The 115,086-nt window shown below is 30.1% G+C and overlaps 2 protein-coding genes across 3 annotated transcripts; both read right to left on the bottom strand.

Moving 5' to 3' along the window:
• Window positions 1-7,880: 7,880 nt before the first annotated feature.
• Window positions 7,881-66,220, bottom strand: LOC132739026 (homeobox protein Hox-A1-like). The gene is made up of 3 exons (XM_060726674.1): window positions 66,127-66,220; window positions 33,752-34,443; window positions 7,881-9,411 (listed from the first exon to the last, which is right to left on the bottom strand). The coding sequence occupies exons 2-3, from the start codon at window positions 34,356-34,358 to the stop codon at window positions 9,053-9,055; spliced, it is 966 nt and encodes a 321-aa protein (XP_060582657.1). The 5' UTR covers window positions 34,359-34,443; window positions 66,127-66,220; the 3' UTR covers window positions 7,881-9,052.
• Window positions 66,221-78,362: 12,142 nt separating this feature from the next.
• On the bottom strand, window positions 78,363-114,593 carry LOC132739025 (homeotic protein proboscipedia-like). 2 transcript variants are annotated; one of them, XM_060726672.1, is made up of 3 exons: window positions 114,022-114,593; window positions 85,993-86,249; window positions 78,363-81,692 (listed from the first exon to the last, which is right to left on the bottom strand). In XM_060726672.1, exons 1-3 carry the CDS (start codon window positions 114,323-114,325, stop codon window positions 80,199-80,201), a joined length of 2,055 nt encoding a protein of 684 aa, XP_060582655.1. In that variant the 5' UTR covers window positions 114,326-114,593; the 3' UTR covers window positions 78,363-80,198. The 2 variants fall into 2 exon arrangements, with proteins under 2 accessions (XP_060582655.1, XP_060582656.1); XM_060726673.1 differs by lacking the exon at window positions 114,022-114,593 and adding an exon at window positions 93,537-93,675.
• Between the last annotated feature and the right edge of the window lie 493 nt (window positions 114,594-115,086).

The raw sequence follows: 115,086 nt of genomic DNA, 5'->3' as shown, positions 1-115,086 counted from the left end.
AACACTTAGGCATCTGTGAGAAAATAAATGATCTGCTGAAAAATTACACAAACATGATGTTTTTCATCGATTAATTGTTGCAAGATAGTTAATTAATATTAAGTATGATTTTTTTTTTCATGTAAGGAAGAAATTATATTTCTTTGTTTGTATTAATTGTATAAAATTGAAAAATAAAACTTACATAAATAAAGCATTGTTACCATATTTTTTTGTCATATCGATGCAAAAAATATTATTCTTATAAGTAAATATGTAGCTGAGTATTCTTTTATCTAGTTTCCTATTCTTTATTAAATAAATAAATAAATAAATAAATAAATAAACAACCAAAAAAAAAACATAAATAAATAAATATGATTTGAATATTTTTAGATTATGCGTTTGCTTTAAATACTTACAGTAAACGTTTGAGAGATTTAAAAAAAGAGTGTTTTATGCCTCCTATTTCATTCGTAAAAATTATTTTTATATAATTTAGCATGAAAATAAAAAGATAATAGATAAAAAAATTGTTTAAACTAAGTATTTGAAATTATTTTTAAACGTTTGATATGGGGTAGTTCGTAACGGACTACTTTTACTTAACTTTTTATTTCATAAAATATTTTGTTATCATCTGGATTGTAGTCATATTTTGAATAACGTATACATTTTGTAAATGTTTTATCTTCACTTCTTAATTATAAATACTCACGTGCTCACGAGCAATCAAGGAAAGTTTGTACGTAAATTACAGTTTTATTCATGAATATACTTACTTTCTGCTCAAGTATTGGTTGTGTATCTGATTTTAATTTGTCAAAATGAATAAAAGCTACAAATGAAATTACCATCTCATTATAATGCATAAGTATTTTCAAAGTTTACATCTTTATGAATATATGTATCACATTTGTAAGGAAAAGAGATCTAAAACACTCAGTCATTTTTGTTTTTTAACATTGATTACGACTTCAACCTAGACCAGCTTATCTTAACATCATATACTTACTTTATGTATCTGACAACAATAACACAAATCCTCAGTAATATCGCTTTTTTATCTTCAGATATTGATTTCTGCTTGGGCCGGTGATGGGGAGCGTGGACAGTAGTTTGCATGTACCACTACCGTCCATAAACATGTGGAACCAGGACGAGAATGTACATTTTTCCTGCCGTGTTTATAAACTTTTCACTAATATAAAGTGACGTTCTTGTTATACAAAATTCGACAATGACCTTAAATATTCAAACCAATGTGTAAAAGATGAAATAACATAGATAACAAACGATTAGTGAAAGCTCTCGCAACACATACAAATGAAATGAAAGGTCAAGTCAAGCCAATATAATTTGAAAATTATTCATAGTTATTATTTCTTTCTTAACGAAATTTCAGGTTTTTATTTTACTAAAATTATTAATATGAATATTCTTGTATTACATTATTCTGCTTCTAGATATAAAAGCATAAAAAATATGTATTTTTTTACTTTTTATAAGGAATGGTTTAATTTTTTCTCTCACCTTTATTTCAATTTAATTAGAGTTATGTTTTGTAAAAGATCCAGATTCAATCAAAGATATAGGTCGAAAGAAAAGATATAATTCGAAGTAAAATAGCACATTATTTTGTTAGTATCGTACATTGACATTTGTCCAAAAGATAATCTAATTATGTAAAGAACTATGCTGGCTTAGTACACCATCCATTATGAGAACAAAAAAAGAACAGGGCATCCAATTAATTCAGAAAAATGCAAACACAACAATATGTATAACATTCTGCGAAAAGACGCCCAAGAAAATTCAATGTGTGTGAGTGTGTGTGTGGGGGTGGGGATGGGGTCAATTATTTCATTTCGAAATAAGAGTAAACAAAAACTCTTGTGCAATATGAATTGCGTGAACAGGTATGATTACAACTGTTATAAAGATATTTGATATAAAGATGGCAAAAGAACCCCTTTTTTGGAGTAAAATAAAGAAAAACAGAATCCCTAAAGAACGTCCAAAACGGCATTATTGAATTTTTGTCAGGCTTAGTTTGATTGGGCCTGTTCAAGGACGGAATTGGTTGTAGCAAACTACGGTCAAAGCCCCCTGACACCGTGTAAGTCAAAGGAACCAAAACAAGTATCAATTGATAAACCTTTTACTATGTAAGTAATGTTGTAAAATTGATAATGCTAATTTTGAAACAGAACAATATAACTTTTGTATCTATAAATTATGTTTTTCTCTATATGATGCTACTTTGGTCGGCTGTTATTGTCCAAAATGGTGAAGTATTAGGCGATAAAATGGAGACCGCCGACACAAATTTCGGACAAAAATCAGAGTGATTTTAAAAAGCTTATAACAACATATACCTTTTTAAAAAAAAATATTATCACCAGTTTATCACAAGGTGTATAAGACTGCTAGTGTAAGGCAATTAGTATACATGGAAATGTGTTATTAAGCTACGCAAAGGATCTGTTTAATGGATTGTTGTGGAACAAAGGTCATACCGATTTCTGCATCCAATTTTCAAAGTTTATCTACACAGTGTTATGCACTCGATTTTCATATTTTATTTACCATAATTTTCATATTAGACAGAGCTTTGTTAAGTACAGGCACTTTAAAATATTCTTTAACCTGTTTGATGAAGTTTATTTATATATTTTTACAAACGCGTCCCCTCAGATCATTTCAATAATTGCCGATCGTCTAAACAATTTAGACGCATTTGCTTGTCTCGTAGGAAAACTATTTGCATTCTCTGTACGGGTATTTAGAAAAATATATTTAAAATAATATATAAGATAAATACAAAATGAATGTACCTACGATCACATTTTTATTCCCTGTCGTTATTTCTATTTAGAATACCACTGCTTCTGCTGCTCGGAGAGACCATGAAATATCAGTATCATTCTGCACAACATATTAATAATAAAAACATCCTTTTTGTTATTTTTACTTGGTGGTTCACAGCAACTCTTGTTGTCAGTAATGTGGTCAAAGATTTTTTTATTGAAATGTTGTCTTACGCCTAAATGAATTTAGAATAATTTCCTTTGTTTTATTCTTATAATAACATGAGTTTTCGAAAATTATGGCACATCAAATCCTCCGTTGAATATTCTCACATCTTAAACCATTTTAAGATTTTTGTTTGAAAACCCCTACAGAAGTTTAGTTTACATACAAGCCACATTTTTTAATAGATTCCGTACAAGATGAGAACTGTTTTATCGATAGATTTTAAGAAATGAATTTACGTAGCTTGTCATTAGGTTGCATGAAATTGTCATATTTACATTCATGAACGCTGCGGTATGAACACTTCTTTGGCTTTCATTGTATATATTGAATTCTAAAATATACCGTATTATGAAAATTTAATTCTGTTTTTAGACGACCTCCGAATTCTATGTCGGTAGCCTGCATTGTCGACCTACTACATGCTCTATATTAACAATGTTTGGTGACATTTTAGTAATTTAAATGGAACAACTATTTGCAGTAGGAACACTTTTGCTCTATTGTTTTGTAAAATCAAAAAATATATTAAGTTTTATTTAAATCTTGGTAATGCCTTGGCACGATCTAGTTTTAAAATCATTTAATCTTATTACTGACTCCTTACTGTGGTAAATATAATAATAATTCTTTGCAAGTTACAGATCCTACATGATTCTTAGTGAGGTAAACGACAATCTGACCAAAGGTCAGTTTCTGTTAAAGCGTAGCGTTATTGAGGACCTGATTATAATCAGATTGAGCAAAAAAAAATCATGAAATTATTTTATTTGACTTGCTTGACTTTCTATTTGTCACCTATCGACATTTAAGGGACTTGTCCGTTCGTCTGACATGCATATTCTCTGTATTCTTACTATAAACTTCTCAATCTGAGTGTTTGCATAGAAGCAAGCAAGGGTTGATTAGAAATGCATAGTGGTAAATGTTTTATCTCAGCTGAGATGTAGATAAGAACGGTACCGATGTGATGATGAAAATAGAATTGGCCTGTTTTTATACTGTTCTAAATTTCTTGTCTAGGTAATACGTTTTAAGACAAATATGTCTCTAAGCCGAGTTTATTTGGCCGCTAACCTTTCCAAGTTTCACATCTGCTGTCCTGGACTGAATAAACGGAGCAACAACGAAACCATTCTGACATTAGTGGTACTAATTAAGAGCTTCTTTGCGTCTATACGGAGAGTAAAATAGAAAAAAATCTTAGACCATATGCAAAAAGCAACATTGCAACATCTCCTGGGAGATTCAGAGAAAATGATTCAAAAGTTATAGGGTACAGTGAACGGTTTCTTTGAAATTTAGAGCAAAGACTTCTTTATTACATGTGATTATAAAAATGAAAATGGATTGCTTTTTGTCACATGAAGTCATTTAAATAAATTTATGACAAATTCATTGCATTGAGTAAAGATATATAATTATGTAAAATAGTACCTATAAATTTGACACAGAACGGAAGGCTAACGCTATTAGATACAAATATCAATATGCTTGAATTAACATTAGTTAAGTACATATATCTCTTATTTCATTCTTTTTATTTTAAAGTATATCTAAACTTGAATGAAAACTAGAATAAAAAAACTATTTTATCCATGCAATATAGTCTAAAACATTTTATTAAAATTGTTTTACGTGTCGATGCTGTTTTAGGTTTAAAAAATTAATGAAACTTTTATTTTAATTGATACAGTTATTGATGAACAGTTCAGCACACTTTTTACAGCCGATGTTCCACCAAGACAAAATCATAAACCTTATTTCTGGAAATGCTACACTTGTAATTAAAAGCAAAACTGCCTTTTTTTGGAATAAAATAAAAACAAACAATTATGAAAAATTAACAATGTATATATTTACGCCTTCTTATATAATTATTCATTATACACATATTTCGACTAAACAACATGTATGTTAGTACAGAAAAATAATTGTTTTTGTGTTTTTACGTGTTTCATTTGTTTCAAAACATACGACATTGCACATCACGACAATGTTGACCTGGCATCAAACAGTTACAATCATATATGCCTAACAGAAAATCTACACACTTTGAGAAATAAAACGATGAATTATTAATGCATTTGAGGGAAAATATGGAACATGACATTTTTAATTCGATCAGTGTTACATGCATTATTATATATTCATGAAATAGCATGTAGAATACACATGATAATCAAAGGAGATGATTTTTCAATGATAAACATAATAATTTATTTTTATTAAAAATAAACTTGTAATCAAGAAATTAAGCAAGATGATCCGACAAATATTAATGTCAACAGATCAACCAATTTACTGGAACACTTTAAATTTTTGAATATGGTTTAGATAAAAATTATTAAAACAAACTACGGAATGTTTCATTATAATTAAAATAAATGTCACATAAACGCCGTGTTAAAGTCTATGAAGTATCAGTTTTGAATAAACAAAATATTAGGAAATAAATTTAATTGATAATTCCAAACGAAGAAATATTATCATAGAAAACCAAGTTTGAACACCAGTCCTATAACGTAATACATTTTAAATGAAATGCACTTATAGCTATGTGGTTTTGGTATTAGAAAATAGAAATAAATATTTCAAATGAATAGACAATTTGGGAAATACAGGATTTAGAACAGTACAATCTATGAATATCAACACATAATGGAAACATTGAAATATAAACTTTCTTATATTGAATGAATATGTATGTCACATCGTTTGAGGTAGAAATCTATCTTTGAAAGTATATAAAGTGTTAACGGGCATTCTGGGTATCGTCATGTCTGTAAAAAAATGAAATAAAAAAGCACGTGAAATAGGTAGAAATAAATAAAATTTTCTACAATTTTACATTTTGCTGATTTAATTTTCTTTCAATTTAAGATATGAAACATTTCCTTAAACATGATGAGTGGCCAATTTTAGATTGAAATAAAGTTTGCCATTGATAGAAAAGGGTGCACCATTGCTATGAAATAGTACTTAGTATTTTTCTTTTTTACTGACGGATTAAGAATGAATAGTAATATACCAAGTTCTGACGAAAATCAAAATTCAAGGAATTGTACGAATCGTATGTGTATGCAATTGTTACTAATTCCCGTGATAAGATATGTCAATTTGTATATCATACTTGTTAATTTTTAATGTAATGCAACAATAAAAATCACTTGAAATATATATATAAAAAAAGAAAATTTTACGAATGTTTAAATTCATATTTTCACGAAATGTATGATTCTTCATGTCAATAACCGCTGCTTTATGTTACAGTTCCATATTCGTCTCGAAATCCCTTCGTGACTATTAAGAAATGATAAATTCACGTTTTATTCCATGTAGGAATATAGATATTGACTTATCAACGAAACATAATTCGTGGATTTTAACCTCAAATAATGATATATATCTTAATAAGATTTTTGCCGAAACAAATGTGGTCTAAAGAGTTTAATCTAGGATTAATAGCCGTAATTTCAGAGATACGAAAAAAATTGATCAATGGAAAATCTGAAAAAATTCCAAACATTGTATCATTAATTCGTATTTTCTAAAAATATGAATACATTCATGAGGTACCTTCTTTATTTTGTCTTTATAATGCAGTTAATGGCATTTTATTTCAGTCACAGTAATTAAAAATAAAAATTAAGATCTTTGAACCATTTGAATCAGTATGTTATATATAAATGCATGAAAGTTTTGGTAACATGTTAAGCATTAATTGCATGTTTAAGATATGTAAGTTTACAAATATTTAATAAAAGTATCGAACACTCTATATAGTTGACGAATTCCAGATTGCTTCGTTTTCCCTATCCGGGGCATGAACTAGCCCTAAAGTACTTCGTTATGTCATACTATATATTTCAAGTCCGAATAATATCTTCAAGGAAACGAAGCCTTTTGTTTTACAAATTTTGTCAATTGCGTAAATCCTTTTTTTCTATTTTTATTGTCAATTCGTGAGTAACCATTTTTTTATTGTTGAAGTAATGCGTTACCACATAAAAGTCGATTGAGGTATTGCCATAAGATGAATCTATATTTTGTTTAACTTAAATTGATCACTCACGATCAAAGTGAAACACAATACGTCATCGACGCTAGTTTGAAAGGTGTTACGTTACATTGGCGTTTTTAAAGATCCCGTTCTAAGTAAGCATTTTAAGGTTTCAATGCAAAACCGTTATTTTAAATTACTGATGACGTTTTTAGAATAAAAGTTAAAAAATCATTCATGTTTATGAATTCTAATTCTTCAGCCTTCATTTTATTTTAAACAAAAGGAAAGTTTTTTTTCTCTCTAAGAAACGAAAGCATAGTAGCATATTGCAGATATTGAACTATAACAAAAAATAGCTGATGATAATATAATAATTTCGCCAAATATCTCTACAGTTACACAGAATATGGAATTAAATATTCCCGTCATGTTTAAATTATAATTATATTATTTAAAAATATTTTTACAGCGCTGAAATTCATTTTAAAAATTATTATCATGATAAAAATAAATATAATAATCATGCTAATTGAAATTATTATCATGCTATATTATTCCCATATTGTATTAAAATTCTTGGTTCTGCTCAACTTTAAAATCTTTATAGACTAAATATACATAGATTTATTATTTTTCATTACATAAATACGAACTTCCAGTATATTTATACTTTACATTATTTTGTATTCCCATTTATAATCGTTTCTGTTGTTCTTATTTAATTAACAATATAAATATAATTAGGAAATATGCGTATTCTTCGGAGGAAAACAGCATTCTTTAACTGAATTTTTTAAAAAAACATATACGTTTTTTAAATTAATATGTATTTTTAAATTTTTTTTTTGTAATGTTTTTCTTATTGTTGATTTAAATCAAAGTAAAATGGCAAAAAAATGAAAGTAAAATATTTCTATGTAAAGCACTTATTAGCTCATTGGAACCGACATAAAATCTTTTCTGCAAGGCGTATTTCATTCTTTTCTACATGTTTATTTTTAATATCGCGACAAAATACGTGACAAGTGAAAGGGCTAGTTACATCCCTAAAAATTATAATTTAATTAAAACCTATTCAAGACATTAGCTATTCCTATTGGCTAAATACACCAAATCACATACAGCCTTTTCATTAGTATTCGCATAAAACGGTTATTTTCAAATCACTGGTTGAAAAAGTCGGGCTTTTCAACCTTTTCTTCCTATGTGAATTACAATACATAAAAATGAACCATGAAAGATATGACTTGAAATAGTTATAAACCCTTTACAACTCACATGATTCAATGACAGAAAACAAATGAGGTCATCAGGAGACCAAACATATTTCAGACAAATAAACAACATTTACATATATTTTATTCCATTATAAAAATAAGCAGAAAAAAATACCAACAATTCGTGAACAAATTAAAGAAACAAAATGGAAATAAGGAATTATATATTATGCATATTAGTAAATTTACACGTATTATATCGCAATGTCACACCAAAGCAATGAAAATGTTCCGTTTTTGTACTGCACAATTTAACGTACAATTGACCAAATTTCTACAACATCATCACTTGAGCTCGGTTGAGTGCTAAATTGCAGACATACAACTTAGTTCCTTTTCTACAAGACTAGTTCTAGGTTTAACACATATACTCGTGAGCACTTTTAAACATTGTTACACTTCACATTGATCTGTTCGGAATTTCTCAAACAACATCATATTGCACAATTTTTTTTACCGACGAAAATTCTGACAAGATACAACTGACTATGTTTGATGCCTTTCTTAAAAATAAACACCACGTGACAACTTAAAAGGAAGTCACGTGTTTATGTATGACTAGACAGAAACAATATGGCGGACATAATTTCGGGTTCATGACAATAGACACTCCAAAAATAACTCCAATATTAAGAGTGTAGGAATTCTTTGAAACGATTATGCTTTTTATTGTTAGGACTTTCACAGAACATACCATTCCAACCGGGAATGAACGCTCATTGTATTATATGAGGGTCAATTTGTTTACCATTGTCTATCTAGTATCATGACACATAGCTATTGAATTGACGCCCATTGATTCTAGTCCTATTTGGCAATTTTCTCTATTGGCAGAGCTAAATTGGGCTTCTCTCATTCTTTTTTTCTGTTTCATTCTGCGATTTTGGAACCATATTTTAACTTGTGTCTCGTTCAATCCCAGTGAAGCCGCTATCTCGATCCTTCTAGCCCTGGTAAGATATTTATTAAAATGAAACTCTTTTTCCAATTCAGTAAGTTGTTTGTTTGTGAAGTTTGTCCGACCCATATTCGATCCTGCACCTCCGGCTGTCTGTGCTGTCTGAGCAGTTGGGTAACCATAATCGCCGGCTTTTGTGATTGGTGGAGCCGTTGCTGAAAAGAGATACGAAAACATTTTATAACAATGATTTGTGCTTTTGTGTTCAACTAACAATGTTATTTTTTAATTACAACATCAATCGTTTTGTTGTGTTGTCAAACACATGTTGACAAAATAATTTCAATCAAAACAACATAATACCTGTAAATATAAACACAATTAGATATTGGGATATAGAATTTCACATAGTTACAACATCTAACCTGTAAATACAACCTGTTAACATATTTTTATACCATTGATGTTCATAATTTCAATCGGTGCTAGCCAGCTAGGTGGCCTGAGGGATATCGCACCTTTAAATTTCTGTCCTGAACAGAATTATATTAATCAAACCGAGTTTTTAGTTTTTCAATTTTTACTTTTGTTTTCACTATCCTAGAGCGATGTTTTAGAATGTTTAACATGAATTATGTTGGAACCACATCAATGCTTATGATGTTTCTTGAACTTAATAGAATTAAATTTTATGTTTATTATGTTTTATTTCACATTACATTATTTTTAGATTAATTTTAAAGCTTGATTTTTTTCTTATGAATAATATGATAGAAAAATAATGATTTTAGATGATTACCATAGATCGTTTTGTAAACGTAAACATACAAAAGCAGAGCTACTAGTTATTCCATATGTTCAGTAATTCAAATTTTTATGTTTAGTCTGGTAATATATTATTCAAAAAGGATCTACTGCAATTCAATTTTTCTGTAAAATTTGTTATTTCCGCGTTCAAAGTATTCAGAGTTGTAAAACCATTTTCAAAACAAATACAAAACACGTTATAGTACGATTTTATTGAAAGCATTGTTCCGCCCTTTTTGTATTTCTATCATGCTTATTTTATATATGTAAAGATTGTGAATACCTCATAAAATTAAAAACTGTCTCGGCACACATGACATGCATGCAGATGATGTTTTATGATTATGTTTTACTCTATTGGCATGGCGACCTAGAACTGCAACACGCCAATGATCGGTTTACATAATGCGGTAAAACGTTGTATGCCTTACGTTGCGATAGTAACTACTACACAAACATTGACACTTACAATACGTTGGCCCACCCAAAGGACACTAATTAACATTACTTGTCGTACATAAATATCGAGTCACCTAGTCTATTGTCGTTAAAGTTAACTTTTACTTTTAGAGGGCCTCCTATTTTTGCCATTTCATGGTCTGACATTCATTACCCACCATTTGCCGCTATTTCTTTACTACATTGGCAATTATAATTCAAAAATACAAGTCCCCCAAATTTCGAAGTCTGCATGTCACAAATTTTATGTGGTTGAACTGACATTTCAACGTGTATTAATAATTGTAGGAGGGCATTTTTTGTTTATAGTACAGAAAATGAAAGAAGTTTTCCGGATGCTTTATGGTGAATCAGTTGCGTAAAAAAGGCAAATTAATAAACTACTTTGTATGTTTATAAATGATAAAAAGTGGAGTTCTAATTTTTGTAATTTAAATTTTGTTACAAATAGTGTCACAATTAAAGTGACACTTTGTTTTTGATGGAAACTTTTTACTGAGAAGCAGAAAGTAAAAACACCAATTGAAATGACAGTTATTGGACCGTTATTTGATTCGGTTTGTTTTATTTTTGCGTTTCTTATAGCACACCGTATAAAACGTTATATAAAAACTAGAAACCATTAGAGAAGTTAGATAAAAATTCAAATCTTCTTTTGCCCTGACATCCTAAGATAAAAAATGTATGAAAATATTTCTGTCTTTTTCCGAAAAAAGGACAAGGAAACATTTGCCACCGCTTGGGCTATTGTAATATCAATTTAAGATCAAGAGAAACCCATTCTTTTTCATCTTCATCTTATAATACATGGCAAACAACAATTTTATATTTTATTGTATACTTCAATTATTCACAAAAATAAATATCAAACATACTCGCAGACCGGACAAATCATGATCAGTGCAAAGTGTGTTGATTAACTTCTTTAAAGATCCATAGTACAACAAAAAAGGACTGTGTGAAAACTGTCAAACTAATCATAAAAAATACAGTTGACAGACGTAATAATGATAAGGTTTATTCACTAAAACAAATGATTTGTAGGTAATCACTTGAATAAATATTCATATTTTTCTACTTTTCTAAATGTCAAAAATAACATATTGCAACTTTTTTCATACGAGACTATTTATGCAATAATTTGTCCATACTATATATTATTTAACAAATTATGCTTCGCTCTCGAAACGTTATACCTTTGATTTAAAAAATATCGTAACTCATTATGTGTGTGACTTTGCTAAAATTACAATATATGCATACTTTGGTAAAGGTGATGTCATAAAATGTAAATTTTGTTCGTCACATCTATTGAAGTGAAGTCTAGATTATATGCTTGGCGACTTGGAAATTGACAGGTTTATTCAATTCATCATTACAGATTTATGCGAGAAAGTAACATCAAACAGCGGTTGTTATAATTAATGATATAAGTGTATAATTTTATCGTATTGTTTTCGAATGCTTTAGAAATCGTCATTATGATTACGAAAGCAATTTTAAAGTATTATGCAAATGAACATATGCTTCGTGTAAACACGATGTTTTCATATATAAAGATTTTTAATCATCTTATATATAAAAAACAACTTGTTATTGCATTTATTTTTAACATTCATTTTTTTTCTAAATACCATATACTCAATATTGAAATAATGTATCTACTTAAATTAAAGGTTTTAGTTGTGAAAGATGTCACTTTTTTGGCTGACATATTCGAAAGGGTCAAAGAACATGAACACTTGTTAAAATGTATCTAAGATAAAGAGATTTTACTATTTCAATTTCTTGCTTTACTTTAAAAAATCAGAGATTACAATACAAGTATAATTACATATCTTAACAAAGGCCGATTCAATTTTATTCTCAATCAAATTAAAATATTTTTTCAGACCTTTAACATAAAGTTATTCTTGATAAGGCAAAAACGCAATTCATTACCACTGTCAAGTACATGTGAAAATATGCCTAATGTGAAAACATTATTATAATGCATTGTCAATGGTTAGAATGTTGATTAAAGTACAAGCTGTTCTAGTGTGCTTCAAAATTTTATTTTGTACTTTTAATTAAGTTTAGCCTGTGTCTTGATTAAATCTTTTTTTTTTTGGAATGCGATTTAGGCTTCTTGCAATATGCTGTTGATTTTTTTTAAAAGTGTAAAGCACACAAAGGGCAGTATTATTTACCTATTTTTATTTCTTAATATGTAATGTTACATGTGACTTTAACAATATCTTATTTATTTGGAAAATTATATGATATGATAAATTTTCATATAAATAAATACAAGAAGGAGAAAGAAACTTACTACAGAAATAATATTGTGGTCAGTAAAATATTTTTTTTCTAAGATTAATTCAGTTAAATATCATACAGTTTCATCATAATTTAGTAAAATACACAACAAAAATAACAAGAACAAGAAAAAAAAGCCGTTTATACTGAAAATAAAAGAAATTCTTTTTGCGAAAAAAAAAGTTTCTACAAAATTTTTGTTTTTCACCTTATTTTCAGACAGAAACACATTTTTTTGTGTTGCAAAAATAAATTGGAACTAAATCGTTTTCTTTAGACAGTAAGCATAGCCTCTAAAGTACTAGAGGCAAAACAGGAAGACCTTTAAAGTCAAAGACAGTGTTTGTTAGCGAAATATCCACTCTTAGACATTTTTCTTCCGTCTTGCTAGCCAAAATGATCTTGTTAGCACGGCGAGCATCAATCACTCTAGCACCTTGGTCTGTCGGCAACAGGACCAAAACATGTGAAAATGGGAAAAAGGAATTAAATTAAGCGGAAAGATTAATAGAGCGTCGTCAGCAATTTCGGGAACTTTGCGTCTTTTAAGAATAAAGGTCTAATACTATTAAGTAAAAGCCTAATCATTCGAAGATGAAAAATGAGCAGCAAAAACAATGATGTTCGGAAAAATACATCTAAATTGCCTACGTTCTGGCTTTTGGACAATTCTACTTCTTCCCCTGAAAATACTTATTCTGATTATAGATGGTAATTTTTCGTAATTAATATTTTTATAAAAAATAATGTCAAAATAATAATAAGAGTGGTAAACTATTTGTTGCAAAAAATATTCATACAACAAAAATATTAACTTCTTTCATAAAAAGCAAAATTCTATGTCAAAGAAAAAAGTTTTTAAGTATGTTTATAATTATAACTGTATTAAATTCTTAACTTCTATTTTGTGCCATAGTTGCAAACAATTATTTCACGTGTTTTGCGACTTCACTTTTTACTGAAAAAATATATTATTTGTTTTATTAGTAGTTAGATTTTTTCCTAAAACAATGATTGAGTAAACATTTTTTCTTGAAGATATTCAAATGACTCTTTGATTATTAATTTAAAAAAAATCATTATTGCTTTCACATAATAGGTTTCTTTATAAAAAGTGAATAAAACCTTTCAGAGGATGGAGATGATTTTAAGTAAGGTTAGACAATACTAATTTTTATGTACACCCTTAATAAATAAGTTTTAATAGTACATGATTGTAAATGTGGCTGTCTTTTTCATATTTCTAAATGTTCTCTTTGCCTTCTTTGTATTGCACATATGGACAGAAACCTACATGTCTGTCTATTAGCACAATAAGTGTAGAAAAAGGACACAATATTTATCTGCATTTCTTGCGTCAACTGATGCGTCTGTATAGTGATTGAGAGGGTATCATATCGGATAAAATACGCTAAACATAGGTATAATTTGTATCATAATTCCTAGAAAAAAGTTCGTATGTAAATATGCATGAAATAGAGAATTTAATTATACGCGAGTCGCTGTCTGATACGGTCCTGGTGCGGCGTTGATATACTTTAGAACACAAAGGTTTTAACAAAAGTATGCCGCGTCATATGTAAAAAAATCAACTGATTTCCTAATTATGCTTACTTCGCGACAAATTATGTCTGATAGCAGAGTTTGTTTTTCATCAGGAGACGATTCGAATATGCAAATATGTATAGAAATAGCAATTTGAAACGAATACGCTCAGTGTCTGTTCTCGGGATATTCCATTTTTATGTGAAATAGAAAAACAAATTATTATTCTACATTTACATCTTTCTCTTACATGGACGTGTAGGTATATATGCAAATGTTTAAAAGAAACTGGAATTCTAGAATTTAAATACTACAATTTTGATATAAAAAAACACATTGGATTTCTTCTTAAAATAACTTTAAAAAATCATTTCTATTTGGCTTTGAAACTTTCTTCTTTTACACTTTCCAGGTAACTTTATCTATTTTATCAGTACGCTTTTTAGCTTAGGAAAAGTGATATAACACGACACCAAAAAATTCTTTTGATTAAGAATAGTATATATTCTCTATGCAATACATTTTTCCATCCTGTATGACAGGTAAAAATGATGTATCAGTGCTAGTACTGGACAAACAGTTCCGTCTTTGCGATGGTAATTCGTTGTTTACTTTGCATTCGAATCCAATATTGCGTTTAATTATGAGAAGAGACAGGATAAGCATGACAGACTTGTTTTAGCGATTGATTGATTGGACTCTTGCATATTGCTTTTGCCATCGGCTTATAGATTGCTAGAGTACTTTCACTGGCATGAATGTCACAACGGAGATCCACAGAGAGCCGCGGCGGGAACACAAGCAATGAAAACAGCATTTGTAGCCTTTAATGGGCCTGCTGCAAGGTGAGTTAAATGTTTCAGATTGAAACTGGTCTAGAAATCATTACATATTTATTGTCACTAAATCAATTTGGTCATTGTTTTTAGCAGATTATAAAACAATGGTTCCAGGCTGTAAATCGCTATTACTGATATTAAAAAAAATATAAAAGAAAAATCGACGCCTATAATGTTAGATTAACTATATGCTTTTATTAGACATAGATTTTTTTTCTTGGAATTAAAGAAATAATAAAGTTGATGTGTATAAAAAACATATCTAGATTGATTGATTTTAATGCATCATGCTGTTGGATAACCTTAGTCCTTTATTTAACAATTTATCGTACTGAATAATATAAGTTCATAAAATATAGGTCAAAGAAAAGCTGCATACCTTAACACAATTATCATTGTTTTAAACGTAACAAAATATTGATTGTGTTGTTACAAAGACATGGCAAGTTAAAGCTGCTAAAGAAAATAATGTTTTTTACAATTATAACTATTTTTTAAATTTGACAAAACAAAAAGTTGCCTTGGCCGAGTGAATAACGCGTTAGAACAGACATTTTATTAGCTTATGGCTTCAAACAAAATCTTATTGAATTAAACTCTGTATAAACCAATGACATGGCAAAATATACATTTCGTTCCAAAGAATTAATTACACATTGTATCCATAAAAATATTAAAACGCTTGATTATAGTTAAGTGAGGCAAGAACCAATTTTTATGCATCGCTTTAGTTATGATATCTTAATTGAATTCTTACAATTCAAGTAACCTTTTGTAAAATGTGAATGAACGGCTTTTTGTTAAAGATTGCCATGTTTCCGTAGAATTTTCTTAACATAATTCTAGCTTGAAAGGAAGTTATGAAACACCAAGGTACAATAGCGTGTTCATTTATATTCAAATAAAGAAGGAAGATGAAAGCTTGTTCAGTAAACACAACAAACTATGAAAAGAGACGTAATTTTGCATAGCTTGATACAGGAAAAAGTAGAATGACGTGTGATTGATCTTAATATAATTGGTAGATGTTCTTTCGTGTTTTCAAGTTGTTTTGCTTGTGACATGTTTGAGCATGAATAGATCACGGGATCAGAAGTAAAATATAATAATTATAGAGAATTGCTAGTTCTAAGTTTGTTTCATTACTTTACAGTGTAACACCAAATTCTTAATCATGACACTTATAATCAACATAATTGATTCAATCCAATAATAGAAGCTATATTTTGATATTAAGTTTAACTAAATCTCTCTATAGATAATTAAAGTATCGTTGCCCTTCAGATTATTTGTTACCACCTAACTCTAAAATTATTGACATAAGCAAAAGACTAGAATCAAATGTAACATAATTTAACTGTATTTAAACTATGACAAAAAGTTAGGGCAAGATCCTCTAATTACACCTTTGTAACAGATTCTGATAATTACGCCGTAAATTATTTTGACCGTCAGCTCGCCTGACTTTTCAACACACAGCTTTGATGATATATATACTACCACATATGTTTCTTAATCATTTTATAACAAAAACATGATAATTTACAAACAACAGCTTTACGATTTTTTGACAACTTTTACTAGTTTACTGTTTTTCTCACGTGCTGGTTTACCTTCTGTGTTATCATTGCCTAATTAATCCCCGGGCAAAACCCTAAAAGTACCAAGCAACAGCTTTCGTACGCTGCTGCTTCCCCCAATTCATCATACTATCATGATTTGTTCCATAATCTGGTACAAGTGATGACTTTTTGAATATGTGATATGAAAACTAAGCCATATAAGAATAATAATCTAATTACTGTTACAACGCTCTTGAATGAACTCAGTAAAACGAGTTATCGAATAACATCAAAGTCAAAACGGTTAAATACCTACTTAGAAGTTAGTACTTTGAAAAGCAACGTACAGTATGTAAGTATCCAATGGAAGTACCAGGTATAGCTAGTCCTTGGTATTTTGAAATTTAAAATAAAATGTTATTTAAATATAGTTTTTTTTATTTACAATGAAATAAAAATTCGATGGTCCCATTATACCATAACATTATACGAAATATAAAAATAATGAAACGAAGTATTTTAAATCGATTGTATATATAAAACGGTTTCTGATAAATAATTTGCAAAGCAAATGGAATTATTCAAATTAAATTAAGATGCTCATATTTAGGCAATACCTTTTTTTTAAAGTTAGAAAATAAATGTTACAGTGATATTTTCAAACATTGTTTGGGAATTTAAAAATTTTTCAGTTTAGTTTTTTGTTTAGGTTTTTACAAAAAGGTTTTCTGATAACACAGCAGACAATGCAGCTGCATAATGTTTTTTCATATTTGTTTTTTATTGTCATAATCATATAAGTTATATTGTAACATACATAAAAAATTTCGTTAATATCATCGGGGATGACGTTTTTAAATTGCATGGTATGGTCCTTTTTTTGCCCTCTGTTGTCCAAATAGGCAATGTACAGAAAGCAGCAGCTGAGGCAGATTTATTTTCTCACTTTCTAAATGGGAATGATATTAACAGTTAAAAATACGTCATGTCAAAACATCCATTTGCAAGTCACTCGAGTTCAGTTAATTCACCAACAGGTGTTTTTGAACAACAATTTTTTCTTTGAATTGAGTCTTTCACTTGTAAAATTAGTATTTACATGTAACAAGGTAGACCATGAAAATTTATTCTAGGGAAGTTCATGTTTTAAAATATGTAATGCTGACATTGTCTAAAAATAATGCTTTTGTTTAGTTGAGATGATTACTAAAAACCTTTCGCTTATACACTTATTGACATACATTTGGTTACAAAGCAAAGACATGCATCACAATTGTTCAATAAAATGTGAAGAAATGAAGCCAGAAAAAGTCAATGTCATACCTATTGATTCACTTATATTTTTTAAATAAATTTATACACAACAATCTGAAATACTTAGCGGTTGAGTCATACGAAATTTTGATGAGGCTGATAGACACTTATATGACAATATAAAATCATATATTGTTTTAATGGGAACGTACTCTCCAATACGGCATTCAAAATTGAGGCAGGAAAATAATGTGATTGACATATTCCCGTTGTTTGATATAGCTAGAAGGAAACTGTGTGAAAAGATCAGTTATTGTTTTAACGTTGCATTCAAAATCTGTACTTTAATTTCATCCTCTATTCTGTGCTTACCGTTTTGCTCTGTTTTGATTCATTATTTTTGCCAATTTTAAACGTTTCAGAGTGACATCCAATGATGAATGGAGAAAGCGATTGTTCCAGCTTTGGGAATAGTGCGTGAGACGATAAAATTGTGTCCCTTATGTGCTATAAATCAAAAGTGGTATTTGCTTTAAATTACGTGTCAATATTGCCAAAGTGGAAGGACCAGTTTCATTATTGTGTCAGTTAAATTCCAGCAATGACAAACCTTTGTTTCTGCAAGTATGCCGGACAAAAGACAAAACATATATAAGCGGAGTTACACAAAAGATTTATACTTTTATTATAAAGTAATAAAGTTATGTCTGGGAAATAAATTAGAAAAAAAACTGCGTCTCTGTGGCATATGACCATATTGAGAAATGATGAATATTCAAATTAATTTAAAATAACTTTACAACCGCTTACAAGGTTAATTATAACACTAAAGATTAAAGATGCAAATTAGGTATTTAAAAATAAAGTAAACAATGAGTAAGCATATATTTTGAAATGTCTTGCAGACTGCTTACATTTATTCTGAACATGACACCTAATTGACGATTTAAATAATTACAGTCTCATTCCCTATTTCCAAAATATTGAAAATTAACATTTAGCCGGACCATGTTCTGCACTGTCCGCTATTCAGTCAGCAGTTTCTTTTGATTTCACGGTTTTGTCCGCATTGAAAGATAGATAAGTCCATATAAGAAAAGAAGCGAACCAATACTTCACTTCAGTGTTGTTATATTTTTCTGGTTCTTCGGGATCATTGATGCCAGCACTATTAAGTTTTAAGAATTGAGTACCGCTAAAGCCGGTGGTAGAGTGCGTGAGGGATGTTTTCCCTCATGTACAGACTCAATCAAACCGAGTCTGCAATTTTCAGGCAATTTTGTTGTGATTAATTCTTCCGTGAGATCACTTAGTTTCCAGATTTCAATTTACTTTTTATTTGTTTCTACACATTGTAGATATTACTGGCATAGCATACGGTGAAAAGATGGCTATGGCGGGCACTCATCACTATAACATTAGCAACATGTCAGTATGTTTTATTTTTACAGAACAACTAGTTATTCTTACATTTTCCCCTAAAAACGAAGCATCGATTTAAGTGATGTATGAAATGTCATATCACTATCATTAATTTACCAAGCTGAGAAAAATACTAGTATTGCCATAATTAGTTGGGACCTTGCGTCCCCTGGGGCCATTTCTAGCATGTAATTATGCTCCTGAATGCACAGCTTCAATATCGGGACCGAAACTGTAAACATTTGTTGGAATATTATTCCAAGAACATACACGTGCAAGAATATCAATGCCACGTGAACATCACGTGACTGTCTTGTTAAAGAAATATTTTCTATATTGATTCAGGTGCTTGGTAAATGAAAAATTGATTGTTAATTTATTTTATCACGAGATAAGAAAAAAGATACTGTTATTGATTTAAGTCGACTTCAAATGAAATGCTATTATTGCACAAGCATCTTTTTGTTTCCGATTTTTTTATAAAGATAAGATGTTCCATAAAATTCAGCCATTTCGAATTCAAGTAAATTTGCTGCAAATTTTATCAAATGCTGGCGATAAATCAAAGTGGTACAAATACAAACGTCTTTATTTAAATAGACATTCATGGAAAGGATTTGGGCCTTACATGCTTAATAAACTGTTTGTATGCTGAACAAACTCTTACGGTAATCAAACACACTTAGATTCATGCATGTTTGTTTTGACGTATAATGTGGAGTGAATAAATAGTTTCAATGGTATTATGAATATTGCAAATTAGTTAACCTATATTTATGATCGATACGGAATGCATATAGATTTTACCACTAAAATATATTGTTTTAGCTTAATTTTAGTCACATTTCTTTAATGTATAATATTAGTTATTCCCAAGTTAGACTGCAAAAATGGGATAAATCAAAGAGGTCATCTCTGGCCTGTTTTATTCTTCATTTTCATTTATTTCAAGATAGGATTTTAACACGTCAGACGAGGCAGTTAGATGCCTTTGTTTTGGCCATGAAAAATATTAAAGAATAAAGACTGCATTTCGGCAAATTTGATAGTTTATTTAACTTGGTCATTATTTTTAACACGTCAGACGAGGCAGTTAGATGCCTTTGTTTTGGCCATGAAAAATATTAAAGAATAAAGACTGCATTTCGGCAAATTTGATAGTTTATTTAACTTGGTCATTATGATTTATGTACCATTAAATTATTTTTTTAATGTTTTTAATCCTTTTGATCAACATATAAATTCCGGACTTCATGTTATATGAATAGGGAATGAAAATAAAAACTTAACAAAAGAAAACATCATATTTGATATGTTTATTATTTTCAGTTGTCAATTTCGGTTGTCAACACCACCGGCTTTTCTTTGCAAATATGACAAGTTTTATCAAAGTGTTCCTTATGAGTAGCAATAAAACTATTCCTTCATCTCTACACCGCGAATTTTATGAATAAAGTTTTATCATATTTTTTATCTGTACAAATATATTTTTGATTACTTTATGACAACCACACAGGAGCGACTTTTTTTGAGAACATGTAAACATTGTCTATATCAGAAATAATATAGCTATAAATCTTCTTCAAAAGTATGGTTATAAATTCGATTTTTTCAAAGTTTTCTGCCCTAAATCTTCGTGAAAATTTTAAATTATGAACAAATTTAGACGGTAAATTAAATTTTAGACAGAAACACGTAGGACAGTGAGCGCAGGCAACTAAAGTTAAAGTGTTGAGTAGGCATAAGATATGACATTTATACTTTTATCCGGAGTCAGAACTCGCGTCTGGCTCGTTCAGGCATTTTAGATGACATTTTTTTGGTTTGTTTAATAAAACATGTCCATGGCTTTAATTACTATTAGCACGAGCTACTGAAAATGTGAAATTAATTTCATTGTTTAATTCTAAGTATTTTTTTTTTGGTATTTAGATTTGTAAAATCCGTTTGAAGCAAAAAATAAAATTGAGCGTTACTAAGCAACGCTTGTTGAATTTTTCTAATTATAATAAAAATAATAATAATAATAAATGCTGATATTGAAATAGTTATAATTTCATAAATAGTAAAATCTCTTTTTATAAAAACAAATTGATATGTTGATGATGCTGCTGATTATTATAAATATTACAAAATCGTTTTCACATATACATGGTATGTAGGTATTGTTAAAAGGATAAACGTAAAACATAATAAGCATAATGAACGTTAATGATATTGATATTATGACAAAAGCTTGTAAGAAACAAAGAAGTAAACAATATATACTCCAATATTTATATCTATAATAATAATAATTATATGTTGATAATCGGGACAGTTTTATTATAACCGCGATAATGTCAAATGTTGAGCAATTATGACGTTAATAACGTAATAACGTAATAACGAACGCTAAATTACGCCTTAAGGCAAAAATTTGGCGAAAGTATATATGCAAAGAACAAAATGCATTGAATCGTTCGCTAAGAAAGAAAAGATCCATTTTGTTAATTTTTCGCATAGATACGTCAGTACCAGGTACGTCTGCCTATGTTAAAGAAGTTAAAGAACTAAATGTAAATCGTGTCATTTCGACGTCAATTTGACGTCATTCCTAGTGCTTTGAGGAACTAACGTCACAGTACAAACTTGGTAAAAAACTCATTATGAAAACTGGAAAAAACGTAAAAGTTTCTCACTGTTCACTGCTCACTGTTATTTTGGCAGTAAGTTCTGCATCCTTTATCGATGTATGTGTAGTCATCCAATTTTTATTGTCTGGGTATTTCATCATTTTCATGAAAAGATTAAATTGCATTTGTTTTAAAATTATTGTAACGGAAATAAATTGGACCCCGGCGTATATTTGACATGTGTATTTCTTAATTTTAAGGCGTTTGGCATTAATGAAAACGGGTCCATATTTCTAACGAGACCTATGTTTCAGCCACATTTGACATGGGAAATCAATATATTTTCATATTTATTTTTATACACACTGACGCTTGAAGTTTTGCCATTTCATGATTACAGTTGATTCACCATACCGCAATACTCGTTGTGTATCTCAACTGTTTTTATCGCACTCCAAAACATGGACGGCGACCGCAACGATGTTCAGAATCACCATTTACAATCTACCATTCATTGGTTAAATTCACTGGTTGTTTGTCAATATGTAAAAACTTTTGATGAGTAATGGCAGGTATAGAGGACATTTGGAGTCCGTTATTCACACTGTACTGAATGCGACAGTGATTGATCTTCGATTTTCACCATATTTTCAGAATTCCTGTGTATTTATTTGACAAGGGGGGCTATCAACATGTCAACCCAGCTGACCAGTCGGTTAAATACCGACACATATATGTACTTCACATTCCACATTGTGTTTTTACAAGATACTTTGAAGTATTCCAATGGCCAAGATGCCAAAATTATACATTATAACACATAGGTAGTAGGTACTAACCATTCTTATAAAGTAACTCACAGATAGATTAAAACCAGTATCAAACGAGAAAGATACACGCACCATCTATACAACAGCTGTTACTTAAAATATCGAAGGAATTGCACTTTCTATCTATCCTTATATAATTGTATGGCTAAAATTAGTGCATTTTGTAAATTGGTACCGAAAAATATATTTTATATATCCTGCTAATGATGTCTGTTGAAATTTACCATGATAGGGCTTTCAGCGGATTAATATCTAATTAGTCAACAGTAAAGTGCGGTAATATTGCAGAAAGAAAGTAATTAAGATGTTCGCGCGATTATTAAATTAACAGACCTGTCTAAATGACGGATAGCTTGTACGGAACGGTACGGGTCATCCGTTAGATATTTAATTAGAGTGACCAAGACGGTTGAAAGTATGCTCCTAACAAACATCCATCATAGATAAACTAGGGTCTGTGTGTGTTGATAAAGATACCGATAGACAGATATATGTATCAATGTTTCAACAAGCCCACCAAACATGATTTGACAAAAATTTGACTTTGTATATGATGTCAAATATTAATTATATAGCATTTGTAGCGGGCACAATTATTGCCTTTTCTACAACGCATGTTACAAAAGACACTTTCTTATTTCTTATTCACAGTGTCCTTAAGATTAGGATAAAACATCGTATTCAAAGATAAACTTTAACAATACACATTATCTGTCTGAGACAACTTAATATTTTGTAAAAGACTGCTTCATAATTCTTAAATGAAAACTTTTTTAAATGTTACAATTTAGTAAAGGACAACATATTACAGCATGGCTTTATATTCATTATCATCCGTAAAACACACGAAACTTTTACAAAAATGTTTTCTTAATCTCTATTTAGTATCAAATATATTTAATTTAATGTAAATATAAATACAAGGTAAATTTATCAAGTTTTAATCCGTATGTATATAGACATTATTATATCAATACTTTTAATCTGTCGATAGTCTTGTAAAATGATATTAAACTTATAAATCTCTTTTCACCATTTGTTTATTTGATTGTAGTAAGTATTCTGTAAATATTAAAACGACAAATTACAGTTGTCTAAACCCGACAATTAGTTCAGAAAGAATTGCGTGTTTAAGAAAGGTTAATTTGGAAAAAAGCTGGAACATTTCGAACATTTCACCGGTAAAATTGGCGGGAATTCACGTCCGTCTGCGGACGGATAACGGCTATTTATGACGACACTTTAAATATTTCAATATGACAATGGATCCTAATCGCCTACGATAAATGAGTAGTTTGCATGCTAAACAGGCATTTATTCCTTATATGGTCATTTAATGGCTTCAATCATAGTTTTAATGTTGTAAGTTCAGACTGTAAGCAATAATAGTTTCTCAACAACACCGAAGGTAGTAGAGATTTGCTCTGCAGCGTTTCTAATTGAACTACTTAAGAGCTTGTTCGATTTATAGATTAAATATCTAAGAATCACTAGCATGCCCCTGCGTAAATACCGTTTTGAAGAAACAATAATTAGTACAAAGAGGAAACCCGCAATAACCTGCCTGAAAACGAGTTAAACCATTAAGCTCCGTGACAGTTTCAATTATTGAGACTGGTAGTCACGATTTTGCGGAACACCGACATAATGGCTGCTATCAAAATTCAGGAACCAGTCTTGGAAGCTTTTTGAAAGCTTCCGTTTCACAGAGATTCTTCAGGATCCCATCAGAGCTTGCACACGAAATAGTAATTTATTCATCAAAATAAACAAGCGCCCGCGAGAGCCAGTCTTATTTACATTGAACATGTCACATTCAACATTGTTATTACGTTCTGATTTGAGTTGATGTGAGTAGAATTATCATGGTATACAATTCCTTAATTTCAGGCCATGTCTAAATATGTTTATCTTTTTAAAACGTTTCTGATGGCCAACAGATGATATAAATACTGTTCTGTCAACTTGGTCGACAACATTGCTTTTGGCGAATTGAACCTTAAGAAATATTTGTTTGATTTTTTTAGAGAAATTGTATGCCTTGGTCTTTTCAAGTACGGCAGTATTCAGACGAAGTTATGTAGGATTTACAATATTTCGAATTCAAGATTTTGAGAACCTTGTAATATGCCGCTAATAGTCGTGGTAAAGTAATATATTACATAACAATGCATCATGGTTAAGAGAAAGAAAGAAGCTAAATTAATAGAAAACAATTCAATACTATTATTAGAAAATAATGCATTTCAAAAAAGTGCTACTTTCTTCACATGTGAACTCCTAGTTTTTCTCCCAGACGCTTTACACACCCTTTGCTTTTCTTCAGTCTTTGAATTACTATCAAACTAGACTCAAATTATACCAATTCATCATAATTTTGCAAGCATAGCCATTAATATTTGAGTTTAAGGTGACAAAAAAGATAAAAAGAAGAGAACGCAGAATCGTTGAAAGTTAGAAAAAGAATCCCTAAGTCTCTGAAGTGATCACTCAAATACTTCAGTTTGTGTTTTGGCAAAAATTGACACTAGTATTGAACTAATTAAGGGGTCCATTTATCATTTTCGTCTCCGCCGTCACCTTGCGCGAACCCTCGCGACCCGAGGCGGAAATTTGTTAGCAATATCTGTTAAGCTTTGTTAAGAAATATGTTTGTTTTAAAAGGAAGCGAAATGCGATATTGTTTTTCGGGAAGAAAATGTGGTTAATATGAACTATTTTCTCGGATGATCTTTCGGGAATTATATTGGATGTGTGAAATATTGAGGGACTGACTAACTCCCATAAACGACGATGAATCCCCATGAACATTTTGTCTCAAATGAATTGGCAAAGATTTATTGTGTATATTTTAAACAAAACTTCGAAGTTGTGTCAGAATGTATCAAACATAAAAAGAAGACAATTTTTATTTCTTCGACAGCTTTTTCTTATTTGGGTCGTACCGATAAAAATTAAAGCATTTTTGCTGATATGAATCACTCAGTTTTTAACAATAAATGCAGTTCAATGTTTTTGTTGACATTTTCAATACCTAGGATATGTAAAGTCTATAATTATATGATGTCTGTCTGCCAAGTAATGATCATTAAAATAGATATATTGTGGTAGCCTTTTTTACAAGGATGTTTGTATTTGACACTCTTGTCGGAGTCTTCAAAATTTGGCGCCAAAGGTTAAAGCCACCTTGTTTGAACATTGTTACAAAAATCATAAGGCATGGGAAACAATGCTGGTTTGGCTATTTTACATAGTTTTAATTTCATAGACTGTCACAAATTCACGTTAAGCATGTGTGGCCATTGTTTAAGCGACATATTTGCTTTTGAATTTTATTAGTAAAAGTTGTGTCCCTTTAAAGCGTTTATACGCCATTTGTAATTTGTTTGCTTTTAAGATTATATTTTGAACAGACAGAATTGGTGTAAAAAATAAATGCTTAATTGTAAATACTTACTTAAACAAGAATTTAATAATACTTATTTACAGCAAATTTTTATAATAAGATATATAAATCTCCAAACTAACCAGACTTTAACTAAACAATATTTTGATAAAAATGTTTGAATAAACCAAAACCAGTTAACATTTGAAGAGTCTGGCATGAAAAATTGAGACGTTTGTGGTAAAGTTAAGCTATTTTAGCGTCCATGAATATGTAGTGAGTTGATGTTAAATTGAAAGTGGCAAAAAACAACAATTTGATACCCTATATGTAGTGCAGATTTTAAAGTGATGTCCGCCAAATGTTGATATTTATTAAGTTAAATGCCACCGATATTGCACTACTAGACGTGCTGTATGTCATTTACGATACGATTATGAATAATCAAGAAAATTAACTAATTTCCCTAATTCGCATTTTCTTTTTTTTTTGTCAAAAATAAAATATAAATGTTTAAGCTTGTTAACAAAGCAAAAACGTTACTGACAAATACCATACTGGGAAATTGTGCATATATGTGTTTCTAATGGTTACAGAAATGAAGGAATTGCATACAAAATGAGACACTTTAAACAAGGAGAAGGCGTCTGCTTCTTAATTTGACATAATAATTACATGCGTAACATAATTTTTTTTTAAAGAAAAACAGAAGAAATCATTCTATTATTATAATAATGATATTTAAATTTTCGAAAGTTTCTATGTTAACGCGATACAAGGCCTGTCTGGGAGCACGTGCATTATTGAAGGTATATTCAAGAATATACAAATCTCTGTTTAATGAACTTTGTGCATAGTTTTAAATATCTTAAAGAGAATGTGTCATACTCACGAGTAAAAAATTGAGATTACTAGTGATTTCAGGTGAACATGATGATGTATTTGCTTCAATATTTCACCAAATAATACGCGAATAATGACAGTTTTAACACTTAAGATGCTAATATTTCGATCATTTTTATATAGAGATGTTGGTATAAATATCTTTTAAAACATATGTTTTACAAAGAAAGGTATACAGAAAATAATTGATAGTAAAAAATCCATTACACCCTCCGTGACGGTCAAATACATCGAATGTTTTACAAAGGCCTGAGCTGGACGTCAGAATTAATTGTTATTTCAACGATTTATTGTTGTCCACTTTGAGACAAGATCTAATTCTAAAACAAACTATCATGATGTCAAGTGCAATTTCTTAGCTGATCGATCCCGTACAAAGACTCTTAGATTCCGTGAAAATCATGCTATATAACTCTTGTTGTTTATAAATTAAAAACACAAGATCAATGCTTTCTATTTTTTTGGTAATCTTATTTTACAAAGAATGACAATATCTGGTTGTTTAAATAAACAGTACAATTTTATAAATGAAAAATTAAAAAAATATATTACACAACCACTTATTATTATAATTTTTAAAGCAAATACAAATTTGGTTTAAAAATACAAAAAAAATCAGTAAATATTATTTTGAAAACGTTAGATCTTTAATCCTATTTACATGTTTTGTCTTTCCTAATTAATCAACGTAAGTAATAAGTAATAAATCAAAATATATATTTGGTGTAAATGCAAGCTAGATAGGTCAATTGACAAATAAATATTGTATTTAACAAATTCTTAATAAATTGATAAAGTTTTGGATATATTTAAAATATCAGCGGTTTTAAGTTTAAGCTTATAAATGCCGACGGCAATTATTCTTTTTTACGACTTTATCAGCTAATTTTTAATACTGTATCCAAACTATCATAGCCAAAACTAGTTATTAATAGCGTATATGTATCAAATATTAACCTAAGACGACTTTTACAAATTAGTTGTAACCACTTATTAACTTTATTATTAGGATGAAAACCATACCGGACTGTCATATCTTTTTTCACGCACTTTTTGTCAAAACTCTATGTTGTTGTAATTAATCACTTCATGTTATAGAAAGTAATATAGTTTTGTTGGGAAACAATCAACGTGTAGGCAATATTGTGTATCTATAAACATTAATATATTTACATAAATATATTTATAATACATGTATATATTAAAAAGCAAATTTCTCTTTACATAGTATCAGTGATAATAAGCGTTATATAACTGTTAGAAAATAAGTTTTAATTTCTACTATTCCATTGATATTTTTTTCAAAATTATATTAAAATGTGTCTGTTGAAAAATAAATAATGTAATATTAAATGTAAATATTATCTCATGTATTCAAACATAGTATAAACGAAGCGGTGTCTGTCTGATGGGTGATACAAGAGGAAGAATATTAAGATGAAACAGTAATAACCCGTTCGTAATTCCGTAATTTTCGTCCGCAATTTCGATTCAAAGACTGACCATAGGACAGGGCGATCAAACAAAATACGGCGCACAACGTTCCAAGATCAGTGTCTATAACTGGAAATCAATCCCGTGTAATTTGGTCATTATAAGGGCCCTTATTTGTTCCTTAAGAGGAAAGGTGGACACACAGTGGAGATCGTTTATCATCATCTGACCAGAAAAGGTCAGCATATGGTGTGAAGTTAGATGACATTTAAAGAGAGGAGATGTATTTTACATGACTAATGAAGTGTACACAATACAGTACGGGACAAAGACGGAATTAATCCGAGACTATAGTGTTACTGCTGATAAATTTGTTAGACATTGGTGCTGAGAACAGGACCATAGTCAACAATATTAGAAGGTTTTGCAGCGCATTTAAAGGTGGGAGGGTGAGTTTAATTGACAGAATGTGTGAAAGCTGCTGTTTAAATGAAGTTCAGATCTTAAAGTATGTTTAGAAGTCACAAATCTAAAAAATACTACATATTTACTCCATGATCATAACGGCATTGTCCTTGCAACTCAAATGCTTTAAAGATTTTCAAAAGTTTAAAAATTAAACATAAAATCATTTATAGCCAAGTAAATAAATGCATAAAAATATCTTCCACCGAAACATCGATATTGACTTTAAAAAACAAAACTTAATAAAGACAGGGTTAACAGGAAGTTACATGAATACATAAAAGGTAATATACACACTGACATAAAAATGTCATAGATCGAGTTGCCATTACCACTTCAACACCCCCGTATAACATTAAATGCGATTTGCTTGTAAATTCCCTGTGTATGTATGTTGTTTGAATGGTGTTTTTCCACATTTGGTGGCCTTATTTATTACATATATAGCCTAAATAACGCCACAGAACAGAAATAATCTTATATGTTTCATTTACTAATGTGTTGTTGTACGTGTTCACATAGTAGACTTGACAATTGGGACTTTTCCCTCAAGGCCTCACCATACTTTTACAAGTTTTATTGCCATTTAGCGAATTTAGCTTGAAATATTGTATTAAGTGTATGATATACATTACATACTTAATTTCAATTAAACTTTACAAATTACATAAAAATATTAATAAAAAGTTATTTAAACTTGGAACAAATTTGATATCAATTATCCGCTTAAAATATCAATGGATTCAAATGAGTTTTGATAATAACTGGCGGGAAAAAAGGAGAACAAAATAAATTTCGAACATCATCAACGTGTTATTATATACACGTATAGAAAGGATTTTTAGTTTTTAATATCACTTTTGATATTCTTTATGCACGGAAATGTGTTTCTTATCTAAAACTGTTATTCTAGCAACATACATTAACATATAAGTTTTTACTTAAATACAAATTCAACAATATGAACTAAACAGCATATTCCAAAAATCAAATTTTGGGTTATTTTGAATAACACTTTATTTAGGCGTTTATGTACATGTTCATTTAGGAGTTGTTAATGTTCAACTATATATTTAAATATTACTATTAAAACAAAGTGAAACTTTTGTTCTAATGCGGGCATGTTTTCACAAAGATGACGGCATATCAAAAGACATGGTTCTATGTTTGCAGAAGATCATGTGACCTTAAAAATGGGCATACAACAGCTTTTGTTAAATGAGAGCCTACTTCGACGGTCCTTTTTAAAGTACCATCCCTTGCTTTTCGAGAGGACTATAAATATGCAAAAGGAATAAGCGAATTGACATGCACTTACAGCAAACAAAGACAGGAGCCATAGTCTCGACAATGTTTGTTCTACAAAGAAAAACATACAAACGCGGGAATATCCGTGTCTATGACCATATAAATATGGGCCTAGTTATGTCTACATGTTGCCTCTTTAAAACAATACACTTATTGATTTCATAAATGGTGAAAAAATTGGTTTAAAAACGTGATGGTGGACGCTGACGTAATGTGAAAATCGCATCCGGCACCCACACAAATAAAAAAGATGAATACGGGCTTAAGTTAGAGCTGTACTCACTGATGGAGACGCAAAATTACAATCTAACGCCTAGATGTTATGTCATTTGCTCACCCTTTATATTTTTTTTGCTATTGATATTCTATAAATAATTTTCATATAACTTTTCAAAATCAAATAGTTATCAAAATCTTAAATAGTGTACGAGGTATTTCTGCTTCATTTATTTTTTAAATAAAAGGTATTATTTATCTTTTTATTATCATATACTTATTCGCATATCTTTAAAAGATTTTATGCTTCTTTCAGAATTCAGTTTAAATTTCCTGCAATAAATCAATAAATATTTACTTATTTGATTTGAACTTCAACAACACAGTTTTTCTTTATGATGTAGACGATTTTATGCATGTCCATATAGCTTGTATTCTTTTCTTAAATATTAGCCATTTACAAATGCACTATATGCAGAATATCAAGACGAAAAGACAAAATTTTCATAGAAGATTCGCAATTTAGAGAGAGAAAACGAAACTACCGCCCGTTGATTCTATTTCGGTCATATGCCATGTTCTAATAAGCACTTGTGTCAAACAATGCATTGGACTTGAATCCACTTGAAGTGAATGGTCCCCGGCGTTAAATAGACAGTATTAGCTGTTACAAGTTTACAAATATTACCATCGGTGATTGCCACATGCTGTCTTCTATTACTAGGGTATTAAGACAGTGTCTTTTCTACTTTAGCAACAATAAGGAGATTTTCTTTGACGCGAAAAGCGACATTGATACGTTTGAATTACGCGTTTTCGTTTGAAGCGAAACCAGCGCGCTCGAACTTTGCTGTGCATTTGATTTGATTTGTGAATGAAAATTAAAATAGTTTACACCGTGTGTTTTACATCATTTTCTTACAAAACAAACCCGAAAAAAAGAAAAACAAATACGTCGAAAATTTGAACGTCAAGATCAAAGTGCGATGTCAAGTTAAATGCAACAATGAAATAGCTGCAAAGTAACCTTTTTTTCAACAAATGTTAACGTTAGAACGACATCAAACCGTATGCATTGCGATACAGGGAAGTTTTGACCGAAAAGGGAACTTTTTTTTCTTGCTTTCAAAGGTGCGCGTGAGTCAGATTCATGGGCGATGATAAGTTTAATGTACATAAATGTCTTTACTTTTCAGACGTGAAAAATAACAATATCGTAAAGTTAACAATCTTTGATATCTTAAGAAGTGACGAAGATGTAATTTATGAAACAAACTATAATTGATATTATGAAATATTCAAAGAACAATTATTAAAAGACAATTAAAATCATTGTAAAATTGAAAGGAAAAACGCATTATTATTTGTGATTCTTATTTTTATTATTTATTTATCATTATCATTTATAATTCTGTATTTTTTACTTTTCAAGTTACTTTTATTCATTCACAAAAATAAGATTCAAGGAATTAATTTTAAGATTTCTTTTTTATATTCTTATTATGATGTTTCTAGAGATATTAAATTAAAATTTATAGTTTTGAACATCGCATAAGCATGTATATGTGCATTAAATAAATCGTAGATAATTTAAATCCCAGTTTATCTTTGTGAAATATATATTTGAAATTCTATTTTAAAATAACTGATTGATATTTTCTTTCTCTTTCTGACATTACTTTTATGACACGACTAAAAGAACAATAAATACGTCATTTAACGAACCAAAAATATTTGTTATAAAATAACATAATTGATAACACAATAAATTAATTATATTCTCTTAGTTTGTGTTCATTAAAAAACCTATATCTTAATTTTTCCATTCTTCAGGTTCTGAATTTTAACCAAAACTAAGAATATTTTAAAGAACAATATGAACATTATGGTACATCAGTAGAAATAAAATTAAACATATTATATCTGTCAGAAGATCTTCCTATTGACAAGACGACAATCATTGTTTGATAGGGCCATCTTTATTATGGAAAAAGTCAATGGTTTTAGGCCATATTTTTCTTCCCTGATCACTTCCTCTTATCAGATTTGTTTCATAAAAGCTCTCATTATTGGCGTATTGTTGCGAGATATTTATCTCTTTAATAAATAAACAAAGATGGTATATTCCTCCGTTTCTATCACCTTCAAAGGGAGAAAGCGGCAGATTTTACATGTCTAGATAATGATGGTTGTAAAAGATTCCCCGTAATTGCAATTTCTTCTAATTTGTGATGTCTCTTTGATACCGATCGATTTTAATTAAGAATTTAATCACTTCATAATGACGAAATTTGTCCCCAATTTTTGAACAATAGAATAAAAATGTTTATCTTTTGCATTCGCCCAAAAATGCTTACTTATTTTATCAAATTAAAAACATTGACAGATCAAAGCAAAATAAAGATACTAAACATATTTATAAACATTGATAATTGAAAAAAAATAATTTATCTCTTTATTTTTGTGGTTTATCTTTAGATGTATAAAAAAGCAAAACAAAATATAATTAGTTCTTTCTAAAAAAAAAACTTTTGCACTTGAATAGCCAGTATATTTTTCATCAATAGTCATCAATACATTTATTTTTCTGAAATTTACACCTATGTTTTTAGCTTTGCCTTTTGAATATCATTTAATAAATAATTCTTTATTTCTATATATATATTAAACTGTAATAAACTAAAGAAGATATATTTTAAATACGTTTATATATGAAACTATAATAATCTAAAATAATATGTATTTTATTTTTTATGTAAATAAGATATTTTCAATTTTGTTTCTTTGTGATGAAATATAATATTTTGAAATATAATAATAATCATAATTATAATAATGTCCGTTGAATTTGGGCGTAGGGATTAACATATTTTAACAGCAGTGAAATATACTTTAAATTATTCCTTATAAGGTTACCATTCTTACTTCTCTGTAGTACAAGAAGTTTCCCTCATTTAGTAACAAATGAAATAGAATAAATATCATTTTAAACACCCTTTTGAAACTTTGACAAGCAATTAAATCGTAAAAATATAAAAGATTACTTTATTTTATTATGGTGGATACCACATGCAATTGCATTGAATCGTTACAGTTTTAAAAACATATATTTATGTTTCTTACATTTCTTGATATATACAAAAGTTATCAGACTCTAAAATGTGTACTTATTATTAATCACTTGAAAATAGTTTTTTTAATGACAAAACTTACCTTGTTTACCCGGATTCCTTTTAATCTGCATCCACCTAAACGGCTTGGCTTGTAAACTTTGGGGTGAGGGGGACTCTGATTTCACCGGTGAGGGGGGTGTCATCTGAGGGAGGTAGGCTGTATGACTTCCATTTGGTATTGAGCACTGTCCCATAGAATCAATGCACGGGCTCCCGTACACCGATCTTCCGCCGCCTGGGGAATGGGGTGGTATGCCCCCATGTGAAGTTTGTGAGTCGCAGTTAATTGCCGCAAGTCCTGTATAAGGGTCCAAACACTGAGCCAATTGGCCGTCTATTTCTTGATATCCCGTGCCCCGAACTCCCCTCCCCATCATAGAATTATTTCCATTCACGTTATAATTTACATTTTGATGTTGAGAAACCACATGTCCATTTACTAGTGACAGGTCCACACCGCCATGTGATAAATTTATGTTGCTATTATCCGTGTTATAGTATCCATGTTGTCCAGTATCTATAGAACGACTATTCATAGAGTACCCGTAGATAGACCCCGTACCGTCCTGTGTATTTACATTGTATCCCGTCCCGTAAGAATGCGCATCTAAATTGCACAATGTATAATCACCCTCAGTATTCATCATCTTTGATAGCTCTTGATATTCTTAAACAATCGCTATTCCTTGTCAATTCCTAAGACTTAAATTGCTTGTCTCGTCCTAGATGAATCTGAAAATAAATGAAGGTAAATTACGACGTGAAAATGACAACATTAGTAAAACCCATCCAAACCACGTGCTCCGCAGGAGCCAATCAAATATCTGCTTCAGGCATGACCGATGAAAGTCCTATTTTGATAGATGTAGCAGTGATGTATGGCTCTAAGCATTTCTGTTATTTTTTATATTTGAAGTCAAACTGTTTCGAACGCCTAAAGTTATTTTAATAAAAATACTGCAATAGTTTACAAGGTTTTACGATTACACGCGCGCTAGTCCAGTCACTCTCGCGTTTTTAACGTTGATTGTCGACCGAGCGGAATAGTTAACTATGACGAAAATCGTTTGTTTTTATTGACACTTTGAATAAAAAGTACCTCCTCAGAATCTGACACTTGTCTTTCTTATGCCGTACGACTTAGCGCATCGAGTGATATTTACGTGTAAATTTTATTGCTGTAGCTAACACTAAAGCATGTCCGAATATGACTCTTTATGAAAGTGATATTGAGAAATTATACCGAAGATCGTATGAATCAAACTGTCTCAAACGTGTTTCCCCTTTTGACGAAGAACTCAGGCGTAACCAATGCGTTTTTTTTGTTTACATCATGCTGGGACTGAACGCTGTAAAATGCGGCTTGGTGATTTTTTTTATCGAACGCTTAAATGTAAGTTTTGATATATGTCGTTTTTATTCAAATGCGCACAGCAGTCTGGAAACAAAAGTCACGGATAAAATGCTTTTAACCATTTTTAGTATAATCTTTACCAACCCTAGAAATCCATATTATATATCAACAATTTGCCTATTTAAGTAGTTAAAAAAAATAAAGCAAAAAAAATATATAGATAAGTAAAATAGATATTAAAAAAAATTAAACTGGAGACTACACGACCAACTGTAAATATATCTAAAACAGAAAACATATTCCAGTTCAAAACATGTAAAAAGAATAAGTAAGATACTTGTTTCTTTATTAAGATGGATATATACCAGTTTTCGAGTTATGAAGTACATTTTCTTTTCAAATTATATCATCACAATTGGTGCTTGCCTAAGTTCGAAATTTAGAAGAAAATATAATTATATAATTATATTATATAACTTGAATAATCTAATGTTGCCTACAATCCTTTAAAACTTGAGAAACATCATTATCATAACACTTAAATGTTCAATTCACAACATTTTTTTACTTTTTTTTGTGTTCCCTATACGTGTCTCAAACTTAGTTTACATGAATATAAACATGCATATAAACCAAATAAAAATGACTTATCCCTCGGAATGAACTGGTTTTCAAGAAACAAAGTTCCAAAACTAATTTTGAGAAACGAAAATTTAATTCTGTTGCAAGAAACATTTAATTTTATGTAAGCTGCATTGTTTCTATAAATCAAACAACACGAACATATATTTATTCAAAACTTACACATTCTATTATAATTACCGCTAAATTTATAAGGAGAAAGGAAACATATAATTATCTACGGAAACACATTGTAAAAGAGATTGAATAACAATCACTTAAGATTCAATTATTTACATTCTACAGGTCCTCCACTGAACCACCCCTACACCGCTTTTTAACAGACATTTTGTATCCATATTGGCCAAGTGGTGCTATCATTACAACTTCGAAAATGGTGTCAAAGTCAAACCAATATAGAATATCTTATTAAACCAGTAATTTGAAAACCTTGTCTAAAGTGATCGTGCTTAAATATTATGAGTTTGACCTTTCGGGCGTGTAAAATGTCAATATTTGATATAGCTCAAGTATCTATATGTTTAACTAAAAGTTATTTTTAACACAACATATTAATTTATTTGATATAATATGAAACAATTGAGCTTTACAAAATTGATCTAAAGCTTATGTCTTAACCATTTTTCAAACGAACAATGGCATTGCATTAATATGCACATCTTTGTTTGCCTAATAAGGTTGAGTTTGGCCTAATAAGGTTGAGTTTGATTCAGTACCAAATGTGATATTTGCTTGTATACATGTACATTTTATTTTCATTATTATTTTTAAAGATTTTTGGTGATAGAGAAAAGCCCGTACGATTTATTTCTGTATCATATTATAAGGCCTTATTTTACGTACACACGTTTTTTTACAGTCAAATGCTAAATCTATTATAATATGAATATGACATAACTTTATTCCATCGCTGAGACCTCTTTCGAACACTTCTTGTGGACGTCGTGGAAGGACAATATCTCATTCATTTGATCAGAAGTATAAGTTTGTATAACACATTAGGTGATAAGAAAATTCATTAGGTTAACATTCGACCGATCAGACATTTTATATATCATAAGCGCACACTGACTAATTATCGAACATAAATTATTAATGCCTAAGGTATTTGATGACTTCGTTATGTGTTTGACAGCTAGAGTCTCCGTTTATATTCGGATCAAAATATGACCTAAATATTTAGCGCTTACAGCAAAATGTGTTATAAGACCAAACTTGAATACAGACGATCAAACTTCTTGTCCGAAAATTATTAATATTTAGCAGAATTATATACATTATACATACACACAAGTATGTTGTGTCGGTGCTCAAAATTTCACTTTTTTCAAAACACACCTGCATCACATACTTATTGAAATGTATTCATTTTTGACGCAGAAACGTACATGTAACACAATTGGTGATCTTCTCATAACATAATTAACTAATTCTATCTAATAAAAATGATGATTTCATAAAAACAAGATAATTTGGTATCAAAATGACAAGGTTCTAAACCTTCCATAGTTCAATCCGAAACAACTGTCTAATCATTTGGCACAAATACATATTTATTTCGTTCTTGATAAACCAATCGCTTCGTTAGGTGCCAAATGAAATGATTTGCTGAACAATTTTAAACGAAACATAATTCGTATCTGGAACTAAACTTGATAATTAAAAGGATCGATAGTTGTTGGTAGCATATATAACATAAGTATAGTACTTTTAATTAAATTCATTTCTATTTCTAGAAACACCAAATTGAATAACAAAATGCAATGAATATGCCCTTTCATAGAGGACATGAATGAGCATAAGTTCCATACTTTATATATCGAACGAGATGAATAAAATTATATTGTACGAGCCTGTGGCGAACACAATATATTTTCGTTATCCAAGAAGTTAAATGAATTCAGCAAATAAACTTTACGAATATAACATTACTTTTATCATATCCCAAAAAAAGAAGTCAATTGGCGCGCGTTTAACTAATATTTAGCTTGTCTTATCGCTATAATTTTTAACATGTATCACTAAATTAATGTCATCGTAAATGCGCGGCCGTGCCATACCGTTTTATGGCTACGGGAAAGTGGCACGGGTACATGAATGTAATGTTTGGTAAATATGTGACTCGGGCGGTTATTTTTTTACTTTTGTTATTTAATGTTAAGTAAGAAAATATATAATTTTTAAATATGTCTATATAATCCAAAATTTTGAAAAAAACTAGAGATTTTTAAAATAAACAAAGACAGCAATGCAATAACAAAAATAGAATGCTTGATTTTAATTCATCTCAACATGAGCTGCAATGCGTTGCATACCCCCCCCCCCAGCACAGGCTAAAGTAACATCAAATTTAACAATGAAATATTCGGAATCGTGCAAAAAATTGTTTTAACATTTAAGACAAATGAATTCAGATTAGTACTTTTAATATACCCAAGCGTACATGAATATTTTCCGTTCTTATGGTCCTTCCCGTTCTATCAACACCCCCTTTCACCGCCATAAAGCATTGGCAAATGTCTGACATCAAAAAGACTCCAAACACGAAACCAGACAAAATTGCCTCAACATGTCTTCTTAACAATTTCGTTTTGATAACTTCCTTCTCAATTTACAATGTCATTGCGCAAGGATATCTTTTGGTCATATTAAATGAATTTTTTTCTTACATTTTCGGAGACATTTATTTACAAAATACATATAAACGAAGTATAAAAAATGTATAAAAACGACATCATACAGTCATGACTGACAGGGAGGTATACAATTTTAATTTCCATTTTGTCGACACTAAAGCATGAATGGAAGTTTTAATTATTCAAGGTCCTTTCCAAAAATATGTTTTAGAGTGTTTACAGCAACAAATTGTCCATTAACATTTGAATAAAACAGCATTTTATACTCATAAAAGTTAATGCAATTGCATTATAAATGTAACTTTTGCACTATCAAACTGTATTTGCATCATGATAATATTTTGAGGTTATTTCTAGAACTAATGAAATCCTAGACGGACTGGCACTTTTTCAACATGACCTTTGTAACTTTATTTCTTAATGTATTTTAACCCTTTTAAAACATTGCTTTTTTCTTTTTCTATTAATTGATTTAAAAAGCACTCCAACTCAAAATGCATTTCTTTAAATAAAACCACTAGAAATCCGACAGCATTATTTACTTATTTAAGTATTCCATTTCCCCAGTTTTTTTTGTTCTCTACATTTTGCTGCAATCTCTCGCCAGCCCTTCTGGTTCCCCGACACACATGTCTCTCTTTAGTGTTGTTTTATTTTTCTGGTCCTTCGGGATCATTGATTCCAGCACTTTTAAGTATTAAGTACCGCCCAAGCCGATGCTTGAGGTGAGTGAGGGATGCTGCACTTATCATTATCCCTCATGTAAAAATTCTGCAATTTTCATGTTATTTTGTTGTGATTAATTCTTCCGAGGGATCACCCTTTTTTCTAGATTTTTGTCAGTTTCTACGATTTCATTCTTTGAATTATTAAAAATAACGCGGCGTCCATGCTTCGCCCATGTGCCCTCTCCTATTATTCTTTGGTGCCCTGCTGGGCTCCTTGCCGGCGGTGCTTTATCCAAGGATTTTAATGGGGGAATGCGTTCATTTAAAGCCGCCCTTCCTTGTTTATCTTTGTTTACATATTCCTTTCAAACTCTTCCACGCAGTTTTGTCCATTTTAGATTAACCTTAAATATTGAAATTATAGAAATGGAAGTCCAACAGGTCGAAAATTGAAAATACTGCAACCTGGTGTTATTGAACCTTATCCTGGACGAAAGCTACCGTCCGTCCCCATCCCTAGCACCGGCTAACGCAGAACACATTTGAAATAATAATTATAATTCAGAAATTTATGTCGTATAAGTATAACGTGATATAGAGTTTCTATTTGCAGATTTTTTTATTATTATAATGCAATAGTCGCAATCAAGAGAATGAGAAATTAAATACAATAAAAGAAGTAGAAACGATTCAAATACTAAATATATGTATACCTGACTACATGTGGCACTGATTTATGAAATTGAGATAAGGATTGATACATTGGAAGCAATGAAAACAACAAAATTTTATAAAAACTGCAGATTGAAGACTGCCAAGTCTTTTCATGAGAGATAATGTAAAAATGCAACACCCCAACGCTCCCTAGCACCGGCTTAAGTGAAATCAAAGATCCCGAAAGACCAGAAAAATATAAACAACACCGAAACAAAGTCCCTACATTGGACACTTATAGCTCTTGTTACAAAGACAAACGATTATATAACCGAATGAAATGATGTTACTTATCTTTTTGTGATCTCTAAATCAAAACATTTTTAAATTAAATGCTTTCGAATATTTGTCCTAACGTATTTTTCAACGTATTTTCACACGTTTAAGCGCAGTTTCATGATAATTGATCGTTGGATAAAGACATCGTGGCACCGGTACTATTTTTTTTATTGCAAACAGACGCTGAATGTAATTTGTAACAAAAAAAAAAGTCTCGCTTTATTATCCGTTTGATAGAACGCTATGAAATTCATAAAATCTGTTGGTTTGGTATATTGGTATACCACAGTATAAACTGTTTGATATCAAATTCTAATTATGGATGTTTCTCAAAAGCTATGAAAACGAAACGGAAATTGGTAATGACAGGCAAGATTTGAAATAATCAGTTTTGGAGAAACAGGCAGTATTGTAACACCTATCAGGCCCACTGGCACCGGTTTAAGTTAGTGCTCAAACGATATTAGAAAGTCCAAATTTCGATTTTAAGGCAAAAAAAGTGTCAAGTTCTGTAAAACAATTGGTTTACACTTGTTAGGTTTCAAGCAATTTCCGTTTCTTAATAAAACAAAGTTATGATATTTGTATTTTGTACAAGTATAAAACAAAAGTTGCAAACATTAAATAAGTTAAAAAAAACATTCAATGTTTACGTCTGGTATTATGTACACGTTCTTGCAGTATCAGATTTCTTGCATTCGGGTTCTAATAGGGTCATTTTCATTTTACATATATAATTACTGATTTAATAACAAACGTTAAGCACTAGACCTTTACTTGCATTAAAAATGAAATGTTTTAAACATACAATATATGCATTGAGAATAAACTGACAGTGTACATTTTTATACCTATATGCAGAGGAAGGTTAAGTACAAGGATAATTTATTTATTACGTATGTCAAAAGGTTTTGTCAAAATGTGCAATTTATGACACTATTTAAAGAGCATTTTGTTTACACCAAATGTGAAAACACTACAATCAATCAAGTATAATATTGATTATGTGAAAAACGAACATTTGACTTAGATCATTAAAGTCAGTTATACATCATCCATCATTTATGTCTGCTCCTAGTTTAAATATTACATGTCTCAATTTGTTAAACAAACCTCCTCTAATGAGTTTAAAGCTGTAAAATGATTGGACGATTGAAAAAAGGCATATGTGTAGTAGATGATTGAAAAAGGCTTATATGTAGAAGTTTAGGGTTTCAGAACAGGCATTTTGAGAAAATGAAGCTCTTATTTTTATCCTAAAACATTCACTGATTTCTGGAATTGTTGTTGGTATTTTGTTAGTCACTTGGCCGTCGTAGTATTGAAATTGTTTCTGAAATATGTTATTTCTTTTGTATGTTTGCTAGATCTATACTCAATAAACTATAGGTGGAAACCATAATAATAAAGTCAAAGATTTTTATGGCATAAGTTAAATATACATTACATTCTAACTAAACAGTAGTTTTACAAATTTAAAGCATTTTTTGCACGTTTTCTTTTTAGAACTGTAATTTGAATAAAAGATATACAAACATATTAGTTATTACTCTAAAATACTTTCTTTTTAAATAAGAGGAATATTTTGATTATTTTTTTACGTCAAAATGTAGATTTTGGTAAGTTTGATTACAGCTCCGTTTTTTTGGACATTTTAAACTGCAATGTCTGCCACCCGTCAATTCCAAAAGAAAAAAATGATACCGAGTAAACGAGGGAGACATTTTTTACGTTAAACATGTTCATTTTTTACACAATTTTGTTATTTTTTCTTCTTTTTAAAAGTTTTTATTTAAAAATAGTGTTTGCAAAAAGTTTATTTTGTTGCAATTATTATTACATCGAATTTTTTAAAATCACTATGGCTTTCGGCAATTCTTCCTTGACAGTTCGACACACTTCTTGATATGTCTTTAGGACTTCTTAAAAAAAGTAGGGAGTTTGTAGCCCCAGGACTTAAACAATGCAATACTACGTCAAAAGTTTTAAATATTAGTAACATTATTAGTATTACAAATGTATTAAAGTGAAATAAAACGTCCATGTCATATGTATGACACTTAGCTCTGGGTTAAAAGTTTAAAACAATTGTCTAGTTAGGCCCTGGTGATTTATGACTGTTTTCATACGTTATAACAGGCGAGATGTCGTTTATTAAAAGTTAAATATTATTGTAAAAGAGATAAAAAGACAGTAAAACATAAATAAACAAAAAAACACGATCTTTTTGTCTGTAAAGATAATACTGACACAAAATGTCCTTGGTTTTAGTGGATGAAAGTGTAAAAGCCGACATATGTTTATTTTTCGAATAAACTTTAGAAAAAATATTGTAAGTTTGATAAAATCATATATAAGATCAAATCAAGTAAGGAGCAGATATTGGTGATGAAAACAAAATTTATCTATATGATGAAATTTTAACAAATATTTTTTTTAATTTACAAAATTTGTTATATTATGTCCATCCCCTTTTGGATCACAAATATATTAAATTAAATATAATGAAAACAAAGACAGGAATCCTTTAAAGAAAACTTACGTGAAGTTTAACAATACTTACGTTATATAAAGAAAAACAACAACAACAACAACAACAACAACAGACAAAAACAACAACAACAACATAGCAATGAGCGAATGTTCAGTTTAAGTTAATATTAGAATTTAAAGATATCAATATTCAGTAAGTATTCAAGAGTACTACAAGAATACTTTAATTCTAAATGTTTAAGCTTAACAAATTGAAGATTAGGTAAAACATTATAAAATATTTTTCAAACTTTTTAAAAACCATATGCTTTGTTTTGAATTTAATTGATCCCTTAAATGACCGGCTTACTAAAAACATTTTTTTGCGTATTTTTCAGATGTTAAATAGTATAAATTTAACACAAAATGATGCTAAGGTTGCAATTGTATAGCTCTCACTAATCGTGATAATTCTCAAAGCACGTGCGTCCATATCCGCCGTCATTTGTCAATTATCATTAAAATATAACGCTCTTTTCCTACGTAAAACGAAATAAACTGCAAAACGATATTTGTGGCGAAAATCACTTGACTTGAAATATAAAACATAAGTTAGCACGTAATCAATATAACAAGGCATCAACCAAATAAACTACACGGAATGGGCACATGAGCGGACATCAACAAAAATACAACACGGAATGCGCACATAAAAGGACATCAACACAAATACTACACGGAATGCGAACATAAGACATCAACCAAAATACAACACGGAATGCGCACATAAAAAGACATCAACATCGCACATAAAAGGACATCAACAAAATACAACACGAAATGCGCACATAAAAGGGCATCAACAAAAAACAACACGGAACGCGCACATAAAAGGACATCAACCAAATAAACTACACGGAATGCGGGCATAATCAGAGATCAACAAAAATACACCACGGAATGCGGACATAAAAGGATATCAACAAAAATACCACACGGAAATCGCACATAAAAGGACATCAACAAAAATACAACACGGAATGCGCACATAAAAGGAAATCAACAAAATACAACACGGAATGCGCATATAAAAGGACATTAACCAAATAAACTACATGGAATGCGCACATAATCAGACATCAACTAAAATACTACATGGAATGTGCCAAAATCAGACATCAACTAAAATACTACATGGAATGTGCACATAATCAGACATCAACAGAAATACTACATGGAATGTGCACATAAAAGGACATCAACAGGAATACTACATGGAATGCGCACAAAAATACATCACCAAAAATTCAATACGAAATACGCACATAAAAGACATCAACAAAAATACAACACGGAATGCGCACTTAAAAGGATATAAACCAAAATACAATACGGAATTTGCAAATAAAAGGATATCAACAAAAATGCAACACGGAATGCGCACATAAAAAGGACATAAACCAAAATACAACACGGAATGCGCACATAAAAAGGACATAAAGCAAAATACAACACGGAATGCAAACTTAAAAGGACATCAATAAAAATACAACACGAATGCGCACAAAATGGACACTAACAACTTTAAGCTCGGAATAATAATAATTGAACTAGGGTACGGAATGACAAACATACATTACCTGACATTAATGCTAATCATCGAAAACGAATACAGTATGAAATGCAAATATATGACATCAATGATAATCATTTAACATTTATACCACGGATTGCACCGAATGCACACATGACATGACGTCAAAGATTATATGACAATATGACTACCACACAGAATATACCGTACATTTTGTATAGCAGGACATCAAAACTCATCATTGAACAACGCGGGTCGCCAATGACAATAATTGAGTAAGAAAACGCCTTTAAATGCACAATAAATAAATAAATAAATAAATAGTAGGAAGGTAGGGACAACAATGACAATAACTGAATAGGAAAACGACGCCTAATGCATTTATAACAGGACATCAATGACAATAATTGAATAAGAAAACGACGCCAAATGCATATATATCAGGACATCAATGACAATAATTGAATAGGAAAACGACGCCAAATGCATATATAACAGGACATCAATGACAATAATTGAATAGGAAAACGACGCCAAATTCATTTATAACAAGACATCAATGACAATAATTGAATAGGAAAACAACGCCAAATGCATATATAACAGGACATCAATGACAATAATTGAATAGAAAAACGACGCCAAATGCATATATAACAAGACATCAATGACAATAATTGAATAGAAAAACGACGCCAAATTCATTTATAACAGGACATCAATGACAATAATTGAATAGGAAAACGACGCCAAATGCATATATAACAGGACATCAATGACAATAATTGAATAGGAAAACGACGCCAAATTCATTTATAACAAGACATCAATGACAATAATTGAATAGGAAAACGACGCCAAATGCATATATAACAGGACATCAATGACAATAATTGAATAGAAAAACGACGCCAAATGCACCTATTACAGGACAGCAATGACAATAATTGTATAGGAAAACGACGCGAAATGCATCTATTACAGGACAGCAATGACAATAATTGAATAGGAAAACGACGCCAAATGCATTTATAACAGGACATCAATGACAATAATTGAATAGAAAAACGACGCCAAATGCATCTATATCAGGACAGCAATAACAATAAATGAATAGGAAAACGGCGCCAAATGGATTTATAACAGGACAGCAATGACAAAAATTCAATAGAAAAACGACGCCAAATGCGTTTATAACAGGACAGCAATGACAATAATTGAATAGAAAAACGACGCCAAAAGGATCTATAACAGGACAACAATGAAAAATAATTGAATAGGAAAACGACACCAAATGCATCTATCACAGGGCAGCAATGAAATAATTGAATAGGAAAACGACGCCAAATGCATATATAACAGGACATCAATGACAATAATTGAATAGAAAAACGACGCCAAATTCATTTATAACAGGACATCAAATGACAATAATTGAATAGGAAAACGACGCCAAATTCATTTATAACAGGACATCAATGACAATAATTGAATAGGAAAACGACGCCAAATGCATCTATAACAGGACAGCAATGACAATAAATGAATAGGAAAACGACGCCAAATGCATATATAACAGGACATCAATGACAATAATTGAATAGAAAAACGACGCCAAATGCATATATAACAGGACATCAATGACAATAATTGAATAGAAAAACGACGCCATATGCATAAATAACAGGACATTAATGACAATAATTGAATAGGAAAACGACGCCAAATTCATTTATAACAGGACATCAATGAAATAATTGAATAGGAAAACGACGCCAAATGCATATATAACAGGACATCAATGACAATAATTGAATAGAAAAACGACGCCAAATTCATTTATAACAGGACATCAATGACAATAATTGAATAGAAAAACGACGCCAAATTCATTTATAACAGGACATCAATGACAATAATTGAATAGGAAAACGACGCCAAATTCATTTATAACAGGACATCAATGACAATAATTGAATAGAAAAAACGACGCCAAATGCATATATAACAGGACATCAATGACAATAATTGAATAGAAAAACGACGCCAAATTCATTTATAACAGGACATCAATGACAATAATTGAATAGGAAAACGACGCCAAATGCATATATAACAGGACATCAATGACAATAATTGAATAGGAAAACGACGCCAAATTCATTTATAACAAGACATCAATGACAATAATTGAATAGGAAAACGACGCCAAATGCATATATACAGGACATCAATGACAATAATTGAATAGAAAAACGACGCCAAATGCATATATAACAGGACATCAATGACAATAATTGAATAGAAAAACGACGCCAAATGCATATATAACAGGACATCAATGACAATAATTGAATAGGAAAACGACGCCAAATGCATATATAACAGGACATCAATGACAATAATTGAATAGGAAAACGACGCCAAATGCATATAAAACAGGACATCAATGACAATAATTGAATAGGAAAACGACGCCAAATGCATATATAACAGGACATCAATGACAATAATTGAATAGGAAAACGACGCCAAATGCATATATAACAGGACATCAATGACAATAATTGAATAGAAAAACGACGCCAAATGCATATATAACAGGACATCAATGACAATAATTGAATAGAAAAACGACGCCAATGCATAAATAACAGGACATTAATGACAATAATTGAATAGGAAAACGACGCCAAATTCATTTATAACAGGACATCAATGAAATAATTGAATAGGAAAACGACGCCAAATGCATATATTACAGGACATCAATGACAATAATTGAATAGGAAAAAGACGCCAATTGCATATATAACAGGACATCAATGACAATAAATAAATAGGAAAACGACGCCAAATGAATTTATAACAGGATGGCAATGACAATAATTGAATAGGAAAACGACGCCAAATGCATTTATAACAGGACATCAATGACAATAATTGAATAGGAAAACGACGCCAAATGCATATATAACAGGACATCAATGACAATAATTGAATAGGAAAACGACGCCAAATGCATATATAACAGGACATCAATGACAATAATTGAATAGAAAAACGACGCCAAATGCATATATAACAGGACATCAATGACAATAATTGTATAGAAAAACGACGCCAAATGCATATATAACAGGACATCAATTACAATAATTGAATAGGAAAACGACGCCAAATGCATATATAACAGGACATCAATGACAATAATTGAATAGAAAAACGACGCCAAATGCATTTATAACAGGACATCAATGACAATAATTGAATAGAAAACGACGCCAAATTAATTTATAACAGGACATCAATGACAATAATTGAATAGGAAAACGACGCCAAATGCATCTATAACAGAACATCAATGACAATAATTGAATAGGAAAACGACGCCAAATGAATTTATAAGGGTGGCAATGACAATAATTGAATAGGAAAACGACGCCAAATGCATGTATAAGTATAATAGGACATCAGTGACAATAATTTAATAGAAAAACGACGCCAAATGCATCTATAACAGGACATCAATGACAATAATTGAAAAGGAAAACGACGCCAAATGCATTTATAACAATCAATGACAATAATTGAATAGAAAAACGACGCCAAATGCATCTATAACAGGACATCAATGACAATAATTGAATAGGAAAACGACACCAAATGAATATATAACAGGACTGCAATGACAATCATTGAATAGGAAAACGACGCCAAATGCATATATAACAGGACATAAATGACAATAATTGAATAGGAAAACGACGCCAAATTCATTTATAACAGGACATCAATGACAATAATTGAATAGGAAAACGACGCCAAATGCATTTATAACAGGACAGCAATGACAATAATTGAATAGGAAAACGACGCCAAATGCATCTATAACAGGACAGCAATGACAATAATTGAATAGGAAAACGACGCCAAATGCATCTATAACAGGACAGCAATGACAATTATTGAATAGGAAACGACACCAAATGCATATATAACAGGACAACAATGAAAATAATTTAAGATGAAAACAACACCAAATGCTTATATAACAGGACAACAATAACAATAACTGAATAGGAAAACGGTACAAAATGCATCTATAACAGGACAACAATGAAGATAATTGAATAGGAAAACGACGCATATTCATATATAACAGGACAGTTATGACAATATGATAATATATAAATAACAATGGTATTTATATAAAGAAACAAAAGCCAAAAAGAGTTTACCAGTTACAGTCATAAAATGATGTCAAGAAAAGAAAACAACATAAAGTTTATTCAAGATATGAGACATTATGGCTCTTATTACATAATACATATCTATACACACAACATCATACACATGTAGAAGAATAAAAGCGAGATATGATAATCTTTATTTTGTTCTTGCCAATATTGAATTTGCTTTTAATTCTAATTCCTTTTCGTTGAACATACATATATTATTTAGTGTGACTTTATCTTTAGATATCAATGTACAAGCTTTTGCATGTCTGTATAATATTGCCAAAGTACATTTTTTCCTTTCATTTTTATACATGTCACAACATAAGGCAATACGGAATTCGTCTTCAATGTCACCCTTATAACACGCTTTCGCACTTTGCAAGGACACCAAGCCTCAAAAGGTGGTGGCCCGTGTTTTCCGTTTATTGTTTATATTTTTCTAATTTGTCTTAATTGTTTAACATTGATTTGTCTAAGTAATTGTTCTTATTTAATAAGTTCAAACACTAACATTGGCGTTTTATTTCTATAAAGTTGTATCATGATGTGTTCTTTGGACGTAACCACCTTTTGTTACTGTTTATGCCAAATTATCGAACATGTTCGTTTAAATGAGAATATCATGCATTTTTTAAAAGCTTTGAAAGAAACGAACGAATACTTTTCAGATAATTTTCCAGATATATGGAGTAAAGGCAGTATACACAATCATAAGTACCGCTGCTAAAGAGTTATTTCACTGAAGGTTTGAAAAGAAGGCAAGAGTTCGCAGTAGCATTACCTTAAATTTAGTTGCTACGTAATAGCAAAAGTATGTTGCATGTACTTTTACCATAGTATGCAAGTAATCAAGCATTTCATATAAATATAAGATAATTTATTCCTATGAGACGTTTTATTCATTTTTGTTTGTTTTGAAACGTTATTTCAAAATGTGAAATTTGATACGTTCGGGCACGATCCTCAAAAATAATGACCTCTAAATTGTTTAGATACATCACCACATATCGTCAGATATATGGAAATATCGTCAGATATATGGAAATTTTAAACATAATCCTGACAACCTCATACTGTTACCATTTACACCGATTAACTACTATTTTGTGTATGTTTTTCAAATTTAAATTTCTAAAATTATTGTAAGGGTGTATTACGCCCTACAAACCAAAAAAGCTAACGTATTTTAAATCGCTTTTCTTTACCATTATCATAACAGGCACATAGAGAAGAGCCATTTATAGCTCAAAAGGTTAATACATTCATAGATGACATTTCGCATCAATATTAGTGAATGTATGAGAAGTGAGTTTATTAAACCTTCATTGCGCATGCAGCTTTCAGTAATGCAAGACGCGGGAGCGACCGGTGCTCTCTAAAGGCCGTCACTTTCGCTCGGGCAATTTAATTTAAGGCAATTCTATCACGTTGGTAGGGGGCGCAGCATGACGTTATGCAAATGATATAATTATTGAAAGAAATCGATTATTAACTTAATCGAGAAGTGGTTTGTAGCAAAAATAAGCATATGGTTCTAGAAAAGCGGATTAAGTGAATAATGTGTTTATATTTTGAACAAACCCGCTTCATAAATGATGTAATTACTTTGGTTGGATTCAAAACATTAAGTAAATACAATATAAGGTACAAAATGAATATTTGATGAAATATCAACATTTTCACTGCATTCAAAATGTTACTTTATAAGAAATTAAGTTGAGCGAGATAATTGTTGTTGGTATTAATGTTTTATGAATAGTTCTTAATTGAAAGGAAATATTTAAAATCAAATATTTGATGCTCTAGTAAAGGTGTATTATCAGTTATGAATTCATTCACAAATCGGATGAATAAAATTTGTTTAACAATGACGGTATTGAGTAAAATTTTAGGTTGCGGATACTTACTAGAAAATATAGCTGCAGTAAGTGCTGTGTCAAAAGTAATACCACCATAAACAAATACATTTACATAGTTCTTAAGTACTTCATAAGTTTTGTTTTCTCAGTGGCCTCCTTTTATCCTTAAACTAGTATATTTATTTTCTTTCTTATGTCCTAAGAAACATCTAGCACGTCTGTCAATATTCGTGTAAATTGAAGTTTCAATATGAGGAAATTGATACTATTAATGTATTGCACTTTAGATTAGCAAATAATATAAGTAAGAGTGTAAATTGCTTTTTAAATCCCATACCCATGTTGCTTTTGAGTAAAATTGCACTTAATGCTTAAATTATGTTGATTGGCGGCGAAAATTCCAATTTTATTGACCAAGTAGAGTTACTACTTGATTTCTAAAATAAATCGAATAGACAAACAGTTGGTTACATAAGAGGGATAGTAAACTCGCAAAGATGATAGTAAAGTAGTTCATAAGTCACAACGCAACAACACATTCCATAACAATAACGAACTAACAAAAGTGATCATGATGATGATAAAAGATATTGCTGCAAAAGAAGAATATCAATCCATTTGACACCAACAGAGCACATGTAAAACAACATACTGACTGCTTACAGTCATGAAAACTTCGCAATATCCATATATCCCAAGTACAGGTGAAACATAGAGAAACAAACCGCAAAGTACATATTGCAGATAGTCCGTCTACAGGAACAGCAAAGAACGATTATATGGCCAAAAGGTAACTAGCTTGTCGTACAACTAAACCTATACAGGGCAAAGGCGTATCTCAAAAACAACTCTCCTTACATCAATGCGGCAAATATGGAAATCTTGACCGTGAACGAGAAGAGTTCTAGTTTTAGCAAGTATTTAAACCACGATTGCTTGACACCATATTAATAAGCGGTAATTTATGTTAAAACAGTTCAGAAATTTGAATATGGCAACAACGTTCGGGTACGTATCAAGAAACGCTCAATATCGTTGGTTTCGTTATTACTCGCCAGTATGTCACATCGAGTCCACTTTCATTAGTTTCACAAATAAATCATTGGACAACTAAAAACTCCTAAGCTTTTATCCTAACAGTAGTCATGTCATTTTGCGATTTTCATATTTGCAACATTGCAAATGTTGCCTTGTGTCTCTTCCATGAACAAGTTCGACGTCATGATATACACATAGATTGATAGATTTCTCATACGTGTCTTTTCCTCTAGATATCTAGTTTAATGATCTTAAGGGCACATTTTTCAAAATGATGTCAACGCCTTTATCCCCTCATTCATTCTATTTTTCCCGAACTGAATAAACTGAGTCTCAATATTATAAATTCAAGTTTGTACTTTAATTTCATAAAATCGGTTGAACAAGTTTTTTTTAGTTTTTTATTTTACTTAATCCCATGATCATTTTATTGACGTTATAAGTTCATATGGACTAATTAAAACCTCGAGGACAAATGCTGTTAAGATATGCAAACAATACCATCCCTTCCCTTCCGTAAAGGACTTTACACACGCATATCATAGCATAGCTCTTTGATTGGCATAAAGGGCCAGGTGACAACAATTTACGTATGTCAATTGCTACATTGCAAATAAAACCACCTCTAAATCAGGTATAGTAAGGTGTTAATTTTATAAACTAGGTGCCGGTGCTGTCAAAATATGATCTTTTTATGACAACCGACAAATTACCTCGCTAACACATCAAAGGGAATAACTGAAATGACATTAGCTTTTGTTTTAGTATGCATTCATTATATCCAAACCACCAATGAATGGGTCAACGCTTTCCTCATTTCACTGAATTAAGTTGATATATCAGCATACTTTATAAATATTGTTTGAAAATATTTGTGTGAAGAGCCAGGAAAAAAGTAGCAAATACAAAGAGGTAATTTGAAGAACTTGACAATTGTGATTTGAATTTGAACTTATAGAACTGTGTTTTCAAATAACCAGTACATTGCGTTTGATGAATTGCTATGGTTAAATTTACTTCTATTTAGTCTCTTATATATATTTTGATATATTGGTAGGTATTATATCAAACAGTTCACATTATATATCAGCGGTTAGGTGGTTAACCTAGAAGAAAATATGCTTGCAACTGTCATTATATGTTTCAGTATTTTATGGTTCAATTTTTCATATGACTTGTTTCATATTTTAGCATTTTATAGTTCAATTTTTCATCTGAATTGTTTTCAAATTTCAGCATTTTATAGTTCAGTTATCCATATGCATTGTTTTATATTTAGCATTTTATAGTTCAACTATACATATGAATTGTATTTATGTTTCAGTATTTTACAGTTCATTTATTCATATGTATTTTTTTCATAATTTTCAGCATTTTATATATAGCCCATCATATGTTTGGTTTAAATGATCAGCATTTTATTTTTCAGCTATATTTATAAATTGTTTTCATATTTCAGTATTTTATAGTTCAGTTATTCATTTGAATTGTTTTCATGTTTAGTATTTTAAAGATAAACAATTTACATGCATTGTTTTCATGTTTCAGCATTTTATAGTTCAGTAATGCATATGCATTGTTTTCATATTTCAGAAATTTATAGTTGAGTTATTCATATAAATTGTTTTCATGTTTCAGTATTGCATTGTTTAACTATACTCATGAATTGCTTTCATGTATCAGTATTTTATAGTTCGTTTATGCATATGTATTGTTTTCATTTTTTTCAGCATTTTATAGTCCATCATATGTTTGGTTTTAATGTTGCAGCATTTTATAGTTCTGCTATGCATATGAATTGTTCTTATGTTTCAATATTTTATAGTTTAGTTATGCATATGAATTGCTTTCATGTTTACTATATTAAAGTTAAACAATTTACATGCATTGTTTTCATGTTTCAGCAATTTATAGTTCAGTTATTCATATGAATTGTTTTCATGTTCAGTATATGAAAGTTAAACAATTTAAATGATTTTTTTTCATGTTTCAGCAATTCAGTTATTCATAAAAACTGTTTTCATGTTTCAGCAATGTATAGTGCAGTTATTCATAAAAATGTCTTTCATGTTTCAGCAAATTATTATTCAGTTATTCATATTTTTTTCATGTTTCAGCAATTTATAGTTCAGTTATTCATATAAATTGTTTTTTTTTATGTTTCAGCTATTAATAGTTCAGTAATTCATATAAATAGTTTTCATGCTTAAGTATTTCATTGTTTAACTATACATATGAATTGTCTAAATGTTTTTTTTATATTTCATATGAGTTGTTTTCATATTTCAGCAATTTTTAGTTCAATTTTTCATAAAAATTGTTTTGATTAATTTTTCAGTATTTTATAGTTCAACTATTCATATGAATTGATTTTATGTTTCATAATTTTAGAGTATATCTACTCATATTTTCACTTTTCTTAAAACCTTAGAACATTTTTCTTAAAGTTGATTTTCTTGAATTTTTTAGCTCATCTGGAGACAAGCAACTTTAAGTCGCAAAGTGATAACTAGTTATGTCTTAATATTATCAACAATGGTTTTCTGAAATTAATAATTCTAGCAAACTTGATACGTATAGTTTAATTAAAAGCACGTTTGGAAAAGAGAAGTATCTTGATTGTATTATAAATAATAAATATAGAATATCCCTTTCACGTTTTAGATGTTCTGCTCATAAATTAATGATTGAAGAAGGAAGATTTAGAAATATTGAAAGAAATCAACGATTTTGTTTAAAATGCAATATGAATGGAGTGGAAACGGAATATCATTTTTTACTTGCTTGTCCGTATTACATTGATCTACGAAGAGAATATTTACCTAAATACTACTGCTCTTGGCCAAATGTACACAAATTTATAATGTTAATGAATAACTCACAACAGAATGTTATAAAGAAATTATCTCAATTTATTTACTATGCAACTTTAGCTAGAGAAACAACTGGTAGCTAATTCCAACTAATTTCAAACATTAATCATAATAGTCTTAATATTTATTTCATGACTGTGATATTATATATGTAATATTACTTTTCTCGTATTTAGATCTTTTATGCATTTGTTAATATGTTAATATGTTTATATGTATGTATACACGCCATTATTGTTTATGGCAATAGACATTATGTTTGTGCCTTAATAAAATCTTGAATCTTGAATCTTGAAAAAATAAGCCAACTTACTAGCTAAATATTTCTACAAAAACTATATGTTGTTATGAACATTTCTACTTCTCATTTCATTTATTTCGCTATTTAGTCTAGATATCACTGATGAATTTGGGTGCTTTAAGCTTCTGGGCTCTGTGTTAGTGTTTGCAATGTTTTTACTATTATTTCAGTTTGTTTGTTGTTTTTTTGTAATTTTTATAAGAGTATTTTCAGAAGTCAAACAGTAAAAAGGTAAATACTGAATTCTAAAATGCTGAAGCCTAGGTTTGATTGAGTCTGTCAATGGAGTAGTGGTTAATTCAAGGTACCTACCACGCCCATATTTATTTTAAGCAACTTTCCACGCCCCTTAGCACCGGCGTAACATTAAATTCTAAAAATAGTTTGATTTAAAAATAAGATAATCACCAGATATGGTCATACTTTGGAGATCTTGGAATATTGATCATTTAATTCATTTGTGCCATTTAAGGCCTAAAGGATTGACAGCTATAATATTGCTCCTACTATGCATATATGCGTGTTGAAGAAAATCGCGTATACTTTGTCATATGGCATTAATTGATTTAAACAAATTAAATCTACCTTTACATTTTATTTACGTATTTTCAAGAGCTGTATAAACCAGAATGACAGATGACTTCTGGTACAAAATAAAACTAAAACAGGAACTTGGGTGTGGGAATGGGCACTGTTACAAAGTGTTTGATTGTTATGTTGTTGGGCAGCTCTGCCGTACATTTGCTCGATTGCCAAGTCTGGAAAATATCATGACTGAGTTCAACAAATAAGAAGGACAGGAAAGACTGTTAGAAAAAAGACCATTACAAAATTAAGGACACTCCGCTTTCCCAACGTTTGCCAACAGGAGTGTATGACAAACCTTGATGTCGTTAATTAATTAATTTGATATATTGTAAACACAAGATAAAATTAACTTACTATGACCAATTCATTTGGCAACTCTTTTGACAAAATGTCTAATGAAGGTAAAGTATTTTGAGGGTTAAATATTATAATAAATAAACAAAAAAAATGAAAATACTTTAACCATGTAGTTTTTACAATAAAGGGAAGCAACTGCAAGTGACTTTGAGTAACACTGGTAGAGTGGTGTTTCTTTCCTGGGTTTGAGCGATGCTCGATAAATTGTGTTTTTTACCCAATCAATATAGTTAATAAACAAATGAATCACGCTTCAGTTGAAGTCAAACATGCTTTGCTGAAATCCCTACGCTATGCAAACTGCGTTAACAAGTTGATTTTGCTTAATTCTGTTCATGTTTCAAACACTTTCTCTTTATCCGGTTAAATTTAATATGAACTATTTTTTGTCCTTTTATGCTAAATGATGTTATTACGAGAAAGCAATTGTGAGAAACAGACATATGACACAATTGTTAAAATAAGCATATACGTAAACTTATCTCGAATTTCCACATATATATCAATATTCTATGTTCATAGCACTGATATAAGTATGCCATGTTTTGTTAGATTCCTTAAACATGTCCAACATAGTTTGGTCTCTTACTTACATACGTATGCTTCATTATTTGCATGAAGAAGTATTGTCTATGCAATTTTTACATTGAAAGGTGTTTTTCATATTATAAATAAATCACGTGCATATGGTACATGTATTATTTCACAATAAAAGTATATTTATTATCCCAATATAATCAAAATGGATTATTAAAAAAATAAGTTTTATAAGTAAAAAAGCGGTATGTGGTTTGGTCTCCAGAATAACCATGTATATAGAAAAACACGCATCGTGTATACTTTTCTATTGTTTGATTTATGATGTTTTTGTTACTTACATTTTTATGCCGTAGCTGCAAATCTAGTAGCAATTCAAAATGACAAAATGTTATTGTTTAATGCAACAAACCTTTCTCTATTTGGTATCTATATTCAGTTACCACACATATACATCAAAACATCAACATAATAGTCATGCTTCGACTTTTTTTATTTTTTTTTATTTTAATACGTAAAATTCTTCGCCCTATGAATGATCGAGTACCAGGCCTTAAATTGTCTCTAAAGTTTCTAGCCGTTGGGCCTTTACCTTCATTCAATTGAGACAACAAAGTGGAGAATCTCACATCAAAAACGAAATAATGGTCCTAGTTTATTTGCTTCTCTCGTAAATTTGCATATAAAAGCAATTAATAAAACAATGAAAGAAATTACTAGCTATAGAGAGCATTAAATGGCTTTGCCTGGATATTATTGGTGTATATGCAAATATCATTCAATACACGTGCGAAGGTCATGAATTATCCAGAGTGTTATATACCAATATAGCATAGTTGTTATATTTTTCTGGTCCTTTGTGATCATTGATTACAACTCTTAATTGTATAGAAAACTGTATGCTACTTAAGCCGGTGCTAGGGGGCGTGAAAGATTTTGCACGTTTCATTATCTGTCGTTAACAGACTGAATATAACAAAGCGTGCAGTTTTCATATTTTATTTTGATTTTATTGCACGCGAAAGATCTCCCCTTTTCCAGACTTTTTTAAAAACATTGTCATATACTGTTACTTAATTTATATAATTATATTTAAGAGTGTTTTTTTAACAAGGTATATTCTTAATTAAAAAAGAAACAATCATTTGTTGAAAATGTTATTAAGCATATTAAGTCATTGTTGTGTTGTTTTTTACAGATTTTAGATACAGGTCGATTCGGTAATAAAGGCATGCCCACTAACATAATCATTTGTTATAATAATAATAATAATAATAATAATAATAATAATAATAATAATAATAATAATAATAATAATAATAATAATAATAATAACAACAATAATAATAATAATAATAATAATAAAAGATCATGATAAAAATAATGAAAAAAAGAAACAAAAAGCAATGCTCTATTATATTTATTTCTTTTTCAAATGTCAGTCCTTTTTGATTTGCTACAATAAAATAAAGTATTTCTCCCTTTTGTCAAATTCATTACAGTTTTAATATTTTCCCTATAAGTTGACTTAAGTTAAATTGTACCGTATGTTTTATCCCTAGAATTAAAATTGAACCTTTAATCGAAGTTTTCGTTAATAATTGTTTATTTCAAACATGTTTTTGGGTTTACCTCAATTTATCGATTTTTTTGTAATATTTGATAATAATATTTTCACGACATTCTTACATACATTCATACATTCTTCATTCTAAAATTCTTCCTACATCTTCTGTTTTCCTCTGTATAAAGCGACGTGACAAAGGGTTGTTAATAAGTCAATGCTTGTTGAAGACAACAAAGGTATAAAAAAGAACAAATTATTGTTTATTTCACATAAATAGATATAACTATATGATGTATTTGCAAATATTTGATTATAAGAATAGATAGATAATCGCATGAGCGTTGCTTATTTGATTGTTGTACATACATATCGAATATTGGTATTTCAAAACCTTATTCAATTTTGGCATTGAGTAATTTTGCAAATATCTTAGATGTTTGAAGTTGGCGGCCCAGCGATCTAGCGGCCTGGCGGCGTGAAGTTGGCGGCCCAGCGGCCTGGCGGCGTGAAGTTGGCGGCCCAGCGGCCCAGCGGTTTGGCGGCATGAAGTTGGCGGCCCAGCGTCCAAAAATTTTAATGTTGTAGAAATGTTATTTTAACAATAAAACGGCATTTAATGAAGTTTTAAAGATACTTATTGTTATTTAAAGGATATATAAAAAGAAAAAATCACTTTCAGAGAACTTTTTTATTTTGATCATTTAGGCACACTCTGCTTTTGCAATAAAAAGACTTGTGGATGTAGAATATGGCAATAAAAGTCAAGAAGTTGGACTTGCTATTTTTAATTTGGTCATCATATCAAGGAAATGTTCAAACTTGAATACACGGCAAGAGCGAAAATAATCATTCCTTTAGTTTTGCTGATCCTACAAACAGTTAACGCATTTATCCGAAACAGCAGGGGTCCAAATTAATTCTTTAATCTGCAAAGATTTCATTTACACCTCATTGCAGCATATTGACTAAGAAAGGAATTTCAGGTACGTATGTTTTCAAAATGTGTAGATATGTTTGTCATTTTTACAAGTTAGGTTTCCATTTCAATATAATATGAATGTATGATATAGCGCTATTGGCTATCTCATCACTCTATCTAAATTTGATCTTATTCTTTTAGATGTTAAATATATATGTTGAAAAAGACTTTGTGACAGCAGTAAAATACATTACTGTCAATAAATGTTTAACTTTGATTTATTGATTTAGAATAAACGTAAATTCAATTCTTTATTTAACGGTTTTCATTTGTATATCATTTTCATACGATTTATTTTGTTACACAATCAATGAATAGTATCAATAATATAATTTCTGACACAACATTAATAACAAATGTTGACAATCAAAGCCTAAAAGTGTTTTATGAACAGCCTTGCGTGACTTCAAGGACCTTCAGAAGGGCTTTACAAATATCCCCAGTTAATTACATATTCAATAGCGCGACCTGTGCCAAATGCTATACTCTTCCCAATCTTGTTGAATTGGAACGTCTGATGATTCATTTTAAGCAAATGATACTTGTATAGACTTGTCCTTTGAAACTTAGAAGTTGTATCAGATAACCATAGTCCTATCAGATAAGCTTACCGCCATGGACAATTACTTTTGGTATACCTTTGCCTACAGGCCCTTCCTGGCACCAACGATTGTCATAACCCAGATTTTAAACAACGATCTTTCTATATATTGGCCACTTGTTAGCATGATTAATGTAGTCCCGGTAAAGTATACCTCCTAAATTGGTCAGTAAATTTTTAACGCACGCGACCGTGTCAGAAAACGGTTGGTTGTTAGCGAGTATGAGACAGATAACTTATTCTTAAGTAGCAGGATCGTGTCAAATAACTCTATAAATAAGCAAAGTATCCGCTATTAGAAAATAATCATTTCCTTTAATTTGTACCAGTTTAATTGATTCGTCGCGTGGCACATACTTTTATGTCTATGGTAATATCGGATACATAAATTGTAAAATTACAGTTTTCTGATACATTTATCTTAAGAATTTCAATATAAGTATGAAACAGTCTTTCAACATTAAATAGGCCAATTTAAACATAATCTGACCTGTCCACAATTATAGCGGATTGATCTACAATGGGCACATATTCAATAATTATTTCAAATATTAATAAAAGCAATACAAATTATCAATTGGACATTAAAATGAAATATTGTTGGACAAAGCTCATAAAGTTCTTTGAGATTTAGTATGAATATGAACCGTATATGAAAAATAATTATGTTTCGTTTAAGGACATTTTATTATTTGCTAAATAAATATTATAAAATATCGGATCATGTATCTAATATTTACCAGTAATAACCATATATGATTCTTTCCTGCTTTGTAGTTACGTCTGATACCAAATAGTATCAACGGAATTATTTATTGTATTACAGTTCTTACATTATAGATCAATTCACTTTAAGTTACAAATAAATCATTTTTATTTGCAAAAAATATATGATGCTTTGGTGTAGGCAGTCTAAATAGTTGGGCTTAAGCATGCCCTGGTTTACATGTATGAAGTTGATGCCCCTTTTCTTGCACGGATCCATCGACATATTATTTCTGCACCATTTTTTCTAAACGCCATGTATGTCTTGTTTGTGCATTCATTTCTTTGCTTTTACATTATTCCATTTACATTTCAATGCATATAAACCATTTACATTTCAATGCATATAAACGTGTACATTTCAAAAGAATATTTTTGAAATCATCTTGATTGAAATTTTGTGTGACATTTTTGTTTAATATTGCTATAAAGATCTTTTTTTTTTAAAAATTATATTCGAGGATTGTTCTTGTTTAGTGCCGCTCTTAGAGTGTTCTATGTTCTAATATCATTAACTAACATGATCATTTAGAAACATATTATTCTTAATTACCTGTTAATGAGGGGTATTTCAAGTTCCTACAGGTCGCTGATTAAATTTGAACTAAACTTGTTGTAAAAACCTCATTAGCAATGACCAGGTGGAATTGGGATTGTATGCGGGTACACAGATTAAGCCTTTGTTTTCATTTGGGGGTACAATATATCTGCAAATCTCTAATCCAAACCAGGGTCTCCATTATTCACATCAATCATCTCTTGTAAATGGTATACTTGAACGTGTAAACAATATGCAGCATAAGTACTAATGGCTCTAATTATCGAAACGAAACCCTAAAACATGTTTGTTTTTGAATGCTTGACCACTCCATTAATTGCTTTTTGATGATTTCTTGCCGTTTTTCGAAATACAATCCAAATTTAAAATCAGATATATGTTTCAAGAATAATGATAAAAAGCGAGGTATTTTTCAAAATTTGTCATTTTGTTTGTAAGATATGCTCTTGGAGATTAGTTACAAATTATACGCAATTTTGTACAAGCTCGCTATTACTTTTTTTGGGAATTTATGATACAAATACTTAACTTTGTATAAAATAACTTAAAAACGGATATTATTTGATGGATATTTAAATGGTATATATTCTCTTTTATTGCTGTTACTGTTACAAATTAAAATTAAGGGAATGACAATATATAGTGGATATTACTACTTTTAATTTGTTATTATATGTCTATCTCTATAAAAATACCTTATAAAGATCCACATACTTCTTTAAAAGTGCAATGAAAGATAAATTGATTAAAGGAGACAGAAAATACATGTATTTGTCTTGAATTTTTCAATATATAAACAAGTACATTTGAAATTATTTTGCTCAGCATAATTTCACAACAATAAGATTGTGACCGTCATTTTTTCTTTTAAAAATACTAAAAACACTATTAGTTATTTATATACATATAACTTCTTCTGATAATATCTATAGATTCTGGGAATTTTAAACCAATGGTGTCTTTAAAAAAGCCTCACTTGCTTCATCGGCATTGTTGAAACCTTTCTTGTTCGAGCCTGATGTGTAGAAAACTCAAGGCAATATTTTTATCATTATCAAATATTTAATGATATTCATGAATCAACGTTATTTTTTTTTTTGGTTTACATATACTTCAGCATCCGAATATCATTTTCTTTATTTTCTTCAAATTTTCGGATGAAAACGATATGCTTTAGAAAAAATAGCGACGAATACGTTACAAAAAAGTAGCTGAAACATTTGAACAACAATGAAATATTTTAAAAGTGGAATTAAAGAAGTTGTAATGATTATATCACTTAGCTGTAGTTTTTTTCCGGTTGTTATATAGGCGCCATTTCGTTCTGTGTTTCGAATGGTCCGTCGGGATAATGTATTGCAATATTTTAGTGTTGAAAATGCAGAAGTGTTTTGTCTGCACTTGAACGATGTTGCCTTTTAATTTTAATTGTATTTCACAAAAATACTCAATAAGTCAGAATGTGTGATTTCCATGTATACATTTTGGTTTTGTGGCTTTGGTCATAGCACTAAGATATTTTTACTTTTCTATTTCTATTTTTCTTAGCATGTTTGTACAACAAGTGATAGTAAATTGGATCCAGGCGGCTAAAGATTACTTGGTTTATTTATTTTAATACAAAATAATATATTATAAATTAAAATAGTTTATATGCATGACGTTTTAATAAACTGTAAACAACCCGTAATATTTCTACAATTATTAACAGAAATAAAAAAAAGAGGAGAAAAGATGAAATGGTGTCATTCTTTTGAAAAAGAATAGCAATTGGGAAAGATTCTTTATTAGTTCTTTTAATGAATTCTTACTTAATTATTATGATGGCTAAATTCAATTTTAGAATTGTCAGTTTTAAATTTTTTATTTTAAAGGGTATAAAACTATATCTTATGAAATACTTTTTTAAAAAATATATCAACAGTAAAATTATGTTGGTTCCATTATTGTATGGTTGATTCCCGACAAAGTTGTAACATAAATGTCTCTGTTATTTACCACACATGAATAATGTACATTAACAGAATAAAATGTTCCGGAACAAAATATCATTTTGCTATTTTAAGTAGGGTTTTATCCGTTTAGCAATAATTTTGTGCATGTGTCACTCGCTTTAAGGCTATTAATTACCATAATTATTTCATACAAGCATTTTGGCAGTGTTATTTTTAAAAATCCAAACAATAATTTTTGTATCAGATATATAGCTTCATACACTTAAATATTATAAATTACCGAAAAGAATATTCACTTTACTATTTAAGTTATTAAGAGTAAATAAGAAATTAATATCTGAAAATGCTGTAGAAATAATTGGCAACCCATGCGAATAAAATTCTTTGGACGAAATAAATCAAAATTGTATGATCAATTTATAAATACGTTGTTAAGTTCTATAAATTGTATATATCTATACCATATAACAAAATGAAAACTGCATCAAATTTTGCAATGTATTTAGTCGTGATTCACGAAAGAACCACTGTGGCAAGTCCGGGGTTTTCAATTTTGACAGTCTCTACTGAAGGCTATGAATATGATACCTACCACCAAATAACAAATAATGGTGTATAGGAAATAATACAAGCACGGGATTTGAATAATATTGTTCACCGCCCGCAATGCAAATCGTAAATTTAAGGACCACGCACCAAAACATGGACAGTCGCCATATGACATAAACAGCGCCGGTGGAACATAAAAACCATTGCAAATATCAGTGTTACTTAACAACTGGGAAATACCTATGTATATCACACACATGTGATCAAATGGTTCTTATCAATACTTGTATAACATGTTACAGGCTTTAAAATTTAGTGAGAATAGTCCATTCATCAATCAATTAAATTTTATTGGGTTAGTCATCGAACATTAAAATTAAGTAGCGAAACCAATGTGTTGCATTATCTAAACAAACAAGCAAAGATATTTTAAAGGCTTTGAATGATAGATAAGTACAGAATTATTATAACAAAAGTTGGTTTGTATGCAATAAGAAAGAAAAAAAGACGTAAATGAATAAGTGTTTCATTGAACTTACTCCATTGGTGATCCTGCAATTTTTCATATACTCAAAATCGTTGTTTGCGGGTTTCAACAAGTTTTCATAAATCATAATATTAAATTTGTACGAAAATTAAAATGACTGAAGAAAAGCCGAAAACTTACATATATAAAAGCAAATACAAATGAAAATGAAAAGCAAAAAAAAATGTGTAATTTTCTTTTGCTATTACAAATCGTGAAATAGCTGTGCAATAATCTTACTTATCAACATTTTAAAGTATATTATTATTTTTAAAAGTATACAAATTGGTTTGTGTCAAACTTTGTCTGCTAACTTTAAAAGAAGAAGTAAATGATAAAACAAAAATATGTAAAAATGATTAATAACAGAAGTTTCAGATGTTCTTGTAAAGACATGTTTTCGCTGTACTTATGTCCGTCTATTGGCATTTTCAACATATTTATGTATTGATTAAAGAAAAGTCAATATATATTGATCAAAGAATAGTAAATATTATTTTTCTTTCATTTCTTAAAGTTAACAAATTAAAAACATGTTCATTATATGCTATAAATAATTATTTTCATAAACATTGCTTTGTTTTCTTTTTTCTTTATAAATACAACGGCTACGAAATAAGTTTTAACATTAAAGATATATTTCAGACAAAACTTTCGATACAGGTGATTTATGACTCACATGTTCACGACCGTTCATTGCGATTTCCGAAAACAATCGCCCAATCATTGAGAGAAAAATCAAAAAATCTTCAAAGATCATTACTTAGTATCTTCTGGATAGTAAATGTCAAATTGTGACAGTTTTTAAGTTTCCTGCAATACAATCAATATATATAACTTTCCTTTGATGTAGCGACTACGAATATATGGGGAAAAAAACAACAATGAAATAAGAAAATAGTAAAAACCTATTTGATAAATCCCCGAAATTTGTCAATGTCACCGCAACCCAATAAAAAATAAAGATTGAAAATCATTGATTTATTTGTTTGAACATTCGATCATTTAATATCATTGTTTCAACCACTTTTATTTTCCGACGATGATATAAATGAATAAGATAAATCTTACAGTAAAATATGTAATTATAAGTTAATATGTTTCTTGCCTACAAGTATTCATTGTATTTTTTTTGCAATGGCTTTTAATATTAAATAGTTAAAATAAAAGTAAGCGGCATATTGTGATCAAAATGTTTTACTAACGATATTTGTACGATCCTCTTTTCCCCCCAGTACACGTTTGTCTAAGAAACGTTCTCATACTAAGAAAGCATCACTCATTTAGAAAATACCTTATTTTCTATTCTTTATACTCTTTATAAATATGAAAATGATATTTCTTAATCAAATGCATCATTTTCCGACATTTCTGATAAGTAACAGTATTGTGACAATGCAAACAATACTATTCATGATAACAAAAATACCACATAATAGTAAGAATCATACTTTTTGAGGAAAGTGTACACAAAATGAAATGTAAATACCTTTTACATGACATAAAAATGCCGCCAAAACTCATACCATTTTAAGTCGCATTTCACTCAACTAATTGCAAAAAATTGAAAATTTTGAAAATATTGATATAATTCAAAAAAAGAAAAAAAACCTTTACAATTAATGCTTAAAACGATGTGGCCAAATAGATTATGAAATACAATTTAGAAATACATATATTTCCATGGATATACACAATTTCTTTTCTATTAAACACATATATCAGCCGCAAGAAATATTACCAAAAATACAAATACAATAACTAAAGATTGTAGTTGAACAGTGAAAATAATTTCAAGTTCCCAAGAAATAAAATCATACATAATAATTTACAAATATACTTGTAATTGATTCTTTTACTTCACTTTGAAACATTGTCATTAACATTGTCATTGTCATATCTGAACACTATACTTTCCAAAAAATACAAATCACCTAACTGAACTACTTTCGGAAAAGGCAAATAAAAAAGCCCAAACTAAAACATCTCGCGAAAATAGTATTTACACATTGTGAGTTGCCTATATTAATACAAAAAAGAGCTCCAAACTTAGAATACATCGGAAAAATGTTATTTTCACGGAATCTTTCATTCCAATCAATTTTCTAACATATGTTTCCAAATAGTTTCATTACATTGAGTCTGATACAAAAGTAAAAGCCGAAGAATCAGGAATGAATGAAAATAAATAAATTTTCAGGTTCTGAAGTAACATCATTATGAGGTGATTGACAAGATATGATTGTCATTTTCAAAATAATGTTTAATTTTTTCTAGAGCTAAATGGATCTTTCAAACATCAATAGTCTTAACCATATGACCATTTTAAAAAAAAGCATCATTGAAAAAAATGTGTGCATACCTAAACTGAACAAAGAATATTAGGCTTTTTTATTATGTGGTTTGAATCACTTTTATACAATAAACATGATAAAAGTACAATGCAAATAATCTGAATTGCCATTAAACCATATGTTAATCACGTTTATAAAACATAAATATCCCCTGTAAAAAAGGTATGCTAAATTTAGAATTTTAAGATATGCCATTCAAAGAAAACATCATTCCAAGAAATCAACATAAAATGCATGTACATTTGCATATGATTGTATAAAAGTAATTAGATATATACATGTATGTTCGAAACTTGCAAAGGTATTTAATAACTTTTGTGAACATTTAACACATTTATATTTGAACAAGTGTCCTCAAAAAAGAAAATAAATAAATAAATAAATAAACAAAATTTGTATCAACTTACAGTTGGAAGTAAAAGGTGACAGCAGCTCAGATGGTCATGTACACACATTAATAGATGTGGCAAACGTAAATCTTTTAACCAAAGAAAATGTCAAAATATTAAATAGATTCAGTAAGGTTGCATGTTATGATAAATTATGACAAATTGTTCGAATTAAGCACATTCATTTGTTATATTCGTAATGTTTTTTAAAAGCAACATTACATTAAAGCAAAGTTGAGTTTTGTATCTTGAACTTTCTTGTTAGAATGACATAATCTAGAATTTGTAATTAAGTAAATCATCAATTTTAGTTTTCCTTCTGAAAGGATTTGTTGAAAATTAAGATAGTAAAACCCATGTATGACAAAACAATATTTATTATGAAAAAAAGTTTTCATTTATAAAATACTATTTCTATATGCGTAGACGAACAAGTCTCTAAACAACAAAGCCAAAGTTTTAAAGTTTGTGCACAATCGGCTTAGATTATGTAGTAAAGCATTTTCTGATGACCGTCCTATGGCTGCATATCTATATTGATAAATGCTAATTATTGTGGCACTTGTTATGTCTCTTCTTAGTTTTTCGTCAGTGGCGAGTAGTACCTTTCCCTAAATTCGCATATCCGTACATGATTCGCCTTTGCATCCTCTCCGGTTTTTGTTTGGTGCCCTTTTGGGCTCCTTGCAGATGGTCCCGTGTTGTTGGTTTTTGTCGGGTTGCATATACTGAATACCGCCTTTCCTTTTTGATAAAAGCAAGTTGGTCCATTTACATTAAATCTATTGAAATTTATTTTAAAATATTGTATCAAAAGGCAATAAGTAATTGTGAACTTTATCTTAAATAACTTTGTTTCAGTTCAAATCTTTTCAAAGCATGACACCGGAAATACTATGTTGTATTGGCATCTAAAATGATTGGCAATTTTGGCCGGTTTGTCCATCAGACAAGGTTATAGTAATTATTGAAAGATTGAAATAATGAACGAACTCGAATTATTATATGTTTTAATTACATCATTTACTTACTGAATTCCTCATATATGGGAGATATATGTAAGGTTGGTATTGTTTATGATTCCTGTCTTGTTTACAATAATATTTCTTAACTTAATTTTACTTTACTAATTAACTTGAAAGTTTACAAATGTAAGAAAGGAGACGCCAATAAAACAATTATAGAAATCATGTGGAAAAATCTTCAATACCCTCCACGCCAACTAGCACCGGCGTTTTGTGTAAAACATCCAGAATAAGTCGTTTTGGTTTTAAATTCTTCTGAAGATTAGCAAGTACTGATAAGATGTACCCATCAAGGAAACAAGGTCTTTGTTAATTATACTATTACGTCTTTGGCGTTTTGTAATGAATGTTGTGAAAGCAATAAAGTGAAGTTTTGTTGTATTTTGTCGTTTATATGACTATTTCTTCTATGGTTCTTTTTCTTTGCACAGTCATGTTCTTGTCGCTTTGATCATCATTTAACAAGCATCATTGGTCTATCTCATGATCATACTTTGCTTTTGCCCCTTTAGTTGTTCTTTCTTTCGAGTGATGAACATGTCAATTGATGCCTTTACTTTGTTTTCTTTGAGTGATTTGGCGGAAATAATAGACATAATTCTTTAGGTGAATAAATGACACACATGAAGTATATCCATGTATCTCTTCGTTGATTTAAGCCGCATATCTTAGAGTCTCTTGTGATTATTATTTTAGAACACTATGCTGATTATTGCAAACACTATTTTTTGATGATTGACCACATTTGATTATAGCTGTTATTGTACAAAGGTAGTTACATTATTTTGTGAATATACAAACTATGTGAACAATAAATTTTAATAATATATTTGATCTTACAATCACAATGACAAAATTATATTCTCATTCTCATTTAGTAGTTATTGTCCAAAGGAAACTACTGTATATTGTAAATATGCACACAATGTGAACAATAATCTTTAATACTTGATCTTACAAACACAATGATATGTCGAAATTGACTGGCAGTTTGCCAATGCATGTATATCATATGCTCGGTTTATTGATTGTATAGGCTGGTTGCTATGTAGCACATGTTTCAGCATTGCTTCATCATTACAGTTCATTACAGTGCGATGATCCAACGAATAATATGTGCTGCCTTACACCATTAGATTTTTTGTCTATTTTGAATATCGCATGATATGCCCTACCCCCTTAAAACAACAAAAATCAATGACATCAAAACATTAAAAACATTGACGTACATTTTATTATCTTTGCCTGTATGCAGTAATAGATCACATTTATACAAATTATGGTAGTATTACAAATTGACGTTTGGCATGTTGACACACTCTTTGTATGTTCTTCTATATATTTTGTTTCAATCCTTTGTGGCTGTGTCAACGTAAAAATATATAGAGGATATTCTAGTTTTTTCTTTCTATAAATACATGATTAATTTTCATCGAGTGGTATGAAAATTAAATATTTCATTAGTGGCGTTAGCCACAAGATGAAAATAGATCATGTATTCATAGAGAAAAAAACATTTCTGTTTATCATATACATTTGTCTCTTTTTATACATTACAATTTTAAAGACTTTCTCTTAAACTTTGCGTCCAGGCAGAATTTAAAAGAAAGTAGTCCGACAAGACACCAGTGAAAATACGGAAAATATGTTTCACTGCAGTAAAAAATAAATTTTTATAGTGAAAATACAGAAAATGAAAATACGCATTTGAATTCATTAATATTTCTCAATATTTCATTAATAAGTATATAATAAAAACAAATATTTTGTCATGCTTCTTCTCTGCGATATATGGACTCTTCCATTCATTCTTTGACCTTGTGGAATTTTCATTTCTATGAAGACAGTAAGAGTTGCTGTTTTTTCTATTTCAAGTCATCTAAAATATACCGCATATGTCCACAGAGGAATAAATGTCACAAAATATGATCTTTAACCCAAAACCAATAAACCATTTTGTTTTTTAACGATACATACTTAAATCTTGATTGATGTAAATTATGCTTTTATTTTCATACATGCATGCACTGAATTCTAATTAGTTGACATTTAAATAGGAAATATATTTGACGTCACTTGTAGAAGACAATTTAACCATGGTGATATTTAAGATGATGATAAACGGTTTTGATTTTCAAATGGATGTGTGTTTCATGTACTTGGTTACATTTTTATGTTTGAAAAAAATATGTATAGAGATCTCAAATTCAAACTTTAAAAATTTTTTTTTATGATGCTATATATTATTTAATCAAATTGCCTTCCTCCACATTCACTAACCCTGTAATTCTTTGATTTGTTTTTTAAGTCATGATTTTTAAAAATAAAACAAAATAATTGTTTAAAGATGGGAATAATTTGTGTAATGATTGATCAAACTATCAGTTTTATTGTATAAATTGATATTATACACTTCAAATCATTTAACTTATTTATATTCAGTGTAGGTTACATTATATATAAATACAGATGCAGAATGTTTGGTGCAGAAAAAAATTCTACGCTATCATACAATTGTAGTATTTATGTATTAATTACTATATTGTAATATTGTAATTTATTACAATATTTTATTACACAATACGTACAACTTTCGGGCAATGACCCTTTTTAGACCATAAATCAATTACAAATGTAGTAAAATAATAGTTATGTTCAATCAGAAACAAATGTCGTGAATTAAGACTAAACTGTTAATACTTTACCCGCCGTTTTTTTGCTTAGTCTGTGAATATATATGTCTGTTTTGAACAATGTTCATTGATACACCAAGCTTGCGTAATATATTTACAAAATGCTTCTTCAAAATTTCAGATGTAAATTTTTAGCGCTCGATCAGTTTGTGTCATTTATTGTAAAAATGATCATAATTTATTATTTGTACTTACCTAGACAAATGATGGTCATGTAGAGAAAACGCACTTGCATGTCAAACCAGATTTTCTTACTTCAAGTATAATCCTGGTGGAGACGATGAAGTACACAAAATGTTGCTTATAGTACAAACAAATAAAGATTTAAAATGGAGTGAAAAAGTGTGGGAACATAAAGATTCATGTCTATCTAAAACATTTCTAGCATAATTGAACGATTATGTTGTGTTACCTTCACGATATTTTATACAGGTTGTGGTAGATATGGATTGAAATTATTTATCAAATTAAAAGTTTTCCTTTAAATACTGAAGAGTGTTCAAATGTCAGTTTAGTATTAATACATGTGCTCTGGTTTATTCTGTAATAAAATTACTCTCTTTGGAGCTGATTACCGTCCTTTTCTCTCTCTGTATATATGATATATGGCTCATCCAAAACTCCTTGTCTTGTTGTTAACAATGTATTCTTTCTTAGTTTCAGATATGTTTTCCATTGTTTCGTCCTGTTTTTCTTAACTCCTTAGAACACATTTTAATAGTTTCTCTATACTTTGTATACATTTTAAGAGGTGAAAATAAACTTTTTTGTTCTTTATAAGTACAATTCAAATTCTCAGACCACATTGGCACGTATATGACAAAACAATCTCGGATATTTTGTTATAGAATGCTATACGACAATACCTATCTTTTCTGAGCCGAATACAATACGACGGTGTTCAATAATGAATGCAACTAGGTCAATTTTAAGAAGTGCTGAACACACAGTGTTAAAATAATTATCCTAACCCTTCAAAGTAATCACCACCATGTGATATAAAAAGTTCTAGTCCTTTAATCCAATTTTAAATGCATTTTCAAAATCTTTTCGAGATATACTGTTCAGACACTGGAAATTAGCCGAACCGAGATTTTTTCACGCTTAATATTTTCTTCCAGCAAGGTGTTTGTGAGCCTCGGAAATAGGAAAAAGTCATAAGGGGCAAGATCTGGAAAAAAGGAGGCTTAGGAAGCTCGACAACCTTTTCCTGTTTCAGATATTCTCGTACAATGGCCGCTTTGTGTGACACCACGGATACCAGTTGCTGATCGACGGGTTTTGAAATAATTAATGAAGGATCTTGCCTTTGTAAAAATCGGCATTTACAGATTTACCCTTTGGTACGGAAATTTGTATCGCAGGATCTTGATTGGTAAAGAAAATTACATACACGACCTTTTTTTGACGCTCATGGTGCGTTTTGCTATGCAAGGTCTTTGACTTTCTTTGGTTGCCCACATTTTCTTATTTATCCATAAAAGTGAATCCAGTGATGATATTTGCAAAAGATCGGTTGTTATATTTTGGGAACTGTTAGAAACTCTTACCCGAGCAAATGTTTGCTCTTTTGTAAGGAGATGGGGTATCCATCTGGCACTTATCCTTTTCATTTTTAAATCACGTCTGAGAATGTTATGAGTCGCTCCTACAGAGATACCAACGCATTTAGCTGTATACCTTGTTGTAAATCTTGTATCAGTCGCATTCAAATCCTTTACCTTTACAACCTTCTTTGCAGAAATTGCATTTTTCGGATGTCGTGCATGATGTGCATCTTTTACTGAATCCACACTACTTTTAAAGTTCTAACTCCATCGTGTGACATATGAAAAAGAAAGTTCATTGTTCCCATAAACACGACATATTTCATTTAATATGTCTTTCGCCTGTGTACCAAGTATAGTATATAGGACCATATTTGGTCAGTGAAAGAAGACCTTTTCCCAACCACTTTTGCTTTAGTATACACGAGTAGATAATCGAGCTATTGTCAAAGCTGGACATAACTGATTTACACATTTATTATATCAATTGAGAGCTTACACAGCCATCTATGTGATACATGTACATAGGGCGTGCGAAGCGTGGTTAAAGGCGAGATATTGGCCTAGTTGCATTCATATTTGAACACCCCTCGTAAAAACTTAATATTTTGAACCTTCTAAATGTCTCAATTTGCTAAATAAGAAAACTTTAGCTGTTTTGTAATATACAGCAATTAATTATACATGTATTTACAAATGCCTGTGTTATTGTAATCCAATTGTTAGAAACTTTCAAATTTGATTATGCGCTTTCATACCACCAAGAAAGTATCAAATGTTGTTTTTGCATTTGTTATCATAGCAAATATTCGTAAAAGTATATTCTGTTTGGTGTTTTCTATCGAGTCATGGTAATGTTAATTAACCAATAGCAAAATATGTGAATTTGTTTGGTGTAACCAAGGTAACCCAATATTGCCAAGATCTATTTGGCATTGATTAGTTGTCTCCCTTTACGTGCAAAATTGTAGTAATTCGTATAACTATTGAATTGTGCTACCGTAGATTTTACAAAATATTGATTGTTTAATTAGTCTACTATGAATATGTATCTAGTTTTCAAACACACATAACATAAACATTTTCCTTTGTGAAATTTTACGTAGCATACAATTTTGATCGCTCTAACGACCATATTTTTACTGAATAGAAGCATTCTTTTGTTAGAGACTTATGTTGAGCTTATAACTAGGTTTTGGTTCTTTAACCAATAAACAATATAATTATGATCATTTATATAACCTTTGAAGGGACAGCAGGGATTTATTAAACAGCTAACACTTCTACTGTAAACATAAGTATTCAAGAACCTTATTTCATCTTAATATTCCCCTTTAATTTTTAGAAAAGAAATCAATATTTACTTATTAACGAACAAAAAGAAAAAATACAAACAAACAAACAATGGGGCTGTTTTCAATCCAGACTCGATCAGTAGGTAGCTCTTTAAGTTGACGTTCAGTAGAAATTAACGTTTCCGTTGTCATTAGTTTGTTATTTGAGCAGAAAAACTAATGAGCCACATACATATTTAACTACAATTTCTTTGACATGATATTATATTACATGTTCTTTGGCAGGTAAATCTTCAAAAAACACCATAAGTTTGCAAACTGTGGAAAAGTTTATGTGTGCTATTTTCGAGACAATTTGTATCAAAAATATACAGCTTGAAGTGATTATTTCTTAGAAAGTAAACTATTTTTCTTTAAATTTGTGTTGCCATGAATACTAACAAAGAAGAAAAATAGATGAAAGAAATCGCATAATTGAATGAACTTATGTACTATTATAGTGTAATAGTGAACGTATGATAAATATATAAATTTGTCCACAGCAAACTCGAAACGTATAAGCATATCGTGAATTTGATATGAAAATTTAACAAATTCAGTCCTTGTAAAATTGCCTTTTGATAGATAGCGGTCATGATGGCAATACTATGCAAAACTATCCTCCACATACGCCAGTGACTCCTTCATTTGAGTTTATTTTGGTATTTTTACCCATTAAAGTTCTCTTCAGTTATGTAGCTGGAAGCGATGCAAGTTTCACTTGTTTCCATTTTGCAAAATGCCGCTTCATACTCGTATATTTAATAAAATGAGGTCGTCATTATCTTATATATTAACCTTTGATACAAACTAAGATTTGAACCGTAACAATTTAAGAAAATAAATACCGCCAACAGATCTTAAGCTCAAAATGACACGTAAGAAATACGTAAGGAAATATGTTTTCATATCAAATTAAGATTGCTTTAAGAAGCAATTTAAAAACAAAACAAAATAAGTATGTGAATGATGATTTGAAACATCAAGAGCTAATTTTCTGAAACTGATTAAACGCCAGAACTTACCTTTGTATACTCTGTTATCATATAGAGTTGCTTTGTCACTTTTGTTAAACAGATGGTCTATAGGTACCTGTTTTAATTGAAATGGTAAAACGAGAACCTAAAAGGTCACCCGCTACAGCAAAATAATTATGTAATATTGCTTTTTTTTTGTTGAAACCTGTTTCACGCAGAACGTGATATAATTCGTTCTATTGCCTATGACCCCCATAGCACCGTTTAAAGAAGCATTTTCATAAATTAAATGTAGCTATTTTGGCAAGATTTATAATTTTAATACATTATTTTAAAAAATCTTTTCATATTTGTTTAGACATTTCATCGTTGAAAATATTTGTTTTTTTTCCTTAAAATATTACAATGCGAATCTTAGTTTGTATATTTGATTTTGTGCTTTTTTTATATAAATAACATGGATGACAATGTTATATGAATCAATAAAAACTAAACATAGCCATGTTACAATTCAGAGTAAAACCCCACATAGATTCATGATATCCAAAAAAGTAGATTTTTCACTTGATACCGTAAGCTTGATTGTTTAATTCAAAGATCGTAATGTTGTCGATTCAGTAAAATGACTTACTAGTTGCAAGCAGACCACATTGTGTTTCTGTTATTCCAAATGTTTAAATAACAACAATATATTTCTTCGTGTTCGCATATTTTACATACCAAGGTAACAAAAAAAATCCTCTTAATAACCAAGCTGTCTTCTGTTATAGGTTGAATTGAGAAGTTTTAAAAACATAAGTGTAAACATTACAGGTTTTCTTTTATTTTTATTTTCATCAAAACCATTCTTGCTGACTTTTTTCAGGATGTTTGTTTTGTAACATCCCTGCATTCTAAAGTGACGTTCGTTTTCTTGAATTGATCGTTTTTACGAATTTATAAATGAGACGATTTTCTTTTCTCCTGCGAAAAAATAATTGTTAGCATACGAAAAAATACCGTATATTCTGTATGTGATACATGTTGCAAATTCCAAAACACATTCGATTATACAATTATTTCTAGTGCATTCTAAACACAGATAGTTATTAAATCACTTGCATAGAAACTCTTAAATTTATGTGACATATTAAAAAAAATCATGTTCGAACGAGGAATAAACTGGCTTTTAAAACATGGCATGGATCTATATTCGGCTATGTATAAATGTGGAAAGTTTTCAAATAAAATAAAAAATGTTGTAGTCAATCCCAGTCTGAAGTGACTTTGTTTGATGAAATTACAAAAATATGCCCTTTTTAAATTGTTTCTAATGTTTGTTAATGTTATTTTCATATCTTGAGTTGAAGTGTAAGCAGTTTTGTACTTATTATTCTTAAGATTTCTTTAATTCGATCATTTTAAAACATTGCGTGGTATGTACATATAAGAATTGTGTCTGAACAGAGTTTACTAAAATAAATTCTGATTTCTTTTAAAATGAAATGATTTTGTTTTTGTTTCTTATTTTTTTTTTTTTTGTTTGTTTTTGTTTTTTTTTTTGGTTGTTTTTTTTTAATATTTGCATGAGTGTTCTCTAAAACTAGGATAATATCGGTATGACATAAAACACAAATTGAGGAAAGGTTTTGCTATTACTCGAGATATTAAATTTTTTTTTCAATTGTTGTAATAACCATGGAGCAGTTGGAGTTATGTTTTACGAAATACAGGAACATTTTAGGTTTTTACTCCGTTTTTTTTTAAACATATTATTAATATATACTTTTTCAAGGTAATAAAATATTCCGTGTCAGAAAGCATTTGACAATTTCTAAAGATCAAGAATAGAATTAAGAAATTCGCTTATTCATGGACATGTAAATTTAAAATTTGGGCACAACTTTTTTTATTAAAATGAAATGTTTTGAACTATTGGATGTATTTGTATGTTCCCTTAATTCAATCGCTGCACTTTTCATATCCGAACGTAAAATATTTTAAATTCTGTGTCCTCATTGTTTAACCATTAAAAAAATAGATGCGAAATAATTATTCTGATGGAGATTTCTAGCAAAACGCATCAATATATTTGGAAGAAGTATATAAAAAAATGGTTATTGAACCTTTTTATGATCATTTCTATTTCTTATCTTAATTAGAGTTAATGTGCATTTTACTTTAATACATGTTGCGTGTTCTATTTGGCAGTACAAAAACTGCAATCATAATTTTATAACGATTCAGTTATAATCTGGAAAAAGGCCGAAAATATTGATCTACAGAAATAGATATAAAAATATTTACATGTGCAGTAACGGAATATGCCGATTTTTTGCTATATCATTTTCAATATTTGATTGCTTTATTTTTATAATTATATAATATGAATGCTTTATGTAATATGAAACAAATGTTTCAAATATAAACATAGGAAGAAAACTATAGAAACGTTATTTTCATATATTCATATTATTCAAGTAAATATGAAAAAGGAATTAAACTGGTGTAAACATGCAAGTGTAACGTATTTTCACTGTTTGATATTTTGATTGAATCTGTGTGAATCTTTGGTGCACTTATTTGAGATATACTATGTGTATCTTTGAGTACAAATTATTGAAATCTATAAAATTCTTACTGAATATGTCATTTTTAAATAAATAAACGTACACACTATGTATGGGAATCTGTATTCCTGATCAAAGGCAAGTAAAGCTGGTCCTTTCGTAAAAAATGCCTGTTTTTTTTGTGTGTGTGTTTTAAGACATAATGTATTCATAACATGTCAACTTAAGAGTGTAGGATTTAAAGCATAACATTTCTATTTTGTGTGAAGTCAAAATATGTTTATTGTATATTTACAAAAAGACTGTGTAGCAATTATCAATATTTTCAAATACTAATATCAAATTTGAGTATAGTTTATCTTTAAAATGTTACATATACACATGATTTTTCCGACAGATGTTGTACAACATCGGTATATATTTTCTCCCACAAGCTTTATACTTCACTCTGTTCTGTTTTAAACAGATTCCACTGAGATTTTTTTAAACACAAAAGGACAGAAATAATTTCTCGAGATTTGAGACTTGAAGCGATAACTTGTGTGCACAATTTCAGATCATTCGCTTACTCCGTTTTATTTTTTTGCAGAATAGTCATTTTTATTGTGCAAAATAACTTAAAATGAAAAGCATTTGAAAGTTTTTAAGTCAAATCAGACTATCAGACTAAAATAGCACAGAAAATCTATTTCAGATTATTTCTGAGAGTTTTTTTATAATATTTTGCATGTTTTTCTGTATTAATCATCCCAGTCAATCTATGTCAGACTTTCAAATTTTTAGGTTTCTAGACTTTTGGAGCACAGTTTAGTTATTTCAAAGTACAAGTATACTCGATCGTCTAAAAACCTTGATCTTTGTTTGTCTTTTAATTTTCAGTCATGATTGTTGTATATAAAGTTTTCTTCTTTTTTTTTCAATCATTATTATAATAATTATCAAAGCTGAAACTAAATCATTTCATCAGGTTGATACGAAGTTCTAAAATGTATAACATGAAACATGTGTCTTGGATCTTTACGACTTCATTCTGTCCCAAATAGTTTATAGTTGTAAAATATTGAGTTCTGATTTAACCGGTGCTAGTGGAGTATGGAAGTAGCAGGCGGAATCAAACCGACCCTGCAAAATTTTCAATTTTGTCGTGTTGGCTTTCTTTAAGGATTTTGCTCTTCTCTATTTTATCTCATCCGTTTAATAAGATGCGATGTGAGACAATAATAATTGAAAACACTTTTTATCAGTAATGCTTTCTTTAACCGGCTATATAATTGCCATAATACTTATAAACTACTTTTAATCATATTGGTCTCTTTCAAAAAGTAGTTCACTTCGTAATTTTTCAAGATATTTCTTTTTTATTTAAATTTCTGTTCGATATGGACGTGCGACAGTTAAATTTGTATACATGTATAACAATAAAAGTAACTTACTTACGATCAGTCTTGAAATATAGTTTATACGAAAATTGAACTTTTACGAATCGGGAACTTTAGAAATGGTTATTAAATAGGTTAAGGCTAGGTTTCATTCCATATAATTCGGAACATATTCTATTACTGATTTATTAAATTGCGGCATATCAATAGAGGGACCATATCTAGATAGAAATAACATGACGTTGCATCAAACGTAAATAATTTTTCCTTAGACACGTATAAAAAGACTTCACAAAGAGCAACAGTACTTACTTTTTATCAATAAACCAAACAGTAATTATATCACTTATTTTTTAAGTCTTTTTTTTTATTAAAAAAATTTTATTAGATAATATGTAACCGATTTTTTATTGGTTTGGGCTTTCGAAAGATATCTTAAGATATGTTTCCCTTGTTGATTCTTTTTTCTAAATCCTTTCCTTGTACATGGAAATTCCATTCCTGTTCTGAAGGAGTCAGATATTTCTTTTTTCTTCAAACAATCCCAAACATCATTCTAAATATTCAGTTCTTTAATAAAAACAAGAAAATGGCCGGACATTGATGTTAGTTTCAAGAAAATATTAGAAAAACCTTATGTTATGTAAAGGGGCACAATCCATGTCTGTCTAACACGATATGAGTGAAAGTTGTCTACCGTTAACTTTCAAACCATGAAATAAGAGCAAGATAAATACAAGAAAACATTAATATTCATACGTATTTAATTTTTATTGAACGTTTCCATTTAACACATCTAGATAATAGTATACCGATTTTCATCAGTAAAATAATAAATAATTTACCCAAACTAAAACAAAACATATCATTAGAATATGCAACAGTAAATTAAAAAAAATACAAACGTAAGATACCTCTGGGAATTTGAGGTTGTACGGATTGTCAAAGCATTCGGGGTTGTTGTATTTTCTAGAGCTATTTTAATGCATATTTATTGATATATCAAATATTAATGTTTGGGAGCACGGGTATAACCATCATTTACAGAGCACGAGAGAAAACATCAAAGATATTTCCCATCGATTAATCCGCTTCGAGCATTTTAAGAATAATTTTTCTTTCAGTTAAAAAAATAAATCAAAAATTAAGGATAAAAACAATAAATAAATATAAAGTCGAAAAATGAAAAAATCTAGCGACACAACCTTTTTATTTAAACTTATTCAAGAAGAAAAAAAATGAGACATTGAAATATTATATTTTAAGACTTTTTTCAAAAAATGAAAAGAGGGCCAATTCAAAATTAACAGACAGACAGACAATTATTTCAATAAAATATGGCTTATTAACCATAATTTAAAGTTAATACCTGACTATTAAACGAACTTTGGACGCTTATTCAAACAATATCCCCAAAAATATTTCCTCTTTTGTCAATTACATTTTTCTGTTGCTTGCTTGCATTCATGGCATTTTTTTTTTTTAATTTCATAAATATGAATATTAATTACATATCAATGTAACAGACTTTCATTTTAGACGAAATGGAGTGCATGTCATTTTAAATCATGTTACTTTAGATTCTCAAACCTCTACTTATCACTTCATAAAATATTATTTAGGGCTGCGAATTTGAAAATCTGTTTTGATTAATTGAATTTTATTTTTACACCCTAAATAACATGACACTTTAACTTGAAAAAATACATCAGAGAATGAATTCCTATAATTAAATAAATAGATTGTTGAATTATTTTGTCGAAAATTAAATGTAGCCCTGATTACACCAAAGTAAAACCTAACCACCAGTTCCGAAAAGGATGTGTTGTTTGTTGTTGTGTTTTTTTTTTTTTTGGCTTTTTTAAAACAATATTTCAAGTGTATTAATTCTTTAATTTCGCTAAGCGTCTACATAATGTTACTTTGTCTATAAGTGTTATTACATGTGATTTTTAGAAATATGTATGCTTTTTTAGAATAAACGTCTCTAGACCTTGATGCAATTTCAAGTAAAGCTGGAATAAAATTAGCTTGGTTTCTTCAAGAAATTAAAAACTGAACACAAATGCAAGACATACATCTAAACTAAAATAGGTCAAATATGGTAATTTTGTTTCAATGCAAATTATGTCGGTTTTTTGCATTAATGTTGCCCATATTATGTATACTAATTTTTGGGAAAAGATGAAATTCAGTGTAACATGAATACATTTTAAAAATGGAATCAGAAATTTGAAAAAAAAAAAACTTAAATCTGTTAAAAATAATACAACATAACAGAACAATTTATTTGAAAATAAATTAAAATAAAGTAATAAACATAATTATTTTAGTTTAAATGATGTAATAAAAATATCAATTAGATATTTGTATTTTTTCCTAACTTATTTTTTTGTCACAACATATATTGTACTTGCACAATGATAAGAAAAAACCACAAGTTACAGACAAATATAAAAACTACCAGTAAAAATACATAAATTTTGAAAGGTGGGCTAATAATTATTTTGTTTACGGACTATTCACGGACACTGACTGTTACATATACCGAATACGTTAAAATAGTTGACATTTTTATTAGAAGTATCAAGTGGAGAACCCTTGCTGTGAATAGTTGTAATATTCAGCAAAAATTGAACTAAATTCCGAATTTGATGAATTAAATTGTCCATCTGGGCCGTTGTATTGTTCAAAATTCCCGTTATTTTCCGCCATATTGGATCCATGCTGTGGCGGTGTTGAGGTTAAATAGTTCTGTTGTGATAATAACGTAGAAGGCATTGTACGGTTGACACCGCTGTTGTATCCTACCCCATAATTACCATCATAGTAAACACTATTTTGATAGGCATTTAACTGACCCGATATGAAAGAACTAGGTTTTAATTGAGGGTTATTGCCGCCGAATTCCCCCATTGACATAGAACCCTGTAAATCTATATTATCACCATGTAACCTATTATTGTACCCACTATACCCTCTAGCTGGGTGATAGGTGTTCGAATTCATGTCAAAATTGGGTGTGTAACGATATTGGGGGTTAAAATTTCCACTTTTATATCCATTGTCACTACGGGGACTATTTTCCGTTGCGTATGAATATCGTTTCTGTTGGTTTTGTAACGCGCTAAGTTTTTCCAACGGAGATAACTGATTAGATTTGTGACCAGAAATTTGTTGATGTCCAAAAGTTTCTGGTAAATTGTCTTTTGAAGATCTCGAGACTTGTGGTCCACCGGGAAAACTATGAGTATAATTGTCCATAGAAGTATAGCAGCCATTGACCATTCCTCTGCCAGAATACTGATTGGCGCCACCTGGGAAATTTGTTTCACAACCGGGGGTTTGATAAAAGCTGTCAGTTGTATTAGGCATATTCTCACGGGGAGACATGCGTGGCTTTGCCATAGACATTCCCTGATTAGATCCACATTGAGTCATTTCAGAACTTATCGCTGACTGGAATTTGTTTACATGACTTTGCTGCATCATTTGCAACTGCGCAGTGCTGTTTGAAACTGGGGAACTAACGGAAGTACGTTGACCGGTGTCAGAGCCTAATTGTGTCACTTGAGAATTATCCGTGTCCAAATTCGCACAAGATTTAACATCTGATTTCGCGACCGGGGATGATAATGGGGATACCCCATCTGGAGTTTGCATCATAGATGCCATAATTGGAGATTGTTTAGGTCCACCAGTGACCAGATTATTGCTTGACCTATTTGAACTAGGCGATGTACTATCTTCATATGAAGTGACCGAATCATTTCTTTCATTTCGACTTGTATCTCTTACTCCAGCAATTCTTTTCATGTCATCCATATCTTCCTTCAATTTTTCATCATCAAATACATTGCCTATGCTATGTTCTCTTTTGACATTTGCTTGACCTATTTCTAATAAGCCATTTTCGCTACCTGCGTTTTCTAGAGATCCATCATGAGGGATACTTGGTCTGTCAAAGTCACTCTTTATTCTTCCCTCCATGTCGTCCATTGGCTCATCATCAAAGGAACTTGGACTACCCGGGAAAGAACTGTTTGAACCAAGTCTTGCTTCAGATTTCTGTCTCTGTAACTAAACAAAATATAACATTGTTACAAATATTTTTTTCAAAGTTATTGTAATATATTTTGCCTATATGCCTTTACCCAGTTACTTTTAAGTTTTACAAGAGTATAAAGTATTTTTCAAGAGTGAAAACGGAAAAAAAATAGCCATTTTGTTTAGTGTTTAAATGCGTAAGATATCCCAGTGGGTTAATTAAGAAATAATTTTCTTAACATTTTGATGATATAAATTTACTATCAATTTACGGTACTTTGTCGCACATTCAAAGTGAAATAAATAAATAAAATAAAAAGATCAGCAGTCGACAATAATGTACAAAATCATCACTGTTGTTTTGACGAGTGACCTAGTTTTGTAGAAATCTATCAATGTAGGGTTAAGTTACATGTTGTTGATGGAAATGCAAGTGGAATTTGATGATAGACATAGTTTATTTGATTACTTTTCCAGATTTGTTTTAAAATTTGATGTGGGCGTGTCTGTTATGATATAATTTCCTGTATTCGTATTTTCCATATTTTTTTGTTTTGTCGAAGAAAAATTATTTATATATAGTGAGAAAATTAAAGACAAGACAAAACAAATACAAGTAATTTTCTATTAAATTTTATATAAAATGTGCAATTTTGTATTTCGATTTTATGTACAAAAGGCAAATTTACTAAGATAAAATTAATAATCGAAATGCCTTAATTTTAATCATATAGTCTAAATTTATCAATTTTTCGATGTCAAAATATTTGTAAAAACTTGTTATCGATCAATCCAAATGGAAATAAAAATGACCTCCGCGATTAAGAAATTCACTTTATTGAAAATAAAATTAACTTTTCAATGATTAAAAAAAACATATATCTAATTTTACAAGATAGTGTGGAGATTTCCGTTTTATCTCAATAGAGAAAGAACGTATCATATATATTTTAGTGTGACACATAGTAGCATTACAGGAAAACGAAATACATGGCAAAGAGCCCCTTTCATAGATGTTCGTGAAGTTATCATAGCAATATTTTCTATTCGCAGACGAGAATTTATGAATAATTTTAGAGCAATCTGGTTTGTTAACCAAGTTATTTATGTCCACGGATGCATTATGGGTAATGTTTATGATATATGCTCTTTTTTACCCACTTTTCAAATTACTACCATAAAAATCAAATGCATTCCGGCGCACTTGAGTGATATTGCCTAGATCGTATCGAACTTAATCCATTTTATAATCAATTATCATACGAGTCCTTGAAGTAAAAAACCTATCTATTCTAAATAAACCAATTTCACTAAAACTCATTTAGATCTAATCCCGAAGTTCTTATGCGAATACTCAGAATAAAACATGTCGGTATCTGTCTGTTTTTGCGTCTTAATTTTCAAATTACTTCATGAAAATTTAACAGCTATATGAATTTTTTGATTCATCAGATAGGGATTTTATGGTTATTTGGGCTTTAAGGGACCTATCTTTATTGCTTATATTTATTGGTATATCATAAGAAGGAGTTTCAAATTGACGCGGTGCTTTTTTTATCCCGCTCGTGCGTGTTTTACTCAAAATTATTAATAAAATTTAAAAAATATAAGGCAATTTCAGAAGATTTTTTGATTTTGGTATTTCAGCTTAGAAAAAAAAAAACCCATAAAAACATATATATGAAACTTTTAAATCTTTAAATAGTTTAAATGTTGGTTATTTAAAAAAAACTAAAAGAAAATAAATAATTCAAGACTATTAATGTGAATTTATAGAACAGGTTACATTTTATTTTCACATTATTTGTAACAAACAATTTTCAAATATAATTTTGTTTAGACAATCAAACGTTAAAATTTTCTGAAAACAAAATTATTTTATTATTATTTTATAATGCAAGTCTATCAAATTCAACTTTTGATAAAAAAGAGTAGCCGCCCCTTGAATTAAAACATTTCTTCTTGAAATTAAACATTATACAGATAATTATGCAGTAATAAAGATTAATTTAGGGAAATACTTGACAACTTAAATGCATCTACTTTTTCTTATTTAAACAAAAGGAGACCAGATTTTCGTCGCCTGAATTAGAACAGTTGAGGTTATATTGTTTATCCAAGAGAGGAGAATGTCCTCTGTCAAAATTGTTTCTAAAGCAATAGAACATTCTTCAAGACATTTTACCAAAACCTCCAGAAGTCAAAGAGATCTTAAATAATGGCCTTATACTGAGGGACAATCAAGCGGAAAGCCAAAATCTATAGTGACATTCTTGGATGGTCATTTAATATAAAGTTTAATTGCAAAGATTTAAGAAAATGAAAGAATACAAATTTGTCACAATTCTAAAAAAAATAAATCCCCCAAGAGCACCGAAAATAACATAAATACGTAAAATTGCATACTCGTATCTTATCTTAATGCTTATTTTGTATTTTTCTAGTTCTTTGGTACCATTTGATTATATGCAATAAGTGTTTAACATTGATTTACGCTCAAAACGGTGCTATGGGGCTTAAGAGTTTTTGTACATCTCGCGATCACACTTAATAAAACAGAACCGACGGTCTTCAGGATGGTCCTTGTTCAAGAACTTTGGCTGGAGTTAACAAATATCATGTAATACTCCTTGAATTATTATCATCATATCTTTTTGTCCTCGAAATTAAAATGTATACATTAAAAACCAGATAAAATGCATAGGAAATATTTGAAAACATTTATTCAAATCTAAAATGTTGCGTTTGTCACATTTCAAGGTAAATGTGATGCTCCAATTTTAAGGACCGGGCGTCTTTTCATTTTTGCAAGAATGAATAAGTGTGTTTTAATTGCCATTGCAGCATAAATATCAACAAAGTAAACATAATCTTTAAATGCATTTATCACAAATGAACAAAAATCAGAAAAAGGGAAAGAAAAGCAAAAAACGCATGACTGTGCTCAAAATAGAGAACGCGATTTTGATCATGAGTTTTCAATGAATATTTGGAGCATTTTATAAAGTTTCAATAAGATCTTGTAGAAAAGTAATTCAAAATAACTAAATTAAATGCATCTGTTTGCATTTTGAGATAAATTAAAATCAGTTAGTGTTAATTGATGACATATTTTCGTTCTTGCGAAGAAAAGTTTAAATGATCATCGTATTTGAACGTATGTGAACTTGTTAAAACTAGTTTGTCAAGTTATATAACGTTTGTTAAAACTGAAAATAGAGCTGACTGTATTTATGTTATTATAATTTACAACTGATATGGTGAAAAAAATGTTTGTAAGAACTTACAGAAACGTGCAAATTCATTTATGTATATATGTTCTTATAAGCAAAACTGTCTGTGAACTAATGCCGGCAGCTTGTGTTTAAACTGACATATAAAGCTGATAATAAAATGTAAACTTAGTACATGTTTGGTAGTGTTTACTTATAATTGAACATTTGACTAATTTCAAAACTTAAAAACAATACTTTCCACACAATTTGTTTCTTTAACTCTTGCATTTAACGACTTTCTCGTGTTATAAATAGTCCATAAAACTAAGCATAATTTTACTACATGTTTTTGGTCCAATGAAATAGTTTCTAAAGTTTTAGTTTTTGTTTTAACGAATGAGGTTATGAAATTGATCACTTGAACTACATGTAATTAAGTGTATGCGACTTTGTAAACGGTACATGCGTATTAAGTACATATAACCTAACCGTATATTCTCATAAAGCGTTGTAACATGTTTATAATTTGTGTTTGAACTTATCTATAAACTTAGGTAGATCTAGCTTTAACTTCATGGCCAAGTCCTTATCAAAAGTGTTTGTAATCTTACAAAATATGTTAGTTTATAAACTATAGTAATATATGCTTACTACATGTGATGCAACTACTTTTTATTATGTAGTTTTTTTATTAACATAGATTATGAACCCAAGTCGGCAATGTATAAAATTACTACATATGAAAAGGCTCTAAAACAGTGTTTGTTACATCACTACATTGTATCCACATTTGACCTAGTTTACAAACTTCAGTAGGTCATTTATAGAGTAACTACAATGAACAGTGAAATTTTAATATCTTAATGGTTGAATTGATTGAGAGTCATAAGAAGCTCATTAGTTGTTATCTAACTATATAACATTTGACTTTCTTTAAAAAAAACCCCAGAATACGTAATGTATCAATTGACTACAAAGTTTGTAATTTTACAAGTTTCACCTATTTGTTGATAAACTTAGGTAGGTCATGTTACTTAATATATGGATATAATCTTATAAGCATTGCGACCTAGTTTATGTTTTTTTTTTAATTTCTACAAAATGAAATAACTTGCTACCTGTGTTTGTCTTTTGTATTTCATCCTTCTGTTCTGGAACCAGACCTTGACCTGGCGTTCAGTAAGGTCAAGGGACGCCGCTATCTCAATACGCCTTGGTCGACATAGGTACTTGTTAAAATGGAACTCTTTTTCGAGCTCAAGAAGCTGCGTGTTTGTGTAAGCAGTCCTAAGTCGTCTGGATCCACCTCCGCTGGAATTACCATTACTGCTGGCGTTTTGATTATTGTTGTTAGAAGGTGGAGTCGGAGAGAAATCTACAAAACAGAGAAAGACAATATTTACAGTTACGCTAGATATGTTAACACTGTTTTCAAGTGAACGTGTTTGTTTGGGGAAAGCAGTCTTTGTGTGTTTCAGATGTTGTTTTGAAGTGAAGGTAAATTTTTTATGACATATTTGTTTCCTGTAGATGATAAATGGCCTAAGACATATGACTGGTATTTTCTCGTTTGACGCATCTTTCTTCATACTGCACCATGTTATGTGAGTAATATTAGCACCATCGTCATCACAATCATCATTACTATTCTCCTTCTCATCCCCTTTTTCTTATCACCTTCATCATCACCCTCATTATAATAATACAAATAATCATCATTATAATAATTAGCCTTAATATGCTTTTAATAAATGCAGTTTGGTTAAATCTAAACAATGTATTGTTACATATTTTTTTCCTTTAAAACGCCCTAATAATAACGTCATATGCACTATAAATAGATTTTATGCTATCACAAGTCAGATATTTATTTCAGTATACGTCAGTCCTAGACAGTGAGATATAAAGCTTACATAGGTGGTGATAAATAAGAATCTCTCATAGTGGAAGTAAGAATCTCTTATAGTGGAATCAAAGTAATTTATCTCATTTTTTATTATCAGTTTATAAACAAACATTTATTTTCATGAAGAACACATAAATGATGTATGTGTACAAGTTGTATAAGTTTGATACAAATGTATTTACAGGTATATGTATACGTTTTAATCAATCACCTGAACAAGTGTCGTTGAAAGAAAGAAGAATACGATTTTGGTATATTTAAGTAAAAGAAAAACCTAACAATTTTTATCAGTTTATTTAGGATATGAAAATGTAAACTAAAGGACGGATGTCATTACTGTAATATTAACTTTAAAATGACAAAAGACAACATCATTAAGTTATGCTTTAGAAATAAACTGTCAATTCATGCAGTTACATGTAATTGTCGAATATATTTTTGACCTTTGTACTAAATACATTCACTTTAATGAAGCTCTGGTTATAAAAATGTTTTCTTGAGTTTATACTGTATGCTACACCGACAATTTATAGGTCATACAATGATTTTCCAGCTTTTCTGACGGAGGAAGACCTCATGTGCTCCTTTGTGTAAGAGCGGGCTTCTGAGTAGAACCACCTATGTTACGTAAGCATGCTTTAACTGTTCTGGTCTGGAAAGATGCAAACGTGAATCATGTTCAGATATCACAATTTGATACAAAAGCGTTCCAAATATCAGATTGGAGAAAAAGACTTGCAATTGCGATAATCGGTGAAAAGGACCACATCAAAACGAATGTAGATAGTTTACTAAAGTTCATTTTAAAAACACACTTTATTGTTTCAGCTTTAATATTCTTAAGTACTCTTTTATACTTGGTTTGATATTACAGAGATAAAAATATATTAACAATTATAATTACAAGTTTCTTTGAAAGGTCTATATCAAACATTGAAAGAGGGTTTTAATAGAATTCAGTTTAATCTACCTGAATGCATATTGCTCTGAATGTAACGTTTTGTGTTTTTATCAAATTTTGTCATAACACGCCACAAGGAACGAATGAAAATGTCTACTGTATCGTGCAATGTAAAATAAATGGAATTTAAATTGAAATGTTGACATTCAGAGTCATTTCATACCAATTTTTGCCGTCGTTTCCATCAAATCTTTACCCTATGGCAAGCGTTTTAAAAGAGGAATTATACTCACGAAAAGGCTAAATACGAGAATATGTAAAAACAGTAAAACGTTTAGCTACGTAGAAACATAATTATATTAGAATGGTGATTGTATTATTTCTTCTTTCATCCCGTAATTGAGTGTTTTCTAATGACATAAATGAAATAATAAGGTAGTTGACCCTTTGAATCATACACATCAGCCTAGGCACAAAATATCGGACACAACTCAACTGGACAATTACTTAACCGTTAACTCACTAAACGTTAAATAATAATAATAATAATAATAATAATAATAATAATATAATAAAACAAAATCCTGTAAGAACGACAGAAAAGAAAATGTTGCAGGCTTGTTAGGGAGCCTTTGTTATCAGTATAGAGCATGGCTTAAATGTCACACTACGTAAAATTTCCATCTTGATATTTCCAAAATTAAAAACTGGAAAATCTAAAATTGAATGCTGGAAGTTGAATATTGTTTATTTCTATCACATTTCCATTACAGTAGAAATTTGTTAAAGTTTGGAAACTGAATTCGTACTTCGATTGCATAGTGTTTATGGGTAAGAAAAAGTGAAAGTTGGTAACATAAATAGCACGTGAAACACATGAATAATTTCGAGTTATATTTAAAGAGGATATGATTCATCGTAATAACATGGAAAGTTGATGAAACGTTATCTTAATTCATATAAAACGACATAAAGAATTTCAGTTGATTTATTACAAAATTATATCTTATTTCAATGGTATAAGTTTCCGTCAAGTCTACAAATGTCAATTTATTACTATCATTTATTGTGTTTTAACTTCATATATCTAAAAAAAGTAACTTTAACTATACTTATACTTATTCAAACTAACTTATACTTTGTTATTTGTGTGAAACAGGTATGGTAACGTTATAGCTTGTAGATAAAGTAAAATATTCGTATACAAACTGAAAAATGAAGTAATGTTCGAAAACATGTCAGTCAGATTATGTTGATTGTGCCTCCTTAACCTCAAACCACAACAATTTACACCATTCAGCATATAGCTATTTAAAAAAATCACATAAGTCATAATATCAAACGCATGTATTTGTTAACGGAAGAGAAAGTCATGCTTATGTATATATATATTTTGTTATATCTATCCTAGCTCAATATATCTTTCTTTTTTAACTTCAATTTGATTTGATAATTATGAGTAAAATATCTACAATAAAAACTCTATGATAATGAAAAAGTAACTCATTTTGAAATGAATAACCGAGATATGCTCTCGCTAAATATATATATATTTTTCATTTTTAACTTTGACTTGACAATAATGAGTCAAATACCTACAGTTAAAACCCTATCATTAGGAGAATTAAACTCAATTTGAAATGAATTTCTAACCGACCGAGATATGAGAAAAGTGAAAAAATCTTTTAACATTAAAAGAAATGTATTCAAAATGTCAGTATGTCCGAACTTTAACCAAAACCCTTGGCATTTATGTATAAATTCTAAAAGCTTTGAAAATTAATATCATTTTCTCAAAGTCAGTCTTTACAAGAACAAACACGTCTACAACATTAACTATAAGTAAATCACAGACCAGACTAGTGCAATTAACATAATAACTGCTGTATGTAACGTCTTATTATTCATAATCATAATTATGGCGCAGACGATAAAGTTGGAACTCCACTCCATTATAAATGTCGGGAATAAGTCTTAACAAAGAAAATCGAAAATCAATATATGGCAAACTTTTAAAGCAGAATTTTTAACTGCATATTTTGTTTTGCGCAAAGCATAAATCTGATTCTATTTTATACATTCATTTAATGTTACAATTTATCAAGCTCAGCAGATTCTATTTCATTTCCCTTTACTTTTTTTGTTGTCAATCACAATTCATTAATCCATCACTTTTGGCAACTCATTTTGTATCTTGTTGTAGCAAAGACAAATGACTTTCTTTAAGCAAGTTAAGGTGAATTTGCATATATAATTTTGTTTTAAAAGTAAAATATCACAGTAGTCAACGAGGCATCAAGAATTTGAGAGATCATTCAAATTGCATCGTCGGAGAAGCAATGGATGTTTTGTATTGATTCAGCATTTGAAGATGATAGAATTCACACCTATAAGAATCTTAAAGTATGAAGACTACGACTGGAAAACTAATCAAATGTGAATGCGTATCTTGTCGCAACGAGAGAGGTGAAAATGCATTTACCATGTATCTCGTGAAAGAGAATCCCCTCTTGTTGCTGATAGCTACATTTTTTCTGTCATATATTACAGTTCAGGCAAGTTCAATAGACGGTTTTTAATCTGACAATGATTCATAAAAGTCTACAAAGTATTGTTTCTTCTAGGACAAAGCATATGGTCTTATTGCCACTTTATAAACATTGAAAGTGAATTTTACTAACCATTCCTAATATGTACCTTTGCATAAACACTGTGCCTTTTTAAATAACAAATTGAGAGAATAGATATATCCTTTTCTTCTTCTTTGCTTACTAAGGAAAAAGACAAAACAATCACAACGTAAGCTGGTATATGAAGTAACGCTTTCTTTCTCTTTGTTGCCAAAAAGAATTGTCACAATCACGAAAAACATTAACTATGCAAATGTAGTATGGGCTTTAAATTATTGCAACAATTATGTAATAGTGTTATCGTAAGAACCTGTCTTTACCAAGACTAAAAGCGATACCAAGTTAGCTTGTCCGAACAATGCGAAGGGTTAATGCAAGTAAGCAACGATTGATCCGATCACAGATACCAGGTGCTATAAACCCGATCACTCTGTTATAAAATTGAAAATAAGACATACAACAGGCTTCGATGTTGAATATAAAAATCAAACCCAGCTATAATTTAAAATTTCATTGTTTTATTAAAATTTAATTTCCATATAAAACATGATTTTTTGAAAAAAGCTTTGGTTCAAGCATGTGTATGTTTACATACATGCATGTGCATCAATAATATTTGATTGGATGCAAGCTAAGTTAATATTTATAAAGTCAGTTTATATTGACTTCAAGTTCCTTTTGAGTATCCATACATTGTTACTTTGTATAACAATAACTTACTCTACGCCTTGCAGATCGTTTGACTCCTTTATTACGATATCACAACCATATTTTATAACATCAACCATAGAGAAAAAATACAAAAAGCGAAAAACGAATCAAAACGATAAAATTAAATAAGCTGCAAGCTCGGTTTGATTAATCATGTCCATGGAAAGAATTGGTAATTGCAAACAACCGTCTGCACCCCCCTATCACCGGCTACAGCAGAATTCAACATTTAAACATAAAATTGGTCAAATTTTAAATATAGAAACATCCACAGATCTGTCCATACGACAGTTATCATGGAACCTTCAATGAGACACGTACATGTACGTGCCATTCCATGAACAGTGACGTATTGTGCACAAGTAAAAGAATGCTAGAGGAAGATGTTATGGTTGAATATGGGTATTTAAGTAGGACAACACCAAGGATGGATTTAGGAGACGTTTTACTACGAATGAAAAATTAGCATTGTTTTTCAAGTTTAAAATATTTGAATCCATCGATCAGACATTGAAGCAAATTGCAATAAGTTGAGTCAATGTCTACCATACGCCTGTGGCAAATTTCCACTTTATGTAAATTCGATCCTATCCATTTCATCAATTTCTATTTTGGTACAATAAAATATAAGCCAGCAGGTACTTTCTGTTTTAATCAATAAAATAGTCTGAAAGCTTGCTATTTTCATTGATGTAAATTAATATGTATGGAAGTACATTTTCATAGTCCGAATTGATTCGTAACATGGTCAGAAATTGCAGCAATGATGGCTTTTAAGCTTCCTTGATAGACGTATTTATTGGAATAGAGAAAATAAGAATCCCCTAAGAAAGCCCAACACGGCAAAATTGAAAATGTTGCAGGCTCGGTTTTATTGAGCCTGCTCATGGACGGTACTGTCTAGTACAAATTACCGTCCACTCCCCCTATCACCGGCTTAAGCAGAATTTAACCTAAACCTTGAACAAAGGACAAACACTCAATACGCTCCCCAAAATGCAAACAAAAATTAAGGACGGAAAAAGAAAGAATACACCCCACTAAAAATAAATATGGAAAAAAATCGAATAAAAGAAGCCAAATAACGAAACAAAAATAAACAGCAATAAAAACAAAATTGATAATATTCACTAAAAGATAAATAACTAAGCAAATACAGACTATACCTAACATGAAATGTTTTATTCATACATAAAAACGCAGAGGAAGAAAGGAAAAATGTGATATAAATATGTTGCATGGTTCCCATGGAAGTCACCGTCATGTTATTAAAACATCTTTCAGAAAATAAGGTCAGACAAGTATAAAAATGTAAGTATGAATTGTTGAACAGTTACCAAAACTTGGAAACAAACTTTCTAACCTATTTATACTTCATGCCATTCTCACAAGGAGCCAAGAGTGATTCCTCAAAATCGTAACAAAGCAAAATGCACGAGTGATAGAATAAATGATTGCACCGATCAGAAAGTTTACTCAGCGACTGCCAACCACGGTATTTTGGAAGCAACGTATATACATTGTATGTGATGTGAATTCGAGTAGAGAACCAGGATTTATCAACAAACATGCCAATCAAAGTGTGTCGGGGCTTGACGTTCTCTTGAATGGAAGACAGGTACTGACAGAAACATATGCTGGTTTCACTTGCTTGCATTTTCATACACATGTTCCAACATCCATCTTTTCTATTACACAATGGTTGTAACAAGTGATGTAATATATGAAACAGACCTCTGTACAAATATATATATTACATGATATTTTTATAAACTTTGTACTTTGATTTTTGGGGGAAAAAATTAAATGGCAAAGGATATGCATAGACTGATCTTTGTTAAAGCAGTACAATTTGAATAAAATATAACCTATTTTTTGTGACTTCAATATATTTGTAACAATGTTTCATGCATAAGTATTCAGTCCATTACAAGATAAAAAATGCAAATTTAAATAAATGCATATTTTGCATTTCCTGTGAAAATGTATATACATTTTGTATGTTTTTTTTCCAAATTATTTTAGGGCGAATTCAGTCATGAAAAATGATACTATTACAATTTAAAAACAAAAAACAACTATGTCGAATTTTGCTGAAGCTTGTGGTACGGGTTGCGGACGGTTGTTCACATTTACCACTACCGTCCATGAACAGACAGTTCCAAACCGTGTCTGCAGCATTTCCTAATTCTGCCGTTTTGGATGTTCTTTTATGTTTTAATTTTTCTATTTCATTTGATACATGGACATTGTCATATGAAATTATAAAAATTATTGGAAATAAAACGCTAGAATTATGTAATAACAACTTGACTTTTTCCATACCTTGATAATTGAACTAAATAACTTTTTGGTGCAAGTTACAGCCTGGTACAATTGTTCTTTACAAGACTGATAGGTAAAAGTTAAGTGCGCTAATTGTGAGGTATCGACCTTGTTTATAAATCTAAATTTGTGAAAATCTTAATAAAACAGTGATGAAAATGATCAAGTATGTGCTAATTGAAAACAAACCTGTTTTAACCCTTTCAAAACGTATATCAAACATCACAAATTATCATGAAATCACACTAGTTCCTACTTTTTAATGTTAAATTGCAAAACATTGTTTTCATAATAGAACGCTTGTTAAAAACAGATATATACCCCCTGCCAATATTCACATGCCTGCATGTTTTTGTACATATAGAAATGTAAGTCAAAAGCTTCAAAGCACGGGTGAATATTTTAACACGAAAACAGAACTAACTGAAAAACTGCCGCAAGTGGCATTTAAAAATTCAATGTTTACGACAATATGGCTCTTGTTACGTACTACGTATTTTTAAGACCGTGTTTAGCTGGTAGTCATGGTCGGATAGCCTAACTAATGCTGGCACAATACATTATTGTTACAAGGTACAACCCCGTACTTGATATGTGTATTTTACAAAAGCCTAGGTCATAAGGTCCCGCATGATTGAAATGTAGCTGGCACGCAACCCTACGGGTAAGAGCACTTAGTCACTCCTCGTTGCATTCAACGTAGGGCTAACTACAAACTGCGAGACAGATTCTATTTCTTACAATGGTGATAATCATATATCTCTACGCATTTTTAAGATAAGACAAAGTCTATATTTCCTATTTGAATTTATTATACTGTCGTTTAAAAAAAAAACTAAAAATAAATAATGTGTCAAATTACATTACAGATAGCGTTTACGTTGGTTCAAGTCTTTATCGCGTCTTTTTTAAAATGCATGTTTGTACATTTGCTAATTAGTGCCACTCATAATTTAGTGCAGTGTGCATGCAAGGTTTAAGAAAAAGAATGATATTAACGTAAACGCAATTTTATATGGAAGTTCTAGTTTAAACAATAAATCATACAGAAGTTTTAAGATTGAGACAAATGAACCATGAACATTGGATGATTATATGTACGATATTTACAACAATGCAATTAAATGTTAACATTCCGAACATTTTGCGCACCGGATTTTTTTCTCTTGTATCTTTGATTTATATATTAAAAAATATTACAATCAAATAAATTGAAAGAGCGTCGATAATTTACAGCTTCCAACCAGCCTCAGCTACTCCTTAAGAATAAAGCTTAATCATGCTTCACGAAGTTTAGGTAGAGTGTTGATCTGGTAATAAATTTTACTTATTAAGCCGGTGCTAAGGGGTGTGGACGGTAGCTTTCACTTCCAAAAAGCATGCGTAAACAGGTTCAATCAATCCGAACTTGCAACATTTTAAAAATTGCCGCGTAAGCGATTCCTTGTTTTCTGTTGTTTTAATTTAATAATTATTTGATTTGATTTCATTTGATGTTACGCAAATGTGAAATCATTAATATTAAAGGGTATTAAATATGATAAACAAGATCAACAATGAAAGGCGGCGTTCAAAAACAGTTCAAAGGCTATTCCATTGTAACAGAGAAATGTTATTGCCAATAGCACTGGTAAATGTAACCCTGACCTTTCCCATGGATTAACAGGCTTTGATGGAAAGACATAAAAACATAATCCCTCGCAGTAATCCGCCATATGGCAGTCACATAAATATAGAAATATCATAGAAATCATTACACGTTATTATATAATGTTAACAATGTCCGTTTTACTCACAATACATTAAATGTTTTAAAAATCCGTAAAAAGAAACAACATGTGGATAAAAGCTCCAAAGAGGATCATTTAGCACATTATCGTTAAAATATGATAAACAAGATAGATCAACGAGGAAAGGCGGCGTTCAATGATCGCAAACACAACACGACCCAGCAACAAGAACCAGCGGCAAGTAGCCTAGTAAGACCCCAAACAAAAATAGGATAGGGCAAAATCAACAAAGTTTTTTCCCCTTTTACTGCAGTGCGTGTAGAACAAAGCTGATTTAATTGCAAGAATGATTTCCTAAAAAGTATTTTTAGAAACCATTTGCAATTATTATTTTTTTCTATTAATTTTCATAAACAGTCTATGTATATTATAATTCTATTATAGTAAAACTAAAATATTAGAGTTGAGATCAACAAAATTAAACGACGTTCACAAACGCAGCCCTTCTTACAACATTCTGCCACACATATTTGCCAGATAGGCACCCAGTGGCTCACCGCATGTGATAAATGAATAGGAGAGGGGTTCAAGACCTTGCCCCATTTGTCTTTTACATGGAATAGTCGTATCAAATACAACTGCTCAATCATCATGGCAACAAAGTAATTATCAACATTGTTCAAATTTATAGGAAATATTCCAGTTCCGCAGTGAAAACTATTTGACCTTTGTGTACTCACTGAACCAATCCATGTATGATTAAAAATAAAATACATGTAAAGAAATAAAATTTCAGGTGTGCAATATTTGAATAACTATAGAAATAAAATAAAGAGAGTGATCCCTTGCAATCATTACTCACAACAATATTACATGGAAATTGCAGACTCAGTATTAGAACAAGAAAAGCCTACGTATATGTAAGATATATGAATTTTTGACAAAATCATGTTAACATCTATCTGAAAGATCATAGATATCATTCAGTGATAAAAATGATCAAGAAAAAGCAATGCTCAAAGAGTGCTTCTACCATTCTATAAAACATTAAAGATGCAAACAGAAAGACACAGTTTTGAACAAGAACGAAAGTTGTACAAGTAATAATGTGTACGCAGTAGGACACCGCCTTCACATTTCCACGTGAAAATATGTGTTAAATATTATTTATTACGAAAACACGTACATATATGTATTGCAGTATGTATACAAAATGTATATACAACAATGAAATGTACATGTATATATTGTTATATGAGTTACAGGACTGGTTTAACACTCAGCTGGAATCTATCTACAGTAATAAGATTAGGTAATACATAAAATATTCACACATCAGTGAAACTTTTCTGACAGACTGGGGATAAATTATTCACATTTCCCCTCAATATACCAGACGTTATGAAAACTTCTTATTGGATCGGAAGTTACTCGAGCGTATTTTGATCACCAGTACTGTCATTTTGTCATTCTTTACAGTAACGCTGTGTAATAAATACAACAACACTTAGCGTAACACATGTTTTTCAAGTTAAACAGAATCATATATATAAATATATATGCCATAGAAGATTTGAATATAAAAAGTTCATTCAACTTTTTAAACATTGACTGCATGCTCTAAATACCTTACTGGAATATGTGACAAACCGTCAATGATTAGATAACAAAAGTTCACTGGAACAGTATATCATTAAACCTTCAATAAGGAAATGGAATCAAGTATATCAAGAGCAATGACGTAACAAAAATCCATATTGAATGAAGTTGTAAATGTGTCAATGTCCTCAAGAAATGCATGTGTAAGCAAAAATAAAAAGGAACATCACACATGCTGCATGATATAGATTTCGCAGTAAAAGTTACAACAAGTAGAGATTTTGATGCTAAAGCATCAAGTCGCCGGATAGAAAATGACTGTATTATCATAAATATAAAAAGAAATCAGTTTAATTAATGGTTCAGGTATAAAGAAAAGAGGAACAATTTATGTTGAGTAACTGTTTATTCACAATAAAACATCATATATGAAGCAAACTTGCTTAGCAATATTGTTAAGGAACTGCTATGATTATTAAGCAAGTATTTCGTACGTTAGTTTACGTAACTTATTATGATTTATGCTAAAGATTTTATTGATAGTATAGATCTCGATATCAAATTAATTAATATTGCTCAATGGCCTACAGGTGGTAAGTATAGGACGAAGTTGTGACCTAGTAGGCCAAATTCGAATCTTTGAAAATCCCTTTTGCAGTTTCCATAAAACTATTTTTTGCGCTATCGAAAAAATAAGCTATTTAGTTGAAATCAATATCCCTGTCGTTACATACGATATAGTTCACGTTAAATTGCCTCTCAGTTCGATAAAATATTAACAAAAAGATATTTTATTAGTTTTCATTATTATGTGTCGTACCGTTTTGGTAACCTGCGCGACGGAAATCGACGGAATATAACGAAGACGACGATTACCACTTTTTATTTCAATAAATGTGCCTCTTTAGCATAAATCTATTTTGTGATGTTCAACCTAAACTAAACTATTGAACGTTGACAGAAAGGGCAAAATTTAACCCTTTACCAAGATAAAATGAAAAGGTTTTGAAAATTTATTTAATTCTTTAATGTACTAATCCTTTCTAATGATATAAAATATGAAACTGATTAATGAAAGATAACTTTGTAATTATTTTATACATTTGCATCTAATTAGCCCCCATACCGTTTTCCAACTAGTATGTCTTATCAGCAATCTGTTACTATTAATAGATTCTATAACACTAACATACAACGTGTAGTCACGCGATTCTTACAATAGAACAGGGAGAATCTGTTTATAATTAGATAAAAAAAAATGAAATATAATAGGTGTCATAAGATATAAACAACCAGATAATTTAAATGTGTCATTTTAAATATCATTCATGATTTATCAATCATAAAATAGCAACGCTTGACACCTAGAAAAAAGTAAAAGTATCCATAAATTCAATGACTGGTCCATAGGGATACGTTATTAATTCATTTTATGAAAATTGTAATGTTGCTTTTTAAGATGTCAATATTTGTATATTTCATTTCATTTAGCAACGTTAATTTATTTTTGAATTTTTAAGATTCTGAAAAATAATTGTGGTCCTTAATTGTTCAGTAATTGATTTGCTTTTATTTTCAGATTTTAAGGCCTTCTCCTACCATAGATATAATATTAAACTGTTACAAATATAGTCGCCGGTTTCTACCGGCGACTAATTAAACTCATGCATGAAAAGCGGCAGACAATAAATAAAACCAGTATGGATATCATAAAGGCAACATCAAAATAAACTTGCACAGTAACGATATGAAAAAAATATGTTGAAGTTTAACACAATTTGAAACGCCTTTGTAGAAAGCACATTAGAATCATTTAAAAAAACTGTAACTATAAATAAAGACTTACAAAACACACAAAAAGATTATAAGACGTCAAATGCCAACATGATTGTTTCTTTTGCGACCAAAATTTCCAGTAAAAACATTTAAATCTGAAAAGCTGTCAAGTTATTATTAAAGAACGATAAATGCAATCAATTTAACATGTTTGATTAATCCACTCCATCCATGAGGCTGCTACATTTTCCAAAATGTCAGTTCTGAAGAATATTGTGACAGCAACAAAAAAAGTATTGCATAAAAAACCGTTTTGTTGGAAAACAATAGTGATAGGGAATTGCCACATGAATATATCTTTTTGCGTGTAAATAATGGTAATAAAATAACAATTCAAATGTAAAGTTGCTATTTCATAACAACATTTTCAAGACAGCAATATGAAAACAAAGTGTGTTTAGATACATAAATTGTTTTATTTGTTAATTGAAGATGAATTAAAATAGTAGCCGTTAAACATGTGATTCTACGACCTGGATATTTCTAACAAAGAGCCTTCTGGGAAACCATTGTAATCAATATTGTCAATGAAACTCTATAGATTGGAAGTAGTTTTCTTATCTGATGAAAATGCACAAAGTGTTCCTATTTGTGTTGTAATCTACTTTCCCGTGATTCCGTATTTTCAAGATGGCGACCAAAATGGCACCCATGGGATTAAACTAAATCTGACAGAAATCCATCGATTTTTATGATATGTGAGGAATTTTGTTACACCTAAAGATATATACCAGCAACACGAGAACTACATGCAGTCTTAATTCACATTGAGATTATAAATCTCTAAAAACCGGTATAATTTGTCAATTGGTTGATCGTATCAATCCTTTCCTAAAATTCAGGGATTCGAGGTAATGTGTATTTGATGAGATATTGTGGATTAAGAGATTAACGGAGACTTATTTGAAGACTGGAAAGAGATGTTACTCTTAGAAAATAAATTAATTACCCTTCAGTTCAAGAGCTATGTATGCCTCATGAGTTTGATCTAAACACTGCATCTCAAAGCAAGGGTGAAAAGAAAGAGGCCTTTAGTTCAACTTGCAAACATATAGATATCACTGCAAAGGATAATAATATGCTGGATTATAAAGAATTATTTACTAGTAATTAACACATAGCAATGCGATCCCAAAAATATTAAGTGAGAACCATGCCTGACATGGAAATCGATAAACTTTAACTAATAATAATTAAATTGAAAATAAATTTTTTAAAGTAAGAAACAAATTTTAAAAAATAAATGTATTTATAAATACAAAAGTTATCTCCTGGGTCTAGTTTTTAAGTATGTATTAGACTGTGGTTTAATGTATATTTCTGGATTTAGACCATGGGGTTTCCCCCAAAGATTTTCAGCACAAATATCTTAGATTACACCAAAATTATGGTAAATTTCCTGTTTTACAATGAATTATTAGGTTTAAAAGTTTGTTGTTTATCAGTACTAAGGCTGTTATTTACAAAATGAAAACATTGTCTGACATACACAATAAAGCTTTCAATCTCGTTCGATAAGGGGGTTTAGTTGCGTTTAAATTATCAACATGTTTCATTTTTTCGAGATTTGTCTAAGTTCTGTGAACTGTATGTTTTGTTTTTTGGCACAAAAAAGAGTTTTTAAAACGTATTTTTCCCTCAAAAGAGCAACAAAATAACTTCGAAAACATTCTTTATATATAACAAGTATATAAATAAACATACAAACTTGAGACGTTTTACTATAAATTATCACCCTTTATTCACGCATAAATTGAAGATTTATTACTCTCGTTTTACGCCAATAACGCCAAGTGGAAGCTAACTTATCGGCTAAAATCTGTGAAACATCAGCCTTATATGCCATAAACCACCGAGCCTGCTCATTTATCTCGGCAAGTAATGATACCAGATTATATGAGCAATCGACGGGCTAATTTGAAGACAATAAAATGCAAATAAATGTCAGAAAGGAAAATTTATAACGGTAGCTGAGAATTCTTGACGTGCGTCCCCAGACGCTTGAAACGCTCGCTCGATTTCATTATAGAAATATATATACAAAATGTATATGTGTCAGACGGGAACGATCGGAATGCATTTGACTTAAAGTTTAAAAATATTATTGCGGTTTGTTTACAATACAATAAATCAATAAGATTCAATGAATTGAACTGAATAGAATAGAGATTGTTTCTATAATAAATAAACAATAAACACTTTTCTTATTAAACAAATGACAAATGAAATTAACAGCTGATCCCCTATTATTAATTTTGGAAAGAAAAGAGAATAAGGAAGGCGATGACTGATATCTTAAATATCAGCAATTAAAATTAGTTTCCCAAAATTACAATGTTATCCTTTTTTCAGATTATGTGTAGGTTGAAAGAAATGAAGAGTGTTTAAGGTAAAAAATGGACAGAAACATTTTTTTAAATTTTAAATGGATTTTTTCGTTTGGTACTTATATGATTGCCCATAACAATTAACCATTATTAAAACAACAGCAACAACAAAATAACAACAACAAATGCATACAATCACATTTAGGTAGTGATAACTCATTCAAAGGCAGAAAGTAAACACTCTGAAACAATGGAATCCACTTAAAGCACAGAGAACAGTTCTCCCATACAATCAGCAATGCATAGACCTTTTACAGTTATTTCAAATGAACTGTACGTAATAATTAACACAGAACTTAAACGTCTATCAAATTTAAAATAACTGTAACAATATGTTAATCAGGTAAAATAATTTGCATATTTTCACCTCAGAAGAACCAAATTAACGCATCATGACTTGCAAATCATCGGAAATAGAGTCGTTAAATAGCGGTAGTCCCTTCAAAATTAAAGATTTCAAAAAGACAATGACGTTCTTCTTCTTGTTTATAAGGACATGATATTAATCGTTCCAATTTAGTTAATATAATGACAAGATACTTAAGCTATTATTTTATCCCACTATCAAAATATGTTTAAACACAGACAATGTCAACGAGATAAGGTTAATACATGACCTTGCGCCGATGACCATATTGTAAAATCGTTCAGAGCTTCATGTATATATTTTAACTAGTTCGATGGCCTATCTAAGGACGTTTTTTAAAGGAATATCTGTCGGCTCAACAGAATTGCCAAACTTTTCTATATAAAAAGTGATTTAAAAAATCAATAACCCAGGAAAAAAGATGTTGAATCAGACAAAACAAGTAATTAAGCCTATTTATGTAAATGATATATTGATTATTTCACTTGGCATATCTTTTTTATTATGGTAAAACAAATAGACAAATCTATTCACGTAAAATATATATAGAGATTATTTCACCCTTTTTTTAAATCTTTTTTCTATTTGATCCATAGTTAAACTCAATTAAATGTCAGAATCTCAACCCGTCACTCTTTTTGAAAATGCAACTCATCAAAAACGCATCTACGTATCTTTGAGTAAAATAAATTGAGGTCATTCTTCACAGATTGGATGTTAAAATATCATGGCGATAATCTCAAATATAGCAGTCCAAAGTCTTTGCATAAATTCTTTTAATCTTTAGAAATCTTGACACTATCGTATATGACAATTAATACGATTACGAAATTCTTTTATTTTTGATCGTTGAGCGGAAGAGCCGATCGCGGTGACGGCGTAACATTTGTAAATACGTGAAACTTGATACGACTGGCTTTTTGTCGGGTAGTACTAGTTTTCGGTTACATAGTATTTACTATATCTGAAAAGTCAAGTTTTATCTACAAGACTGTATTTTACTGTGTACATACTTGTAAAGTGAGATAAATAAATCAGTTGGTCACCAGTGTATTATAAAGTAGCGAAAAGGTATAATTAGAATTACATGGCTATCATATATGAAATAAGCGTTTCATCCTCAGCGCAAATAAGCTTATTTGATAACGATCAGAAACAAGTTTATTTTTATTTAATTGATGTTATTAAGATGTTGGATAAAAGAATTATTCTGTCACGAGACATCTCTTCACACAAACACAATAATACTTTACTATAATCCTTAAGTAAACTGTACGTAACTATTTACTGCATTCAAACTTGATAGATTTCATTTACTTTATGCGAAATCATTGTATTACATACTTTGGCAAGGAATTACCGCACACTGACCCCAAGTGCAAAGGTACGGCTCGCTGGATTAATATTGTCTGGAACTAAAACTGAAGTGGATGCTGAGGGTGAAAATATGGATTGAAGTGATTGGAAATTAATCGTAAAACCTTTTTGTTCAATTTCAACACTCAATAACGAAAGTAAATTTACTTATGTGACACCTGTAAACTGCAATTGGACATGAACGGTTCAGACGATTTACACGTGACACTCCTGCCAACGAAAATCATAATAACTATTCTGAAAGACTCAGAACTTATAAACCAGACGTCTGATTTAGTTCATTGTTTTATGACACGTAAAAATGCATACGTCAGTGTAACATTTAAATTTAGAAATCCAGACAAAAAAGTCAAGAAATAAAACATTCAGTGTGTTTTGCGACTGACATTTTTAACCCTCTATTGAGAAATCATTTATCTCCCGTGATCAAAGGTCTCGGCTCTTTTTGAAAACAGCAGTTGTATATTACGCAGCCCTACAGAAATATATCGGGTATAATATCTACGTCGGTGCCACGCTGCGGCTTGCACACGTTCATACAAAAACCTAGTCCGGTATCCGAATTTCTCAACGGAATAGATTATGGCGAATTAGATTTCAATGCTGAATAAGGTCAATCCATTTAGTAGAGAGCAAGAAATACGACCACATGATATATACCAGCTAGACAGAAGTCATGCAGATGTATCAGAGTGATGTATGCATCTTTACTTGTTGTGAAGATAAAAAAAACACATTATGTAAAAAAACTGTAACTGAACACGATCAAGGAGGAGTTCGTTTGATGTTAAAAATATGACACAATTATGCAAAGTGACAACTACCTCCAGGCAAATCTTTAAAAAAAAAGTGTATGCTAACATGCTTTATATATGTCGTAGTTTTGTCACATGCAACTTTGAAAACATAAAACAGTGTACGATGTTGGCAGCATGGCCGAGTGGTTAACGCGTCGGACTAGTAATATCGCTGGCAGCATGGGCTCAAAATCCCGTCAGGGGCAAGTCGAGCAAGAACTTTACACTCATAGCTCAGCACTGATTGTTTTCCGGGTGCGCATTCGAAAGTGTCTATGAGTTTATTGCTTCCTACACAATCGAGCTAAATTAATGCTGTATGAACTAAAAAACTGAACTATTGTAACTGAAGTATTTGTCAAAAAAAGGTAATAATAAAAAAATAAAAGTACTGTTTTACCAAAAATAATTGTTGCAATTGCCTGTCACTAAAAACCTGATGAAAATGATGCAAATTTCTTACTTTGGGTGATATTGGTCATCGAGAAACTTAAAGAGGAAGAAACTAAAAAGGTTTATGCGTTGGTATGAACGCTCACATTATATCACCTTATATCAGAATATCAGAGACCTTTATACTTATCATCGCTTTGTGCCAATACCTTGCTCCAATATGAGTTGGTTTTTTTTGCAAAAGACAAGAGCATTTTTCGGTAAAGAATATTATATAACATGTATGACTTTTGTTAACGTCCTCAACCACATTTTTTTCTGTATGTTGAAAATGTGTCAAAATGTGTCAAAGTTAAATCGTCTACATATGCATGCACCGTGCGTTAACTGGAGTGCAGATATTAGTTACCTGCATACCCATTGAGTGGCTCAATTTGTCTGGGATTTACTTATTGTGACGATAGAGAAAGAGATAGGGTACAGAAATATCGTATTTAGATGCTCATTCATTGGATACTTTTTCTGGGTTTTCATATTGAGACAATAGGGAACGTGTTTTTATTTTTGACTATGATACAAAAGGGAAAAAACATCAATCGGCAAACTCGGCAATCTGAGTTATACTCGAGGGCTACGCCCCCGCACAAATCAGAAAGCCTCGTGTTTCGATGCTCTTTCTATTACTTACTGTTTATACTTTGATTACTCGTATCTTCATTATATTCTCTTTATTCTTTTCATACTGTTTGACTTAAATTTAAAAGAAATGATTAACTCGAGTAGTCCTGCAATGACATTTCATTAACTAATATCATTCCGCTAATGATGATCATTTTCGTTATTCATTATTTTAACTTTTGTATTGAGATTAAGAAAAGTCGGTAACCCTAACTTTTTCAGTATAATAGTAATGACGTTGTACTTAATGGTTTCCAATGGTCTCCTCAGATCTCGCATAAAGATGACAAAAGTCTTGTTTGTGATCCAATAAGGTTCCTAAATGGAAAAGAAAGAGTACGATCAAAGACCGGGCTTATGTCCATTGCTCTGATAAAACAATTATATCGAAAAGAAAAGAAATATCAAAATTAATCGACATGATAAGGAAGGCGGGTGCCATGCAATACTTGAATTAGGAGAAACGAATATTTTTACTTAACTGAACATAACTCATGACAAGGTCTCGTAAACTCTCGTTGATATTGTCTTTATAGCTCAGTTACCTTTTTATGTTGATTTTTGTTGTCGACGGATGTTTAAGATACAGTCCAGTAAGGAAGTAATTAAAAACAACTTAGAAGAATTAAAGGTCCTTAAGGGTATCAATTAAAGAGAAGGACAGCTTCGTACCATAGTGTCAAACTTCTATCTCAAATCTAGCTTCCTTAAGACTTAATTTCAAACGAAAGATTATATTTCCATCCAATGAAAGCAGTAAAGTTTAAGAAACCTTTTTTTTATCAGATCATCTTACGTTACCTTCAAAGAAACTCGCAACTCTGTCCAAATCTTAACCTTGATAGGCGGTCAAATTCACTGCTAATTAAAGCACGAATCAATGCTAATTACATACATTTTAATTACAAACTCAAGTAACATTTCCACTTTGAAAATTCCAGAGCCCTGTGCTGCTTCTAAGGCGGCAGAGTTGATGTAATGCATTTGGGTGCGGTTGTGATGCACTCAGTCATTTTAGATGGTTTGCTGTGTTGCTGTTGTGAATTTAGATGCCTCTCTGTGCCGTTCTCGTCCATTGCTTCTTAGTTGTTTTATTCTGGCGCATTTAGTGACTGCTGTTCTTCTTTCGTGCATTACGTATTGTACATACAGCGTTTATAGTGTACATGTCTTTATTCTATGAACAAGGCATACATGTACTCTCTTATATTGATAAAACAATGATTGTGTTTAATTATTATCAATTAATTGACTTGACAAATACAAGTAATGTCTCCATGGTAATATATTTCTCTTGTAACAGTGTGAGACCAAAAGCTCAAATATCTCTATATCCAGTTATGATGGTTTACAAAAAGCTTCACTCATAAAATATGAATACATTTTACCAGTTCAAATTGAGAATGTGACCTTAAGACAAGGTAATACAGTTATTTCTATAATGCATGACCATGTTCAAGGTCAAAGTTTAAATCGTATAGACTGAAGTTCAATGACGTGATATGTCCAGTATTGTCTCTATATATTACCACAAACTTTGACAAACTAGTCAACAATGTTCCCAACGTATGAATAGTCATAGATTTGATATAAACCATTATCCTGAAACAATGATAAATGTTTCTGAACATTTTAATACCATATGACATACTATCCAGGATTTCTCTTTTATGCCTATTGATAAAGTAACACATCCCTGGAAAAGACTTCTAAAATAGACTTCTTGGATGCACTTAGATACATTATCAGCAAATGGAAGGAATGAATTCAAAAGTTTGGTTTTAATATCTGACAATTACTAAAACGTATTTTTAGTATATATCTTAGTAAGTTTTACTGGTATTTTTACTTAATATTTGCATTTAAACTGCTTTCTTCACTAGTATAATGCATCAAATTGATCCTGTCAATGATCATTACGTCAAACTGTTACGTTTTGACGTCGCCGCTATTGATGCCATGTGACTGTGACATAATTTCCTGTTTATTGCTTATTATTTACACATGTACCCTGAAGAAGGCTGTTCAGCCAAAACGGAACTATATTAAAGAGAATTATAGTATTTGCAGTTGGCTATTTATTTTGTACTATTTATTGCTTTTTTGAAAAATACATATGTAAATCAGTAGACAATGATCATATATCCATGTATTTATATGTACCTGTGCAATGATGTCCAAGTTTTATAAGTGTAGCATTTATTAACCTTCATTATTATACCAAGAGATTTTTTTTACTTTTTGTTACATACATTTACAAGAGAAAAAAAGTTGCCTTGAGACGGAGCCAATATTGATACTATGCAGGGCAGTAGTTTGATCAAATTGTGTAGAGGATCATCATTGGATTATGCTATATGTAAAGCCTCTAGTCCTAAAGTTTCTGACAAGACGATTTTAAAAGATCTTTCCTATATAAAACTATATAAAACATGTGACATGTACGTTTTTCTTTCATGAATGATTTAAGAGGGGAACACGGATCAAATGTAAAGACATTCTATGTATGTTTAGTTTAATTAAAAGAAATAAAAAATTGTCTCGCAGACAATTATGAAACATGCTTGTTTAAGCCAAAGCATGTTATGAACACTATCAGTAAATTATTATAATATTCTCGAATTTATTGCACTGCCTTATGAGTCCGAAATAGAACGAAGCCGCGAAAACCAATAACATTTTGGATCAAATGGTGACTGGTACCAGCTTATTCATTTTTTACAATCTTTAGGTGATTTACACTTTAAAGAAGTTGTAATATGAATATTTAAAACCACCAATTTGTATAAAATAGAAAACAACATTCTTTATTACTTTCAAATATAACATGAAATGCATATTTAACTACGACCGGAAGTTCCAAGTTTCATGTCAATGATAGGGAGTGTTGTAAAAATAGTAACTTAGGTTTCATTTTGATGATTTTGACGACGGACTTCAAACGGACCCATTTATCATTGTCTATTTAGTGCTCATTAGTGGCCTAAAATATTTATATCAAGAAGAAAAATGTGAAACTAAATTAAAGAGTTTGCTAAAAGCAATGACCTTGTGCAACTGTAGAATTAGGCAAAATGACTCAATTACTAGTAGTTCAATGAACTCTGAAAATCCTATCTATTTACACGTTCTTTAGAAAGTATATTTTCCACATGTTTCAAAATGTACCTTTGTCTTCTAAAAGAGTCCTAATCTTTGTAACGGTGTACAGAACAAAACACTGGCGTTCGTATACTCATCAACGTATTATGATATTCAAAGCTGCCACGAAAAGTAATGAGTTAGTTCCCTTGAAAAATTTTACTTTGGTGCGCATACGAGAATTCTATACCATTTGGTATACATGTTTTCATTTTCTGAAAAATTTCAAAAACACCTTTTGATAATAATTGTTTCATATTGCAATAAAGGAACTTAGAAAGGAAATATATTTCTTGTTGCATTTTATCGATTGCTGACGATGGGTGTTGTTCAATCGGAACTCCTCGGCAGTTATTGATATTAATGCTGAAGTTGTTCTAACACGTGGTTTTAAATTTAAACAAAGATAGAGTGAAATATTTGATTATGTATAACAAATACATGTGTTTGACATCCAAAGGAAAATAAAGTCTGTTTTGGTAAAATTATGATGAAAAATATGTCTGCCAATCGTTATCAAATAAAAATGTTCACTGATGTACAAATATAAACAAATCCAATTAAATGTCAACAGGTAGACAATTGAACTTTTGGTTTTCACAACCATAATAAATAAACAATAAGTATATAAATGATATACTGCATAAATTTACTAAATTTAGGTGGATTTTTACCCAATATTTTGGAAAAACTCCCAGCATTGAATTTCTATTTGTTGACATGTTTAGTTTCTTAGCGTAGGATAGACAAAAAAAATCAGTATCCGTTCTATGATTCTTACTTTCGAGTTCGAGGTCCTTATCCGAAGTTTGACGGAAAGGCCCGAGAGCACGTGCATACACAACTATATATACTTTCCTACTTTTAATTGTTGGAAATGAATACTTAAAAAAAACCTCTCAAAAGTCTTGAATTTTGAAGCTATTGTCTCTGTTTTACAAAATCCCCCTTTTACCCAAAATAAAATGCTTGGTAAAAGACTATTGGTTTACCTTTTTTATTTTATCTTGATTTGATTAAATCGAAGGAACCTCTTTTCTCATACAACACGTACGTTTCTGTTTCTTTCTTTTTTAAAATTACAATAACAAAGTGTTTTGTATTGTTTTGGTGTAAATACAATTATTTCTACGGACTTAATAAGTACTATCAAAATCAATGTTGAAAGAAAATGGGTTCAAAGCTCAGGCAAAGAATTATATGGTTTTTAGAATAATGATACGGGTTGGAAGCTTGCACCAGACTGCGCAAGACCAATCCGAGCCTGACACCTCAAACCTCATCAAGACTGAAAATGGTACAAACAAGCATAAGTAGACAGTGGGTAAAACTTTCAGGCGTGTGTTACAGAAAACCCCTGATATTGAAAAGATCTATTGTAAATAAAGCATATTTTTGAATAAAAACGCTTAATTTCCTTACAATTTAGCGATTGAGTTACTAAAAATAGCACAGTAATTACTAGTATTTAAAGTGGTTAGATCTACAATGGGAACATTTTCCATATATCTTTACAAATATTGATAAAAGCAATAGAAATGTATCATTTGGATATTTTTTTATAAAAAGTTGTGTGAAGTTTTGTGAAAGAAAAAAAGATGTTAATATAGTTCTAAGTGATTTAGAATGAACATTTATATAATGAATAATAATATTTTGTTTCAGAACATTTTATTATCTGCTAGGTATTTCTAATATCGGATCATGTTTTGTACTTTCGAGCTTTGTTGCTATGTCTGATACTAAATACTTTCAACGAAATTATTCATTATATCACAGACATTCCATTAAAGACCTATTCACTTTAACGCATCAAAACACAATTCACTTTCTAATTTAAACTTACTCTAATTCAAATTTAAGCATTTTAAGATTTATATTTGATAATGCATTTAAAAATTATCAATATCTAAACAAATCTATATGTGCAGCAGATCTTAATCCTTTTTATCCCCACAATCAAACAGTGTTTATTGTTGCTTTAAGCTAAAACATCTACAAAAAGAACTTTTGCTTAAAGTTCCATTGTCAACGGCTTTAAACAAAAGGTGTCTGCAACTAAATTGCTTTTTAGTCATGCCTAGTTCTCCACAGACAAGTCCCCCCTTTTTCACTAAGTTTCATCATGATATTTTAAAATGATGTAAACATTTTTATTGAAAATAAAAAATAGCATTATTAACATCTTATCAGATATTACATGCATTAGCGCGGCGGTTACATTATAAAATAAACCATTCGATTTTGGACGATAAATTATAGTTAAAAATTTTACTGGATTTCTCTTTTCACCTATCGTACTAAAACTATGATATAATCTTTATGGTTTAAGCGTCAATCTTACGGTGAAAGTATTCAAATCAATTACTCATCAATATTATGCCATCCTAGGAGAGTACATCTATATTAAAATTGTTAAGTAATGATGAATTGTAAAGTGTATAAAAGTACGGTATATTTTATATTGCATGTACAAGATCAGAATGTTGACTAACTTACTTTTGTATTGAAAAAAATGGGTTATGAAAAAGCGAGACTTATTTATTTATATGTATTTCAACGTCCCTGCATATATGCTTTGATAATAAAGAAGAAGAATAATTTTAAGAAGGAGAAGAAGATGTTGATGATATGTTGTCATTTAAGTAACTTGCATACATACTCGTACACATTTTACACTCTAAAACAAACAAAAAATAAAAATCGCGCGACCCCATACACAAAGTAAATTTGATTTAATTGGTTAAACTTTTAAGCATTCGTATATACTTTTAACAGAAATATATAAAAAAGATTTAGAATTATTTCACCTGCCTAAACTTGTTATTATAATGCAAACAATACGATTGTGTATACGAGGAATAAATTTTGAGAAAATACTGTAAATAAGATAATATTCTGAAATTTGTCGGGCGAACACCAAAATCCTAATCACACACATGATATAAAATTAACAAAACACACAGACACACACACAAAAAACATCCAGCACGCAGGGGTTTTATGCAAACTCAACATTTGAAACATGAACGAATCATCATTGCGTTGATATTTTGCATTTGTAATTTTAATTAAAATCACCGACAACAACATACCAAAGGTTGAGTTTTAGAAAAAATAACATGACATTCAAAAGTGACTCTGGGGCAGTTACATTTCTAGTTAAGTTGACAATTCATTAATTCTGCATAAAAATAAACACCGAGAAAGAGAAAGAGAGAGAAATGAAACACAAATAAATATACAAAAAACAAGAATAAAGTACATAAAGACAGACGTTTAAAATCCCCAGGCTTACTCATTACTTAACAACAACAAAAAATATAATAATGAATGAAAATTTGTTAAATGCTAGTTATTTTCCTGATCTTAAACTATTAAAATGTAGGTAAACCTGTAGGATGTAAAATAAAAACAAAAGACTTCCTTGACATTTGTTTAGAAATTATTTAAAAGGAAAGGTAAAAGATTAATTAAACAACTGTTTTAACAGGGATTTTTTAAAATCATTTTTTTACACAAGTATTATTTTGAAGTGTCATGCAACAATGTTAAAATGATGATTAAGATAAAATAAGCTCCTTTCTTTCTAGAAAAATCTTCACGACCCCCTCCCTATCACCGCCTTATTTTAACCAGAAATACTTCTAATTATTGACCATTAATTTAGAAACTGTTCATCCTTTGAAGTCAGGTTTTATATTACACTGAATATAATTATGATTATTGTATTTTATTTGTTTGAAATTAAATCCGTCAGCAATTAAAACATTTATTTCCTTTTTTACAAATGATATACATGCATTTGGAAAATTAATTTTAAAGATATTATTTTATAAACTGATATATGGATGATTTACAATTTTTCTTAACAGAGGATGTTTAATTATGGCACTGGCAAATTATTGCCTCTGTTATATTTCTATGATACTTTTTCAATGAATTTTGTAAGTATTGCTTTGCATGCATTTTCACGCCTTTACATTTTACAGACTGTAACTCCCCATTCACCGTTCACCGAATTCCAATCGAATCTTTATTTTTGAAAATATAGCAAAATATTTTTTCTTAAAGTTGATTGGTCATGAATTATAAATTTTATAATTTTCTTAGATTTTAAAGTGACAAACATTTTATCGCTGTAACAGAGAGCGGAAGTATAATAAATTGGTGTATCAATTATGACCGAGTGGTGCCGAATATAATCGATGTTCAGGTGAAAAGAAGCCAGAGCGTTTGAATGTATGTAAATAGATGTTTAGTCTGATACATAATTATGTGTAGAAAAAAAGTGTCAACTCTTGCTATTTGGCCACATAAATCAACGTAGAGACAGGCGATGTCAAATTTGTCTGAAGATTGGACAGCTGGTTGTTTGTGAATTCATAATGCCTCAAGAATACTAATGTCTTCATATTGGGTCATAATTTGTCAAAAAACAAAGGTGTGAATAAAACCATAGTCGTGTTTCGAAGTCTCCTGAAGGCAAAACGTTTCATCATAGACGAAGAATGGGGGATGATATGTTATTTTACACTTTACAAATGTATGGTTATATCAGTATACGCTGACATTGATGAAATAAATGCATGGACCTCTCTCCCTTTTCTTTCAAAATGAAATTAGAAAAATAGTTTTGTAGGTCAAGTTAGGCTGTAGGTCGTTTGTGGGAGGCACGTAAGTTATGTATATAAACAAGAAACATTTGTATAACTAAAACAAAAACAAACTAGGTCGTTAAGAGAATATGTTTCAATCTGACCCATTATGTACCTGTTAATTATTTATATTTTCGAAGTAATAAATATAGATATATGATAAAACAGCCTAGAGATTAATTATAAGAAAGTGTTTGGTTCAAAATGTGTAATGGAATTTCTTTAAATGATATGATATAAAGATGGTATATGTGAATTTGCCATATCATATCAGGTTTGAAAAATATGTGGAATCTTTAATATCATAACATTAAAAGTGTTTTTCCAGCATTAGTGTGATGATGGTGGGGTCCCTTTAGAAAAGAGAAATCGGGCTTTGAACCTTGTTTCAGCACCTAAAAATGACATAACAACACTGATCAAATAGATTTTTGTTTTGTAGCTAAAATAGATAATACATAGAATATTTTTACTTCAATTTTGTTACCTCAATTTGATATATATAACCATCTGATGTATATGCATGCAGTTAAAGAAAATTTACATACACTTCACAACCCTGGTCTTTCAACGAGTGTCTAGAAATTACTTCTAAGGAAAATTCTGATATCCTGTTTCCACTACCATGTAACTTGTTTTTATGTCACATGCATTAAACACCATTAAAAATAAGACACAATTTAAAATAATTAATTTGTTTAAAATAAAAGATACTACACGAAAAGATCTATGCACATGGGGTGCACATATTAGATTAGAACAATGAAATAATTTATAGCATGCGTTTTTATGCATTCATACTGTTTTCATATGAATTGATATTAAAGCATGACTAATATGCAAGTGGGAACCACATTATTTTATATCATAGTTCTGTTGAACTATGCAACAAGCAATATTTAGTTTCATTATGTATATCTAAGTAAATGTCAATATATAAATGAGTTTATTGATAAAGAAAGAGTTGAAAGTACAATATATCTTTCAAATAGCACTGCTAAGTTAGAATGAGGCACTAATACATAAATTATGCAATACAGTTTGTAAATATCAATTCAAAGATGAATAAATTTACTGAACAAAATGCATTTTGTGGAAAATTAAAAAAAATTACAAACACAGACACATAGAGAAAATAAGTGCTGTTTGTTTGCGCTCAAGTTTGATTTTCAGAGATTATTGACATAATAAGAACTTTTAAAAAATGTTTATTTAACTTTCTTGACATATAAGTAACTGGGTAAGTCAATCAAGTTTTTTAATAATGTTTGTTTTAATCCAAAAGGATTTTTTTCTTGAATCTAATGTGTTTTGTAGAACACCAGAAGTGTTCATTTTGTAATTTATGTATGCCATTTTGTACACAAAATAAATTCAGATAAATTGGATATTATTTTGATAAAGAAATATATGTGCACACAGATTCTAATTTTGTTCAACTAAATATAGATACTGAGCGTGAAACAAAAGTTTTGAAATGATTTGTGAGATCGGCTTCCGTGTGTAAATCTATTAGAAACGTGTTTGACCTACATCCTTCATGCTCTTAATAATTAGTCCCAAATATAGGGCAAATATGTGCTTTTTCATAAATCATATACACTGACACAAATACAACTGCACACCCACGTGTTACTAACACGGTAGATTTACTTTTTATACGGTAGTTATTTTTTAAAATGCGACTAATTCGGCCGCTTTAAGTGCTTACCTATATCTGGGACCGTTTGCGGAGGATCACTTTTTCGTATGGGCTTTTTCTCCTTCATCCACGCATAGTCGTTATATTTGCCCCCAAGATTGTGTTCAGTACCCTCGGGCGTACCCGATAGCGCCAGGTCCCCTCGTGAAGGTGAGTTAGGCAATGCTCCATTAAATGACTGACAATAGCCGGCGTCAGACGGTAGATTGATGGACGAGTTTGCTAGTCCCTGATTAATGAGAGGGACATTGGTCATAAACTCTGCGATACACGGTTCACTGTTTATAAATCCACTCTCCCGGTTGTCTCCCATAGCTGTTTGTTTACGTTTTATGACACTTTTTTCCCTTCAAAAATTAAAATATAATATAGCGAATGAAAAACACCTCGCTTATTAGAATATAACACCGTCGTTTTGTTAATTTCCTAAATGAAACTCATACATAAAACCACCTGATCCGGTTTTCGTTTAATTCTATTGAAAATCGCGGTTATGTATAATTTATGCATTTTTCAATCACATTTACAGATAACATGACGCTTAAACATTAAAAACAACTCTTATGTTTGCTATACTATCATTGCCATCTTGCCTTTGACAGGTCACGTGACTCCAACAGCCAATAACAATCAATCCGCTATTCTATTTGACAGTTTCCCGATAAAAAGGCCGTAACTACTTCTCCAACGGTAAATTGTTAAACATTTTGATTTATTCTGTTTTCCGTGGTCTATTGAGAATGATTTTGTAAATTTGATACGCTTGATTTACAACAATTTATTGATTTTTATTCCCATTGTTTTAAAGCGATTTGATATACTCAACCTGACTCTTCCATACTTGTAATAAATCGACCCGATATTTTGTACTAGTAAATCTTCTGCACATTTTGATTGCCCATTCGCCCTAATGACTATTTAATGGGGTCATTCCCTGGCTAATAAATTTGTTATTTTTCATTTTATGTCAGAATCATTTTTTCGTTGCTCATAAACCATTACTATTTACATTTCTCTCATTATTATACTTGTTTCACACGGACGAACACGCAAACATTAAGTGGATTTTAAAAT

Source organism: Ruditapes philippinarum, unplaced genomic scaffold (genome assembly GCF_026571515.1).
Source record: "Ruditapes philippinarum isolate M1 unplaced genomic scaffold, ASM2657151v2 ctg1_1_1_1_1, whole genome shotgun sequence".
Classification (NCBI taxonomy): domain Eukaryota; kingdom Metazoa; phylum Mollusca; class Bivalvia; order Venerida; family Veneridae; genus Ruditapes; species Ruditapes philippinarum.
Note: the sequence above shows the minus strand (reverse complement) of the source record. Positions and strands in the feature narration are given on the sequence as shown.

Bases quoted from the DNA above. Each gene is read 5' to 3' on its own strand.
- LOC132739025 (XM_060726672.1), bottom strand. From the start codon at position 114,325: ATGGGAGACAACCGGGAGAGTGGATTTATAAACAGTGAACCGTGTATC. The intron at 86,250-114,021 runs GTAAGCACTTAA...TCTGTTTTGTAG, and splicing joins GCAAACGGTCCCAGATATAG to ATTTCTCTCCGACTCCACCT. The intron at 81,693-85,992 runs GTAGCAAGTTAT...TATTTTGTTTAG, and splicing joins AATACAAAAGACAAACACAG to TTACAGAGACAGAAATCTGA.
- LOC132739026 (XM_060726674.1), bottom strand. From the start codon at position 34,358: ATGATGAATACTGAGGGTGATTATACATTGTGCAATTTAGATGCGCAT. The intron at 9,412-33,751 runs GTAAGTTTTGTC...ATCTCTTTTCAG, and splicing joins AAGGAATCCGGGTAAACAAG to CAACGGCTCCACCAATCACA.